This window comes from Rattus norvegicus, chromosome 2 (assembly GCF_036323735.1).
Source record: "Rattus norvegicus strain BN/NHsdMcwi chromosome 2, GRCr8, whole genome shotgun sequence".
Classification (NCBI taxonomy): domain Eukaryota; kingdom Metazoa; phylum Chordata; class Mammalia; order Rodentia; family Muridae; genus Rattus; species Rattus norvegicus.
The window spans coordinates 19,073,485-19,217,663 of NC_086020.1; the positions used below are offsets into that span (position 1 = coordinate 19,073,485).

The following is a 144,179-nucleotide window of genomic DNA, read 5'->3' on the forward strand; positions in this document are numbered from 1 at the left end:
AATAACATTTGTCATTCTTAATATTAAGCTTACTGTGCATTTTTTTATTTAATAGTCTATAATGTTTCCTTAAAACATTTAATCAATAGATAATACAATAACTGACTTCTTAAGAAATGCAAAACTGTTGTTGTCTCAGTCACTATTTACTGCACTTGAAGTGTGGAACCTGGGAGAGTAGAACCGAACCTGAAGTGGAGTAAAGTCTCATACACTAGCCAACTTCCTTCAGGGTACTGGACAATTTATACTTTGAAGCAGTGGTCCTCTACTTTCCTAACACTGTGACCCTCTCATATAGTTTCTCTTGTTTCTGTGACCCACAGACATAACATTATTTTTGTGGCAACTTCATAACTGTAATTTTGCTACAGGATAGAAAAATAAAAACATGATAATAATCATCTACAAAATATTATCCTAGTCTTACTATGTTACTCTTCAATTATCCCATTTTTTCTTTGCTTTTCATTACTTCCTACCTTGTCTTTTGCTATTTGATGTATTACATTCCTTTCCTTTTTCCTTGAAACTTCTTAGCATATGACAGAGCCAGATTTAAAAATATAAAATGAGTTATGATTACTCTTACCCTCAACCATTTCTTACGACCCTGGCATCCCTATCAGCATTCATCTCCCCTACAGGTGACTTTCCTATGAACTTATCTTTTCATTTTGTTTTGTGAGACAATGTTTAAACAGCCCCCCCATATGATGTTGGGTATAAAGATATCCATTTGAGCCTGGTAGATACATCAGGGGATAAACAAGTGAGTACAGAACTCCACTTATGATAGAAGCTACACTAGTTCCTCAAGAAAGAAAGGGCCCATGAGCTCCTCTATTCACAACAAATTTAAAAAAAAGGCATTGCGTAACTAGTGTAGGCTTAGCATTGCAATGGATTTGCCATTAACAAATGAACACATTCAGGAGTCCATTCCGTGTCTTCTTCCTCATATAATCTTTCTACTACTTTTTCTACAATGTTTCAGAAGCCTTAAAAGGGAGATATAAATACCTTCCTTAAAGCTGAATATTGAACGCTCAGTTTTATTCTGCATCCTGAGCAGTCATAAGTCACTATATACTTTAAAAAGAGACATTCCACTCATTAGACCTGATAGTACCAATGTTTTATAAGTATAAGCATGGATATTTGTAAGCAATTTGATGTCATGTCAATTTAGCAAGACAAAACAATCAAAACAGTAACAAGTTGTCTTCTAATGTTTTTGATCATCTAAGTGATTTTCTTTTTCTATATTTATTGTACCTAGCATGACATGCCTTTTGTGGAAGGGGTTTCAAATACCATTATAAAACTATTACTGTACCATAATATTCATGCCTTGATTTCACTCATAAGAACATCATGTCTGGCAGATTTTTATTGTAGGGTATAGACTTTATAGTTTGTCAGACTATTAATGATTTTTCTGCCCTAGCAATCTACTCAGCATCTGTTTCGCTATAAGTGCTAGTCAGCAGGGGTGGGGCTTTCAATTCAATTCCACCTTGATTTCTTTAATGTAGAAGATGTTTTCTTTATAGAGTTCTATAAAATATTTTATGGGCATGTGTTTGCTTGAATTTATGTGTGTGTACCATGTGTATGTATTCTTGTTTCTGTAGAAGCCCTACTGTGAGAGCCCTGGAACTGTCTTACAGGCAACTGTGAGAAGTTGCTGTTTGTGTAGATAATAAAATTTGGGTCCCCTGCTGCAGTAGAAAGTTGTATTATATGCTTGAGACATCATTCCAGATAAATTATATGAATATGTTGACTTTGAGTATGTATTTATTCACGAGTGTTTGTGACCACAAAGGGTGGTAGAGGGGATTGGATTCCATAGAGTTCAAGTTACTGGTAGTTGTAAGTGTTAGCAATATATTGCACAGAACACAAATCTTTTACAAAATCTGCAATTAGCCACTGAGCCATCCTTTAGATTTATTAGTAAGGTCTTATAAACGTTTGGAAAACAATCAAAAGCATGGGTAATTGCTTATGTTATTGAGGGACATTTGCAGCCCCTGTCAACCAACAGCTTACAGTAGGTATTCCACCTCTAACATTAGTATTTTTGTTTATTTTCTATGACTTCTACTATTGCTATTTTCTACCTATGTAGGTGATCTCTACTGAACTTCTTTTTTTAATGAGTGTGCTCATGCACACATACACACACACACACACACATAAACACACATGCACACACAAATTAAGTTATAGTCATAATTTACCGTATATATTTTTTTCTATTCTTAGCTTTGCATAAATGTCTGCGGATATACACTTTTGTCTTTCCACTTTTTAGAAATGAAATATATGATTAATTTTTTCTCTCATTACCTTCTCAATACCAAATGGGCACGTTGTTGAAGAAAGACACATTTTTTTCCCTGAGGTAGTCTTTATGGTCTGGTTTTATCCATGATCTGTCTTTTTTTTTATTTCCTTAAGAATAGTCTGTTAAACCAAACAATAGATCTGTGAACCTGTGAACTTGAGTATTACACATATTTTTTGATCTCATCATACAATACCAATACAAAGGCACCACCCATGCCTCTCAATACATTGGACCCAGCACCTTTGAAGAAAGCCTTGGTTCCTTCATCCTTTGCAATCTTCCTCCAGCAGTCAAGTGTACATAATATCAGTCCTTTTCCGGCCAGATTGCATCATCGTCCTACTGTGAACAGTGTCAAATGGATAGGACACCAGCCCTGCCACTGCTGTCACATCTTGATCCTGTTAGTCACAGTAGTAGTTCAGGCTTCTAATCATAAAATATTCCTTTTTTTCCTTGTTTTATAAGTAGTTCACTATCTGAGATTTAAACTTCTCCATTTGATTCTGTTTTGTGTCCTTTCCTCTTAATATCTGTTCCAGCTTTTAGTTAGTGTACTGAGTTCCCTATTGCATTTCACAGTAGTAACAAATTAGTCAACTTAAATGTAATTTCAACATATATCAAGTAATTTTCTAGTATTTTTTTTCATTTTAATAGATTATTTATGTGTGTACATTGAATGCTTTATCATTCTCTTTCTACTTAAAATGCTTTTATTTGTCTTTGGCAACATTATTCGAATATTTAATACACTTGTTTATAAAACCAATATACCAACATGGTTTCATTTTTACATCTTGCACAACTTGATATAATGCATTTGGTTAGATGATTTTTCAATCAATGGATTGCACAAGTCTCCTTAAAACAGTCTCTTAATTTATGTAAAAGTATTTATTGAAAATATTTTGCATCCAACCAAAGTTCTACATATTGATGGTCCAGTAATATATGAAAATGCAAATTGATTTTATTATTAGAGATGGTTCCAGAATTATTATAATGAAATTGTACAGGAATTTCCCTTTTTATCTGATTGGCCAAGAAAGATGACAAAGACAAATAGCTAATTGCTGGGAAAAAGTGAGAAGGTGGGTTTTCTGGACTCAAGAGGGAAAGGAGGGGAGGAGGGGAGGTTGGAGAAGATGGTGAATAGAGAAGGACAGAGGGAGAGTTGTTGGAAGGATGATGCAGCAGAAGTGCCTGGCCTGGGAAGAAATTGTTGTAGAGGCATATCTGCCCAATATAAGCCTGTAGTTTATAAATAAACAATTGAGTTGCACTTTTTTCTTGAATGGGCTTATTGGGGTTGGAGATTCACTGCAACAATTTAGATTTCCTGGAATGGGCTTATTGTGGTTGGTGATTTACCTCAACAAAACAGCATCCAAACTTATCAGTTAGAACTCAACTAAACTGAAATAAAAGATGATTGCCCTTCCCATCACCCCAAATACAAGGCTAGGGGAGGGATCTAGGCTGTGGCAGTGTGTGGGTTGAAAGTTGACTGGGCCTAAGGAGCCTACAGAGAACTTCAGAGACGCTCTCTCCCCAAGTCCCAGGCAAACAGCTTTGGCCAGGAGCAGCACCCCAGCCTGGAGCTGGACTGGACAGACACAGTGAACTGATCATAGCATCTATGCCCAAGAGAGCTTTTCTGTGTTTGCTTCCTCATTTCCCCATGTGTATACTTTCTTTCCCCATGTCTACACAGGACACAGACAATAAGACTCTGAATCAAACAGCAAAGTAAGAAAGAGATACAAAGGGCTGCAGATCAGGTAATAAGCATCATATATTGATACTTAAAGATGAGAAACACATTTTGGGCTTTAAGGGATAATATTCTGAACGGTTTGACAGGGATTGATTTAAAGAAAATAGACACCTTGTCATTGACTAGTATTGCAAGAAAATATTGTAAGAAAATATTGCAAGAAAATATTGAAAAAAAATAAAAGAAAAAATAAAATGTGGAGGCAGAGCCTTGAGCAGAGAATACATGAATTCAAATAACAGAAGGAGTGACAAAAAGAGAAATGTGAAGCATGGACACAAACATTAAGAATTTAAAATTTCTAATAAGGAATATACTCAGGTAGAAACAGAAGATAAAATTAGAGAGAGCCAAGAAAAGCTTATTAGAAAACAAACTTTAGTGAATCCAGTGAGTATACAACAAAGACCTCCAGAAGATGATTATCCACAGGGTTATCAGAAATTCGAATAGCAACCCCTGGATGTGTTAGAAATGAGGAAATTTAAGGAAAGTGTCACTAATTTTGGAATGCATTCACCATTGTAAAACAAATCCTGAATTCTTGAGCTACTAAAAATAGGGTAATCACCTAAGACTGTAAAGATAAGGCAAAGCAATACTAGGACCTGAACCACATTTATAATGGTTCTCATGGTGGAGAGGAAGAGACGGAGTTAACATAACAAAACAGATCCATGGGTAGATCAGCTATTTCGTGAAGTTTGCTTTGCTGAGATAGAGGTTCAGGCTATATATAGTGAAGAAACTCTGGCATTGTGTTGATTGTTAGTCTTAAAGACCTAGAACAAAGTCACAAAATCAGGGAAATGTCTTCAACTGAACCATGTACTCAAATCATGCCAGGGCCAAAGGAAACCTTCCCTGACTTTTTGCAAAGGCTAACCTCAGCTGTAGAAATGGATGTGTCAGATTCAGCAGCAAGAAAGGAAATAATTGAGTCTTTAGCCTTTGAAAATGCAAATGCTAAGTGCAAGGAAGTATTCAGACCACTGAAGATGTTGTCAGCATTAATAGATGAGTGGGTTAGACATATACCTTATGTTAGAGCTTACTTGCCTGATATGGCAGTAAAAGGAGAAGATGCCATTAGTAACCTAGACACCACACAAGATATCAAATGTTTTAATTGTGGTGAGCAGGGTCATCTCAGAAATAACTGCAGAAAAAATCAAAGTAATCCTCAAAGTGTGACTTTGCCTTTTGGAATATGTCAGAGATGTGGCACAAGCTGACATTTGGCTAGGGATTATAAAGCAACAACAAATGGGACAATACTCTGCCAAAAAAATCCCAGGAGGGTTCTTGTAGGCCCCAATGTCAGGCAGGTAGAGTCCTCTTCTTAAAGAGAGTTAAATGTAACTGCTTCAAAAACAGATGCTTTGTAACCAGATAATGAGGCTGACGTAAGACAAGTCAAAAAACTTAAAACAGAGCCAAAAATGACTACATTTGCAAACTTGTACAGAACACCAAAGGCCAAAACTAAGAATACTAGTAAACAATATTGAGATTGAAGGAATGGTCAACACTGGAGCAGATGTCACCATTATCTCTCCAAAATCTTGGCCTCCAATTGACCACTGCAAGAAGTAGACATCCAATTTCAAGGAGTTGGGATTTTACATCAAATAAAGCAAAACCATACCAGGTGGCTTAGAGATATAAGATCTGAAGGTCAAGTAGAAAGATTAAGGTCATATGTGGCTGATATAGCCATTAACTTATGGGGAAGAGATCTATTACAGCAATGGAAAACACAAAATAATATCCCCTCAGTTTTAGAGTCTGGGTACAATACTTCTCAGGCTCCTAATAAAAAATTTAAATTATTTACTAAACATTACCATAGATAGTTACAGATTGTCCAAGCTGTCCATAAACAACGTACAGCAGAGTTTGACGATTTAGTACTACACCAAGGAGCCACTGCTAGTAAGAGACCAACAGCCTTGCCACTAAGGTGTTTGACTGCCCAACCCATTTGGGATTATCAATGGTCTGTGACAAAAGAAAAACTAAAGGCATTAGAACAGCTAGTCCAGGAGCAGCTGGAGGCTCAGCATATAGAGGAGTCAATAAGACCTTGGAATTCTTCCATACTTGTTATTCAAAAAAAATAATCTGGCAAATGGAGGATGTTTGAGATCTAAGAGTGATTGAAAAGGTTATTCAGGCAATGGGTTCCTTGCAACCTGGAAACCCATTGGTCTCATTGTTGTTTAAAGAACGGCTTATCATAGTGATTGATCTAAAAGACCTAATTTTCATAGTTTCTCTACATAAACATGATAAGGAAAGGTTTGCTTTCTCAGTACCTTCCTTCAATAGAGTTCTCCCAATAAAAAGATATCATTGGAAAGTTCTGCCAAAAGGGATGTTAAATAGCCCTACCTTGTGATTTTGCGCAACAGCCACTGAAGACAATTCTCAAACAATATCCACAATCCATTATTTATCATTATGTGGATGGCATCCTATTCGCTGATCAAGATATAAAAATCCTGGGAAAAAATGCTTGATTAAGTAAAAACAAACCGGGGTTGGGGATTTAGCTCAGTGGTAGAGCGCTTGCCTAGCACAAGGCCCTGGGTTCGGTCCCCAGCTCCAAAAAAAAAAAAAAGAAAGAAAGAAAAAGAAAAAAAAAGTAAAAACAAACCAAAACGAAACAAAACAAAAACCAAAAACAAAAAACAAAAACATCTGCCTTACTGGGGAATGCAAATTACCACTGAAAAAATACAAAAGGTTTATTTTATTAATTATCTAGGATATAGAATAGGTTTGCAAATGTTCGGTCAGAAAAGGGCAAATCAATCTGAAGAAACCAATTAAGGACCCTCAATGATTTTTAGAAGCTATAAGGAGATATTAACTGGCTGTGGCCTGCAATTGGCTTGGAATCTGGCTCTTCACTCAAGAGCTAAGGAATTATTTCAAACCTTACAAGGTGATAAAAATTTAAATAACCCCAGGAAATTATCACCTGAGGTTGTATAGGAGTTAGCTCCAGTAGAAAGGAAATTGCAGGATACACATGTAGATCATACTGATCCAAAGATGGCCTACATCTTAATCATCTTACCTTCTACTCATTCCCACACAGGAATTCTCATGCAGAAGGAAGATTATATCTTAGAATGGATGCTATTAGCACATAAACACAGTAAGAAACTGAAAACCTACATTGAGCAGGTCTCTGAATTGATACTAAAAGGAAACATGAGACTTCAAGCATTAATAAGAATGGATCCAGCTGAAATTGTGGTACCTTTTACTAACATAGAGATGGCCTCATTATGGGTACAAGATGAACTTTGGCAAAGAGTATGCAGCAATTTCTTGGAAGAGATTAGCAACAGATATCCTAAAAGCAAGAGACTATAGCTCATAAAAAGAATTAACTGGATTCTCACTACTATAATAAAGGGAACTCCAATTTATGGAGCGTCTACATTTTACAATGGTGCCAATAAATCATCAACAGAAGGATATGAATCAGACGATATAAGTAAGATGACTTCCTTAGAAGTCAGTTCAGAACTCTGAATTATATGCAATACTCATGGTGTCAGATTTTCAAGAGTCTCTCATAATATCTGACTCTCAATATGCAGAAAGGATTATTTCATACAAAGAGACTGCTGAACTTATTTAAGTGATTCAGAATTGAATTCATTATTAATTGAGGTACAAAAAATGATCAGAAATAGACAACACACATAACATCCCATACAGGTCTGCCAGGATCTCTGGCACAAGGTAATAATGAAATTGACCAACTATTGATAGGAACTGTTCTAGAGGCTTCAGAAGTCCATAAAGAATACCATGTTATCAGCAAAGGTTTGAAGAAGAATTCTCTATCACTTGGCAAAAAGCCAAGGAAATTGTGAAACACTGTCTTACTTACTCATTACATAATTAAATTCCATTACCTACAGGAATTAAACCTAAGGGTGCCCAAAGAAGCAATATTTAGTAAATGGATGTCTTCCATTTCATACAGTTTGTTAAACTGAAATATGTGCATCATACTATAGACACATATTCAGGATTTCAATAGGTAATAATAGCCTTAGTGTCAGAAAAGGCCGATTCTGTAATTACCAATTTACTAGAAGTTATAGCCATTATGGGCATAAGCCTAAAAATTAAAACGGACAATGATCTGGCACGTATCTCTAATAAAATGAAGCAGATTTTTACATACTATAAAACATGCTACACTCATATGGCACAATCCTTCAGGACAAGCAATGTGGACAGTTCTAATTAAACTCTGAAGGAGATGTTTAACAGGCAAAAGGGGGCAACAAAACCCCCCAAAGATAGATTATATAGTGTTTTATTATCCTTAAATTTTTTAAGTGCTAATGAACTAAATGCTACAGTTGCTGAAAGACATTGGATTGTAGAAAAAAAATATTGAATTAAACCACCCAGATTATGTTAAGGATATTATAATATCAGAATGGAAAATGGGTAATGTGTTACACTGGAGGAAAGTTAATGCCTATATTTTCACAGGAAAGGCAAAACTATGGGTTTCTTCCATGTTGATAAAAATCAGACATGACAAAAGGAGACTTCCTGAAGTCCTTGGTTATGGAGAAGAAAAGGTAGACTAAAATGATCAGCAAAATACGTATGTGTGGTGATGTTTATGTCTCTGTCTATAAAGACATCTCTGGAATTGGCTGAGACTAATATGTCTATAGACAGTGAATATCACTTATGGGGTATAAACTTCTCATGACTTGCTATTACATGACATCATTTAATATGGCATGTATAGAAATTTATATTGCAGTCTGATTATGTGATCAAACTAACCTCTGAAGAGAGTCAGTCATTTTTTTATTGATCTTTACTAATTACACTTTTCACCCTGAATACTCCATATGAATGTCTTTACAGAACTAGTTATTACTTCTAAGTTTTGTGTATTGCAGGATGACAGAAGAGAAAGACAACCCTAACAATATTCACAATCTGGGATGCTGATATTCTAGGACATTCCATTATAGCTCCTTGTTTGATTCTACCTCAAGTACATCAAGGTTTCTTCCTTTAAAGACTTGCTTCCAGAATTTTTCCAGAATAGTTAGCTCACATCTTCAGCATTTTAGACTGTTATTGTCAAGATGTCAGCTAAGCATTGAACTTTCTCAGCACAGAGTGACTGGAGGGCAAATAATGCCAGCTATCTCTTCTTGACAAAGCCAAATTTCCTATATCCTTCTGGGCTCCAAGAAGGGAATTCTTTGCCCCAACTCAGGTGGAAACAGACAAAAGAAGATCATCATCCCAGTCCCTTATGTTGGGAGGGATGGCTCTGGTTATGTTACACGTTATAGATACGTTGTCATTTTAAGGGATACTTAAAAATGTAGCTTTGAACAGGGAGGGAACTAGAGAGCTTAAACTCAGGGATTTCTAAATTTCCTTTTCTCTTCTCTATTTTTTAGGTAAGTGAGGGAGGGGTGAAACAAAGGAGAATATAGTAATATTATAGAAATTAGAGAAATAGAAAAATCAGGATAGATTATCAAATTTAATTTTGAACAAAACACTGCTTAGGTATATTTTACATTGGTAAAAACCTTTATAATTGTTACAAAGCTAAAGTTATAATTTCTGACACTGGTTCAGAATTTATTTCTGCTTTATTATGATATAGATTTAAGCTTTTCATTGATATAAATTTCTTCTATGGATACAAAGTGTTAAGAATACAAAGCTTAGACCCAGTCCCCCCAAAGCTACAATTACAAACTGTTTTTGATTGTTTAAATAATATGAGCTAAGGAACAGATAGCAAATTCATGGTTCTGAGTTAATTAAAAGAGTGTTTTCAAGATATTTCAATTAAAGTGGGTTGAGAGTAGTTAAAGTTTAAGAGTTCTGATCTACTTTGGATAGATAGTTTTCAAAAATTCCAGAGATTCTTAGAATGTGATATTTAATGTTATTTGATCATTGGATGCTGTGACATATCTACTCCTGACAGCCCCCCCCCCCCTTTCTTCAGTTAAAAGAAAATACTAAACATCTTCACCTCCAGGTGAGTTTGTTTATCATAGCAAGATAGCCACTGGGAAGAAATTACTTAATTTTTCTTTTATTGGATATTTTATTTACATTTCAAATGTTATCCCCTTTCCCAGTTTTTCCGCCAGAAACCCCCTTTCCTAGCCCACCTCTTCCTGCATATGTAAGGGTGCTCCCCCACATACCCAGCGACTCCTTTCTCCTTCCACGTCCTGGCATTCCCAAAAAAGGGGCACCAAACCATCACAGGACCAAGGGCCTTTGCTCACATTGATGTCCAACAAGGCCATTGTTTCCTACATATGCAGGTGGAGCCATGGGTCTATCATTATATACTCTTTGGTTGGTGGTTTAGTCCCTGGAAACTCCAGGAGAGGGGTCTGGTTGGTTGATATGGTTGTTTTTTCTATGGGGTAGCTAATCCCTTCAGTTCCTTCAGTCCTTTTTTTCTAACTCGTCCATTGGGGACCTTGTTATCAGTCCAATAGTTAACCGTGAGAATATCCCTCTGTATTTGTCAGGGTTTGGCAGAGCATCTCAGGAGACAGCTATATCAGGCTTCTGCCAGCATGCACTTCTTCACATCCCCAATAGTGTCTGGGTTTGGTGACTGTGTATGGGATTGATTCCCAGGTAGGGAAGTCTGTATGACCTTTCCTTCAGTCTTGTTCCATACTTTTCTTCTTATTTCCTCCTGAGAGTATTTTGTTCCCCCTTCTAAGAAGGACTGAGGCATCCACACTTTGGTTTTCCTCTTGAGCTTCATATTGTTTTTGACTTGTATCTTGGGTATTCTGAGCTTTTGTGCTAATATCCACTTATCAGTGAGTGCATACCATGTGTGTTCCTTTGTGACTGGGTTACCTCACTCAGGATGATGTTTTCTAGCTCCATCCATTTGACTAAGAATTTCATGAAGTCATTGTTTTTAACAGCTTAGTAGTACTCCGTTGTGTAGCAGTTTCTTTATCCATTTCTCTGTTGAAAAACATTTGGGTTCTTTCTAGCTTCTGGCTATTATAAATAGGGCTGTTATGAACATAGTGGAGCATGTGTCCTTGTTATATCTTGGAGCATCTTTTGGGTATATGTCCAGGAATGGTATAGCTGGGTCCTCAGGTAGTACTATGTACAATTTTCTAAGGAACCATCAAGATGATTTCCAGAGTAGTCGTACTTGCTTGCAATCTCACCTACAGTGTAGGAGTGTTCCTTTTTCTTTACATCCTTGCCAGCATCTGCTGTCACCTGAGTTTTTGATTTTAGCCATTTGACTCATGTGAGCCTATTTCTTCTACAGAACTATACTGTCATGAGATAACACAAGATACTGGATAGTTGACACCTTAGTTCTGCTGAGACAGAAGAAGCTAGTCCTTCATAATTCTGGTTTCACAATGTCTCTCAGTTGATCCTGGGCCAGAAGGCTATAGATTGATGCTCCAATGTGTTCTGAACTGAGAAACAGTACAGATGATCAGCTGTCTCTATAAACTGCTTATGTTACGGAAGCTATATTTTTTGCTGCTTATATTTTCATGTAATATTTTAGTCATTCTCAGATTTCTGATGGGTTGAAGACTAGGTGTGGTCTCATAGGCAGCCCAAGCCATTTAGCATTGAGAGAGATTACATAGATTTGAGAGGATGGTTTTCAGATGGTATACAATCTATCCAGGATAAATGTTGGCTTGGATGTCATTTATACCTCACACTGTGTAATTTAATTGTCATAATTTTTTCAGTTATAAGTGAAAGAATTTTTTAATGCAGAAAAGATGAGAAGAATTTCCCTTAATTATCTGATTGGCTAAAAAAGACGAAAATTAGCCAATCTCTGGGGAAAAATGATGCGATGGGTTTTCCACGCAAGACAACAAGAAGAGGGGAGTAGGAGTTGGAGGAGACAGTGAACAGAGGAGGACAGATGGAGAGTTCTTGGAGGGAAGATGGAGCATAAGCTTATAGCTTGGAGAAACTGTGAGTAGCAGAGATTACAAAGTTGGGGATGAAAGTGTTGTAGAGGCATACCTGCCTAAGTAGGCCTGCAGGTTATAAATATACAAGTGTGTTTCATTTTTCCTGCATATGCTTATTGTGATTGGAGATTTACCAAACTCCCTAACTTATTTTCATAATATCATGAAATAAGCTCAGATAATGATAATTTCCATTGTGAAAATAAGTTAGGGAGTTTATAATGAAGGAGGATAAAGAAAGGATATTCTGACTCTAGGGGAGATCTTTAGCTGAAGAAGGCACTAACCCATAGGTTAATGCTATGGGGAACTTAAAAAATGAAAATACACAAGGTCACAGTTTTGTAATATTAATGTAGAAATACTAGGTTGTGTTTTTTTGATTGTTTGGTTTTTGTGTTGTTTTGGGTTTTTTTATTTTTATAACTTAGTAATATATCATAGAACTTACCATCTTAACTACCTGAAGTTTATTAGGTAGTATTAAGTTTATTTGCAAACACTGTTAACTGACAGGTTGTCAGAAGATTTGCGTTTAACAAAACTGAACTTCTGTACTCATCTCATCATTTCATATTGGGCACACATAACTCCAGTATGGAAAATTTAATAGAAAATCATAATAATGCTTTTGAATGTAAAAAATAAACTTTAAAAATTTTCTCTTCAGCCTGCACATCTACTGACTTATACTCTTGTCATTATTTACCAATGTTTTGCAACCACTACTTACAAAGAATTTGCTCTGTATTAGACATAATATGTAGATTCAAGATAATTTTCAGCATATGAGGCTGTATATACATGGTGAATGATATTGTAAACATTACAGGATCTAGAAAGACTGACAAAACAAACTTCTGTACATGTCTGTAAAACATGATCTAGATTAGATGAGTGTAATTGAGAAGGCCTCTAAATGTTGGCTGCAGATCAGGAGTAAATATGTAGAAAAGTTGTCTGAACACAAACCTTTATTAATTCCTTACTGTGTCCAGGCTATGAATGTACTTTGAGCAAATATCTCAAAATCCTTCTATTTGGTGATATATTCACTATGGTGGACACACACCTTAAAGAATTAGCTAAGATAATGTTTCTGAGAGGCTTTTGTCAGGCTAATAAAATAATTCATTCAATTAAATATATTATTAATTTTATGAATAATTAAATTATGAAAGGGGGACTTGTGAGTCACAAATTGGATACCTATTTGAAGAGGTTGAAAAAATATAAAATAACTACATATATATTTTGTTTCTTCATTCAGGAAAGATCTTGTCTTAGTCAGTGTTACATTGCTGTGAAGAGACACCATGACCCAACAACTCTTATGCAAGAAATCTGGCTTACTTTAGCTTCAGAGGTTTTTGCCATTATCAGCATGACACAAAGCATAGTTACACACTTGCAGACAAGTTGCTAGACAAAAAGACATGATTTCTACACGTGGATTCACTGGGAGCAATCAGAGAAAAACATTAGGCCTACCTTGGGATTTTGAAAGCCAAAAGCCTATATACAGTGAAAAAAATCTTCCTCCAACAAGCCCAAACATACTGCAAAAATGCCACAAATCCTAATCCCTCTCAAGTAGTACCCTTCCGTAATAATCAAGCATTCAAATAGTTGAACAAACAGGGGGCCCATTCTTATTCATACCATCACCTTCCACTCCTTGGCCCCCATAGGCTTGTAGCATAACATAATTAAAAATTGCATTCAGTCCAACTTTTAAAGTCCATAGTCTATAAAAGTATTAGCATTGTTTAAAAGTTCAAAGTTCAAAATCTCTGATATTCATGACAATACTTTAACTAAAACCCTTTGTAAAATCATCATCAAACAACAGATCACATACTCCCAGCCTACAATGGCAAAAGAACTCGCATTACATTTCCAAACAGGAAAATAAAGGAGCATAATTAGGAAATACTGGACCAAAGCAAGAACAAAAAATCAGTAGGGCAAACTCCAAATCCTGCACTTCATGTCTGATGTTAGAGTCCTCTTTATATTTCCAACTCCTTTTATGTTTTTTGACTAACCCATGTAAATCTAGTCAGGCAAAAACAACACATTTACCACAGTTTTGACCCAAATTTGAAGCAAGATTTAATTAAATGCTGAATAGCATGATGGACTTTTGCCTAATAACATTCTAATTTCCCAGAAAATGATGATGAGTTTCATTTGCAGAGACATTTAAAAAGACATTCATAGGGCAAGAGTATTTCTGTCACCTCCAATCAGGGGCAATCAAGTCTAGACAGCACTCTGACTCCCAAGTTCAGCAGCTCTTAGCCTGTCAGCTTGTATGTCAATTCTTCTTTTTTTTAGTTTACCTAGCAGGTATCCCTAGTCCTTAACAACCCCTGGAGACTGGCAAGGCTGGACCCTGGCATATTTCCTGCCTGTGAACCTCTCACATACATGTGACAAGACATATCTGGCACAACTGGCTCAAACAAAATCTTTTAAGGGAGTGAAAATATGTTGGTTGATATTTCCCATAAACAATAGCCTTTATGAATTTATGAATTATCTAAAGTCCCACGGGAAAGGGACTTAAGAGTTAGGGATATTTTTGTTTCATGGATCTCTTAGACAAAATAATTAAAACTTAAAATGTAACTTTGTCTTTCTCACCCACTTCTTTTCTCTTGGACTGGTTCCACAGCAGTCTGTATCTTTTCTTGACAAGTATCCCATATTTCATGCATCTCCTACATCTTGAAATATACAGGGCAATCCAGGTATCACCTTCACAACTTTATTGCTTCATAGCTTCTTTGTACCTCCATACAGTTCTGGCTTCAGCAGTTTTCCTTACTTGTTGATGGAGCTTCTATAACCCTTTCTTGTTTCCTGACTCTCAAGACAGAAGCACATGACCAGAACTGCACATTTCTGCTGCTTGTTAGAACTGGGCCACAGACTACTCATTTAAATACATTTTCCCTACTTTTCTGGTTTTGAAAGTTTCCTTCAATGTTTAATATTTTCTTTAATTTCTTTTCACAAATTGGAAGCTTAGTTGGATGGAGTCTTGCCATAAAGATACCACTCCCATTATTCAATTCATCATTAAAATTTTCTTTAAATATTTACCTATTTAGTTCTGCTATACTTCCTGGTATTTCTTCTCTACTCAAACTGTAAATTTTGTATTTTTCCTTATTCATCTTGTTCCTTTTGATTGTAAATTTTCATAAGATTGCCACTAATAATTATGTGACAAACTCAATACTAGACTGTTTTGGATCTCCTCTTATCTGACATTGCCAAGAATCCAAAACTCTTAATTTTAATCTCAAAAATATGTTTTGGACAAGGCCAAAATTCAGTCAAATATTTTACCAAAATGATCTCTAGTTCAATTATTAACTCAAAATTACAAACATACCTATTAAATTCTTTACCAAAGATGAAAATGAATTGTTAGGAATATTGTTATTGAACTATTAATGTTAACTCCTCATAATATAATTGGCACATTTTCCATAATGTACAGTCTTTTTTGCAATAATGTTTGCCTCTCTTAGAAAGAAAATTAGGTAAAAGACCATTTTCCTATACCTAATTTTATTGTCCATATTTTTGTACCATAGTCAAGAATTTTTTTTTTAAAATCAGTTGTCAAATACAATGCCATAAAGACATTTCTTTACATCTTATTTGATAAATTTGGGGATAAGGAGTTATGTGAGTGGGTGTGTTTGTGTGTGTGTGTGTATATATATATATATATCTTAGACCTTTAATACAGGACCTTGGTCACACTAAGATAATATAAATAGCTATCTCCAAAATACTTCATTTTTATTTTACCTTTTAGATTACAATAAAATCAGAACATATTCCCCTTCCTTTTCTTCATTGAACTCTTCTATATATCCCTTCCCACTCTTCTTTGATATAAATCAACACTCCTAAATATTATCTTTTCCATATAATTAAGCCCATAAAATGCTACTTGTGTGTTTTCAGTGCTGAGCATTGGACACTGAACAAGAAATGGCTCAATGGCTCATCTGTGGGGAAGGCAACTCCTTGTGCTTCTAGCTTGCCTAGATTACCTGGAGTTGTTGCATAGAGTTGAAGGCTCACGGACTTCCCCCCATTTCATTCAGTATGTTCATTAGTATAAAACTTGCTTGGCTCATTTAGCATACATGCTGTGAATATTATGATTTAAGGTTCTAATGATATTGGGAGACATAATCTTATAGCAAAGTACCTGATCCTCTGGTTCTTACAGTCTTTTGGCCTGTCCCCTCTTCAACATTACATGAGCCTTAGGTATGGAGTTTTTTGCAGATCCATTTAGACTGGGCTCCATGACTTTGTATTTGGTTATATTTTTCTGTATTAGTCCCCCTGGATTAGCTGTCTTGTATTCAGGGAAAATGACAAAAGAGTGATATGCAAAAAAGTTAAGGGCAATTCAAGTACAGTCTGTCTTAAATTGTTCCATATTTTTCCACTAAAATTAAAGATAATTAAAAACTGTTGCTCGCAGTCTAAATGCCATCAAAATTAGCTGGAGATAACATTGAGGAATAATTATTTCTTTTTTATGTGGATAAGTGTATTTTTCTAAAAATATTGCTCTGCCTAAGCATATTTTGATTGTATTTGCATGTGAGTTTTATAAAGATATTTGAATATATGTGGTAGAGGCTTAGAAGAAAGGATGGTGATATATTTATATATACATGTATATTAATTTTATATGAATTATGCATTCATATTTATGTATAATATTTAATAACCTGATAATTATTGTTACATTTATATATGAGGACATTAAAAATATAAGTCTATTAATGGATCATTATGCAATTGAAAACTAGTCAAAATAGATGAATTAACCTTTAAATTATTATACCATAAAATGTATGTAAAAGTTACTGTGAATGATTCATTTTTGGCAACAGCTTTTTTTTATGCAATATCTTTTATGCCTTTATGCAATGCAGTAAAAGATACAAAGTTTAAGTGGCAAGTAGAGGCTCAGATATTCTAATTTAGGAAGGATTACTAAGGTTAAGGATTGGGGGTGCTTGCAAGCCATGAAATGAACTATTTTTAACAATGTATCAAAAAACTTAAAGTGTAATAGAATTAGAAAAGTGAATCCAAAAATAGCTATGGTGATGATAATTTTAGTCTTTGTATGTTAATGCAAATGAGTATTGAAGAACATGCACAGCAGTGAGGGAAGGATGCATACAGAAAACAAACAGAAAAACTACTCAGCATACATATTTATCTTAGTCAGGGTTCTATTTCTGTAAAGAGACTCCATATTATCAATTGGGACTTGCTTCCAATTTCAGATCCTTTGTTCATAGGTTCTGATATAATTAGTTGTACTTATAAAAGTATAAGTAGATCTTCCAGTTTCTGCCTGCTCCCAGAACTGAAGCATCCCCACAGCTCTTTGTACCCAAATCCCATCTGGGAGAGAGCTAGACTCCCAGAAGTGCAGACAGTCCTGAGAGCTCAGAAGAGAACACCACTTCTGCTCCCATCCCGGGACCAAGAGGAACTTGTCTAGTGCACTCTGGATACAGGAACCTAGGAGCAGTCAGAGGAAGGGACATTCCAGTTTGTGCCTGAAGTCAGAGCTGAAAACCAGTGGTATGAAGCACTGGCATACCTGAGAGGTAAGACAAACTCTTCAGCTTCAATTGGCCTACATAAACCCAGGAGTAGCACTCTGTTGCCAGATCTGACACACAGGGTTAAAAGAAGGTAAAGCCACTGTCAGAGAAAGCAAGACAAGCTAACACCAGAGACAACCTGATGGTGAAAGGCAAGCTCAGGAACCTGAGCAACAGAAGCTAAAACTACTTGGCATTATCAGAGCCCAGTTCTCCCACCAAAGAAAACAATAGATATCCAAACACACCAGAAGAGCAAAGTTTGGATTTCAAATCACATCTCATGATGAAGATAGATGACTTTAAGAGGGACATAAATAATTCTCTTAAAGAAATACAGGACAACACAGGAAAAGAAGTAGTATCCCTTAAAGAGGAAACACAAAAATCCCTTAAAGAATTGCAAGAAGATACAACCAAACAGGTGGATAAATTGAACAAACCATCTAGGATTTAAAAATGTAAATAGAAACAATCAAGGAAATACGAAAGAAGATAACACTGGAGATAGAAAACCAAGAAAAGAGATAAGGAGGCATAGACGCAAGCATCATCAACAGAATACAAGAGACAGAAGAGAGAATCTCAGGGGAAGAAAAATACCATAGAAAACATTGACACAACCATCAAAAATAAAGTTAAATGCAAAAAGCTTCTAGCTCAAAACATCCAGGAAATCCAGGACACAATACGAAAGATCCAACCTAAGGATAATAGGTATAGAGGAGAGCAAAGACTCCGAACTTAAAGGGCCAGTAAACATCTTCAACAAAATTATAGAAAAATCTTCCTGAATCTAAAGAAAGAGATGCTCATAAACATACAAGAAACCTACGGAACTCCAAATAGTTTGGACCAGAAGAGAAATTCATCCCATCAAAACAACAAGTGCATAAAACAAACAAAGAATATGGAAAGCAGTCAGGGAAAATGGTCAAGTAACATATAAAGGCAGACCTATAAGAATGACACCAGACTTCTCACCAGAGACTGTGAAAGCCAGAATATCCTGGGAAGATATCATATACAACCTAAGAGAACACATTGGCCAGCCCAGGCTATTATGTCCAGCAAAACTTTCAATTAATGTAAATGGAGAAATTCCATGACAAACCAAATTAACACAGTATCTTTCTACAAATCTAGCCCTACAAAGGGTAATAGATGGAAAAGCCCAAAACAAGGAGAGAAACTACACCCTAGATAAAGCAAGAAAGTAATCTTGCAATGAAACCAGAATAAGAGAGACACACAAATATAATTCCACCTCTTACAACGAAAATAACAGGAAGCAACAATCACTATTCCTTAATATCTTTCAACATCAATGTACTTAATTCCCCAATAAAAAGATCTAGACTAACAGACTGGATACATAAAGAAGACCCAACATTTTGCAACATACAGGTGAAAGACCCCCGAAGGGAGCCCCCCACTCAAGTCTCGGGAAAGGCGCGCACCCAGTAGGACACAGACACCAACTTGCTGCAATCACACGAGGAAGCTTTATTGCAAGCAAGATGAAACGAGAGCTCAGGCCAGCATGCTGGGGTCGAGACTCATACACCACACAGGGAGTAGAGGAGTTCGACCCCGACCTGAATTTTCACAGAGCTTATAAAGGAAAAAACCACAAACCAGGGGGATCAGGAGGGAGGGAGGAGGGAAATTCCAAAACCATAGACTGCCCATACAGTTAGGTCATATGCTAGTCATGTGTAACACTAGGTAACACACCCAGGACTTTGTGACATTGTGATTAGGGGGTAGTGACATTTTACAGGGCCATTGGAACATTGTGGCCGGAGGCTATGGGTCATTGTGGCTGTTCCAGGAAACTTTTCATGCAAGAATGTTCCGGGAACCATTATACAGCAAGGGAGGGGTGAAAAGTTCATGTTCTCACAGACTCTATACTTCTTCTTTTTGAGTAGCTAGGCCCCTACTTCTTCTTTTTGGGTAGCTAGGCGGCTTTTTATTAAATTTTCAATCCTTCATTCCCCACTTCTTCTTTTTGATCGGCTCTAATCTTAGAGCCATTGTTCATCCCATTGTAACTCTTGGTACTGTTGTCGCAGGACCAGTACCTGAACAGCACTCACTCTTTCTTTTATAAATGTCACCAGCCTATTGATTATACATGGCCCGAAAGTAAGTAGAAGCATGAGAATTATAATGGGCCCAACTAAAGTAGAGAGGAGAGTGGTTAACCATGGGGACTTATTAAACCAACTTTCAAACCATCCCTGTCTATCTTCTCTTTCTTTTTTTCGTATATCTAAGCGCTCTCTAAGTTTAGCCATCGAATCCTTGATTACTCCAGAATGATCAACATAAAAACAACATTCTTCTTTTAGAGCAGCACAGAGTCCCCCTTCTTTGAGGAATAATAAATCTAGTCCCCTTCTATTCTGTAGTACCACTTCAGACAGGGAGGTTAAAGACTCTTCTAATTTAGTTATAGATTGTTCTATGGATCTAAGGTCAGTATCCATAGCTGCTCGTAATTCCTCATAATATTGGGGGGTCTGAATTAATGCAGCGGCCCCCATACCAACTCCAGCCGCTATCCCCAGTCCCATGAGTACTGCAAAGGTCAAGGTGATAGGCTCTCTCTTCCAACGACCTCGGTGATCAAACTCATCTACAAAGGAGCTATCATCATGATATAGGAGCCTAGGAACGAGTTGAACCAAGATACAGTAATCTTTGGAAGTATTGAAAACAGAAGTTGATACACAAGGAGTGAGACCAGTGTTGCAGGCCCATGCTGTGTCTAGGGGGGGTACTAGATACTGATTACCTTCCGTAGGCTGGACGATCTGTGTTTGATTACAAAGGTGCTGTTTATCATGAGGTACCTGGCCTAAACAAAGTCCACTTCCTGAGACTGCCGTTAGAGTTAACTTTCTGTTTTCCCCCCAGGGGCATTGAGAGGAATCTGTTGTTTTGTTGTAACCCCTGGTCTGAGCAATACCTTCATAATATGGGGGGCTAGAGGCATAGCACAACCAACAAGACTGAGTAACGTTAGGATTGGTACGATTCAGGACCAGGAATGCCCCTTGTATTAAGCTAAACAGACGATTTTCAGTGTCCGGGGGTATGGGAGTATTTGAAGTGGAGGGAGGTTCTTTAGCTAGGACATTAGGACCTACAGGTTGGGCTGGGGGGCTACTAAGGCTTAAGCGAACCATGACTGACGATCCAGGCTTGTTATTATAGTTATTAAAAACTACCCCCCATCTCATGCCCCTCATCCATGCTTGGGTATCATAATTTTTACCAGCGTCTGTAAATTTGATCCGAATTCTATCTAAATCAGCAGAGCGACAGTCAGATCTTTTATATGGTTCCATTATGACATACCTCCCTGGTCCAGAGTTTTCAAAAGAAAAGGTAGCCCTGTCATGAGTATATTCGCTGTCCCATTTCCAGTCACCATCATTGGAAGAAACACAACTCCATTTAGCACAATAATGTGAGGCTGGCCCCCCACATACAGTCTGCTTATTATGCTCTGGGCAGCAGTAAAACCCATAGCTTCTTACTTGATTAGGGGGAATGGAAGTGGGGATAATCTGTTTGAGGCAGAAAGCTAGGTCAGGCCACCATGTCCCTGGCGGTGCTATTTTGGAAGTGGTGAATAAAACCTGATCCAGAGCAGGACCAAGAACCTGCCAGGTTAGAATTAAAGGCTGATGTGGGTTGTAATTTGGTAGGTAAACCTGACCTGAGTGAGGAGCAGCCTTAACTGAATCATCTGGTGGGTGCTCACGGTCAGGCCTGATGGTTTTGGCGTTAGGAACACGAGTAGTAGCGTGGTCTCGGTTTGCATCAGCAGTAGCAGCGACAGCAGTAGTAGCAGTCTGGATGATTTCCGGTTTCGCTGGCGTTGGTTTCGGAGGCGCGGGTTTCGGAGGCGCAGGTTTCCTAGCTGGAGGATTCGCAGCTCCTATGTTTCCTGGCCATATTCCTGCATCTTGGCTCTTCACTTCTGCGGCACAGGCGAAGCTTAAGAGGATTATCAGTAGTTGCCACCATCCAGTTGTTGTCTTCATTTTGGCTGGGTGTCTTCTTGACGTGGGAAGCGTGTATCCAGGCAGCGATCCCATCCACCTTTACTGCCGTGGGGGTGGTCAGCAACACCAGATATGGTCCTTTCCACCGAGGCTCCAAGGTGCCAGCTCGATGTCGTCTGACTAAGACCGAATCTCCAACCTGGAACCTGTGGGGCACCTCTGAAGTTCCCGGTGCGTAGGCTTCTTTTATCTGGTCCCAGATCTGTGTTCTGATGACTTCCAGAGCCTTTAGATGAGTAAACAAAGCAGAGGATGAGGAAGAGTCGGCACTGGGATCCAATATCCCACTGGACTCAGTCAAGGGGGGCGGTCCCCCATGGAGAATTTCATAAGGAGTGAGGCCGAAACGTCCGGGCGTGTTTCGGACCCTAAGAAGCGCAAAGGGAAGGAGAGTCACCCAGTCTTTACCACCGGTCTCAATGGCTAATTTAGTTAGGGTCTCTTTTAGAGTTCTATTCATTCTTTCTACCTGTCCTGAACTCTGGGGTCTATATGCACAATGTAATTTCCAATCTGTCCCCAGTTGCGAGGCCAATCCCTGACTTACCTGGGCAACAAAAGCTGGCCCATTATCCGAGCCGATTACCTTGGGTACCCCAAACCGGGGTAAGATTTCTTCAAGAATCTTCTTGGCCACCACCTGAGCAGTTTCGGATTTTGTGGGGAAAGCCTCCACCCATCCTGAAAAGGTATCAACAAAGACTAATAGATATTTATTACCATATTTCCCTGGCTTTATTTCAGTAAAATCCACTTCCCAGTGGACTCCTGGTCGGTCTCCTCGTCTTCTTTTTCCAGGCTCTTGATAGGGCTTAGCGGCGTTAGTAAGTGCACAGGCCTGGCAAGAATCAACCACCTGCCTAATTGTTGAATTTAAATTTAACACATGGTATTTAGAAGCTTTGACAAGTTGTTTTAGTTTATCTGCCCCTAAATGAGTCAACTGGTGTAGTCTTTGAACATAACTTATTCCTTCTTTTGTTGGCAGGATCACTCGCCCATCCATAGTCCGCGCTACCCCATCAAAGCTGAATTCTTGAGCTTGTTTTCTGTGAACCATATTTTCTAGTATTTTAAAGTCATTGGCTGAATAAATGTAGTTAGAGTCATCAGTAACTGGAGTTTTTACTGGAGTCTGACTCTTTTCTGCTAATATTGTTACCTGCTGGGCCACCTGTTTTGCTACGAGGTCCGCCATTTAGTTTCCTTTTGTTATAGGATCTTCTCCTTTTTGGTGACCTGGACAGTGAATAATGGCCACCTTCTTTGGCAAATGTACTGCCTCTAAAAGGGCTAAAATCTCTTCTTTGTTTTTGATGTCTCTTCCTGCTGAAGTGAGTAGCCCCCTTTGCTTGTAGATGGCTCCATGTATATGGGCTGTAGCAAAGGCATACCGGCTGTCGGTATAAATGTTAATGGCCTTACCTTCTGCCAATCGCAAGGCCTGAGTCAAAGCCACGAGTTCGGCTTTTTGAGCTGAAGTTCCTTCTGGAAGACTACTTGCCCAGATTACCTGTTTTCCATCCACCACTGCCGCTCCCGCTCTCCTTTTTCCTTCCACCACAAAACTGCTACCATCTGTATACCAAGCAGGCACACCTGGCCATGGTCGATCAGTCAGGTCCTTTCTTGTTCCGGTTTCTTCCGCCAAGATGTCGGCACATTGATGTATTGGGGTGGAGTTATGTATCTCAGGGAGAAGAGTAGCAGGATTAAGAATGGCAGGGGGGGGCGAAAGTCACTCGTTCATTCAGTAACAGGCTCTGATAGTGGGTCATCCGGGCGTTAGTCATCCACCGGTCCGGTGGCTGCCGCACGATACTCTCCAGAGCATGGGGAGCAATGACAGTCACATGCTGACCTAGGGTAAGCTTGTCAGCATCTTTAACAAGTAAGGCCACGGCAGCAATGGCTTTTAGGCAGGAGGGCCATCCGCTGGCGACCGGGTCCAACCTTTTTGACAAGTAGGCTACCGGGCGTTTCCAGGGCCCTAGAGCCTGAGTTAAGACCCCGCGGGCTACTCCAGCCCGTTCATCAACATATAAGGTGAAAGGCTTAGTCAAATCTGGCAAGGCCAGAGCAGGGGCTGCCAGTAGTGCAGCTTTTATGTCCTCAAAGGCTCTTTGGTGCTCCTCGGTCCAGGTGAATGGGACCTTTTCTTTTGTAAGAGGGTACAAAGGGGCTGCCAGTGTTGCGAACCCCGGTATCCAGAGTCTACAAAAGCCCGCCGTCCCCAGAAACTCACGTACTTGTCGCGGAGTGGTGGGGGTCGGGATCTGCATCACAGTTTTCTTTCGAGCTTCGGTGAGCCACCGCTTTCCTTCTCGGAGAGTGTATCCTAGGTAGGTCACCTCAGTGCGACACAGCTGAGCTTTTTTAGCAGACACCCGGTACCCCAACTCACCCAATTCATTTAGGAGCTTTTTGGTCCCCTCACGACACAGTTCTTGGGTTGAAGCAGCAAGCAGTAGGTCGTCTACGTACTGCAAGAGAGAAATCTGGGAGTTTTGTGCCCTGAAAGGCGCAAGGTCTCGATGGAGCGCCTCATCAAAGAGAGTAGGAGAATTTTTGAACCCTTGGGGCAGCCGTGTCCAGGTCAGCTGGCCAGTGTGTCCTCCTTCAGGATCTCTCCACTCAAAAGCAAATAGTGGCTGGCTGTTGGGATGCAACCGAAGGCAGAAAAAGGCATCCTTTAAGTCCAAGACAGTGTACCAAGTCCGCTCTGGTGGTAGGGAACTTAGTAAATTGTAAGGATTTGGAACCGTAGGGTGGATGTCCTGCACCCTTTTGTTAACTTCTCTTAAATCCTGTACTGGTCGATAATCATTAGTCCCAGGCTTGCGTACAGGCAGGAGAGGAGTGTTCCAAGGAGATTGGCAAGGCACTAGAATCCCTAGTTGTAACAGTCTCTGAATATGTGGCCGGATGCCTTCTTTAGCTTCCCTACTCATAGGGTATTGTTTGACTGAGACTGGGGAGGCATCAGCTTTTAATTCTACTACTACTGGCGGTACTTGCTTGGCTAACCCCATCCCTGCCTGCTCCGCCCAGACTTCGGAAAAAGCAGACAGCCACTCGGGGGCTAGTAACTGTTTGGGATTCTGCTCATGGAGGCGGTATTCTTCTTCTAAACTTAAAACCAAACATGCAACTGGGGCCTCTTCCCAGGTTACTTTTGGCCCTTTTGAGGTGAACTGTACTTGAGCCTTAAGTTTGGTTAATAAATCTCTTCCCAACAGGGGCATGGGGCATTCAGGAATCACAAGAAAAGAATGAGTCACTTGGCTTTTTCCTACATCTAAAACTCGTTTAGTGGTCCAGGGGTAAAGTTTACTACCAGTGGCTCCCATCACCATAGTCTTCTTTTGCCCCAATTGTCCCAGTGGCTTGGTCAAAACTGAATGTTCTGCTCCTGTGTCTACCAAGAAATCAACAGGAGTCCCCTCCACAGAAAGAGTTACCCTAGGCTCGGGGAGGGGAGTCGAGCCCCGACTCCCCTAGTTTTCTTCAAAGGCCAGTACCTTGGGTCCTCTTTGTTTCTTTTTAGGACAGTTTCTGGCCCAATGTCCTCTTTCTTTGCAGTATGCACATTGATCATTTTCGAGCTGCAGTCTTTTTCCTCCCGGAGGTCTTCTTGCTCCGTTGCCCAGGTACCCTGACTGTCCCTTCTCTATCCTTCTGTCACCTACTACTGCGGCCAAAATCTTAGTTAAGTTCCTCTCCTGCCGGCGATCACGCCGGTTCTCTCTCTCTTCTGCCTCTTTCTTCTCTCTTTCTTGTTTCTCTTCCTCTGTTTCCCTCTTATGATACACCTTCTCTGCTTCTTTTACTAGATCTCGCAAAGTGTAGTCCTGGAGCCCCTCTAGCCTCTGCAGCTTTCTTTTAATGTCCGAGGCAGACTGCCCAATGAAAGCCATGGCTACAGCCGCTTGCTGTCCCTCCGAGGAGGGGTCAAACGGTGTATATCTCCTATAGGCTTCCATCAATCGCTCTAAGAACACAGAGGGCGGCTCTGCTGGTCCCTGAAGAACTTCTCTTACCTTAGCCAAATTAGTGGGTCGCCGAGCGGCCCCTTTGAGCCCCGCCACTAGAGTCCGGCGGTATACTGTGAGACGCTCCCTACCTTCCGCAGTGTTGAAGTCCCAGGCTGGGCGGGTCAAGGGGAAGGTTTCATCTATGAGATTGGGGAGATTAGTGGGGGTCCCATCTGGTCCGGGGACATTCTTTCTGGCTTCCAACAGGATCCTCTCCTTCTCTTCTGTGGTGAAGAGGGCCTGCAGGAGTTGCTGGCAATCATCCCAAGTGGGCTGATGGGAAAACATAAGGGACTCAAAAAGCCCAGTCAAGCCCGAGGGATTTTCTGAAAAAGAAGGGTGATTAGTTTTCCAGTTGTATAGATCAGCTGAAGAGAAAGGCCAGTACTGCAAAGGGACAAGTTCATCGGGGCCTGGCGGAGGGCCACCAACATAGGCACGGAGGGGCAGGGCAACAGTGAAATCCCCTTCTGGGCTGCGGCCTCTCCGGCTCCGTGTCCCCGCCGCAGGCCCCCCCACCCTGTCCCTCTCGGCAGGTGCCGGGGCCGGGGGTGCAGATGGTCGCGGCAGAGGATAAGGGGGGGGGCTGTGGCTCCGTCCACAAAGGGTCCTCGATCTCAGGGTAGATCTTTGGAGGTTCCGAAGGGTCTGCCAACGGTTGGGTCTGCTTAGGTTTAGCTGCCGCAACCGCCACTGTCACTCCAGACCCCGTGATCCAGGGCTTAACCCAAGGTGGGGGATCCTGGACTAGGTCCTGCCAGACGATGATATAGGGGATCTGGTCGGGATGTCCTCCTACTTCCTGAAAGACAATGCGCTTAACAGCGAGAACAAGAGACAGGTTAAAGGCTCCCTCTGGTGGCCATCCTACCTTAAAGGTTGGCCATTCAGATGAACAAAAAGTCTGCCAGGGTCCCTTCACAGGAAACACACCTCAGTGGAAAAGATAGAAAGTACCTCTGAGTACAAGGCAGGAAAACAAATTTCCAAGCAAATTGTCTGAAGAAAGAAGCTGGAGTAGCCATGCTAATATCGAATAAAATCGTCTTTCAACCAAAAGTTATCAGAAAAGGGGAGGAAGGACACTTTACATTCATCAAAGTCGAAATCCACTAATATGAACTCTTAATCCTGAATATCTATGCTCCAAATGTAAGAGTGCCTACATTCATAGAATAAACCTTACTAAAGCTCAAAGCAAACATTGCACCTCCCACAATATTAGTGGGAGATTTCAACACTCAACTCTCATCAATGAATAGATCATGGAAACAAAAACTGACAGAGACAGAGAAAAGCACAAAACACTTTACCATTGCCTTGTCCCTTTTTACAAGATTTATTCACTGCTGGCCCAAATCCTTCCTTTCCTTTCCAAGTGCTTTCAGTTCCTGTGGTGTCCTTCACTGTATCTAGGTTACAGGAGCTCCAATGTTGAGGCGCAATTTGACCAAGCCAGCTCAGTTGGTCAACAGGTTCTCTCGGACGAATGAGGATTGGGAAAAAACATAAAAGAATAAAAAAATAAGACACTTAAAACTATAACATGACTCAAGCCAGTTCAGACTGAAGCAAAATATTTATTTTCCAATCTGCTTTTATACTACTTTAACTACGTTCAGAAAGATAAGATCAGTTCTGAATAGAGGAACAAGCCAGTTGATAATCAAAATCCTATAAACACCTTTCTGGGGGCTCAGCAAGATGACCAAGACAAAAGGACTGCCAAACATGCTTCCTCTGAGCCTGCTCTGAGCTTTGCTTTTGAGCCTCTTCTGAGCTTTGCATTAACTCAAATGTAAATGTTCTTTTACTAGTTCCATTTCCTGAGCCCAAACCCAAAGCCAGATTCCTGCCCTGGGCTTCTTTCCTTTGTCCCGATAAGGTCAAATTCCTGCCAAGTGTCTAGAAGCTAAGCAAATGGCCTTAGAGAGCTCTCTACACAGGTGTGTAGGCGCTCCAGGTGACTGGCTTTCAGCTCTTGACACAGGCAGGAATCAGAAAGTTCCTCTCCCTACTGCTCCTAGGTTCTTGTGCCCAGGGGGCACAGATGGCACTAAGTGATTTCCTCTTGGGTTGGGAATGTGGGCAGAGAGTAGTCTCCTCTGATTTTCAAGAGTATCTACACTTCTGAGGGTCCAGCTCTCTCCCCCATGGGATTTGAGTGCAGGGAGCTGTTTGATGGGTTCAGTTAAGTTCAGGGCAAAGCCCTAAACTGCAGGTAGTTGTCTCCTCTGAGTTCTCAGGAGTATCTGCACTTTTGAGGGTCCAGACAAATATTTAAAATTTAAGTTGTATATTTTTATATGTTCAATTTTGTCCTTTAGTTTTTGATTTATGTGACAACTATTGAGTTTTTCAATCTTTTGTCTTGATAAAATGGGGTTTATTTTATCATTGGGTAATTTATAGAGTGGTTTATAGGAATATGAAAATATTCCTATATGAAAATGACCTTAGTAATACATTTTGTAACTGGCTGAAGTGGTATGTGCATGTGTATGCCTGTATCTTCATGTGTGTGTATCAGTGGGTGTGTCTTTATGATGAATGTTTTATAATATTAAGTGAATTGGTATTCTAGTAATACAATTATCTTCACAAACCTGTTAAGCAGGTGAATAATAACTTGTTATAGAAAACGACTCAGTATTTAAGTAATTATTTAGTCAATATTTGACTTCTATGAAAACAGTGTATTCTTTCACAAGAGAGTGTTTTATTATTGGCTTAACATTGAAAATATTAAATTGCTGATGAAATTAAATTATCAAGAGCCAAAAATTCTTAGCGATACTTCTGAATTCTGAATATATGTGAGAAGGGGGAGAAAAATGAGGAGGGGGAGGAGAAGGAGGAGGAAAAGAAGAAGAAACATGATTTTTTATTTTTTATTTTTTAAATTGTAACATTTTTTCTTATTGAAAACAAGTTTTTAATTTAATATATTCAGATTATCCTTTATACGTCCACATTCTTTTCAGCTCTCCACCCATGGAAACCAGCTTTATGTGCTATGTAGTTCTTGATCTTCTGCCTTTCTTTGTCTAACTATAACTTAGAGAAGATTAGCAGAGCACTCATATCTAATATATTAGCCACAAACCTTCCACTTTGGCAGAATCAGAGCACGTCACTGACAAGTTATCTCATCTAGAATTTTTCAGGAAAGTCAGAAGCAAAGTTGTACAAGGCAGTCTAGTGCTACTCTACCATGATTTGCATGTGATTGGTGACAGCTATATTCAGGGCTGGAAAGATTGCTCAGTGTGTAAGCATTGTTGCTAATCAATATGAGCTTCCACATGACATATCAGGTATATCATTACATACATGCAACCTCAGGCTTAAGATGACAGGAGAATCACTCAGGCATACTGACCACAATTCCACATCCAGGTATAGTGAATGATATGTGTCCTCACCTCTCAGGTGTGGGAAATGCTGCTAGTCAGACAAACTACAGAGACAGAGATATCAGACTCTACCCTGAGCCACCATTGTTGGGTGCTAGAGTCTAGAAATGTTGGGTGAGAAAATGCATCCTTAGATGTAGGGGCAGGGGTTCCTTGACTTTTGGGAATTCAGATGGTGTTGGGAAGCCCACACAGAGAAGCTGGGAACAGAAAGTCAGGAGTCCCTGAACCTGCAATGAGGAGCCCGGGGCCTGCCTGGCTGTGGCGAGTTTGGAAAAGAGTTGGGGTTCTACTGGATGAGGAGTACTAAGAGCCTGAGACTAGGGGAATGAGGAACTCAGGCTTAGCTCATTTCCTATTGTCCTGAGCTTAGTGGCAGGTGTCTGGGAGCAGAGGTGGGTCTTTTGCAGTAGACTTGGGCTGTGGCTCCATAGGTGAAGTCCTTTTCCATAATCCCCATGCTGGTTCTTGATGGAAGAGATAGTCCTTGATTCTAAACTGTTTATCAATCACTCATCCTAGAAGATGGGCATACTCCACCTTCTCAGGGTGGACCAGAAATTAAGTACCTTTTATAGGAAGGGACACTTATTGGCTAAACCCTCAAGACCTCTAGGTACCTCACTAGTGTGGAGAACTCTGTTCTGAGATACATGACTACAGGTCACATTTCTTATGTGGGAAGTGTGGCATGTGTTCCAGGACAGGAATCTCTTAGGGAGTAGGGAACCTATCATCTCAGGTGAGTTCCTGAGGTTGGAAACTCCAAATCATCTCTGAACCAGGTTACCTGGCATGGTCCACTGTCCCACAATGTGGTCTGTTCTTAAATTAATATAAAGGAGATTTATACAGCAGGCTCCAACATACTTTTACCTCTACTATATGAAGAAGTATGCTCGTCAGCACATATCTATACATACACCACACATAAACATACATATACTATACTCACATGCAAACAAACAATATCAATTTGTACATTTATATAACATTATGTATATATGTAATTCAGACAATAAGTTATTCATATAGAGACTCTTTATGTCAGTAAATTTGTCTTTTGTCACTCTCTAGAATGTTCAAAAGCAGAGCAAAAGGATAAACACAAAATTTTTACTTGAAATATCTGAATTCTGTAATGTTGCATAAGTTTTACAATCTGTGCCATAGAAAAACAAAATTTGTAGCACATATATTATTGAGTCTAAAATAACCATTTTATTTAGAAAAAATAAGTAATTCAAAAACCTATAGTTTACATTTATATGTCAACATTTTTAAATAGACTTGCAATATAATTAACTACCTGAAAATAGTCTCACCAGTGTATACCATATTCTCTAGAGTTTCTGTGATTAAAGTAATTTTTCTAGGAAATGTCAGTGTATTTTCTTCAATATCTATTCATTCTGCTTTTTCTTCAGTGGAATATATTACATTCCTTTGTTCTATCATCTATAATGTAGACCATGTATAATGCAGTATGCTGTACAAAATTGAGGGAAAAAATAAAATAAGTGTCTAGTGTTTCCATCACTGTCATCATGTTTTTATGTCAAAGAGTTGGATCATTAATGAAAAACCTAATTTGTCGTTTGTAGACAAATCTACACCCTTTTTGAATTTGTACTCTTTATTCAACTTACTACTGCTAGGGTGCCAAGGTTAGACAAATTGGGAGTTCGGTTTCCTTGAAAATAATGATGAGTATTAATAGTAGAAGAGAAAGAGATATATTTCTATTCCAAATTTTCTTCTTGTATATTTTTTTCACATTACATCTGGAATGCAGTTCCCCTCCTTCCTCTTCCCTTAGTCCTCCCTTACAAATCCCTCACCCTTACCTCCTTTCCTTTTCAGAGAAAGAGGAGGCCCCTTCGGTACTACCCCACTTGGAAACATCCAGTATCAGCAGCACTGGGAACATTCCATCCCAGTAAGGTTCAACCAGACAGGCCAGGTAGGGGAAAAGGAACCAATGGTATGGAACAGAGCCTGAGACGATCCCTTGTCTACTTGTTAGGGGACCCACATGAAGACCAAACTGCACATTTGCTACAAATATAAAAAGGACCAATATCCAGCCCCTGCATGTACTCTGGTTGGTGTACCAGTCTCTTTAAGCCACATGGGTCCAGGTTAGTTGATTCTGAGGGTATCTTTGTCGTGCCATTACCCCTCCAACTTGCACAATTTTATTCCCAGCTCTTCCACAAGACACCCTGAGAACCAACTGATGTTTGGTTGTGGGTTTCTTCACCTGCCTCCATTTTTTTTTGCTGGAGGAAGCCTCTCTCAGAAGATAGTTATGCTAGATTCCTTGCTCCAAGCATAGAATAATATCATTAATAGAGTCAAGGGTAGGCTCTCGAACATGCAAAAGGTTTCAAGTTGGGGCAGTCATTTGTTATCTGTTCTCTCAAACTGTGTTCCATCTTTCTTTCTGTACATCTTATCTTGCAGGTCTGACAAGTTTTGGGTTGAAGGGTTTATGAGCAGATTTACATGCCCTCCCATCCTTTGGAAGTGTTGTCTGGCTACAGGAAGTAGCCACTTCATTCTCTAACACCTCCCCACTCCCCACACACACCCTGGTAGGAATCTCAGTTAGGGTCACATCTATAGGCTCCAAGTATTTTTCACAGTCCCAGGCCTCCAGCTAATTCTAGAGATACTCAGCCCACCAGTTTCTGTTCTTACTCCCCTCATTCTCCCATGGTCTGTGTCTTCACACATGATCATCTTCCTTAATCCTCTATTCATCTCCTCTCTGATTCAGTTCCCATTCGCCATAAATATATGATGACTATTTAGTTACCCTTTCTGAGTGAGATTTGTACATCTTTCCTGATGCAAAAAGACAGACTGTGAAAAGTTCTTCACCAACCCTACATCTGACAGTGGGCTAATAGCCTAAGTACATAAAGAAGGCTACAAGGTAGATACCAACAAGTCGAATAGCTCCATTAAAAATGGGGTACAGAGAATTCCCAACAGAAGAGTTTTGAATGACCAAGAATCACTTAAAGAAATGTTCAATGTCCTTCATCATCAGGGAAATGCAAGTTAAAACTACTCTGAGATTCCCTCTTATACCTGTCAGAATGGCTAAAATCAAAAACTCAAGTGGCAGCACATGTCAGTGAAGATGTAGACCAACAGGAATGTGCATATATTGTGAGTATGTGTGGAGACTTGTACAATAACTTTGGAAATCAATTTGGTGGTTCCTGAGGACACTGAGAATAGTTCTATCTCAAGGTCTTGATATACTACTCCTGGTCATATACCCAAACTATGGCCTGCTATTACAGGGCTATGTTCTCAACTATGTTCATAGCAGCTTTATTCACACTAGCCAGAAAGTGGAAACAAACTAGATGTTGCTGAAGTAAAGGACAGATAAAGAAAATATGGTACATTTTGACAACAGAATAATGTTCAGTTATTAAAAAAAACAGACATCATAAAAATTTTGAGTGTGAATGGATGGAACTTGAGAATATGTTCAGGAGTAAGGCATCCCAGAGCCAAAATTACAAGGGTAGTATGTAATTAATTGTAAATGATACGATGATTTGAATATTATTCTCCTAGGGATAGGCATCATTAGGAGGTATGGCCTTGTTGGAGTAGCTGTGGCCTTGTTGGAGTAAGTATGTTTCTATTGAGCTAGAGGGAGGTTGGGCTTAGAGTCCCTCCCTCTAGCTGCCTGCAAATGCTGAGTCTTTTTGTGGCTGCTTTCTGATCAAGATGCAGAACTCTCAGCTTCTTCTCCAGCACCATGTTTGCCTAGAGGGTGTCATGCTTCCTGCCTTCATGATAAGGGATTAAACCTTTGAACCTGTAAACCAGCCCCAATTAAATGTTGTCCTTTATAAGTCATGCTGTCTCTTCACACCACTGGCAAGTAACCCTAACAAAGAAAATAGGACATTACCCATAAAGTGCAGGATAACCATGCACTTTTAATTCACAGACCTAAAGATATTATGACTTTATTGAACAATATCCATGATATTTATCTCCCATCACTTCTTATTTAGCACTGTCCAAACACTCCATTTGAGTTGGAGTCCTCTCCCAATATTCTGTTTTTCACTTCATATCATCTGTATAATACTATTTCACAATGCTCCCCAAGTTCCTTTAAGCTTTCCTAGATTCTATGGTTACTTAATGCTGTGTAAACACATCTAAAGATTTAGAACTAAATACTTCACATTAAAGAGAAGCTATAACATTTGTCTGACTCTGGGTATGGCAAACACTACTATCACTTAATTAAAAGACACATTATGTAAATATGCATGGAACACTCGGGGTGTGTGTGTGTGTGTGTGTGTGTGTGTGTGTGTGTGTTGGTGGAGGCCCTATCTAAAAGAAATGGAGGGACAAAAATTGAGGAGAAACTAAAAGAAAGGTTATCCAGTGACTAGCATAATTTGGAATCTACCTCATGGGGTGGGTACACCAAATCCTGACACTATTTACTGTTACTATGTTGTGCTTACAGAAAAGGTGTAGCATTGCTGTTCTCTGCAAAGCCTTACTAGCAGTTGGCAGAGACAAATGAATATAACACAATTCATTATATTGAAGTCAGGGATCCCTTTAGAAGAGTTAGGAGAAGGATTGAATGAGGTGCATGGGATGACAACCCTATAAGAAGACCAATAGTCTCAAATAACTTGGATCCCTGGGAGCTCCCACAGACTAAACCACCAAGCAAAGAATGTACAACAGACAAGGACTGCCTTGTCTGGTGTCAGTTGGAGAGGATACACCTAATCCGAATAGACTTGAGGCCTCAGAGGAGAGGAGTGATGAGGAGGAAATGGAGGAATACTCTCTCAGAGGCAAAGGGGAGGGGAAATGGGATTAAAAAAATGTGAGAGGGGAAAACCAGGACAGGGGCAATATATGGAATGTAAATAAATAAAAAATAATTAAAAAATAAAAAATAAAGGATATATTTATCAATTAATTTATTCCTTCCTTCTCCCTCCCCCCTTTGTGTGTGTGTGTGTGTGTGTGTGTGTGTGTGTGTGTGTGTGTGTGTGTGTGTTGTGGTGTGGGACAGAACAAAACTTGTAGGAGTATGCTCGCTCTCTTTGCTTTCTTAACCTGTCTTCCCTGGGGCTAGAACTAATGGTGTCAGGCTGGCTGACAGGTGCCTCTACCTGCCAAAACATATTTTCCTCTCTGATTTCCATTTCTGTCTATTTTAATGTCTTTCATCGTCTCTTTTCCAATTACAGACCTTCCGACTCTAGTTATAGTTATTTCTCTTTTATTCTTTTTAATGCAATTATAAGTGAATTTAATGTATTTAATGCTTGCACAGTCTGTTTTTGGTGTACTGCAAGAAAATGATTTTTTTTATGTTGGCTTGAATTCTGAACCTTTACCAATATATATATTTTTTTACTTCTATTCATGCTTGGCAAGCTTCCTTAAAGGCTCCTTAAAATATGCAGAGGAAATTTCAAAGTTATCCCAAACAAAGATTAATTCCAGTTTATTTCTTCAGTAAATTCAACCAAGTAGAGGAATAATTTATAGCAATATATCTAAAGCTCTTCCAAGAAATTACAAGAAAGAGACTATCAAATATGTGTTATCTGAACACACTGCTACTACCCCAAAGATAACAAAGGCATGTTGGGGTTGGTCTTGTGCCATGTGTATCCAGATGCTGAGTTCTCTGCCTTAAGATCAGGCTGCAACCTGAACATGGGCATTATATTGACCAATGTGCTGTAAAGAATGCTTCTGGATAATCTCTCATTGAACAATGAAACCAGAGCCTATGACTGGGCAGGGCAGAAAGAAATATAGGACTTGAGATTGAGTAGGAACTCTAAGGTAGCAACCAAGAAGAGAAGGAAAAAGATAAGGAAAGACAGAGGTCCCCGTGAGGCAGGGTAGACCATGAAGACGGACCATGAGCGTATGTCCCAAAGAAGCTTGCAATAAGACACACATGAAATAGAGCAAGATTAACTTGGCAAGTAATAGGTCAATTATCCATTTATCTGGTTAAAAGGTTTAGGTTTGAGGATGTTAATAAATTCTGATATTTTTGTGTTGTTTACGTGGGAGATAAATGGGAAAGAGTATGACAGTACCTCCATAAAATTACTTCAATAAAGGAAGAGTAAGAAAATAAAAGTAAAAATATAATATTCTCTTAAATATATCAAAACATCTTACAAAATTGTGTAAACTACGTTTAAAAGCATGTTACAAACATGATATATTATGAACAAACATCCTATGATTTTAGATGTGGGTATTTGTGTGTGTGTGTGTGTGTGTGTGTGTGTGTGTGTGTGTGTGTGTACTCACCAGTATCCCAATTTAATCCAGATTTGCTCCTGTCTAAAGGAAGTACTGGGACAAAGATTGGAGCAGAGACTGGAAGAAAGGCCATCCAGAGACTGCCCCATCTGGGGATCCATCCCACATGCAGACCCCAAACCCAGAAAATACTGCTGATGCCAAGAAGTAGTTGCTAACAGGAGCCCGATAAATCTTTCAGCTGAGAGGATCTGCCAGATCCTGAGCAATACAGATTTGGATGCTAGCAGCCAACCATTGGTCTGAGCATGGGATCCCAAATGGTAGAATGACAGAAAGGATGGAAGGAGCTGAGAAGTTCTGCAATTCATAGGAAAATCAACAATACCAACCAACCAGACCCCCAGAGCTCCCAGGGACTAAACCACCAACCAAAGAGTACAAATGAAGGCCACACATGTAGCAGAGGACAGACTTGTCAGACATTAAAGGGAGGAGAGGCCCTTGGTCCTTTGAAGGTTCAATATCTCAGTGTAGAGAAATGCCAGGGCAGATGGCAATTGTCAGTGGGTAGGGTCAGGGTGAACCTGGTTAAGAGTGAATGGCATACAGGATTTTCAGAAGGAAAGCTGGGAAGAGGATAACATTTGAAATGAAAATAAATAAAATATCCAGTTAAAAGAAAGAAAATAAAACAAAACAAAAAAATGACAAGTTTAGAGTTTTAAAATGATAAACTGAACCATAGCATACATGTTTTTACTCTTCTAGTGAAAATGAAAACACTTGAAGGACACTGATAATTTTAAATAACTTTTTATTGTCTCTTTTTGAATTTCATACCATGAACCCCAATCCTACTCATCCACCCACCCCCTTATACCTGTCCTCCACTCTTTCCACATCACTCAAAAAAAAGTATAATATCTTGTAAAAGCTGTATGGAGTCACTGTGTGTTCATGGTATACCCTTTTACCCTCTTGTCCATCCATCTTTTTTGTCTTCCTAGATATTCTGTAATCTTTGGCTAGTATCCACTAATCAGTCAGTACATGCCATGCATGTTCTTTTGGATCTCAATTACCTTACTCAGGATGATATTTTCTAGTTCCATCCATCTGACTGCAAACTTCATGTTATCCTTGTTTTAATAGCTGAATAATATTCCACTTTGTAATTGAATCTCATTTCTTCATCTGTTGCCAATGCTTCTTTATTTGTAAATGTTCTCTGGGAAGAGTTTTTGGTTTGGTGTGAGGCCTCTGACTTATGCTACACTATCAGTACTGGAAACACACTTGGTTATTTTCTTGGCTCTCCTGTTGCTACCCTGTAATTGATACCCTATACGTTTGAACCTACAGAACCAGCCTCTTCATACACTCCAGAAGATCATCAATGGGATAGAATTTGGGTTGGTCAATGGAAAGCTCTGGATATGAGTGTGAGAGGTGTCTGAGCTGGTCAGCTTTTAAGACCTATATCCACACCCCCAAGGCTGCTCTTTTGCCTTTCCTGGCTGACCTATCCAGTGTCACAGCCAGAAAAAAGTAGAGCCAGCTCTCATTTTCTCATCTTAGGACTGGCTCATCAGTGCTCACATTATCAGGGCTAGCTCTACTGTGTTGCCAAGGCAAGGTGCAGGGCTCATCTCTGGATTGATGCAGCAAGTAACAGATACAGCTAAATCTCCTGCTTTCAAGTCCTCAGAGCTGGGTTATCTGCAACCCTGGCAACCACTAAGGGCCAGTTTTATCCTGTTGCCCAGGCAAGGTACAGGGCTAGCGCTCCTGAGTGATGTAGCAGGTAAGGGGCAGGGTGAGCTTTCTTACTCTGATGACCTTGGGACCAGCTTTCTTGCCTTCTGTAGGTAGCAAAGTACAAGTGGAATGGGGTATCTCTCCCTGTCACCACATATCAGACGAGTAGCAGGAATAGGTCTCCCACATTCAAGCCTTCAGAGCAGTTCACCCACAATTCCTACAACAGGGCCAGCTCTACTGAGATTGTTAGGTGATGTGTGAGCCTGCTTTCACAAGTACTACATGTGGTTAGAGATGGAGGCAGCTCTCCCATGATGCTCAGGCAAGGGGTTTGGCCAATTCAGATAGAGGTCAAAAATTTTATCTGATAAGTTGAAGTCATTTTTTTAAGGTTAAAAGTGGCAAAGAAAACATATTCTCTGACAAATATGATGAAAAGTAAGTGTTACCTTCACACATGCTTCAAAGATACTTTCTAGAATGTAGCCAGGATTACACCTTAGTATGGACCATTTCCAATTTTGTTAAAAATTAAAGTTAAAGTAAACTTGCTTACACTTACTTTTGACTTTTGTTTCTGACTCTCCACATGCATATATGTATATCACATATATGTCTGGTCCCAGTAGAAGTCAGAAAAGAGCATTGGACTTCCTTGAACTGAGTTAGAAATGGTTGTGAGCTGCCATGAATGTGTTGGAAAATGAAGCTGGTACTGCTTCAAGAACATTGGACCAGGAGCAGCTCCAGCCCCCAAACTTGCTTTACTACTCAATACACTGTTGATAGCTCTATCACTCTCTTTGTAGACAACTGCATAGTATTTTAATGACTATTTTCTATTTCCCTAGTTCCTTTCACCATAACTTGCTTTCAAGCATTGGGCGGTATAATTCCACACAATGAAAAGTTATCAAACATGTCTGCTTTCTTGCACATGCAGGAGATTGCATCTTGATTATAAAATTATTGTTTAGAATATACATAGACTCTAATTTAAGTCATACGCCTAACTCACTATTCAAAATACTGCAACTGTTTCTAAGCCATGTGAGAGTTCATAGGAATATTTTTCTGATGAGATGCTTGTATTTCTTCCATTCCTTGGAACAACTTGAGTTTTTACATCAGTGATCTAATGCCTTAAATTAAAATAAGCTTGAAATGAACAACCAGTTCATGAACATATCTCTTACAATAAGCATCAGTCTATTGGGAAACAAACAAAAAATAGAGACTCATAAGAACATTTCTAACAAAAATGGTTGACAAATGGGAAGTTTTGAACAGTAAGCATCACTAACTGTGGAAGATGAGCAAAAAAGTCATTATTTTTCTTTTTCCTTTCTTTTTCTCCCTTATAACACAGTTGCTAAATTTGGGAGAACAATAGATACAGAAGTGAATTTAAGTGTAAATTCCAACTAAAATTATTTGTTCTCAAAAAATTTTCAATTCCCTACATCAGAGTTTTGTTTTGTCTTGACCTACTTTGTTCAGACATAGAGAAATTATAACTCATTACTGAGTAAAAATTTGAAATTTTATTTTGCTGACTTTTTTATCTTTGTATTCTTAATGTTAATGGAGGGCTTTGTCTTCTATTCTTTGGGGGATTATTTGACAACACACTTAAGGTCTAGAAAGTATGTATTGTATGTTATATGCATCCATATAAATGTCCAAGTATGCAATATATAGAATTTGATTTGAAACTACTGTATCAGATGTGAGTGGGAAACTCCAAATTAAAATTTTACAGATCCTTCTTCCTCACTTCCATTTCAGTCTTTCTTCCTAGATGATGTTCATTCTTTGTGACTCTTAATGAACCTGCAAACTACTATCTACCAGGTAATCCATCAATTCTACACTTGAGTGGAGCACAGTAGGCTGCCTTTGCTTTCTTTTATATCCTCTATTCTGTCTCCAGGATACATTTTACCCCCTAACCCCCACTTGGTTCTGGCCACCAAAATCTTCATCTAAGACTTCCTCCATCTATTTAGGACTTCCTAGCATCTATGGCCAGAGACAGGGTATCAAGTTCCTGTTTAAAAAATATTCTGGAATCAGTATTCATATTATATATGCTAGCAAGACTTAAAAAAATAAGAAAATTAAGACATTGAAGAAATAAATTGAAAAACACAAGAAGATAAACTATCTCTCATGTTTTTGGAGCAGTAGGATTAATATCATGACAATGACTATCACACCAAAATCAATTTTCAGAATTAGTACAGTTACCATCGAAATCCCAATGCAGTTCCTAAGTTAATTTGAGGAAACAAAAACTTAATAAGAAAATATTAAAACATTAAACTTCAACTTGTATTAAGACATATGGTAATACAAATATCACAGTTTTAGATAAGATATAGTCATATTGATCAGTGAGGTAGAACTGAAACCCAGACATATATCTCCACCTGAATTTTAACAAGAAACCCAAAAATATACTGCTTGAAAAATAAAGAAAATAGTTTGATCACTTTGTATAAGACTAACTCCAAATGGATAGAGGACCACAACATAAGGCCAGATACAATATATCTGATAGGAGAAAAGTGAGGAATAGGCTTCTACTCATTGGCAAAGGGAATTGCTTTATGATAGGAACCCAAAAAATTATCAATCAATCAATGAAGCTAAAATGCCTCTTTAGAGCAAAGTATTTCATCACTTGTACAACGTGACAGCCTATAGAATGGAACTTTTTTTAACCAAATATACATCAGACACAGGATTATTTTATCACACATAAAAACAAAACACTAAAACAAAATGACACCAAGATAACACATAACCTAAGCTAAAATAAGGTATATACACATAGAGTTCTCCAAAGCAAGAACATCTGAGAAAAACTTTAAGACCTACAACATCCTTAGCAACTATGGAAACACAAATATAAATTTCACTGCGATTTCATCTTATTCTAGTCTGCATAGCCAAAAGTAATTAAAAAAAAGAAAGAGAAAAACAGTGAGACTGAGGGTGGAAAAGAACCTGTATTCTATTCTATAAGGAGTACAAACTGATACATATGTGCATTTCTCTCAAAAGGCCAAAACCACATGTAACATCAGGTTGAAAGATATTATTCTTAGACATATACCCAAAGAAATCTTTCTTCAGAGAAATGTATTCTTATCATGTTTCTTGCTGCTTCCTTAATAATAGCCAGAAAATGGAAAGAGTAAAATTGCTCAACAGCAGATAATTAGATAAAGATATTATGTTATATTTAAATGATGGAATATTACCCAGCTCTTAAGAAGAAAAATGAAATGAGCCTGGAGGTTTGGACACAAATCTCTATTTCCAGCAGTTGGGAGGCAAGGGCAGATCTTTGTGAGCTCAAGGCCAATCTAGTCTACAAAAATGAGTTCCACGACTGCTGAGGATTTCTACACATAGAAATCCTGTCTCAAAAACCAGCCACCCCTGATTAAAAGACAGAAAATTGTTAATACATGGATAGATATAGGAAAATATCATCCTGAATGGGTAACTCAGATTTCAAAATATACAAATTGCATGCGGATGTTAGTACACACACATACACACACACACACACACACACACACACACACACACACACACACACATATATATATATATATATATATATATATATATATATATATATATATATTAGGTTAATCACTATGACCCGTGAGTATAAGGAGACTTTCCAAAGTAGGGAAAATGAACTACAGTACTGTGAGCAAATGCATCACGTAAACTCCTACCCAGCATTATAGAATTTGTCAAAGCTACTGGTTACTCTCCCCAACTTGATAATAAAGCCCTATTGCAAATATTAACTACATATGTCCTCAAACTGGTAACAAATGAGGTGCACTAATCCTACTTACTAGCATTTTGAGTGCTGTAAGGCCTTTTAAAACACTATCAGAGGAGAAAAGTAGTCATTAATATCACTCAGCCTTAAAATTCATGATGTAACATAGCAAACTGCATACAGGATGTACTGACATCATAGTGATACAGATACAATGGAAATAATACATCACTTCTTAGTATTTAAATCCCATTCCATGAGATCGAACTCATACCTCATTTGCTATAGTCCATAACCTGAGGCTAGATATGCCATGGACCCCAAAGTAAACCTCCTGCTATTATTATGCAAATGAAAATAGAAATATAATGTTTTCTGATGACATATTGCCATGTACATAGATCAGTTTATTGACCCAAACTCATAAAAGAAGCCCCTTCTTCCAGTAGATGGTAATTAACACCGAAACTAAAAAATGGATACTGAGAAGACAAGGAGAGATAGTGGAGATTTCATCCATAAATGGGATGTCTTTATTATACTCATGTGCAGAACAGAAAGTAGAACTACTCTAAAAGCTAGAAATAATGAGTGATGACAAGGACACAGCCTTTACACAAAGTACAGTGCAGTCATAGTGTTTCTATTGTCATTATGAAATGTCATAAGCAAAGTGCAAGCTGGTGAGGATTTATTCAACTTACCTTTCCACACTGATGTTCAGTCTTCATTGAATGATGTTCAGTCTTCATTAAACGATGTCAGGACAGCAAGTTAAACAGGACAGGATCCTGGAAACAGGAGCTAATACAGTGCCCATGGAGGTATGCTACCTAATGTCTTGCTTCCCCTGGATGATTCAGCTTGGTTTCTCCAGGATTATAGGATAGGCTAGGCTCATCCTACTGATCACTAAGTGAGAAAAAGCCTTATGGAAGAATCTCATAGATGCATTATCTCAACTGAGGCTCTGAACTCTCTGATAACTATAACTTGTATCAAGCTGACATAAAACAAGCCAGTGTAAGAGCTGATACGTACATAAATTCTAAGAGACTGCAACATTATTCACAATATCTGTGAAAATTCAAACCAGACAAAATGTCATTACTGGAAATGGAAATAGACCAAAAGAAACCCTTAATCAAGAATCAGTTTATAATTGATATATCTGCTGGGAAAGAGAAGATCAGATTTTTCTACTGTAGTAACACTGTGTATCTTAAGCAAGCACCATGTTCTATACTACTGCTTAATACAAACCATCTTAGATTTTTTTGGTGTGCGCTTTGTATTTTTTTTTGTTGCCATTTTTCCATTTTTGTTTGAATTATTATTTTTTTTTATTTTGAGAGAGACTGTGATGTTGGCTAGGTAGATGGGGGATATATGGGAGAATTTGGGGAAAGGAAATGATAAACATATTGTATAAAAATGTATTTTATAAGCTAATAAGTAATCTGCATTTATTCAGATGGAATAAAATACAGCATTGTTTTATGACTTTTTCAATAAAAAGTTTAAAATTATAAGATAGAAACAGTAATAAAATATATCATAATCTAATATAATAATAACTTTAATTTTAAAAAAGTTATATTCACAATTTTATTACTTTATAAAACAAAATATGGTTCCTAAACTTTATCTATGAGTAATTAAATTTTCTCCCCCTCTCTCTTTTTCTTACTCATGCACATGCACACTCACACACACACACAAAGATAATCCTAAATATTGGAGTAAGAGTCTCTAAATATGCAAGTTTTATAAAATACTATGAAGTATGTGTGTGTGGGGGGAAGAACAGGCAGTTAAAGATAAAACCTGAATACCAACTTGTTTTTAGATAAATCATTTTCTAATTCTCTTTCACCCTGAGATAGGTTTGTGATTTTATTAATAGCCTAATGCCTGAGAATGATGTACAAGATTATTTTTGAAATTTCCCCTTTCTAGCTGCCTGATGAGGTGTTAAGATCGTTTTTTCTGCAATTGATGTTAGGTTCAGTACTTGAGGAAGTCATAGAGATCTTAGTCTCTGGTTATATATTACCGTGGTAGTACTTGCACTTTATCTGCACTTTTATTCGGTATATTAAATGTCTCTGGTAGTTCTACTTCAGTTACTGAAAAATGATCAAGTTTCTCAGAATGTATTTTATGGTTTTCAAAATCCTACAATTGATAATTCTTCCGTATGCTCTGATGTAGATGATACAGTGACGTAGAGGAGCTGAAACAGGAAGAGATTCTTAAAACAAATGCCTTTTAAAACCGTCATTTTTCTTACACTAGTGTCAGATGAGAGAAATAAAATGTAAAATTAAAAGTTCAAAGCTTTACACTCCAAGTACTTGAATTTATTATACTGAAAAAGACCATTAATATCCATAATTACAGAATATAAATACTCAGGAAAGATATAGAACATAACTTTAAGACACGACCCAATAAAAGTTGATAACCGTATAACTAAGGTCACCACACTAAAAAAAGAAGCCATCCAAAATGGAACCACAATTTTTAGATATATTCTTTACTGAATAAATCTCACATCATTGCTCATTTTCATTAGATGAAATAGCTCTGATTTAAAATATGTACAGTTGTTGGGTAATTAGTTCATAACACTAAATAATTTCTAAAACTTATATATGCCTATTAGATCCATGTCTCCTGTATATTTATAGACAATATTATGATTTTGAAAAATTCAAACATTTTAAAGTTCATGTGTGGTAGCTAATATTCTTTCATTTCAGAGCTGTCAATAGTTCAATGATTTCTGCACATTCTTTCCTGGAAAATAAAAATAAACTGCTGAAAGTAAAATCAACATATTATTTTTCCAGTGTATTGTGGTATGAATTTATAAGCTATCAAATCCATGAACTATGTTGGTCAGTAACTACAGAAATAGAGTTTGCACTATTAAGAATAGGAAGATGAAATCAAACCTATCTACAGCAAAAGTACATATTAAAATATTTATTAAAAAAAACCCATAAGTTTCTAATGAGTGGGCCAGAAGTCTTTGAAATATCTGAGGTAATCCTGTTACAAAAGACCAAACATGTTATGCACTTATTGATGAGTGGATATTGGCTGCAAAGCACAGAATACCCAAGATACAATTTACAGATCATATGAAGCTCAAGAAGAAGGAAGACAAAAATATGAATGCATCAGTCATTCTTAGAAGGAGAAATGAAATACTCACGGTTGGAAATCCAGAGACAAAGAGTGTAGCAGAGAACAAAATAAAGGACATCAAGACACTGCCCCACCTGGGAATCCACCCTATATGCAGCCACCATCCCAGTCACTGTTGGGGATGCCAAGAAGTGTTGGCTGACAAGAACCTGATATGGATGTCTCCTGAGAGGCTCTACCAGAGCCTTACTGGTACAGATTAAGATGCTTGCAGCTACCCATCAGACTGAGCACTGGAGGAGTTTGAGAAAAGACTGAAGGAGCTGAAGGGGTTGCAACGTCATAGGAAGAACAATATCAACCAACTAGAAAGCCCCCTCCCGCAGAGGTCCCATGGACTAAATCATCAGCCAAAGAGAAAGAGTACACATTGGGTGAACTCATGGATCCAGCCACATATATAGCAGAGGGTGGCATTGTCTAGCATCAATAGGAGGTGAAGCCCTTGGTCCTGTAAAGGCTTGTTTGCCCAGTGTAAGGCAATGCCAGGGTGTTGAGATGGGAGTGGGTACGTAAGGGGGGATCATCCTCAGAAGCAGGGAGAGGGGGGATGAGATGCCACGAAGGGGATAACATTTGATATGTAAGTATATAAACTGTCCAATAAAAAAGAAAAGGTGAAAAATAGAAATATCTGACTTTATATTTAAGTAAATTTGTTAATATTTAGGTCAGTTGCTAGCATAAAATGAAAATTATTGGAATTTTATATTTGTCCTGAGCTAATGACTTTCATGAAATTTATTCACTTAGTATAGAGTTTAAAAATAAAATGATAATTGTTATGACAAAATTGATGATTTCAAAGTATAAATAATTTATGTTTTCTGAGAGCAGATCTAAATAATACGATTTGCAGTATATATTGTTGCATAAGTCAACTCATTAATGCCTAAAAATTGTTTATTGTATTGCTCTTCCAAAAATACAGATTATCAGAAATCCCAATTATATATACCCAACTATAATGTTCTCTCTAGTAATCACATATTAAAATGGGTTCTATGGATTCTATGGATTTATATCTAAAAGAAGAAAAAAAAAAGGACAGGAGATAATTGTGATCAAGAAGTTAGCAGTACTATTGTATAAAAATATTCTTTTGTTTCCCCACATATTTATTTATTAAATATAATATCATTATATTTGAATTGATATGGATTTTAATAAGGTGTATGTGACATAGGATCTTGTACTCTCTTTTAATTATTTTTTAAAATATCAAGCATATCATTCTTATTTCTTTTCATGTACTCTAATGCGTTGTCACAACTTTCACTTTGTATCTTTCACATAAACAATGATCTCCAATTAAATCCAAGTGGTCACAAGAAATCTGATTCCATGCTCTGATAGCTGGGGAATTTCTCCTAATATATGTCCATTTTCTGTACTCACACATCTGTTGATGGCACTTAAATTGCATTTTTATTCACTCATCAGTTGATGGCAGTTAATTACGTTTTTCATCCTTAACTATTGTGTTGAATAATACAATAAACTTCAACATGTGAATGACTGTTCATTAGTCTTTATTTCCTCAAATGTATTAACAATAGAAGCATACTGAGCATTTTAGCAATGATAATATATTTTTTCTAACAACAATTTCAAAAATTTAGGTCAAAAACGATTTAAAAGGACCAAAGATATTTTACAAGTACAAAATAGATTTCAGGCTTATTTATTCATAATTACAAATCATAAAATTTTACTTATATAACAATACAAACACTTTGTTTTTCGAGATACTCTCTCTGTAGCACAGACTCTCCTCAATTCACTGTACAACTGAAGTCTCAAAATCAATATGGAAGCATCTAACATTATTGAGTTTAGGCTTGATTTTCTAATATTCTTCCTTCTGTCTCACAAAATTCTAGGATTATATATCTGCACCAACATGCAAGTTGCTATCAACTAAAGCTAGCTTGTTGTTTAGGATTGGGATAGGTGTCTTCTTCACCTTACATCTCTATTATCCGATTTTTGTGTTTATTTACCATTTAATACCACTATTGATGTTTCCTATTTCCATTTCTTTTTTTGCCAATATCATGCTTTATAATTTTTATTAGATATTTTCAACTTAGATTTCAAATGTTATTCCCTTTCCTGATTTCCTGGACATAAATCCCCTGTCCCTTCCTCTTCCTCTTCTTCTTTGAGGATGTTTCACCTCCCAACCACACATACTTTCCCACCAACTTTGATATTCCCATGGACTGGGCGATCCAGCATTGGCAGGACCAAGGGCTTCTCCCCCCACTGGTGCCCAGCAAGGCCATCCTCTGCTACATATGCAGCTGAAGCAACAGGTCTGTTCATGTGTAGTCTTTGGGTGGTGGTTTAGTCCCTGGGAGGTTGAGTTGGTCACTATTGTTTATCTTATAGGGTTGCAAGCCCCTTCAGCTCCTTCAATCGTTTCTCTAATTCCTCAAACAGGAACCCTGTTCTCAGTTCCATGGTTTGATGTTAGCATTCGCCTCTGTATTTGACTTGCTCTGGCTGTGCCTCTCAAGGGACAGCTATATCAGGCTCCTGTCAGCATGCACTTCTTAGCTTCATCGATATTGTCTAGTTTTGGTCACTGTGTATAAATGGGCTGTATACCCGGGTGGGGCATGCTGTGAATGGCTATTCCTTCAGTCTCTGCTCCAAACATTATCTCCATATCCCCTCTTATGAATATATTTGTTTCTTCTCTTAAGAAGCAATGAAGCATCCATACTTTGGTCATCCTTCTTCTTGAGCTTCATGTGATCTGAGGATTTTATCTTCAGTAATTTGATCTTCTAGACTAATATCCACATATCAGTGAGTAAATATGATGTGTGTGGTTGTTTTTTTTTTATTTTTTTGTGATTGGGTTATGTCACTCAGGATGCTATTTAATAGTTCCATCTATTTGCCTATGAATTACATGAAGTCATTATTTTTAATAGCTAATTAGTTCTCCATTGTGTAAAGGCACCATATTTTCTGTATCCATTCCTCTGTTGAAGGGCATCTGGGTTCTCTCCAGCTTCTGGCAATTATAAATAAGACTGCTATGAACATAGTGGAGTATGTGCATTTGTTGTATGTTAGAGCATCATTTGGATATAAGCCCAGGAGTGGTATAGCTGGGTCCTCAGATAATGCAATGTCCTATTTCTGAGCAACCTCCAGACCAATAATTGAGGAGTGTTCCTCTTTCTCCACAACCTCACCAGCATCTTTTGTAACCTGTTATTTGATCTTAGTCATTTTCACTGGTGTGAGGTGGAATTTCAGGATAGTTTTGATTTGCATTTGCATTTTTTTAGATACTTCTCAGCCATTTGATATTCCTTAACTGAGAATTCTTTATTTAGGTCTGTATTCCATTTTTAATAAGATTCTTTGGCTCTCTGGTGTCTAACTTCTTGTGTTCTTTGTATATTTTGGATATTAGTCCTCCATCAGATATTGAATTGGTAAAAATTTTTCGCAATCTGTTGGTTGCCATTTTGTCCTAATGACAGTGTCCTTTGTCCTACAGAAGCTTTGCAGCTTATGAGGTCCCATTTTTCAATTCTTTACCTTAGAGCTTAAGCCATTGGTGTTTCATTCAGGAAATTTTCCTCAGTGCCCACGTGATTGAGACTCTTACCCACTTTTCTTATATTAGTTTGAGTGTATCTGGTTTGATGTGGAGGCTTGATCTACTTGGACTTGAGCTTTTTACAGGGTAATAAGAATGGATTGATTTGCATTCTTCTGGTGACCTCCAGTTGAACCAACACCATTTGTTGAAAATGCTATCTTTTTTCCCTTGGATGATTTTAGCTCCTTTGTCAAAAATCAAGTGACCATAGGTGTGTGGTTTCATTTCTGGGTCTTCAATTCCATCACATTGATCTACATGTCTGTCTCTGTACCAATACCATACAGTGTTTATCACCATTGTTCTGTAATACTGCTTGAGGTGAGGGATGGTGATTGCCCTAGAAGTTCTTTTATTGTTGAGTGTAGTTTGCGCTATCCTGGGTGTTTCATTATTCCAAATGAATTTGCAAATTGCTCTTTCTAACTCTATGAAGAATTGACATAGAGTCTGTCTTTGTCTGGGAGGTGTGTTTCTTTTATTTGTCAAAATGCTGTGTCCTATTTATGTATCCAATCTGTTAGCCTATGTCTTTTTATTGGTGAATTGAGTCCATTGATGTTAAAAATATTAAGTAATAATGATTGTTTTTTCATGTTATTTTTCTTGTTAGAGTTGGAATTATGTTTGTGTGTCTCTCTTTTTTTGTGGATTATTGCAAGATTACTTTTTTACTTTTTCTAGGATGTAGTCCTTCCTGTGTTGGAGATTTCCATCTATTATCCATTGTAGTGCAGGATTTGTAGAAAGATATTGTTTAAATTTGGTTTTGTTGTGGAGTATCTTAGTGTCTCCATCTATTTTAATTTAAAGTTTTGCTAGATACAGCAGGCTTGGCTGGCTTTTGTGTTCTAAAAGGGTCTGTATGACATCTGTCCAGGATCTTCAGGTCTCTAGTGAGAAGTCTGGTGTAATTCTAATAGGTTGCCTTTGTATGTTACTTGACCATTTTCCTTTATTGGTCTTAATATTCTTTCTGAGTTTTGTGCAATTGATGTTTTGACTATTATGTGACTTTTCTGGTCCAATCTATTTGGAGTTCTTTATGTTTCTTGTATGTTTATGGGAATCTTTTTCTTTAGGTTATGGAAGTTTTGTTCTAAAATTACGTTGGAGATATATTCTAACCCTGCAAGTTGGGAGTCTTCAGGCTCTTCTAGTCCTATTATCCTTAGGTTTGATCTTCTCATTGTGTCCTGAATTTCCTGGATGCTTTGGGTTAGGAACTTTTTATAGTTTACATTATCTTTGATGGTTTTGTTGATGTTTTCTATGGTATTTTTTGCCCCTGAGATTCTCTCTTTTATCTTTTTTATTCTGTTGGTGATGCTTGCATCTATGACTCCTGATATAATTTCCTAGGTTTTCTATATCAAGGGTTTTCTCCCTTTGTACTTTCTTTATTGTTTCTATTTCCATTTTTAATCTTGGGTAGTTTTGTTTAATTCCTTCATCTGTTTAGTTCTGTTTTTCTGTAATTCTTTAAAGGATTTTTACGTTTCCTCTTCAAGTGCTTTACTTGTTTACCTGTGTTGTCCTGTAAGGGAGTTATGTATGTCCTTTTTAAAGTCCTTTATCATCATCATGAGATGTGATTTTAAATTCAAATCTTGCTTTTTGGGCGTGTTTGGATATCTAGTATTTCCTTTGGTGGGAGAACTGGGCTCTGATGATGCCAAGTAGTCTTGGTTTCTGTTTCTTAGCTTCCTAAGCTTGCCTGTTGCCATCAAGTTGTCTCTGGTGTTAGCTTCTTTTGCTGTCTCTGACAGTGGCTTGTCCCTCCCGTATGCCTGTATGTCAGCATACCTGACATGTCAGCATACCTGTATGTCAGAAGACCTGTTTTCTTTTAGCCAGAGCTGTTGACCAGAGAGCTGCTCCTGGAGTTGTGTGACCTGAGCCTCCTTGCAGGTCTTTTGTCACAGAGGAGTTGGTCTTACTTCTGCCTCCAGATATGTAGGAGCTCCTGGTGACTGGCTTTCAGCTCCCGGTTCAGGCAGAAACCTGAAGGGTCCTGCCCCTGACTGCTCCTAGGTCCCTGTTTCCAGAGGTCAGAGAGGGCTCTAGGCAGGTTCCTTTTTGTTCAAGAATGTGAACAGAAGTTGCCGTCTCCCTTGAGGTCTCAGGATTGTTCACCCTTCTGCGGGATCAGCTCTCTCCTACATGGGATTTGGGTGCAGGGTGCTCTGGGACCAGTTAAGCTCAGGGCACAGACAGAAACCAGAATTGTCCTGTCCCAGAAGACTTCTGCCTTTGTGTGTCATGAGGACACCAGGCAGATCACTTGGAGCAGGAAAGTTGATCTTACACTTTGCTCTCAAGTGTATGACTGGCTTTCAGCTCTTGGCATGGGAAGAAACCAGAAAGATCTTGCCCCGGCTGGTCTTCAGTCCCAATGCCTGGAGGGCACAAAGGATTCCTCTTGGGTCAGGAATGTGAACAGAATGAGGTCTCAGGACTGTCCGCACTTCTGAGTGTCCAGCTTTATCCCCCCACGGGATTTGGGTGCAGGGAGTTTTAGGCCAGGTTCAGATCACTTCAGTTCTGGGTACAGGCAGAAGCCAGAAGCTTCCTGCTGCTGATTGCTCCTATATTTCTGTATCCAGAGGCCACTAGCCTATTTTCCATTTCTTAAGCTCTATATCTTTTCTCTTATATTTTTATTTAAATAATGTGTCTTACATGTTACTACCTGTCAAGCAACAAAATTACACACATTAATTTTTCAGTTCTCATGTATTCTCAAGTAAGGGCTAAGGAAGAACATAAAGATTGACTTTTTTGGCTTTGATGTCAAGAAACACTTTCTTTCCCTCCATGATGGACAAGTTATCTTTCTCACTTTTACTAAAAAATAATTTTTATTTATTATATTTGCATCACAGTTTTCTTTCCCCAGTTCTCCTATTTCTATATCTGTCCAACTTTCTGCTTCCTTTGTTTTTCTCTTCAGAAAATAGTCAAGTTAAAATGAAAGTAGAAACAGAAGAACCACACATACAAACAGAACCCAAAAACAGATAATAAGAAGCCATAATATAGAAGCAAAAGACCAATAAGTTTTAAAAAAGTAATGTGAGAATTGCTGCAAGGCATGGGGCTTGCTCTTATGTGTGGTTTGTCTGCTCTGAAGTATGAACTTCTATTAGAGTAAGGTAATTTAAGCCTTTTTTTGCAAGTGATTCATATTTAGAAACAACTTCCTTCTTAGAAATGGGAATTCATATTCTCTTCCCTTCCTCATAGCACTGGGATGCCATCTGGCTTAAAATTGTGCAAGTTACCAAATTCTCCCTCAACTCAAAAGTGCATGAGTCCTGTTGTATATGGCAGACACTTTTTCTTTGATGTCTTTCATCCCCATGTCTGTTACATTCTTTGAGTTTCTTATTCTGCAAAGCCTAAAGACCTGAGTGGAGGAGTATGATAGAACATTTATCTCACTTAAAGTGAGTGTTCAAAGTCTTTCATCCTCTATGCAATTTCCATGTGGATCTCTGTGTTAGTTCCCATCTATTAAAAAGTGAAGCTTCCAATGATGGAAGAGTGAGACACTTATCTATATATGTAGCAGAAAGTCACTATGATTCAATTTATTTCTATGTTTTTTTTAGCATAGCATTAGAATTAGTCTATCTAATCTTGGGTTCTTGTCCACTTGAACAATGACAGGAATTGATAAAATATCATGGAGTGGGCCTTAAATCCAGTTTGATAGCCAATGATTTCAACTGCAACATTGAGAGCTGCATATTGGGCTGCTTACGACTGTGTTACACACCTTATATTAAAGTACATTATTAAATTACTCAATTCTTATAAAGAGGTAGTACTCCAGTGGTCTAGGTAAATATAAATATATTTTGATTCTGAGTCTTATTTCTGGGAGCATAGGGCTGGGAAAAAGAATGGGCCATGACTTCAATAAATTGCATTCAGATTAAGGCAATTAGAATCCAATTTTATACCCTAAAATGTCCTGGGTGAAAGAGAGAGAAATGTCAGGTTGGCCAGACAAGAAGTCTGAGAAGAACTCAGAGAAAGAAAGAAAGAAAGAAAGAAAGAAAGAAAGAAAGAAAGAAAGAAGGAAAGAAAGAAAGAAAGGAGGAAAGAAAGAAAGGCGGAAGGAAGGAAGAAAGAAAGGACAATAACAACAAAAAGCAAGGGCAAAAAGACAAAAACAGAAACAAAGATGTAAAACAACAACAATAACAACAACAATAAAAAAATAGACTAAGGCATTTTACTGTAGCGTATATTAAAAACAATATAAAAAGAACTTTCCATAAAGTCACATGGTCCAAAGCAGTGCAGAAGTCCAATGGGTTGGGAAGGCCTTATCAGGGTCAGCATAAGGGGAAACCAGTAGCTAGGGCTGGGCTAGCAGCAATATAAAGTACAAAATAAAAGCCCTCAGAGGTTTGAACTGGTAAAGTATCAAATGTAAATTTGGTAAATTTAATACTTATGGAGAGGTTTTGAGATTAAAAAGGAAATTATATTTTTATTTTTGGAATGCAGGGAAGCACAGCAACACCATGGATTTGGGTTTCATATAATCTGCCAGGCAACAGAGATACAGATTTTAACTTAAAAATCCAAAAGTGCTAAATTTTAAATCTAATATATTAAATTAAAAACACAAAAATAAAAAATATTGATAATAACTTAAAGAAATGCCATGCTATGAAATGTATTTCATTTTGTAGCTTTAGGAGTCTTGAGATAGATCATACACTTTTATTTGTTCAGAGTTCCAACAGACTTTTGCCTTGAGTTTTGAGGGAGATGATTCTGAGATTGCACATTTTTTAGGGATGATGAATAACCTAGAGATGCTTTTATAGAGTAAAACTGAAGATGCTCATATATATATATATATATATATATAATAAAATTTTATGGACATTGTGTAATTAAATGGAAATTTGTGTAATTTTATGGACATTGTGGCATGAAACCTATTTTCATTTTTTTCTATTAACTTCAGTATTTCTTATATACATTTCGAGTGTTATTCTCTTTCCCGGTTTCCGGGCAAACATTCCCCTCCCCCCTCCCCTACCTTATGGGTGTTCCCCTCCCCACCCTCCCCCCATTGCCGCCCTCCCCCCAACAGTCTAGTTCACTGGGGGTTCAGTCTTAGCAGGACCCAGGGCTTCCCCTTCCACTGGTGCTCTTACTAGGATATTCATTGCTACCTATGAGGTCAGAGTCCAGGGTCAGTCCATGTATAGTCTTTAGGTAGTGGCTTAGTCCCTGGAAGCTCTGGTTGCTTGGCATTGTTGTACATATGGGGTCTCGAGCCCCTTCAAGCTCTTCCAGTTCTTTCTCTGATTCCTTCACGGGGGTCCTATTCTCAGTTCAGTGGTTTGCTGCTGGCATTCGCCTCTGTATTTGCTGTATTCTGGCTGTGTCTCTCAGGAGCGATCTACATTCGGCTCCTGTCGGTCTGCACTTCTTTGCTTCATCCATCTTGTCTAATTGGGTGGCTGTATACGTATGGGCCACATATGGGGCAGGCTCTGAATGGGTGTTCCTTCAGTCTCTGTTTTAATCTTTGCCTCTCTATTCCCTGCCAAGGGTATTCTTGTTCCCCTTTTAAAGAAGCAGTGAATCATTCACATTTTGATCATCTGTCTTGAGTTTCATTTGTTCTAGGCATCTAGGGTAATTCAAGCATTTGGGCTAATAGCCACTTATCAATGAGTGCATACCATGTATGTCTTTCTGTGATTGGGTTAGCTCACTCAGGATGATATTTACCAGTTCCAACCACTTGCCTACGAATTTCATAAAGTCATTGTTTTTGATAGCTGAGTAATATTCCATTGTGTAGATGTACCACATTTTCTGTATCCATTCCTCTGTTGAAGGGCATCTGGGTTATATCCAGCTTCTGGCTATTATAAATAAGGCTGCAATGAACATAGTGGAGCACGTGTCTTTTTTATATGTTGGGGCATCTTTTGGGTATATGCCCAAGAGAGGTATAGCTGGATCCTCAGGCAGTTCAATGTCCAGTTTTCTGAGGAAACTCCAGACTGATTTCCAGAATGGTTGTACCAGTCTGCAACCCCACCAACAATGGAGGAGAGTTCCTCTTTCACTGCATCCTCACCAGCATTTGCTGTCACCTGAGTTTTTGATCTTAGCCATTCTCACTGGTGTGAGGTGAAATCTCAGGGTTGTTTTGATTTGCATTTCCCTTATGACTAAAGATGTTGAACATTTCTTTAGGTGTTTCTCAGCCATTCGGCATTCCTCAGCTGTTAATCATTTGTTTAGCTCTGAACCCCATTTTTTAATAGGGTTATTTGTCTCCCTGCAGTCTAACTTCTTGAGTTCTTTGTATATTTTGGATATAATGCCTCTATCTGTTGTAGGACTGGTAAAGATCTTTTCCCAATCTGTTGGTTGCCGTTTTGTCCTAACCACAGTGTCCTTTGCCTTACAGAAGCTTTGCAGTTTTATGAGATTCCATTTGTCTATTCTTGATCTTAGAGCATAAGCCATTGGTGTTTTGTTCAGGAAATTTTTTCCAGTGCCCATGTGTTCCAGATGCTTCCCTAGTTTTTCTTCTATTAGTTTGAGTGTGTCTGGTTTGATATGGAGGTCCTTGATCCACTTGGACTCAAGCTTTGTACAGGGTGATAAGCATGGATCGATCTGCATTCTTCTACATGTTGACCTCCAGTTGAACCAGCACCATTTGCTGAAAATGCTATCTTTTTTCCATTGGATGGTTTTGGCTCCTTTGTCAAAAATCAAGTGACCATAGGTGTGTGGGTTCATTTCTGGGTCTTCAATTCTATTCCATTGGTCTATCTGTCTGTCTCTGTACTTATACCATGCAGTTTTTATCACTATTGTTCTGTAGTACTGCTTGAGTTCAGGGATAGTGATTCCCCCTGAAGTCCTTTTATTGTTGAGGATAGTTTTAGCTATCCTGGATTTTTGTTATTCCAGATGAATTTGACAATTGTTTTGTCTAACTCTTTGAAGAATTGGATTGGTATTTTGATGGGGATTGCATTGAATCTGTAGATCGCTTTTGGTAAAATGGCCATTTTTACTATATTAACCCTGCCAATCCATGAGCATGGGAGATCTTTCCATCTTCTGAGGTCTTCTTCAATTTCTTTCTTCAGAGGCTTGAAGTTCTTATTGTACAGATCTTTTACTTGCTTGGTTAAAGTCACACGAAGTTACTTTATATTATTTGGGTCTATTATGAAGGGTGTCGTTTCCCTAATTTCTTTCTCGGCTTGTTTCTCTTTTGTGTAGAGGAAGGCTACTGATTTATTTGAGTTAATTTTATACCCAGCCACTTTGCTGAAGTTGTTTATCAGCTTTAGTAGTTCTCTGGTGGAACTTTTGGGATCACTTAAATATACTATCATATCATCTGCAAATAGTGATATTTTGACTTCTTCTTTTCCGATCTGTATCCCCTTGACCTCCTTTTGTTGTCTGATTGCTCTGGCTAGAACTTCAAGAACTATATTGAATACGTAGGGAGAGAGTGGGCAGCCTTGTCTAGTCCCTGATTTTAGTGGGATTGTTTTAAATTTCTCTCCATTTAGTTTAATGTCAGCAACTGGTTTGCTGTATATGGCTTTTACTATGTTTAGGTATTGGCCTTGAATTCCTATTCTTTCCAGGACTTTTATCATGAAGGGGTGTTGAATTTTGTCAAATGCTTTCTCAGCAGATAGATGCTGCGGGCCGGGATCCGCAGGTGTGGGACTCCTGGTAAACACAGGGAGTGCCCGGTCCTAGAGGAATTCTGCCTCTGTGTGTCCCGAGTTCACCAGGCAGGTCACTTGCAGCAGAAAAGTTGGTCTTACCTGTGTTCCCAAGGCTCAAGTTTGCTCGCGGGGTGCTGCCCACGAGCTCTCTGAAACCTATTTTCAATAGGTCACAGCCCTAGAGGTCAAGACAATAAAGACATAACAAATCTTTGAAGGAAATGCTCCTAGAACAGAAGGGGGATAAAATATCTCCCAAAGATGGTGTAAAGTCTGCTTTGTTGACATTTCATTTATAAAAGGTCAATGAGACAAATAGCACAACTGCTAAGATATACTGGTATTCAGAAAGGACTGCTGAATCAGATCACCTTACACAACTCCTAATTAAAAAAAATAAGGTATGTTACTTGACAGAGGAGATTTTGCAATTCTTTCAACAGAAAAAAAATTCAACAAATAAACAAACAAAAAAACCTATCAAACAAATGAACAGATAAAAAAACAGGGATTTTTCCCAAACTGACAATAGTAATGTTTGAGAGAAGAAGACTTCCTGAAGATCTTGGCTACAGAAAGAAGAGGGGAAAAATATCTAAAGGATCAAATGAACTGGTAATATTCTCAAAGTGATTAGGACATATATATGTCTCCACTCATAACTTTAGCTTATGTGTAGAACAAATATTGTTGGTTACAGATTTTTCATGACTTATTATTATACCTCATACTTTCTGATGACATGATAAGAGTCTTATAGTTTTGTTATATAATCAAGCTAGCTCAAAAAGAAAGGCCTTTATCCTGCTCAGACAGAGAGAAGAAGATCATCTTTGGCTAAACTGTGTACCTTGCACATTCCACATATTGATGGTAGAGAATTATGTACTAATTCTATGAAATAATGTTTTCAAAAGATAACAACAAAGGAAGGAGTCCTAACAAGATCCACCATCGAGGATGGAATCACATTAGGGTTCCTTTATTCAACCTGGAGCTTTTTCTCCCTCCCAACCCTGGCACAGTAGGAAGGTGGAGCTCTGAGCCCAGTTTTGGCAAGAATTTCCATGGGAAAGAAAATGGTATCTAGCCTGGTATAGATCTGATGGAGAAGGGGTATTATGGACTTTAACAGGTACTGGGAGATAAACTTAACTTCTATTTTTCTCCTGATTGGTGGTTGTTAGGAAGTGAACTGTCAGCAGTGGGCTTGTAACTTGGAAATTCAGATTTGTTGGGGAATAACTTGGAAACTAGTGTTAGACACAGGTTTTGTTGGGAGTAGCCTAGAAATTGGTGCTAGTACTAGCTGGGTAGTTTGCTTGAATTCAACCTTATGTCAGATATTCTAAGACGTCTGAACCCAAAATATTTGGTCTCTTATTATATGTTACATTTCAATCCTTATTTAGGCATTGTATCTAAATAACTCATTTAAAAACACAAGGTTTAATCCTAATGTTTAGTAGCTACTATTGCAAACTCTTTAAAATAATTAAGTAACTCAAGTCACTAGTCAGTCAATTGAACTCACTGTCCTGTCGGATACCAGTCTAGATTTAAAAATATACATCCTATGTTGATTAGATAATAAAGAGCTAGAAACAAGCAATGTTTGCTTGCTCTGATATTCTACAAATAGATGGTCTTTACTGAATATGACACTTAAACATTTTTTAAATTAATTTAAGTTTGTTTTTGGTGGTGAGACATGTCAGCTCATGGGAGCACCCCAGTTCACTTGAAAAAAAGGTGATGAGCATCAAAAATCTTCACTAAAAGTGGAACAAGAATACCCTTGGCAGGGAATAGGGAGGCAAAGTTTAGAACAGAGGCAGAAGGAACACCCATTCAGAGCCTGCCCCTCATGTGGCCCATACACATAGAGCTACCCAATTAGACAAGATGGATGAAGCAAAGAAGTGCAGGCCGACAGGAGACGGATGTCTCAGGATCTCTCCTGAGAGACACAGCCAGAATACAGCAAATAAAGAGGCGAATGCTAGCAGCAAACCACTGAACTGAGAATAGGACCCCCATTGAAGGAATCGGAGAAAGAACTGGAAGAGCTTGAAAAGGCTCAAGAGCCCATATGTACAACAATGCCAAGCAACTAGAGCTTCCAGGGACTAAGCCACTAAACAAATAAATAAATAATAAATAAAAAAATTTCAAAAGTAAAAAATTCAAACCTAAGAATATGGTTGAAGACTAGATGATCATATTTTTATGTGCTTAAATTGTTAAGGAATTTAAGATGATGTCCTAGATCTAAGAAGATGTTTTAAGTTGATAATTTAACATAGGACATATAATAGAAAAATTCTTAAATGACAGATACTATAGTCTGGTCATTGTTAACATGTATCCCACTTTATAGTTTCTTGTTATAATTATACTCAAGCCTTTTCATTGGACTAAAAGAGAATTCTAGACAGAATATCCTATCTATTATTTGGATTCATAACCTGTCAGTTAAAAAATATGACTGGTAGGAAAGAGTAGAATAGGAGGTGGAATATGTAGGAGACAAAAAGAATTCTAGGGTAGAGCCAGACATGGAAGTTTACCTGGAAAAATGTGATGAGATGGATTCTTGGTACCAGAGCACAGGTAATCAGCCACATGGAAGAATGTAGGTTAAAATTAGTGGGATAATTTATGATATAATCAGAGAAAACACTAGCTGTAAGGCCTAGGTATTTGTAAATGTATTATGTGTTTGAGTTTTATTTTTGTGACCATGGGGCTAGGAGGAAGAAACAATCATGAATTCTATAATATCGTACAGAAGAAAAGCATTAATATTGAATAAGTATCTTCAAATAATCACTGATCTATTCAATAACAACTATGTTATTAGTCCATTTTCAGAGAACTTACTGTTTTTTAAAGATTTATTTATTTATTTATTTATTTATTTATTTATTTATTTATTTATTTATTTATTATAAGTACACTGTAGCTGTCTGCAGACGAACCAGATCTCATTACAGATGGTTGTGAGCCACCATATGGTTGCTGGGATTTGAACTCAGGACCTCTGGAATAGAAGTCAGTGCTCTTAACCGCTGAGTCATCTCTCCAGCCCAAGAACTTACTGTTACAGAAGGCATTTGTAGTCAGTAAATTATTAGGGAAGGATTCCATGCTGATTTTCATACCATGTCAACATATTTCCCCAAACTGATATACTCCAAATGCATAGCAAAAATAAATAAAATATAAATATATAAGACATAGAAGCACATTAAACACATAGAACAGAAAAACAATTTCAAAACATAGATTAATAAAAAGTTTAAGAGCAGCATCTGATGTTAATAATAGAATTCCATTGTGTGACTTTGAATGGAAAGTGATGGATGACAGCAGATTTATTTCTCGAGTTAGGGAGAAGCAAAATGCTAAGTATAAAACAAACTGTTCAGGAAGTATATATTAGAGCACCTAATATAGGTGCAAAATAACCATGCATTTTTTTTGCTGAGTTTATCTAATGTACAGACACAGAAGTTGGATGATGTATGCTTCCTCTTTGAGAAAGTTGAGCAATAAAAGGTATAGACTCTCCAATTGTTTAGTGTACATTCTCAGTGCCATTGTAGCCACAGCACAGTATAAGACCTGGACATGTTTTATATAGGTGTTGTTTATTTGAGAGATTTAAAGAAAGTGCCATGTAAAGAGAAATGATTAATGAGAAAAAAACCTAAAGAACTATGGTAAAAATAATCCCATTTCAGGAATTAAGACATGATAGCTCTATCCTCTAATGTGCCAATACACATATTGGCAAAAAAGCACAGTTCTAAAAAGTAGCAACTCAAACATGCATTCTCATCATACAGTATTAATTTAATTTGATTATTTAACAAAGATTTGCAAATAAAAAATGAGGTATAATTCATAGGTAATAAGACATTCTTAAGGAAAATAGGCTTATACAAAATATGTAATTGAACAAGACCTCTTTGGAAAAGCATCAAAATTTTCAGAGACCGGAGCAGGGTTGAAAAGAAGTAGACTCTTATAGAAGTTAATATTGAGGAGAAGTTTGACTTCATAAAAATATTTAAACAATAAATCTAAGTTAGATTTATTCATAAACTTTCTATAGCTATAGAAATAAATTGTAGAAAGAGTATATAGAGTTTAACAGTTCAGATGAAATGATAGGAAGTTTTAAATAACTTAAGGGTTAATAAAAGTGTATGGGCAAGAAGTAACACTATGAAATCATGATAGACATTCAACAGCAAGAAATGTAAACATGAGGAAAGCAAATATATATAATTATATTTCACAAAATATTTCTTCTCCATATTTATGCCATTCTCCTTTAGTACTATAAGTGGAAATGTCCTGAATCTGAAATGTCATTATTGATTAAGTTTTGATTCTATTGGAATTTCTTTCATTGTCCCTTAATTAGGTGAAAAAGGCTTATACTACTACATCCAGCTCAAAGAGTATTTGAATAATATACGTTCACACTCACTTCATATATGAGTGGTATGACATGATGATTTAACAATCATATATGTTCATATGTTCCAGAAAAGTTTAAAGAAATTACATAATTGACATATCTATATTATTACTTATAGTATTCCTATGCGATTTAGTGTTACATACATGCGATTTAGTGTGTTATATATCCATATATATATAATGGATATGGTGTATATTCTGCTTATATATTTATCATCAAAAACTCATTTAGAGAAGACATTTGTTTAACATGTATATAATAATAATACAAGGAAAGGTGACTATCCTGAGAGGAGTGAGAGGACTTTGAGAAAAGGTAGCTGGAAAAACCTATGGGGATAAAAAGAGGTAAAATTATATAATAATGGTTAAAGTAATATGTGTAAAATATACAAATATACTTTAACAAATCTAACATTAATAAAGAAAAGTCAAATGAAGTGTGGTGGCTCAACCTGACCATTCTAACTGTTTTGAGTGTAAGAAACAAGCATCACTGAAAGCCTCAGGTTAGCCTGGTTTATACAGTAAATTCTATGCAAGCATAACAATTATATATCCTGTGTAAACAAATATGAATAAAATATTTTGTGTGCATTATATAAATAGATGATGTGCTTTAATAATTCATTGAAAATGAATTAATGTCTTTAAATATTTATTATTTATGCTTATATAATTATTTTAGATTAGAAATTAACTGTAATTATCAATGCAAAATGTAAAGCCATTTTTTTACAAATTAAAAAAGATACTTTCAGTTTTATAGAAACTGAGTATAGAAAATGTTTTAATAGAATGGAAAGTAGGAAAGGGTCTAAAATATATTGGCACAGGGGAAAATATCTAATATTTTCTAATATCTATCTAATATCAATAATTGATAATTGGGACCTCATGAAACTGAAATACTTCTATAACACAAAGGACACTCTCAATGGGACAAAATGACAACAAACACATTGGAAAAAGATCTTCTCTTAGCCTATATCTGATAGAGGGCTAATATCTAAAATAAATCATCTAAAATAACTTAAGAAGTTAGACACTAACAGACCAAATAACCCAATTAAAAATGCGGTACAGTGCTAAACAAAGAATTTTCAACAGAGGAGTCTGGAATGACCTAGAAGCACTTAAAGAAATGTTCAACATCTTTAGTCATAAGGGAAATGCAAATCAGAATGAGTCTGGAATTCCAACTTACACTAATAACAATGGCTAGGATAAAAAACACAAGTAACAATACAAGCTGGCAAGGATGTGGATAAAGAAAAATATTCTTTTCCTAGTGGGATTGCAAACTGGTACAACTGTTATGGAAATAGATTTTGTGGTTCCCCAAAATTGGACATAGTACTATCTGAAGAGCCAGCTATACTACTCCTGGGAATATACCCAAATGATGCTGCGCCATACCAGAAGGACCCATCCCCCACTATGTTCATACCAGCCTTATTCATAATGGCCAGAAGCTAGAAACAACCCAGGTGTCCTTCAACCAAAGAATGGATACAGAAAATGTGGCTTATTTTTTACAATAGAACACTATTCAGCTATTAAAAAATGAGGTCATTGTGAATTTTTCAAGCAGATGAATGGAACTAGAAAATATCACCCTAAGTGACTTAGTCTACATCCCAAAGGACAGGCATGATATGTACTTACAAATATGTGAGCATTAGCCAGAAAGTACAGAATACCCAGGATATAACCCATAGACCATAAGAGCTTTAACATGAAGAAAGGCCCAAGTTAGGATGCTTCAATCCCACTTAGAAGAAGGAAACAAAATAATGACAGGATACAGAGGGAGGTAGAGACCTGAGTGTAGAAGGGAGGGTGGAAATGGGGGACAGGATCATGTATGGGAAGAAACATGACAGAAGCCTAGAGGGCCAAAATATGCAGCTTCTGGGTTGGGGGATAGGATGAAACTTCTAGAAAGTCCCAGATACTCGGAATGTGAGAAACTTCCAGAACCCAAATAGAGGTGACTTTAGCTCAAATGCCCAACAGTGGGGAGAGAGAATCTGAAGAAACCACCTCCAGTAGATAGACCCAAGTGGAGGGAAGAAGTTACCAAGCAACTGTCAATATATCTGACCCAGAATTGTTCCTGTTTAAAAGAAATGCTGGAACAAAAATGGAGCAGAGACTGAGGGAAAGGCTATCCAGCAACTGCCCAAAATTGGGACCAATCTCATCAGGTGGGCACCAAGGCCTGACACTATTATTGATGCTATGTTGTGGTTACAGACAGGAGCATAGTATGGCTGTCCCCTGAGAGGGCCTATCAGCAGCTGACTGAGATAGATGCAGATACATTCAGCTAAACACTGGACTGAGGTCAAGGACCCAGGTGGAAGAATTAGGGAAAAGATTGAAAGGAATGAAAAACCCATAGGAACACCAACAGTCTCGACTAACCTAGAACTCTGAAATCTCACAGACACTAAGCCACCAAGCAAAGAGCATACACCATCTAGTCTGAGGCCCCTGGCAAATACGTAGCAGAGGACTATCTTGTCTAGACTCAGCTGAAGAGGATGCACCTAATCCTGTAGAGACGTGAGGCCTAAGGAACAAGTGAAAAAGAGGTTGGGGGCACCCTCTCAGAAGAAAAAGAGAGAAGGAATGGGATGAAGAGCTGAGGGAGGGGTGACCAGGAAGGAGGCAACATCTGGAATGTAAAAAACATAATTACAAATCAGATGAAGTAAAATAAATGGTGAAATTCTAATTGAAATTACAATGTAACTATTCAGACGCTCATAAGATTAGGAAAAAATCTTTAAGGAGAAAATCATAACGACCAGAACATTATAAATCAAAGCCAAAATTGGTTTGTGTTATTAAAATAGATATTTATTAAAATTGTTCAAATTATGAAAACATAAAAAATGAGGAAAAATAATATATATAACCACAGGAAAAAGAAATATTAATAAGAGCACAGAGAACATATTTATAATTGTCAATGTAAAGTTTAGATAATTTTCTTTTTGCTAGAAATAGACATCAAAATTATCTCAAGTAAAAACAGCAAATATGAGTGTATCATTTTCTCATTTTTATTTTTTAAACAAAATTTCAGATTATTATTACAACCAGCAATTCTCCCTTTCCATTCCTTCTTCCAAAACTTCAAATCCCTTTCAGCTATCCATCAAATTTATGGCCTCATTTTTCATACCATATCTCAAATATGCTATAATACCACAAACCATATAAGCATTGGATGATAAGTAAGCCTTAATATTTATGAGAATTATTTTAGGTCAATAATGAAATTCACTGTCATGAACCATAAAAATATCACAATTTTTAATAGGAACTAGTTTGATTTTTTTTTTTCAGGAAAACAGCAGAGATCATACATTAATTATGGAAGCCGTCTGGCCATTTTCACAAGATTTTAAGGTGACCCAAAGGAAACTTAAATTAATTCACATTGGAATATGACTATGTTCTATTAATATATCATTCTTGACCCTAATATTGAATTTATTTTAATTTAAGAATACTTTTTATTTACTTTTCACCTGCTTGCTAATGCCACAAACAATCTTAACAATTAAGATATAAAAAAGAAACACAGTGAATCTACATATAGGCATTGGATTGATGTTCATTATTCATTACTTTGCTATAGGGCTGGTTCTGTGTGTTTTCTAGAACTGATACCAGAATATACTATCTACAGGTCAAATGAATTTGTTCCAGAGAGTACTAATTAGAACTGCTAGTCACAATTACTTCATTCACATGATTTATCTTTCTGAGGACTACTGTATAACATGTTAGCCATTACTTTATTTTTAATAACATTTTATGATTAGGAACAACCTCATAAAACCATATTAGAGATTATTTAGCATATTTGCTAAAGTTTATTTTACTTGTAGTTGAATAGTTTAATAATTTTCAATTCTGAACATCCTACTGCAGAGCTAAAATGCCCCTCAGACTCATGAGCCACTGAGTTTTGTATCCTGATTATTATCACCCTTTTTTAATAATATAAGACTAATAGTAGAAATCACTGTGTTGAAAGCCTTTCAACAAAGCTTTTTAATATTTTGCTCAGTATGATATGACCTTTCTAAGCTAATTATTTCTGATTTTTCTCTGTTCTCTCTATTTGCAGAGCAAATCATTCATAATTTACCATATGAAAGAAGATTTTAGTGACTCCAATACCTTGGTCCATAGCCTGAAAATAAGGTGAAGCAAATAAACAAAATGTAAGGTGTCAAAAATGCTTAGAATATAGATGTCACATTTATGATTCTACATGGAAAACAAAATATCCTTACAAATGAACAATAAATAAGAAATTAGAGTTAAATAAAACTTTAAAAGAACAACAAGTTGAATTATTATTGTGACAAGGCATCATAGGCACTAATCCAAAGAAAATATTACAAGAAGAAGCTCTAAGAATGTAAATAAGTCCCATAGTTCTGGCAATCATTAACTCCCAATGAGTCTTCAGCAGATTAAAAGTCTATTACTTTTTCCCAAAAGCACAGGGATACCAATCATACAAGCTTCTATTATTCATTGGCCTATTCCTCTTCCTAACTCTTACTTAAATCCCACTCCCATATAGCAGCAATAATAGTATAGTTGGCAGCTCAGAGGATGAGTCACCAAAGAACACAGAGAAACTGAAACACGACCAATAGATTTAAAACATCAGTATAGCTCCTGTATCAAACTTTAAGTCATGCTTGTGGAAACAGGTTTCTTCAACAAATTTTCTAGAATTCAAAACTTTCTAAATATTTTAATTAGGTATATAATTAATTATAATATATAAAAATATTTAGGGACTGGGCTTTTTATTTGATATATATGAAGAATATCTGCAGAACATATATAGAAATGAAAACCCGTAAAAATGTCTCTGGAGTGAAATTTATCTTCATATGAAATGTAAATCTTACTTGGCTATCTGTTCAATTATTAAGACATGCTTTCTAAAGAATGAGTCAAATACTAAGTTTCACATGAATTTATGGCTACATTTATTATTAGAGATTTAACAAACATATGGTTATTGAAAGTATAGTTTTCCTACTTTTTTTTCTCCATCTTTATTAAATAGGGTATTTCTTATTTACTTTTCAAATGTTATTCCCTTTCCTGGTTTCCAGGCCAACACCCCCCTAACTCCTTTCCCTCCCCTTCTATGTGGGTGTTCCCCTCCCAATCCTTCCCCCACTACCGCCCTCTCCACAGAAATCCTGTTCACTGGGGATTCAGTCTTGGCAGGACCAAGGGCTTCGCCTTCCATTGGTGCTCTTACTAGGCTATTCATTGCTACATATGCAGTTGGAGCCCAGGGTCAGTCCATGTATAGTCTTTGGGTAGTGTCTTAGTACCGGGAAGCTCTGGTTGGTTGTTCATATGGGATTTCAAGCCCCTTCAAGCTCTTTCAGTCCTTTCTCTGATTCCTTCAACGGGGGTCCCGTTCTCAGTTCAGTGGTTTGCTGCTGGCATTCCCCTATGTATTTGCCTTATTCTGGCTATGTCTCTCAGGAGAGATCTGCATCTGGTTCCTATCAGCCTACACTTTTTTGCTTCATCCATCTTATCTAATTAAGTGGCTGTATATGTATGGGCCACATATGGGGCAGGCTCTGAATGGGCATTCCTTCAGCCTCTGTTCTAAACTTTGCCTCCCTATTCCCTCACAAGGGTATTCTTGTTCCCCTTTTAAATAAGGAGTGAAGCATCCACATTTTCATCATCCTTCTTGAGTTTCATGTGAACTGTGCATCTTCACTAGTTTGAGAATTTGGGCTAACATCCACTTATCAAGGAATGCATGCCATGTGTGTTTTTCTATGATTGGGTTACCTCACTTGGGGTGATATTTTTCAGTTCTATCCATTTGCCTATGAATTTCATAAGGTCATGGTTTTTGACAGCTGAGTAGTATTCCATCATGTAGAATTTCTGTATCCATTCCTCTGTTGAAGGGCATCTGGGTTCTTTCCAACTTCTGGCTATTATAGATAAGGCTGCTATGAACAAGGTGGAGCGTGTGTCTCTGTTGTATGTTAGAGCATCTTTTGTGTATATATGCCCAAGAGAGGTATAGCTGGGTCCTCAGGTAATGCAATGTCCAATTTTCTGAGGAACCTCCAGACTGATTTCCAGAATGGTTGTACCAGTCTGTAATCCCACCAACAATGTTCCTCTTTCTCCACATCCTGGCCAGCATCTGCTATCGCTGGAATTTTTGATCTTTGCCTTTCTGACTGCTGTAAGGTAGAATCTCAGGGTTGTTTGGATTTGCATTTCCTTTATGACTAAAGGTGTTGAACATTTCTTTAGGTGCTTCTCAGCCATTAGATATTCCTCAGCTATGAATTCTTTGTTTATCTCAGAACATAATTTTTTAATAGGGTTATTTGTCTCCCTGCAGTCTAACTTTGTGAGTTCTTCATACATTTTGGATATAAGCCCTCTATCAGTTGTAGGATTGATAAAGATCTTTTCCCAATCTGTTTGTTGCCATTTTGTCCTAACAACAGTGTCCTTTGCCTTACAGCTTTGTAGCTTTATGATATCCCATTTGTTGAATCTGGATCTTACAGCATAAGCCATTGGTGTTTTGTTCAGGAAATTTTCTTCAGTGCCCATGTGTTCCAGATGCTTCCCTAGTTTTTCTTCTATTAGTTTGAGTGTGTCTGGTTTGATGTGGAGGTCCTTGATCCACTTGGACTTAAGCTTTGTACAGGGTGATAAGGATGGATCAATCTGCATTCTTCTACATGTTGCCCTCCAGTTGAACCAGCACCATTTGCTGAAAATGCTATCTTTTTTCCATTGGATGGTTTTGGCTCCTTTGTCAAAAATCAAGTGACCATAGGTGTGTGGGCTCATTTCTGGGTCTTCAATTCTATTCTACTGGTCAATCTGCCTGTCTCTGTACCAGTACCATACAGTTTTTATCACTATTGCTCTGTAATACTGCTTGAGTTCAGGGATAGTGATTCCACCAGAAGTCCTTTTATTGTTGAGGATAGTTTTAGCTATCCTGGGTTTTTTGTTATTCCAGATGAATTTGCAAATTTTTCTGTCTGACTCTATGAAGAATTGGATTGGAATTTTGATTGGGATTGCATTGAATCTGTAGATTGCCTTTGGTAAAATGGCCATTTTTATTATATTAATCCTGCCAATTTTTGAGCATGGGAGATCTTTCAATCTTCTGAGATCTTTTCAAGTTCTTTCTTCAGAGACTTGAGGCTCTTACCATACAGATCTTTCACTTGCTTGGTTAAAGTCACTCTGAGGTATTTTATATTGTTTGAGACTATTATGAAAGGTGTCATTTCCCTAATTTCTTTCTCAGCTTGTTACTCTTTTGTGTAGAGTAAGGCTATTGCTTGGTTTGAGTTAAATTTTTATCCAGACACTTTTCTGAAGTTGTTTACCAGGCTTAGTAGTTCTCTGGTGGAACTTTTGGGGTCAGCTAACTATACTATCATATTATCTGTAAATAGTGATATTTTGACTTCTTCCTTTCCAATTTCTATCCCTTTGACCTACTTTAGTGGTCTGATTGCTCTGGCTATGACTTTGAGAACTATATTGAATAAATAGGGAGAGAGTGGACAAACTTATTTAGTCCCTGATTTTATTGAGATTGATTCAAGTTTCTCTCTATTCTGTTTAATGTTAGTTACTGGTTTGCTGTATATGGCTTTTATTATGTTTAGGTATGGGCCTTGAATTCCTATACTTTCTAGGACTTTTATCATGAAAGGGTGTTGATTTTGTCAAATTATTTCTCAGGATCTAATGAAAAGTTCATGTGGTTTTTATCTTTCAGTTTCTTTATATAGTGGATTACTTTGATAGTTTTCCATATATTAAACCATCCCTGCATCATTAGGATGAAGCAAACTTGATCACGATGGATGATTGTTTTGATGTGTCCTTCGATTCGATTTGCAAGGATTTTATTGAGTATTCTTGCATCAATATTCAAAAGGGAAATGGGTCTGAAGTTCTCTTTCTTTATTGGGTCTTTGTTCGGTTTAGGTATAAGAGTAATTATGGCTTCATAGAAGGAATTCGGTAGTGCTCTGCCTGTTTCAATTTGGTGGAATAGTTTGGATAGTATTGGTATGAGGTCTTCTATGAAGATCTGATAGAATTCTGCACAGAATCCATCTGGACCTGGGCTCTTTTGGGTTCGGAGACTTTTAATGACTGCTTCTATTTCTTTATGAGTTACGGGGTTGTTTAAATTGTTTATCTGTTCTTGATTTAACTTCGGTACATGACATCTGTCTAGGAAATTGTCCATTTCCTCCAGATTTTCAATTTTTGTTTAATATAGGCTTTAGTAGGATCTGATGATTTTTTGAATTTCCTCTGATTCTGTGGTTAAGTCTCCCTTTTCATTTTTGATTTTAATTTGGACACATACTCTGTGTCCTCTGGTTAGTCTGCTTTGGGTTTATCTGTCTTGTTGATTTTCTCAAAGAACCAGCTTTTGGTTCTGTTGATTCTTTGTATAGTCCTTTTTGTTTCTATTTGGTTGATTTCATCTCTGAGTTTGATTATTTCCTGCTTTCTACTCCTCCTGGGTGTATTTGTTTCTTTTCATTTTAGAGATTTTAGGTGTGCTGTCAAGCTGCTGATATATGCTCTCTCTCTCCTTTTTCTTTCTGCAGACACTTGGAGCTATGTGTTTTCCTTTTAGCACAGCTTTGATTGTGTCCCATAAGTTTGGGTATGTTGTACCTTCATTTTCATTGAATTCTAAGAAGTCTTTAATTTCTTTCTTTATTTCTTCCTTTACCAGGTTATCACTGAGTAGAACATTGTTCAACTTCCATGTATATGTTGGCATTCTTTCCTTATTATTATTGAAGACCAGTTTTAGCCCGTGGTGGTCTGATATGATGCGTGGGATTATTTCTATCTTTCTGTATCTGTTGAGGCCTGTTTTATGACCAATTATATGGTCAATTTTGGAGAAAGTACCATGAGGTGGTCATCTCTTTCTTCAGGTAAGGGAAGTTTTCTTCTATGATTTTGTTGAAGATATTTTCTAGTCCTTTGAGCTGGGAGTCTTCACTCTCTTCTATACCTATTATCCTTAGTTTTGATCTTCTCATTGTGTCCTGAATTTCCTGTATATTTTGGGCCAGTAGCTTTTTCCATTTTCCATTATCTTTGACAATTGTGTCGATGATTTCTTTGGAAACTTCTGATCCAGAGATTTTTCTCTTCTATCTCTTGTATTCTGTTAATGATGCTTTTATCTATGGCTCCTTGTCTCTTTCTTTGGTTTTCTATATCCAGGGTTGCCTCCCTTTGTGCTTTCTTTATTGTTTCTATTTCCATTTTCAATTCCTTCATCTGTTTGATTTTGTTTTCCTGTAATTCTTTCAGGGATTTTTGTGTTTCCTCTCTGTGGGCTTATACTTGTTTACTTGTGTTTTCCTGCATTTCTCTATGCCAGTTCTTTATGTCTTTCTTAAAGTCCTCCATCATCTTGATCAAATGTGATTTTAAATCTAGATCTTGCTTTTATGGTGTGTTTGGATATTCAGTGTTTGCTTTGGTGGAAGAATTGGTCTCTGATGATACCATGTAGTCTTGGTTTCTGTTGCTTGGGTTCCTGTGCTTGCCTCTTACCATCAGGTTGTCTCTGGTGTTGCCTTGTTTTGCTATTTCTAACAGTGGCTTGACCTTTCTACAGGCCTGTGTGTCAGGAGTGCTGTAGACCTATTTTCCTGTTTTCTTTCAGCCAGTTATGAGAACAGAGTGTTTTGCTCTCAGGCGTGTAGTTGTTCTTGTCCACTGGCTTTCATCTGTCCCTGTGGGTAGGAGCCAGAAGGTCCTGCCCCTACTTCTCCTATGTCCCTGTGCGCAGAGGCCCAGATGGCACTAGGTGTTTTCCTCTAGAATCAGAAATGTGGGCAGAGCAGCCTGCTCTGGTATCCCAGGCATGTCTGCCCCTCTGAAAGTCTAGCTCTCCCTCCCACGTGATTTGGTTAAAGGGAGCTGTTTTACCAGGTACTTTCAGATCTGGGCACTGTCTGGACCACAGGACACCTGCAGCTTGACTGAGCTGAGATCAGCGTGGTTCTGGCACCAGCTAGAAACTGGAAGTGTGTGGTCCCCGAGGAATTTTGCCTTTGTGTGCCCTGAGTCCACCGGGCAGGCCACTTGGGGCAGAAAAGTTGGTCTTACCTCTGGTCTTGGGCCTGACACTCCTTAGGGCTGACTTTCAGCTCTCCATGAGGGCAGCAACGAGAAGGGCCTGCCCCTACTTCTCCTAGGCTCCTGTTTGCAGGGGTTCAAGATGGTGCTAGGCGTTTTCCTCTAAGGTCAGTAATGTGTTCCAGTTTTCCTACTGTTAACAACTTGTTCTATATTTGTTTAGGTTCAGAAAATTACTTAAGTACTTGAACTTGAATGTGTAAGCTTAACAAACATAATAAAATACACTGGATGCATGAAATTAAAAAGAAAATAGTTATTTTTCATATTTTATCTATGCATTAATTTTGTTTACTTTCCAACATTAGGATATTTTTGTAAAAAGAAATATGTTTGAAACTTATTTGAAAATTTCTTTAGGCATATTGTCATTCTGCAAGGCGATACAATATCATTTCTTATTATGCATATGTCTCGGCTGTATTTTATGTGTAGATTGATGTCTCTTTTAAAATTTTTTGTTCCTTTTTCATTTAAAGGTTTAACATTGTATTTGTCATTTTTATATTAAGAAGACCTATTTTTCTATAGCTAATAAATAAATGACTTCCTTATTAAGTCAATTTTGCATTTATATTGCATGTATTACATTGTATGACAACTAAGCAACAGACTGTACATCTTAAATGAAACCTTATCAAAAACTATGACATTACCAAAAGTACTAGTAATTAGTCAGTTATTGATGTTTAGTCATTTGATTTTCCAATCATGTAAACAATCATGTAAAAAGAGTATTATGCTAGTTTTTGGAAGTAAAGTAAATTTGAAACACGGTACCAGATTACTTTGCCTTTATTTTACACAGCTATTTGTTTACATTTCATTCCAACCTGAATGCTTTAATCACTTAAAAATATTAGTTATATTTTTGTGTGTTTCTGTTTGTGTATAAGTATATATTGTTTATTGCATATATCCCGGAGTCCTATAAAGTTATTAGATGTATAAAATACCATGGATTTGGAATTGTAGACAATTGTAAGCTGCTATGTCTGTGCTGGAAACCAAAGCTAGGGCTCCTCACTAGGATTTGTTGTTTTGTTTCATTTGTTTATTTTTGCCCTCTTTCCAGCCCTCTATCAACATTTAATTCAATAACAGAAGAACATAAAATAATTAATAATAGTAGTTTGTTACCAAAGTATTATAAACATTCATCACTTATAACTACAGCACTAATTTGGCAAAATGGTTGAAGAACACATTGAAATTTTAGAGAACTATTGAAAGGATATTTGAGGGTATAATCATACAAACCTCATTACAGTAGTTAAACTGTCAAAAATCCTTCCTTCATATTAATAAAATGGGACTGAGATTTTTATTCTTGGCATTTTCATGGGTCAAATATGGTTTATGTCGATTGAATTAGTGAGGTGGCTATATACCACTTAGTTCTTTTTATTATTGGTTATATTTTACTCAGCTCAATTTATTTATTTTACATTAATTTATTTATGTATTTAATTATTTATAGGTTATATGTTTTATGTCTATTTTTTATGGCCTGAATGCTGATACCACAAGATAATATATAGGAGTCAGTTTTTTCCTTCTATTATGTGAGTCCAGAGGACTGAAATCAGATCACCAGTTTTAGATGCAAGGGTCTTTGTTCTTCAAATTGTCCTGCTAATCTATTTCAGGTCTTACTTTTGTATAATAGAAGATGTGGTATAGTGAAGATATCAGGAAACAAAATGACCTACATAATACTCCTTGATAATGATATTTAAGGAAAGGTTGTGGTGATTTTAAAGCAGCTATGCTAGAAGTATAGCGCAATGATATGAGTAGAACAGTTGAAACCTGAAGTGGGAGAGAAACTAATTTCAATCAAGTGGGCCCATGTTTATCTGTTTCATTGTTGCAATGTATGCATAAAATTTCAAGTGAGTAAAAAGTGCACACATAATAAAATATTGGAGGTCACACAACAATGCTGCCAAACATTGTGAGCAGAAATCTAACACTCATAAAACTCAAGATCCAGGAGACCAGAATGGAAAAGAAAGATTCTACCTAGAGGAAAAAATGATGTTTTGTCTAAAAAAAATTCCAACAAAAGTATAACCAAACATTGTTGCAGAATAAGAGTAAAAGATTTAATTAGTTGGAGGAGAGAGGAGATAATGAACAATGTAGAGTATGGTGGTTTGAAAAAGCATGGTGCCCTAAGGCGCATGTAATTGAATACCTAGTTATTAAGAATTAGGACTACTTGAGACAGATTAGGAAGTGTGGCCTTATGGAGTATGTCTGGCATTGTTAAAGAAAATACATCACTGTAGGTGTACGTGAGATCTTTAAAACTTAACTTGGGACCAATCTCTCTGTTTGTGTCACTCTCTGTTTCTCTCTGCCGCTCTGTGTTTGTGTGACTCTGTCTTTGCCTTTGTTTTACTCTCTTTCTCTCTCTTTTCTCCAAATGTCTCAATTTCTCCAATTGTGACAAATATGAGAGCAAAGGTAAGACCACCACGTCTGCTCCTAAGCACCCACCTGGATCCTTAAGGACACAGGAAACCATGAGCAGTCTAGGACAGAATCCTTCCAGTTTCCATCTGTGCCAGGCACTGATCCTGTGACACAGATCTCTGTACCCAGATCCATCAAGAAGAAAGCTGGTCTCAAGGAGTGCAGACACACAGTGTTAGAGGAAGGTCAAGCCACTGCCAGAGACAGTAACACATGAGACAAACAGATGGCAATGGGCAAGCACAGGAACTTAAGCAACAGAAACCAAGACTACTGGGCATCATCAGAGCCCAATTCTCACACCAAAGCAAATACTGGATATCACAACACACTGGAAAAGCAAGATTTAGATGTCAAATCTTATCACATGATGATGATAGAGGACATTAAGAGGGCATAAATAAAATCCTTAAAGAAACACAAGACAACATAGGTAAAAAAGTAGAACACAAAAATCCCTTAAAGAATTACAGGAAAACAAAACCAAAGAGGTGAATATATTGAACAAACCATCCAGGATCTAAAAGTGGAAATAGAAACAATAAAGAAATCAAAAGGGGAGACAGCCCTGGATATAGAAAACCTAGGAAAGAGATCAGGAATCATAGATGCAAGCATCAACAACGATGATAGGAGAGATAGAAGAGAGAATCTCAGGGCCAGAAGATACCATAGAAAAGATTGACATAACCATCAAAGAAAATGTAAAATGCAAAATGTTCCTAACCCAAAATAGCCAGGAAATCCAGGACACAATGAGAAGATCAAACCTAAGGATAATAAGTAAAGAAGACATCAAATATTCACAACTTAAAGAACCAGGCTGAGAAAGGAATGAAGGAAATAACACTCTTTACAATAGTCACAAATAATATAAAATACCTCAATGTTACTCTAACCAAGCAAGTGAAAGATCTGTTTGATAATAACTTCAAGTCTCTGAAGAAAGCAATTGAAGATCTCAGAAGACAGAAAGATGTCTCACACATGAATTGGCAGGATTAATATTGTAAAAATGGCCATTTCACCAAAAGCAATCTACAAATTCAATGCAATCCCCATCAAATTTAAACTCAATTCTTCATAGAGTTAGAAAAAACAATTTGCAAATTAGTTGGAAATAACAAAAAATCCCAGATAGGGAAAACTATCTTTAACAATTAAAGATCTCCTGGAGGAATCACCATCCCTGACATCAAGCTGTATTACAGAGCAATAGTGACAAAAACTGTATGGTATTGGTACAGAGACAGGCAAGGAGATCAATGGAATAGAACTGAAGACCAAGAAATGAAGGCATGCACCTATGGTCATTGATCTTTGACAAAGGAGCTAAAACAATACATTGGAAAAAAGGAAGCATTTTCAACAAATTTTATTGGTTTAACTGGAGGTTAACATGTAGAAGAATGCAAATAGATCCGTTCTTATTGCCCTATACAAAGCTTAAGTCCAAGTAGATCAAGGACTTCCACATAAAACCAGATACACTCAAACTAATAGAAGAAAAGTTTCTCAATCACATGAACACTGCAGAAATTTTCCTGAACAGAAGACCAATGGCTTATGCTCTAAGATCAAGAATTGAAAAATGGGACCTCAAAAAATTGCAAAATTTCTGTAAGGACACTGTCATTAGGACAGAACAGTGACCAACAGGTTTAAAAAAAATCTTTACCAATTTACCGCTGATAGATGGCTAATACTCATCATACGCAGAGTATTCAAGAAGTTAGACTCCAGAGAATCAAATACCTCTATTAAAAGATGGGATACAGAGCTAAAGAAAGAATTATTGACTGAGGAATATTGAATCCCTGAGCAGTACTTAAAGAAATATTCAACATCCTCAGTCTGTAGGGTAATGCAAATCAAAACAGCCCTGGGATTCCACCTCACACCAGTGAGAATGACTGAGATCAAACACACAGGTGACAAAAGATAGTGGGAAGGATGTGTAGAAAGAGGAACACTCCTTCATTGTTGGTTGGATTGCAAGCTGGTACAACTACTCTGGAAATTGTTCTGGAGGTTCTTCAGAAAAATTGGGCATAGTACTATCTGAGGACCCAACTATATCACTCCTGGGCATATACAAAAATGATGTTCTAACATACAACAAGGACACATGCTCCATTATGCTCATAGTAGCCTTATTTATGATAGCCAGAAGCTGGAAAGAACCTAGATGCCCTTCAACAGAAAAATGGATACAGAAAATGTGGTATATCTAAATAATGGAACACTACTGAGCTATTAATAACAATGACTTCATGAAATTCATAGGCAAGTGGATGAAACTAAGAAATATTATCCTGAGTAAAGTAACCCAATCTCACACACACACACACACACACACACACACACACACACACACACACACACACAACACACACACACACACACATACACACACAGACACACACACACACACACACACACATTCACACAAACATACCCACAAAATACCCACCGTATTCACTCATTGAAAACTGAATAGTTCAAAAGTTCAGATTACCCAAGATACAATCCACAGACCACATGAAGCTCAAGAAGAAGGATGACTAACATGCAGATGCTTCAGTCCTTCTTAGAGGGGGCAACAAAAATAGCCATAGGAGGAGATATGGAGAAAGTTTGGAGCAGATACTGAAGGAATGGCCATTCAGTGTCTGCTCTCCTGGGGATCCAGCCCATATACATATAGACACTAAACCCAGACAATATTGCAGATGCCAAGTAATGCATGCTGACAGGAGCCTGATATAGTTTTCTCCTGAAAGGCTGTGGCAAAGCATGATAAATACAGAAGGGAATGCTCACAGCTAACCATTGAACTGAAAACTGGGTCCCCATTGAAGGAGATACAGAAAGGACTGAAGGAACTGAAGGGGTTTGCAACTGCAGAAGAAGAACAATGCCAACCAACCAGAGCTCCCAGGGACTAAACCTCTGCCCAAAGAGTATAGGTGTACAGACCCAAGACTCCAGCCACATATGTAGCAGAGGATGGTCTCCTTGGATGCTAAAGAGAGCAGAAGCCCTCATTCCTGCCAAGGCTGGGTCCCCCAGTGTAGAGGAATATCAGGGTGGGGACGCTGGTAGGGGATTTTGTTGGTTTGGGAAAGGGGATAGCATTTGGAATATAAATAAAAAACAATAAAAAGGAAATTTTGTAATTATGGTTTTGTAATTATTATCATAACAAAATAACACTGACTAAGACAGAAGTTGGTATCAGGCAGCAGGAGTAATATATTGCTAGGACAGATCTGACCTTGCTGTTTCTTCATTGAATTTGTGGATTAGGAAGGCAGTTGAATATTTTAAGCATAGTGGGTATAATGGGTTGTACTGGTAGAAGCATGGAAGACATGGTTGATAGCAATTTCGAACTTTGGAGACCAAGCACAAGATGTTTTATAGGAGAAAAAATATTAGTAAGCAGCTTACAGAACATTCTTGTAATATTTTTTGGCAAAGCGTATGACCACCATTATCCCAAAAGTATGCATGAGAATAAATTGAAGAATTAGTTGCTTTGGCGGAGGAGATTTCAAGAGAGCTTAGTATTGACTGTATCATATGGTTATTAATGAACACTGTTATGAAGATATATATATATATGTGAAGCAGGCTAAGCAAGAAAAACACAAAGTGTGCAGTTTTGGGAGAAAAAAACACTAAAAATTATAATGGAGCTAAGTTCAATGCTCAAAAGATGTTAGGAGGGTTTTTTCTTGTCTTGTTTTGTTTTGCTTTGTTTTGTTTGTTTTTGTATCCTGATATAATTAGAATAAAGTCAGTGGTAATCTCACAAGATGCCATCCACATAAACTAACTTCTGAAAAGAAATTAAAGAAAAGCTTAGTCAGTAAAGGAACCCATCAAAACCAGAATATCTGTGATAATATACTTTAACAAGGTTTAGGTTTAAGCTCCGGCAAGCTGAACTGGGCAGCTTTAGCCATGCAGTTCTAGTTGTATAGTCAATGACACAAGATATGTGTTCTGGAATCTCATTCTGGCACTAAAAAAACACACATTTGCATTTACAGGGGTTATAGATAAGAGACTGGGGCTGGAGCGATGGCTCAGCCTTTAAAGGCTAGGCTCACAATCAAAAATATAAGAGACTGCCATGATCCTTATAAGAGACTTTGAATTTAAGACTTTATAGACTACGTACTTTGTATTTTTAAACACTTTTGAGACCATTATAGACTATGAGAACTTTTGAAATTGTAAAGAAACTACCGGAGTACAAGCCTTTGGGAATGAGTGGTGGAATGTGATGGTTTGAATAAGTGGCCCCGTATGCTCATATATTTGAATGTCTGCTCATTAGCGAAGGCACTACTTGAGAGGGATTAGGAGGTGAGGCTTTGTCCATGAGTGTGTGGCTTTGTTGGGAAAAGTGTCACTGAGGGAAGGCTTTGAAGTTTGAAAACTCAATCCTGGTCCAGTGTCTCTCTTTCTACTTCTGCTTCTTCTTTATCTGGACTTAAAACCCACAGTTACTACTTCTCCAGTCCCAAGTATACCTGCATGCCACCTTGCTCCCTGCCAAGAAGAAAATGAAAAAAATCTCTGAAGCTGTAAGCAAGACTCAAATAAATGTTTTCATTTGTAAGAGATTCTATGGCCAAGTTATCAATTCACACAGATAAAGCCTTAATTAAGACACAGAGAAAGGAATAAAGCCAATAGTAATAGATTTTATAACTTTTTCTTTGTAAAAAATAGAATTAGCATGAATGTCAATAGTTTTAAATGAGGCATAAATGTACCCACAATTAGCCTGCATAAAGCTCCTGCATAATCACCAGAAATCTGTTTACTGAGAAATGCAGCCCCTTGAAATGATTAAAGGCACAACTCCAAGGTAAGAGAGGACAGTAAAAGATGCTTCCTCTGATATACTCACCTGATATATTTTATAAAATATTTGTTTATATGTAAAACATACCATAATCATTGCTTTGAAAATATCACAGTTATTTAATGGTCTCTCTTTTTAGAGTAAAACTATTATGACAATTACATTGTATACTTATGTAAACTTCACAGAAATTAATACATGAATGTAATTTTTTGCTTTAAATGTAGATGTTATTTTTCTCCAATTCTTTTGCTTTATGGTTTAATGAATGTAATGCATCATTGCTTTAAATGAAGTAAAGCACAGTATAAAATAGAACATTGCCATTAACCTTTAACATTAGTGTGTAGGGAGGCAGAGACAAGTTTAATAACTCAAAGATAAAATACGCAGAGGGTAATTACCTAAGCCTGCTTTACTCTGGCACATTAGCAGAGAGTAATAAACTTCAGTCTACTTTCATAGAGGGATGAAATCATCATCCATAATCAATTGTATCCATTTTGTGGCTTACTGTGTAACTGCTCTTTAAAAAGGGGTCATCAATTTAAGTTTCAGTTTGTAAAATGATGCACTGTTTCAACTTACTGTTATACAAAAGCCTTTAGAAAGCTCCAATTTAAACTCAACATTTAGTTCTCATTTAAAACATCTGTCATTGTTGTTATATATAACTTTCCAACCATTAGTTGTAGTCAATGGTACAAATTATGTTACAATCTCAGTTCAAATCTCCACCAAAAAAATAAAAGCATTTTTTAGGGTACATACAAAAGGGTGATATGCTGTCATCCTATTTTAATACACATGTCACACTAGTATAAAATATAAAACAGCTATTCATTGCAAATAGTAATTTCTGTAAAGAAAAATATATGCAAATACATTTCCCACATTGCTGATTAACTTTCTTGTTTACATCACTTTTAGTCATATAGCAATCTTTCACCATAAACACAAGAAAATCTTTGAAAACACACATAAATTGAAATAATTCAAGGAAGTTAATCACCAATTTTAACATTTAATTTTAATCACAGCTGAATATGAGCTTTAAAGAAGATTAAGAAATCTATGGATATACATAGAAGGATTTAACATGCACTTTCCCTGTGTCAAGGTATGGTATATATAGCAAAAAATTTCTAAAATCTGTTTATAAAAATTTGAATATTTTGTGTTCAGAGAAATGAATGAAATTAAATTAAATTAATGAATGAAATTAAATAGTAACTCTAAAGATAATTTAAAATATAAATGTGTGTTCATAAAATACTTTTTTAAATTTTGGAACCTTATTGAAGCAGGAATTAGAAACATAGTCCTGAAAAAAATTATTGAAATTATACCTAAGTTAAATAGTCATGAAAAACTCAAGGTCAATGCTATGCTTTAAAAAATCATGTGTAGTTTTATTACCACATATCCATTTGTGCTTATATGTTCATTCATCATTATGTTACTGTTTAAAATTATTATTGGGAGGCCTATCATGTAAGGAAAAAGTCTAGCAATTACTTTCAAATCTCAGATATCGTTATAATATACTTCTTCTCACTAAACGTTATATTCATCCTCTTATGGTACCTTTTACTGTTTTTTGGGAACAATGTGTCCCACTTATGAATCATTACAAAAATGGTTCCTTGGTGGGTTTATGAATAGACCTTCATAAATATAATAATCATTGTAAAAAAACTTTCTCTAGCTTTTCTTTTAGAGAATGTTAAGGTTTACTATTAATTAAGGCAAGGTCTTATTTGTCATTAATAAACTTGTAAGCCCTTATCTGAAATCTTAAAAAAAAAAAAGAGTATCTCTGAAGCCAGAGGAATAATAGTGAAGTAGACTCCATCCCAGAACCATTGCTGCCCTTCATTTTCCTCAGCTTTGTTCAAGCTTAGGGATAACTGAAGATTATAATTGAAGCTCTGAAGGATGGCCGTTTTCACAATATTGATACTACCTTCCCAAGAGGATTGAATGTCTTTCTATCTCCATTATAGAGATAAGTCATAAGTCCTTGATTTTATAAATCTTAAGTTGTATTAGTAAAAGAGAGTTTTTAAGGTCATTTATGAGTATTTTTGTACTCCTGATGACTTTCTCAGTGTGTTTGTTCTTGTTACGTGTGGAAATTACAATTTTACAAAGAAAACAAAAAACAAAAAACAAAAAAACAAAAAAAAAACCTCCCAAAAATCAAAGAAAAAACCCCAGGGATTCATTGCCAGTGCTATGTTGCAGTTCTTTATATAAAGGTATATAAGAAGATGCATTCTTAAAATTATCCAAGACATACAGAGGAATCTTGGTCAGTAATTTGTTCTCAAGGTATGGTCATCTTTGATTTCAAATTATTTCAGAACTAACATAGAAACCCAACATTTTACTGGAAGAAAAATTGATCAGCTATCCAATGGATAGAAATGATTTAAGATCAGACTCATAGAGCCACATGTGATATGACAAAGGAGCCAGAAACACATACGGAGGAAAAAAGAGTTCCATATTTGATGCAAGACAAATTGGACAGGCATATGTGCAAGTATAACACTCAGGGCTCATCTTTCAGATTATATAGAATTGCAAATGGATTAAAGTCCTCAGGATAAGGCTTGATATACTGAATCTATTAGAGTATAGGTGATACATTTTAACTTAGGCACAGGAGAGGTCTTTCAGTAGAAGATCTATGTAGTTTTGGCAAAAAGATAAAAAATTGACAAATGAAAGCTCATGAAACAAAACAAAACAACAAAACCTTTGGTAAAGCAAAGAACAGCATCTCATGAAAATCATATGACCAATTATACTCCAGCAAAGGGTTATTGTCTAGATTATACAAAGAATTCACAAAACTAACTATAAAGGAACCACTCAGCCAATAATGGGGACACAGGAACTAAACAGATTTCTCAGATGAAATATAAATGTCTTGGACATGTTTCTAAAAATGTTCAACATCTTTACTCATAATAAAATACAAATTAAATCACTTTGATATTTAATCTTACCCAAGTTCGAATGGTTAGGGTAAGGAAGATGGATGACGATGATGATGATGATGATGATGATGATGATGATGATGATGATGATGATGATGATGATTTAGGTTTTAGAATCGATGGAATGAAATGTCCCTTAGATGTTAAGAAAGCTGAGATTATTTGGTAAAAGACTGGATTGAAAAATTTCTGATTAATGACCATATTAACAGAACCGGTCAACTTGTATATAAAAGCAATATTGTAGACTATGAAGTTCTAAATGCAACATCTATTTCATACTCCCTCTAAAGGCTAAAGAATCATAATGGAAGCAAGGGTGAAAAACAAAAACAAAAACCTGTTAGAGTCAGTGGATGACTACGCTGAAATGAGGTTTTCTGGACAAAACAAGGCTGTTACATAAGAGTACACCGCAGCCAAAACTACATGTATGAGACCTACACATGATTAAGCCTTATAAAGTTCAAGCACCAAAAGAAGGAAAGACAGGAATATTCACTCCTAGAGTAGGAGATATTGGCGATTGAGTTGGTTTTTCTCTTTTCCTCACATATGTAGTTCTTGAGACGTTACAGTCAATACATTAAATGTTCTAACCCACCCATGCACATGTGGAAAACACTAACTCAAAACCATAGTTAAAAAAGCCTGAAGTGGCCACACCTGTAGCCAGGTAGCACTTCCAGTGGAAGCGTAAGAACACCGATCCACCCACACAACCTTCCACCCGAAGTTTGTTCTGCCTACAAGAAATGGAACAAAGACCGAGGTAATGGCTAACAAATGACTGGTCCAACTTGAGATCAATTTCATATGGAGTGCTGGACCATGACAAGAAACCTGCTAAAGTGGACCTACAGATTGAAGCCCCAGAGATACAAAAGGGAAAATAGAAGCTTCCACTGATTCTGACTCCAGTCTCTCGTCACATAGCCACAGCATCCCTACCCCTGCCAACCCCACATGAGAGAATTGAAGCCATCAGTCACATAGGGGTAGTGCCCATAAGTCCCTCCTCATGTAAGATGAGGCATCTGAGGTCAAGCCACTAGGAAGTACCTGCTATCAGACTCTACCCAACCCAAAACGGTATATAAAATCTTTTCCGAAAGGAATAAAGTTTTGTGAGAATCACTCCATCTTCTGATAGCATCTGTCACAAGAGCTGTAAAACTGCCTGAGAAGAGAACACATTCCTGAAGCTTTCATCACCAAAAGCTCGCCTGTATTCTCCTCACTTTCTAGCTAGCCCTCTGCCAGCTCATCTCATTTCTTGCCACAGCCAGTATAGTGCTCAGAGCAGTAGAGGCTATAGGGGCAGCAGCAGCAGCAGCAGCAGCAGCAGCAGCAGCAGCAGCAGCAGCAGCAGCAGCAGCAGCAGCAGCAGCAGCAGCAGCAGCAGCAGCAGAGGAAGCACAGGCACTTCTGCCTCCCTGATCATACCCTTTTCCCTTAGCATGAACCATCCCCACCTGGCTGGGAAGAAGGTCTCTGCAGATAGCCTTCAGTACTCTGACCCACAGTCCCTCTCAATATTAAGGATACTCTGTTATGCTTGCAGATAGGACCCTAGTATAAGTTTCTTTTGAGAGACTCCACCCAGCAGCTGACCAAAGTCGACGAAAAGAGACCCAGCGCTAAACAAAACAGATGGAAGTCTGAAGTGTGGAAGTTGTGTTAGAGCTAGGGAAAGGATTGAGGGACCCAGAAAGGATAGGAGCTCCACACAAAGACCCACACAGTCAACTTACCTGTATTCTTTGGAGCTCCCAGAGACTGAGCCAATAACCAAAGCAAATGCTTGGACTGCACTTAGGACCCCTGTACGTATGTACCAGAAACACAGCTTGGTCTCTTTGCCGGTCCCCCAGAAACTGGAGCAGGGGATATCCTAAACTCTGTTGTCTGCCTATGGATCTTGTTCCCTAACTGGGCTGCCTTGTCTAGCCTCGGTGGGAGAGGTTGTTCCTAGTCCTGTGGGGACTTTATATGTCTGGGTAGGTCTCTACCCAAGGGGAGAATGAATGAGAGCAGGGGATATGTGAGGGAAGAACTAGGAGGTGCGAAATGCTGCCATCAGGATTTAAAGTGAATAAATAAATACATTAATGGAAAAATATATGCATGTATCTCCATGTGATATATTAAGCACACACACACATAACCATGTGTTAAGTGTATAAAAATTTAAATATGTGCGTATATAATTTGAATATAGTTATACATGAAAATAAAAAATGAACTTGTGTAACATATGCAGAGTATGTAAGCTTTAACTTTGCCCATTGAAGTAGTATTTGTCTTTGTTGCTTTCCAATATAATCCAAACTAGTTAAAAGAAATATATAATTAATTCTCAATACCACTTCAGTGTAAGTATTAACTTACATATTTTACTATTTAAATAATACATAGAATTTATTACTAATGGTCAATAATTTGAAGCAGCTACAAAAGGTCAGCTGATAATATGGATGGACTGGGGTTTTATGTCACTTTCTACATTCAAGCAAACCATACACAGACACATAAAAACAAAAACATATTAATAAACATAACTATATTAACCATCTTCCAAGTATCTTGTGACTTAAATTGAACCTTTTGTGGTTATAGGAAGAGTATGCTTTCTTGTTATATTCTGATTTTCATTAAAAGGAGACACTGGTTTAGCAATTGATAGATAAAAAGATAGATAGATAGATAGATAGATAGATAGATAGATAGATAGATAGAAAGAAGACATAAAATTGAGAGGAAATAGTGGTGATGTGCTGATCTAGTTAAGGGTAGAATTAAAAGGAAGAAAATAATGGTTGTACTTGATCAAAACCTTTTAGATGTATGTGTGATATTTTCATTAATAAAAACCAATCAATATGTTGAACAAATAATGAGTTAAAGGAGAAACAATATAGCAATAAAACTAAAATTTAAAATAAAATGGTTGGTAGGTTCAACTACAAGGGAAATTAAAAAGAAATCATATTATTTTTATTACTATTACGAGCCAAGGTTTAGACTATGCTTTTCACAGGGAAGAAGGTTACAGTTTGAGAAAACAAATTTTATTAGATCTGAATTTCCACTGATAAATTTTAAGACCATCCTTTTCTAAAATTGTGGCAGGGATAGAGAGAAAGTTGCCTCTAAGTATAGGAAGAAAAGACTCAACTACATTTTATGTAGAAATTGATAGCAATAGTAAAATATTCCAAGTGTCAGGGGACTTCACCTGTCCCGAGTGTCCCAAATGTCCCACATGTCAGCTGTTAAGTCAACCCTAAGCAGCTTTAAAAGTAACATTAGAATGAGGAACAGTAACACGACCTTTACATTATTTTATTTTATGAGTATGATTTATAATTATGTTAGGCAGAGACTTGTGTGACTGGCTCTGTCTTAAATCAAATTAAATGTGACTTTGTGCAATAAACTTTCCTAACACAACACATGACATCAAGGTTAATTCAGAAAACAGAAATGAAGTGAAAAAAATCTATAAGAAATTTTAGTGAGCTGATGACAGATTTATTATTGCTAAAATTTGTTCATTTAACTTGAAGAAGAAAAAAGTAATCATGTAATGTTCCCTTTCAAATCCTCATGCATTTTATGAAATCATTGTTTTGAAAATAGGGTCTTACTTTAAATTTAGTTGAACTTTTAAGGACAGAAAAACCATAGCAAAAACAACTTTATTATGACCATAATCATCGTCATTATTATTATTATTATTATTATTATTATTATTATTGTTATTAATTGCTTGCTGTGATTTGAATTTTCATGACTGTGTATACTTGGGATTAAATCATCAAAAACAGAGAGAGATTTTATCCATGTAGTTTAGTAATATTTATAGTTTTTGTGTCTTTCATACTTTTGCTTTAAATTTCTCCATGAAATTGTTATGTCTATTTCTAAAAGCAATTTATTCTCCAAAGCATTATGTAAGCCTAAAGAGTAACTCATTATAAAGATTTTAAAAATAAAGGATTTCATAGGGCCTTCTGCCTGTAATGTTTCTTATTCACTAGAGTATGATAAGACTAATGATTAAGCAGTAAATTATCTTATATAAATGGAATTAACTAAAATAATATCTCAATACTATATCTGTTTTCATTTATCAGTGCAATGCAATTTATCTGGACATGTTAATTTAGACATAATAAAATTCATACTTTTAAAAAGTTTAATTACTCATATTTGCATGTGTTTATGATTTTGTGTGTGTGTGTGTGTGTGTGTGTGTGTGTGTGTGTGTGTGCTGTAGTCCCACAGAGGCTAGAAGAGGGAGTCAGATGCCTGGTACTTAGAATTACAGGAGACATCAAGCTACTGGCATAGGTGCTGCTAACTGAACTTGGGTCCTGTGAGTTGATATTTTTAATTCAAGAAACTTGTTTTTCAAAGTTTCAGTTGTTTTTGTGTTTGTTTTGGGCTGGGGCAGGTGCAAAGTTTCACCTTGTGACTCTACCTCACCAGAAACTACTCACTGTATAGAGCAGGCTAGTATCCATTTCACAAATATACACTTGTTTCTGTATCCCATGGATTATGATAGAAGGCGTGTACATGTACTTTTCTGTCTGGCTCCCATAGGTGCTTTGTTTATACATAAATAGTACTTTACATGCAATCTATAATTAATGCATTAATTTAAATTTGCCTCAAACAGTTTTTTTAACTGAATAGTTAATTTTCTCATTCAGTTTTATGTTGTTAAACTCAAGTGAAAGAAACATGAAATCAAACTTTTTCATACAATAACTATTGACATTTATGTTTTCTTTGACTTTTATTGGAGGATATTTTTTGTTTTTTACATTTTTTCATTAGATAGTCTAGGATGATGTCATACAGCTGAAGGCAGGTACAAGACAGAACAAGGCCTGTCATTGGATGAGAAGGAATGATGGGCGGGAGAAAAGTTTGAGGAAGAGGAGGAGACTGGAATGGAAGGAGACTGAAGAGGAAGCCACCAAGAGAACATGGAAGCAGATGTTAAAATTCCACTCTGTACCTTTACAGGTTGTTATGAATGTTCTTAAAGGATGGATGTGTATAGGGCTTTGTACATGTAGGTAGCCAATTATATCTTATCATTTGGATCAGAGGTTATTGTGTTGTGTGTTCTTTCTTGTGGCAATGTAAGTTTAAGAGAGTATGTGGCAGCTGGGACACTAAGCTGCCAAGGAATTGAGATGTTTATTTCTGCCATGGTAGCCACCTGTGTTGGGATGTGGATGGGTAGAGAGATTGTTGCCAGGCTCAGAGTGAGGACTTTGGCAGTGGTATATGGGATGGAGCAAAGCAGGTGAGAGGCTTTGCTGACTGAGATTAAGATATTTTTCATATATCTTGGGGAAATGCGGTGCCAGACCTAATGGGGGTAAAAGATAATCATTGTTTTTTTTTAATTTTACAGCAACAAGATATTATTTATTTACATTTTAAGTGTTATACCCTTCCCTGGTTTACCCTCTAGAAACACTCTATTCCATTCTCCTATCCCTGGTTCTATGAGGGTGCTCCCTTACCCACCCAAACACTTTCTCTGACCTCCCTGCCCTGACATTCCCCTGGGATGTAGGGCATCTAGCTTTCATGGAACCAAGGGCCTCTGCATCCATTGATGCCCAACAAAGCCACCCTCTGTTACATATGCTGCTGGAGCCATAGGTCCATCACTGTATAATCTTGGGACGGTGGTTTTGTTTCTGAGATATCTGAGGGGTCTGGTAGGTTGATATTGTTTTTCTTCTGATAAGGATGAAAACTCCTCAGCTCCTCAGCACTTTCTCGAACTCAGCCACTAAAGACCCTATCCTCACTTTAATGGTTGGCTGTGAGCATCCTACTCTGTATTTGTCATGGACTGACAGAACCTCTCAGGATACAGATATATCAGGTTCCAGACAGCATATACTTCTTGTCATCAGCAATATTGTCTGGGTTGGGTGGATGTATCTGTATAGGCTAGATCCCAGGTGGAACAGGCTATGAATGGTCATTCCTTCAGTCTCTGCTCCACACTTTGTCTCCATATCTCTCCCTATGAATATTTTTTGTTCTCCCTTCTAAGAAGGACTGAAGATCCACACTTTGGTCATCCATCTTCTTGAGCTTTATGTGGTTGGTGAATTGTATATGGATTTTCCAAGGTTTTGGTCTAATATCCACTTATCAATGAATGTATACCATGTGTGTTCTTTTGTGAATCGGATACCTCACTCACAATGATATTTTCTAGTTCAACCATTTGCCTAAGAATTTCATGAAATAATTGCTTTTAATAGCTGAGTAGTACTCCATTGTGTAAATTACCATATTTTCTATATCCATTCCTCTGTTGAAGGACATCTGTGTTCTCTCTGCCATCTGGCTATTATAAATAAGACTGCCATGAACCTAGTGTGGCATGTGTCCCTGTTATATGTTTGAGCATCTTTCATGTATATGCCCAGGAGTGGTATAGGTGGGTCCTCAGGTAGTACTATGGCCGGTTATCTGAGGAACCACCAAACTGATTTTCAGTGTGGTTGTACCACCAAGAATGATGGAATGTACCTCTTCCTCAACACCCTTGCCAGCATCTGTCACCTGAGATTTTTATCTTAGCCATTCTTACCAGTGTGAGGTGAAATTTCAGAGTTGCTTTGATTTGCATTTCCCTGATGACTGAGGATGTTGAACATTTCTTTAGGTCCTTCTAGGTGATTGGATATTCCTCATTTGAGAATTCTTTGTTTAGATATGTACCCCATTTTTAATAGGGCTATTTGATTCTCTGGAGTTTAACTCTTTGAGTTCTTTGTATGTATTGTATATTAACCCTCTATCAGATGTAGGATTGCTAAAGATCTTTTCACAATCTTTTGGTTGCTGTTTTGTTCTGTTGACAGAGTCCTTTGCCTTACAGAAATTTTGCAATTTTATGAGGTTCCAGTTGTCAATTCTTAATCTTAGAGCAAAAGCCCTTGGTGTTCTTTTCAGGAAAATTTCCCCTCTGCCCTTGTGGTCAAGGCTTCCCTACTTTTTCTTCAACCAGTTTCAGTGTATCTGATTTTATGTTGAGGTTCTTGATCTACTTGGATTTGAGCTGTGTACAAGGTGATAAGAATGGATCGATTTGCATTCTTCTAAATGCCGACTGCCAGTTGAAAAACCACCATTTGTTGAGAATGCTGTTTTTTTCCCCCCGCTGGATGTTTTTAGATTCTTTGTCAAAGATCAAATGACCCTGAGTGTTTGGGTTCATTACTGGGTCTTCAATTCTATTCCATTGGTTTACCTACCTTAGAAATTAAAGAATTTTTAGAATTAATGGAAATAAAGGCACAACATACCCAAACTTATGGGACACAATGAAAGCAGTGCTAAGAGGAAATTGCATAGCTCTGAGTGCCTCCAAGAAGAAACTGGAGAGAGCACAGTAGCAGCTGGAAAGCATGCCTGAAAGTTCTAGAAGAAAAAGAAAAAAATAAACCCAAGAAGAGTAGACAGCAGGAAATGATCAAGCTCAGGGCTGAAATCAACCAAGTAGAAACGAAAAGAACTATACAAAGAATCAACAACACCAGGAGCTGTTTTGTTTTTTGTTTTCTTCACAAAATCAACAACATAGATGAACCCTTAGAGTAACCAGAGGGCACAGAGAAAGTATCCAAATTAACAAATTCAGAAATGAAAAGGCAGACAGAGCATCAGAAACTGAGGAAATTCAAAAATGATCAGATCCTACTACACAAGTCAATACTCAACAAAACTAGAAAATCTGGATGAAATGGAGAATTGTACCAAAGTTAAATCAAGATCAGATAAACCATCTAAACATTACCATAACCCTTAAGAAATAGAGGCAGTCATTAAAAGTGTCTCAACCAGAAAAAAAAAAGCCCAGGACCACATAGGGTTTAGTGGAGAATTCTACAAGACATTCATAGAAGAATGAATAACAATACTCTGCAAACTATTCCACAAAATAGAAACAGAAGGAACACTATTCAATTTGTTCTATGAAGTCACATTGTGCTGATCCCAAAAACCACAGAAGGACCCAACAAAGAAAGAAGTTCAGACTAATTTAACTTATGAATATTGATGCAAAAAGAATAAAAATTTAAAAAACCAAATCCAAGAACATCAAAACAATGATTCATCATGACCAAGTAGGCCTCACACCAGGGATTCAGGGATGGTTTAATATACAGAAATCCATCAACTTAATCCACTATGTAAACAAAAGGGGGAAAAACACACATACAAGGTGATCTCATTAGATGCTGAGAAAACATTTGACCAAATTCAATACCCCTTCATGATAAAAGTCATGGAAAGAGCAGGAAGTCAAGGCCCATACCTAAACAAAGTAAAAGCAATATACAGCAAACCTGTAGCTAACATCAAGCTAAATGGAGAGAAACTTGAAACAAACCCACAATAATCAGGGACTAGACAAGGCTGCCCACTCTCTTTCTGCCTATTAAATATTGTACTTGAATTCCTAGCCAGAACAATTAAACAAGAACAAGATGTCAAAGAGATATACCAATTGAAAAAGAATAAGTCAAAATATCACTATTTGCAAATGATATGATAGTATAGTTAAGTGATCCCAAAAATTTCATCAGAGAGTTCCTAAACATGATAAACAACTTTGGCAACGTGGCTGGATATAAAATTAACTCAAACAATAATTAATAATTATTAATAATAATTTTATTATTATTACTTCAGTGCTTTCCTTATTTTTTGTTATGGGCTTTTTTGAATTTGATTTTCTGAGATAGAGTTTCTCTTTGTAGCCCTGGCTGTCCAAGAACCTATATATAGTCTCTCCAACAAAGCTGGTCTCAAATTCAGAGGTCTGCCTACCTTTGTCCCCTGAAGGCTGAAATGAAAGTTAGGTAGTATCACTTCCTGGCAGTGATTTCTTATATACATGTAAGTACGTTGTATATATATAATCTTTTTAAAAGATGCCAGGGCCCAGCCTTGACATCAAGGACTAGATATACATGGTAGGGAAATAAGAAAATACAACAGTTGTAGAAGCTGACAGGCTTGTTCATACAGTGAGACCTTTCTGAACTTGGGAGTCAGATTGCTTATTTAGTTGTGACTCAGCCCCTGTCTTTTTTTGAAACCATACAAGGAAGCTGACTTACAAAGTTCATGGGGCGGAAGGGGGTAAATGCTTCTCTTTTTTCCTGTGTCAACATTTTCATGTGATACAGAGAAGAACAGCGTTAGAACAGTAAAAAGAAACTATAACATCTCAAAAATAAAAATTTTATGACAAGCAGAATTTTTTTTATATCTCTGACCACCAGTCTCTGGTGAGATGAAGAGTCATTGGAGCTCTGTTTAGGAAATTTCCTCCTGTGCCAATGAGTTCAAGGCTCTTTCCCACTTTCCTTTCTATTAGGTTCAGTGTACCTGGTTTTATGTTGAGGTTCTTGATCCATGTGGATTTGAGCTTTGTGTGTGGTGACAAATATGAGTCTATTTTCCTTTTTCTATATACAGAAATCCAGTTAAACCAGCACCATTTATTGAAGATGCTTTCTTTTTTCCATTGTATATTTTTTGGCTTCTTTGTCAAAGAAAAAGTGTGTGTAAGTGTGTGATTTTGTTTCTGGATCTTAAATTCTATTCCACTGATCAACCTGTCTATTCCTGTACCAATACCATGTAGTTTTTATCAATATTGCTCTGTAGTAGAGCTTGAGTTTAGGGATGGTGATTCCACCAGCCTTTCTTTTGCTATCAAATATTTTCACTATTCTAGGTTTTTGGCCTTTCCAGGTGAATTTCAGAATTGCTCTTGCCTTGTCTTTGTAGAATTGTGTTGGAATTTTGATGGGGATTGCACTGAATCTATAGATTGCTGATCGTAGAATGGCCATTTTTACTATGTTAATTCTGCCAATCCATGTCCATGGAGGATCTCTTCATTTTCTGAGATCATCCTTGATTTCTTTTTTTTTTTTTTTTTTCTTTTTTCTTTTTCCGGAGCTGGGGACCGAACCCAGGGCCGTGCGCTTCCTAGGTAAGCGCTCTGCCACTGAGCTAAATCCCCAGCCCCCCCCCCCTTGATTTCTTTCTTGATAGATTTGAAGTTCTTATTATACGGATCTTTCACTTGTTTGGTTAGAGTTACCCCCAGATATTTAATATTATCTGTAGCTATTGTGAAGGAAGTTGTTTCCCCAATTTCTTTCTTGGCCTGCTTATCATTTGAATAAAGAAAATCTACTGATTTATTTGAGTTAATTTTATATCCAGCCAACTTGCTGAGGTTTTTTATCAGTAGGAGAAATTCTCTGGTAGAATTTTTGTGGTGGGCTATGTATACTACCATTTCATCTGCAAAGAGCAATACCTTAATTCTTTCTTGCCAATTTGTATCCCCTTAATTTCTTTACCAGTGCACTTATTGCTATGAATTTTCCTCTTAGCACTGCTTTCATTGTGTCCCATAATTTGGGTTTGGTGTATCAACATTTTCATTTAATTCTTTTAAATTAATTTTTAATTTCTTTATTTTATCCCTGACCAAATTTTCATTGAGTAGAGAGTTGTTCAGTTTCCACATATGTTGGTTTTCTGTTGCTTTTGCTGTTCCTGAAGATCAGCACTGAATCTAATAGAAGGGAAAGAGGGAAAAAGCCTTGAAATCATTGGTACAGGGGGGAATTTCTTAAAGAGAACTCCAATGGTCCAAGCTCTGATAAATGGGACCACATGAAAGTGGAAAGCTTTTGTAAGGCAAAGGACATAGTCAACAAAACAAATCAGCATCCTGTAGATTGGGAAAAATCCTTCAGTAACCCCATATCTGATAGAGGGCTAATATCCAAAGTATATAAAGAACTCAGGAAGTTAATTAATAAAAAAACCGAACAACCAAATCAAAAAATGGGATATAGAGGTAAACTGAATATTCACAACAGATGAATCTCAAACGGCTGAGAAGCACCTAAAGAAAGTTCAAAGTCCTTAATGATGAGAGAAATGCAAATCAAAATGACCCTAAAATTCCACCTTATACCTGTCAGAATGGCTAAGATCAAAAACTCAGGTAATAACACATGTTGGCTAGGATGTGGAGAAAGAGAAACACTAGACTATTGCTGGTAAGATTGCAAACTGGTACAACCACTCTGGCATTCCTCAGTAAATTGGAAATAGACCTACTTAAAGACCCAGCAATACATCTCTTGGAAATACACACAAAATATACCCAACCATGCCACAGGGGCACATGTTTTACTATGTTCATAGTGGCCTTATTTATGATAGCCAGAAGCTAGAAACAACCCAGGTGTTGCATGACAGAAGAATGGATACAGAAAATGTAGTTCATTTACACAATGGAATACTACTCAGCTATTGTTGCCGTAATTATTTAAAAATGGCATCTTTTATCCTACAATAGTGCTGGCACCATAGGGCCACTTGACATCTGCGGAGTACCTTCAGTCAGAGGCAGCAGTTCCAGTTTTGCACTATGCCAAATTACTTCTAACTAGCCTCCAGCCCCAGCAGTCTGTCGGTCCCCATTGCTGCTCTCTCCCAGCAAGGAACTCTCTGGTCCCAGCTACTCAGTAAAATCAGGACACTAGAGGTCCCGCAGTGGCTGCCCTATCATGGCCACTTGTCATGGACTCTGCCTACATGCCCAGCAACCGGCCCCTGGTAGTTATAGTTTAAACTTCGAGCAACCTGTGCTAATCAAGACTCAATATCATGTAATTTAGCAACCACATTTATATGTTTAATTCTCAAGTCACAATATGTCTATACAATAAACTCACAACCAATTGATAAAGATATATACTTCCCAGCCTAGATAAGATAAATTGTTTTATAGAAATCCATCCCTTAAGAAATATTCATAACTACCGGTGACCTTTTACAACTACATGGATCTGGGCCATCCTTTTCTGCTTTAATCTTGGTTCTTTCCCTTTTTTCTCCTCTCTCCTGTCTTACAAAAATTTTGTCCCCACCTTATCTTTTAACTGTCCAATCATGGGCCTTTTCCCATTCTGTGCCAGCCCTCAGCTGTATAACCTACAAGATATTAAGAACACAGGCATCCTGAGTTTTGCATGGAAATGGATGGAACTAGAAAATATCCTGAGTGAGGTAACTTAGATCCAAAAGTACATGCATGGCATTTTCTCAATAATAAGTGGATAATAGCAAAAAAAAAAAAAAGAGAGAGAGAGAGAGAGAGAGAGAGAGAGAGAAAGTACAGACTACCCAATATACAGTCCATAAAACTCAAAAAGGTCAACAAGCTGAAGGGCCCAATTGGGGACACCTCAGTCCCACTTGGGAGTGAGAAGAAAGCTTCCACAGGAGAGAGGGAGGAAGGAACAGGGGAGGAAAGGGGATAGGGAGTGGGAAGAGGGGAACATGATCTGGTATTGGGTGGGGGAAAAGGGCTGAATGTCTGAGTGCCAGCAGAAAGAATGGAAACAGGCAGCCTCTGGAGGAAGGAAGTTTGCAGGACACTTCAGAATGTACCAGAGACCTGGGAAGTGAGAGAATCTCAAGAGTCAAAGGGCAGCACCCTACATGAAATGCTCTATACTGGTATTGAGCCAACCTCCAGGAAAAAGACAGGGCATCAAGTGTAGGATGGTGTTGCTATCCCACAGTCAAAACTCTAACCCATTATTCTTCCCATCTGAAGGAAATGTAGGCATCTAAATGGAGAAGAGCAGTGACAACCCAAAGTGTGGTTCAGGTCCAGGGGAGGCCCAAGACCTCATAACATTACTGAGGCTATGAGGCACTCACAAAGAGGTGTCTATCATGTCTGCCTTCCAAAAGACCCAACAATCATCTTAAAGAGTCAGATGCAATTATGTGCAGTTAACCAATGAAGCTGCTAACCCCTCTGGTTGAATTCTGGAAAAGCTAGAGGAAGCTATGGAGGATGGCCACCCTGTAGGAGGACCAGCAGTATCAGTTAACATGAACATCCGAGATCTCTCTGACATCAAACAGGCAGCATATACTAGCTGAGATGAGGCCCACAATACATATACAGCAGAAGATTCCCAGGTTTGGATTCAGTCAGAGAAGATGCACTTAACCCTCCAGAGACTGGAGGCCCCAGGGAATTTAGAGATCTGGTTGAGTGGGTGAGGTAAGGACATCCTCATGGAGACGCCAAGGAAGGGGGGTTGTCAGGGAGAATGTACGGGATGTGGAACAGTTGGAAGGTGGACCAGGAGGGGAATAAAATATGGAATGTAAAATAAATAATAATGAAAGATAACATATATGTTTTTGAGTAACAAAACCAAGGACTTTATCATTGAGGTTTTATCATTGACCAGTAGTTATAATTACTTTATTTCTTTCTGTGTTTCTAAGCTTACATAAGGTAAATTACTCCTCTGCTTTAAAATTAATGAATAGTTACACAGAGACACAGTGTTATGCAAAGTAAACAAGAACAATTAGTAACGATAGGAGGGCAAGCTTAATCTAAGATAATGGCACTATTTGAATATCAGCAGGAAAATAGTCAGAAAAGGTGGTTAATAGATATGCAATTATGCCAGAAAAAAGATTGAGAGAATTGAAGCAAGGCATCAAAACACTTTTAACTTCAGCAGAAATAGACATGATAAAATTGAGATAGTTGTAGCAGTGGACCATTATGAAAAGTCCAGTATTTTAAAATCTGATTACAAATGTATCTTTTGTATGTACAAACTATTCATGCACTAAAACTTTCAATTTGTGTTGCTTAATATATTTATAAAGAGAACAGTACAGATGTAATGTACTAATATTCCTCCGGGCAAACCTCAAAAAGAGATTCATACCTGCTAATTATTATACTGTAATCTTCATTGCTATAATATCTTAAAAACTTATTTAAAATTTCAAGGCATCATTTTAAATTGTATTGTTTAGTCCAGGCTGGACTTACACTTGGAATGCTCCTGCCTCTGCCTCTTTCAGCAAATCCTACCAGAGTATGCCACCATAACTAGTAGAAATTGACCCATCCTTATTGCCCTGGACAAAGCTCAAGTCCAAGTGGGTCAAGGAACACCACATAAAACCAGATACACTCAAACTAATAGAAGAAAGATGGGGAAAGAATCTCAATCACATGAAAACTGGGGAAATTTTCCTGAAAAGAACACCAATGGCTTATGCTCTAAGATCAAGTATCGACAACTAGAACCTCATAAAATTGCAAAGTTTCTGTAAAGCAAAAGACACTGTCATTAGGACAAAATGGCAACCCAAAAGATCTTTAGCAACCCTACATCCAAAAGAGGGCTAATATCCAATATATACAAATAACTCAGAAAGTTACACTCCAGAGAATCAAATAACACTATTAAATAATGGGGTACAGAGCTAAACAAAGAATTCTCACCTGAGGAATATCGAATGGCCGAGAAGGACCTAACAAAATGTTCAACATCCTTAGTCATCAGGGAAATGCAAATCTAAAGAACCCTAAGATTCATTTTCACCTCAAACCAGTGAAAATTGCTAAGATCAAAAACTAGGTGACAACAGATGCTGGCAAGGAGGTTGAGAAAGAGGATCACTCCTCCATTGTTGGTAGGATTGCAAGCTGGTAAAACCACTCTGGAAATCAGTATGGAGGATCTTAAGTAAGTTGGATATAATTCTACCTGAGGACCCAGCTACACCATTCCTAGGCATATACCCAGAAGATGTTCCAACATAAAACAAGGAGACAAGCTCCAGTATGTTCATAGCAGCCTTATTTATAATAGCCAGAAGTTGGAAAGAATCCAGAGGAATTCAATAGAGGAATGGATATGGAAAATGTGGTACATTTACATAATGGAGTACTTCTTAGCCAATAAAAACAACGACTTCATGAGATTCATAGGCAAATGGATGGAACTAGAAAATAACATCCTGAATGAGGTAACCCAATCACAAAAAACAAGACAAACAAAAAATAAAAAAAAACAGAAACAAAACAAAACACAATAAAAATCCATGGTATGCATTCACTGATAAGTGTGTATTAGCCCAAAAGCTTGAATCACCCAAGATACAATCCACGGACCACAGGAACCACAAGAAGAAGGATGACCAAAGTATGGATGGTTCAGTTCTTCTTAGAAGGGGGAACAAAAATTTTGATAGGAGGAGATATGGAGAAAAAGTTTGGAGCAGAGACCGAAGGAATGGCCATTTAGAGCTCCACTTGGGGATCCAGCCTACATACATAAAGCCACCAAACCCAGTCAGTATTGCTGAAGCCCTTGTCATCACATGCTGACAGGAGCCTGAAATAGCTGTCTCCAGAGAGGCTCTGCTAGAGCATGGCAAATACAGAAGCTAATGGTAACAACTAACCATTGAACTGAGAATGAAGTTCCCATTGTAGGATTAGAGAAAGGATTGAAGGAGCTGAAAGGGTTTCCAACCCAATAAGAATAATAGTACCAACCAACCAGAGCTCCCAGGAACTAAACCACAATCCAAAGTGTACAGGTGGACAGACCCATGTCTCTAGCTGCATATATAGCAAAGGATGTCTTTGTTGGGCATCAAGGAGAAAAGAAGCTCATGGTTCTGCCAAGGCTAGACAGCCCCCTGGCCAGTGTAGGGGAAATCATGGCAGGGAGGGGGGAAGATATGGGTGGTTGTAGGGGGGAACACCCTTATAGAAGAAGACGGAGGAGCAAACTTACCTATGAAATACTTCATGAGGATGCTTCTCATACCCAACACTGTCACTTTATTTAAAAACCATTTAAAATATTATTATTAATATAAGTTGAGACTAGATATTGTACTAGACTAAACTTTATTTTTTAAAATTCCCTATATAGTAAAAAGGTAGCCTTTTCACAAAAATATTTATTGTGGTTAATCCTTTTTCACAGTTTCTATACCTCACCACATCATTCTATCCCTATTGTTGCCTAAAGTTTTCTACTTCTAGTATTTTCCCCATTCTACTTTTGTTATTAATGACCTATCTCCTTTCCCTTTAGGTATCTTCCAGAGTCATGACCCTTCTTTAATTAGCTTTTATAAGGATATTAAGCTAAATATTAAATCTAAAGATTCAATGATAGACTACACATAATAAATGAAAGTGAGGTGTGTTGCTTTCTGGACCTTAATGTTCATTTATGGTGATTCTCCCTCTGTTCTCAGTTCCATTGATATTCTCAGAAATATCATAGTTTTACTTACTTTTACAGTTGAATAAAATCACTGTGAGTATCTGCACAATATTTTCACTACCAGTTTATCAGTTTGGTAAATCCTTCAAACTAGTATTAAAAATATATTTTGGAACTTATCTAGCTAAAGAGGTGCAGGGCTTCTGAAAAAAAAAGTTTAGAAGCCTGAATAATTAAATTGAGAAAGGTGCTATAAGAAGGAATTACCTTCTACATTCACAGATTGGTAGAGTTAATAATTTGAAAATAACTATTCTACAAAAAGAAATTAACACATTCAATGCAGTTGCAACCCAAATCATTGACCTGTTTTTCACAGAAATTGAAACCTAAAGTGAAATTTATATGGAAATGAAAAAACATATAAAACCAAAACAACCTTGAGTTAACAAATAATGCTGGATGCATAGCATTACAGGTCTCAACTTATTCTATAGAATCTTTGTAAGAAAAACAGGATGGGGGCTGGAGAGATGGCTCAGTGGTTAGGAGCACTGACTGCTCTTTCAGAGGTCCTGAATTCAATTCCCAGCAACCACATGGTGGCTCAAAACCATCTGTAATGAGATTTAATACCCTTCTTCTGGTGTGTCTGAAGACAGTTAAAATGTATAGTATACCTAAAATAAAAAAATAATTCTTAAATAAAAAAGAAAAACAGGATGGTACTAGTGCAGAAATAAGTACATAGACCGGTGTGATTCAAAAGAAGATATTTAATGAACGTATTCAAGTATATGTAAGTACGGCTATTTTATCTTTCACAAAGGTTCCAAAAATATATACCCAAGAAAAAAAACATCCTAATCAAATGCTATTGAGAAAAATATATGTTTAAATATAGAAGAAGAAAACACATTCTTAACTCTCATCCTGTAGAAAATTAGAATGCAAATAAATTAAAGAGAGAATGTAAAACCCATGACTCTGAAAATTATGAGAGAGATTGCATTGCATGGTGTATAATTAGGTAAGGCTTTCTAACTAGGTCTCAAGTCATTTAGAAAATATGGCCAACAATTGATAAATAGAACTTCATGGAATAGCTGCTTTTGTACAGCAATAGAAACAGTTTAGTTACTAGAGAGCTTACAGTAGAAAATAGTATCCGGAAGTTGTACATTCAACAGATAAATAAAGTGTTAAACATGCAAATAATTCAAAGTTCAAAACACTGAAAATATCACAACAGATTTAAACAGTTCTCAAATAGTAAATACAAATGGACAATCAATATTATCATCCTGTGTGAGGTAACCCAATCACTGAAAAACACACATGGTATGCACTCATTGATAAGTGGCTATTAGCCCAAATGCTTGAATTACCCTAGATGCCTAGAACACATGAAACTCAAGACTGATGATCAAAATGCGAATGCTTCACTCCTTTAAAAGGGGAACAAAAATACCTTTGGCAGAGAATAGAGAGGCAAACATTAAAACAGAGGCAGAAGGAACACCCATTCAGAGCCTGCCCCACATGTGGCCCTTACATATACAGCCACCCAATTAGACAAGATAGATGAAGCAAAGACGTGCAGGCCGACAGGAGCTGGATGTAGATCTCTCCTGAGAGACACAGCCAGAATACAGCAAATACATTGGCGAATGCCAGCAGCAAACCCGTGAACTGAGAACGAGACCCCCATTAAAGGAATCAGAGAAAAGACTAGAAGAGCTTGAAAGGGCTTGAGACCCCCTATGAACAACAATGCCAACCAACCAGAGCTTCCAGGGACTAAGCCACTACCCAAAGACTATACATGAACTGACCCTGGGCTCCAACCTCTTAGGTAGCAATGAATAGCCTAGTAAGAGCACCAGTGGAAAGGGAAGCCCTTGGTCCTGCTAAGACTGAACCCCTAGTGAACGTGATTGTTGGGGGGAGGGCGGTAATGGGGGGAGGATGGGGAGGGGAACACCCAGATAGAAGGGGAGGGGGAGGGGCTAGGGGGATGTTGGCCCAGAAACCGGGAAAGGGAATAACAATCAAATGTAAATAAGAAATTCTCAAGTTAATAAAGAAAAAAAGAAAAAAAAGTATTCAATATCATTCGCTGTCCGACAAATGTAAGCTATAACTTCTCTGAGATTCCATCTAAACTCACCATCAAGAAATCAAAGGACAACAATGCAAGTAAGGAAGTAGATAAAGAAAAAATCATAATACTCTTTGAGCAAATGAAATTCATTGCATACACTATACAAATTAATACGACATTACTTAAAAATCCTTGAAAGTGTACTCCAAAAACAAGTGCTATTTCATAAGAAAGTAGGTACCTTCCTAATTTAGGTACATTTCCTAATACCTATATTTAAATTCCATTTAATTACCTTTGGAATTTCCATAGACCATTATCTAGCACATTATCAAGTTTCCATCACTTTAAAAATGTACACGAGCTATAGCTTTAATTAATTTTATTTAGTTATGAATTTGATGTGTACAGGAATATTTGAGCCATGGTGTTTATGTATAATGACTGTATCCATATTTATTTCTACTCTTTTATACTATACTTTATCTATAATTACACCTACACTTACAGTTATACCTATACCTTCTTTGTATCTATACCTGTACTATATATATATGTATATATATATGTATATATCATCTATATATCAGTCTCTGTCATCTATATCCTATCAATCATCTGTCTACCATCTATTTATATTACTACTATTGATATCAATCCTGTATAAACTATGAGAAGAAATTTCTAAGTGTATAGTAGATATAGAAGTCAGTCATGATTATTATTCTGTTTCACAGATGTTTAACGGTGATATTAAATTTGTACTAAAAAATAAATATTGTGAAGAGAATTTTATGGAAAACCGTTATATGCTTATCCACTTTGGAAGGTAGAAAGTGCAGTATTGTTTGTTTGTCCATTTTGGCAGAGACAGTTCTTCCCACTTTAGTCTAAGCTGTCTTTGAAATCATTATTAACTGAAAACTTTAAACTTGCAACCCTTAGGCTTTATGATAGTAGGTATGTGCCACATACACCATAACTTTTATCTATTTTTTGTAAGTAATTTAGAAAAAGAAAACATTGAGCTCAGATTATTCCATTCATTTATCTTAAAAACATATCTAATGATTGTATCATCAATAAAACATATAGAAAAAGATTTGTAAATGATTTACTTATGATTTATAGCGAACAAGTCATTAAATTACTACTTTACTGAAAATTTACTAAGCCTGGAGCCCCAAGGGACCAGAACTCCTGGCTTTGCGAGATCCAGATGATGGCCATTTCCCAGGGTCTGTAAGTTTGTAGGTGACCTTAGATCCGGTCTCTGGAAATGAAGTTCCCGTGGGGACGAGGATCTGCTCCAACCGGCCCTGGGATGGGAGCCAAAGATCTGGTCTAGGTACCTGAACTCTTGAACCATTGAACTGGCTCATGCTGCATTCTACCCTTTACCCCTTCCTGAATCTGCAGTGTAGTCTCAGGATGCCCCAGGGACCACCTCCTGGAACCCTCTACATAGGGCCCTGTAGCTGGTCAAGAAGCCAGAATCTGGCATTTTATAAAAAGTGCTGTAGTTGAGGCCGGCCGAAAATTGAACAGCAGGAAAGAGCCAAGGCAAGGCCTTTAGTGTCAAGCACAAGACTACTGGGTAGCCACAGGCAGCTGTCCAGCGTAAGCACTGGGCATGCAAATGTGGAGATCAGTCTAATCATCATGGCATGTGGGCCATGAGAAGGTTTGGCATCATAGAAGAGCACTGAAAAAGAAGGTCTGCCAACATGTCTGAAAGATCCTTCACTTCAAGTTTGAAAATCATGGAGATTCAAGGTTACCAAAGATTAACAATTTAAAAGAAGAGAATAATTTTTTTTTGGTGTTGCAGTTCTTATAGATGATGTTGAGGTGCAGGAGCATAAAATTTTTTTTGGTGCATTTTCTCACTTCTTAAGAGACCAATTTTTGGGGTTGGGGATTTAGCTCAGTGGCAGAGCGCTTGCCTAGAAAGCACAAGGCCCTGGGTTCGGTCCCCAGCTCTGGAAAAAAAGAAAGAGACCAATTTTTACTTAATGATTCTTGAGAGGTGAAAATGTCCATATTACAGAATTCTGATGTGGGGAGACAATTGCTCTTATCCTGTTATAGTGGTGTGCCCAAATTCCCTGAGATAGAAATGGTAAATTAATTAACTGCTGAGAGTTTTCTTCAGATGAGCCACATTGTAGAATGGTGCACACAGACACTGAGAAAGTTTATAAAGACAAAGCAACCAGTGGATAATAAATAGGGAACTGAACCACAGAGAGCTTTTCTCCAGTTGAAAGAACAGCAGGGAGATGCCAGATGCTCTTCAAAACAGGACTTACCTTGTATTCATCCACCTGAAGAAAGTATGGATTTGGAGTTCAGTAATATTCAGATTGTTAAGGTAGAATTTGCTGGGGATATATCAGAAGATAGAAGTAAAATAGATCAGAACCAGTACATATGTTCTGAACCCTCTGTCTTACATTTATCAGAGACTCAGCACTCCCTGATAAACTCAACTGTGGAAAACAGAGTTAATGAACTAGACCAGAGCCATCTCCAAAATTACACTTTTTCTTACACAGGCAATGATGACATCACCATGACCTCAAAAGATGTCTTTGGGCCTAATATTCGAAGTGTAAACAAAGACTTACAGTGGCATCAGCAGTACCCAAAGTGTGTCAGGATTCTCTGTCTCCAGCAGAACTTTGCCAACCATTTAAAAATGCACAAACTCTTTATGTGTCTACTCTGAAGCAAGACTTTCACTGAAAAAGACAATTTTCATTGACACATTCCAGTGTAAAATCTTTGGGAAAACCTTTTCTCAGAAGTGTTCCTTAACCTTCACAGTGGAGATAAGCCCCAGAAATGTAACTATTGTGACATGGTTTTTTTCACATAAGCCAGCGTTGAGGAAACACCTTAAAGAGCTGCGTGGCAAAAACAGCTTTGATAATGCCAATGAGAGGAATGTACAAGACCTCACAGTGGATTTTGACTCTTTTGCATGTACGACAGTCACAGACTATAATTATCAGCCACAACTGGATGCAACACGGGTCCTGGATGCAGGTAAACTGACCCAAGCTGTCCTCAGCTGAAGGAGTGACAGTACATGTGTAAATTGAACAGGGCTCAGTCCTGACAGCCAGAGCTAACAGAGTATGGCAATAGTCTCTGAGCTGTTTTAGGAGTCACTTGGTAGTTTCTTCTACAAAGCCGCCAATCGGGTGGTAGTGAGTTGAAGTCCTAGCAGACTAGGTGACTCCCCTCTGCAACAGTTTTGCTTTCCTTTGACTCCCTCCTGCTTCTTTTTGGAGTTATTGAGCCTGTGATGTCTGTTCTCCTTTCCTAATTCCATTTGTCTACCTAGGGTTGATATATGTCTCAGACAGACACTATTTTAATTTTTTTACGAAGCGTATTCTCAAGGTACCAACAAACAACATTATCTATGTCCTACTAATAAATGCTGTATTTAGGAAAATTAATATTTTTCCTTGGTGGGAAAATGAGGCTAGGATAGATGATGATACTGCTGTGATATGTGATAGAGTTTCTGTTTGTCTACTATGATTCATCCAAAGCTGATGAGTGAATCTGCTATCTGCCATTTTTACTTTTTAGGAACTGATATGGAGAAGTACATGGGTTTGTATTTTAAATACTAATAACCCATTGAAATTTCCTTATAGCCCAGAATATAATTTTTGAGCATCTTCTGCAGATACGTAGGGACTGCCATGGGGAGAATAATCAGTAAATGATAGAAATATAATACATGGAAATATAGTACATGGAAGGCTTCCTAAGTATTATGACCTAATAAGAGGCCAGCTGCTTACATATATATCTTGTTGATGCTCTTGTAATTAGAAGTGCTTTAGGCATATTTACCTGAAGTAAAGAATAATGGACTATGTTGTAGTCTAAACTATGTCTTTACATAAGAAAGGTGTGTTTAGCCATAACCTGTCCAGTATAGAGTTAATGTTTCTGGTCTTTGCTTTTCACCTGTACCTTCACCTTGGAAATTGATGAAAAAATTAAATGTGATACAGAGGAACTACCAGAATTTTTGCATTTATATAGTCTTAGAGATACATAGTATACTGTCCACTTTTGCTATTTTTGATAGTTCGTCTGTCTTTAAGGATGGAAAATACAATTCATTATCCTGAAGTAAATTTTAGACATTAGTTTGAGTCCAAGGGTTACAATGAGGTGATTGCTGGAGAACTTAGAGACTCTTGAAAGATTGCTTATACTATCTCTGTTGTTTGAAATAGGGACATTTAGAGCCAAACAGGTAACCTGGCCACCATTAGCCCAAATACACCTGACTAAATGTGAATCACTATCCCCAATACATCTCTTCTACTATACCCTGGTTTTAACAGATGGGAACAATAACACACTAATAGTTTCCTGTTTTGTTTCACCATTGTATATCTATCACTTTTGGTTTTCAGAGATAGCCAAAAAATTGTGAACAAAATGTCACAGAAGGATTTGTGAGAATTACTTTTTAAACTTTATTTTACTTTGGTGACTTGTGCCTGCAATCTCAGAATTTACAAAGTTCCTGGAGGGTTGCCTGGGCTATAGAGTAAGACCCTCCTTCTAAAGGTTTAAATAAATATAATTATTTTATGGTAGTGGTGCTGGAAGTTGAACACAGTGCTTCATAGGTACTAGACAAGCACTGTTCCACTTAAGAACATTCCTAACCTGTTAACTGTTTTTAGCTAGATGAATATTATACTATTTCTAAATGACTGACTAGTTTGACTATTAAGGGAAGGGGAAATCCAAATAATGTGAAAATGATCCAAATATGAAACTGATTTTGTCTAAGAAACTTTATTTCCACCAGACTTTTGTTTTTATTTTTAAACTATGAGAGTACATGAACAGAAAATTAAAAAAATTAAAATTAATTTATGTATAGACATGATCAATATATTTACACATAGCTCAGATTTAAGGTATAATTTCTACCAAATATTTAAATTGAGTACAATCAGCTACTATGACTGCTAGGTACTTTATGCCCAATATCAATCAATGCATGGCCTAATAATGTTTCCTAGAATTCTGAATTTTTTATGATTTATCCAAAGAGCACCAATTCTATGCAACAATGGGATTCTACTCATCCAATGTTTTAAATATTTTCTTTGAACATCATTTTAAAACGGTGGGGCTCCATACACTTATTCTTGTCCAATTATTGTTCATAGTTTGAAGATTAAAAATAGCAGGGATTCAAATAATACTGATCTCTCTGGTTGATTGGAGGCTATTACTTGATATATTCTAGTCACTCTGAAGTCTCTTTTTTTTTGCCCATTTTTTAATGCTGAGAGTTTGAAACCAAGTCCTCATGCATGTTAAGCATGTGCTCTAGCACAGATCTACTCCCACAGCCTCATGAAATACTAGCAAAAAAACTGGAATTGACAGGTATTGTGTTATATTCTGAGTATGAGAGGTAAGATTGCTGTGGTCCCTTTTCTTATAGGACTTTCAGTGCCAAGTGATTTAGAAAGATGAAGTCTCAAGTCTATGTCCTAATGAGAATAAATTTGCCTTGTTTTCATTCAGCATTTAAAAGAGTGGTTCTCAACCTGTGAGTCTTGACCCTTTGGGGAAGTGGGAGTGTCAACTGACCTTTCACTAGTGTTGCCTAAACTAAGACCATGGGAACTTTTTGTTTATATTATGATTTAGTTACATTATGATTCATAACAGTAGCAAAAATGCACCTATGAAATAACAAAAAAAAATATGATTGGGGTGACCACAGCATGAGGAACTGTATTAAATGATCATAGTATTAGGAAGATTGAGAACCACTGACTTAAAATTGACTTTCTTAGGTTTTTCTCTTAGTAAAATTTTTGGTTCTATTTGAAAACCACTTGACTAATTTGTGATCTCCTCCTTTTCTTGGCTAGAGAGGTCTTATTTTTTGCATAAGATATTTAATTTTGGTGGGACACGGGCCCTTTGCTTACATGTTTCTCAGGTTTAAAAACAAAGAGAAAGCACATATATTTTATCGTAGAAGAAGGTTTTTAACATTAGAGATTATAAGGGGCAGGGGTGAACTTTAGTTACTCAGTATTTGGTTTGGTTTGGTTTTCTTTTTCTATATTTTTTTTGAGGCAGGATTTTACTATGTATCCTTTGCTGCCTCTGCCTCTTGAGTGCTGGGATCAAAGATATGTACCATCATGCCAGTGTGTTGTAAGGATTTCTAGGAAAACTTCAAAAGGAAGAAGGTTTTCTTTATTATAGTTTGGTGGTTTGTTCATTTTTAATTACTGTTAATTGTTTATTATTTAATATGAAAACAAACTCCAAATTGAAGTGGCTTTGAGGTAAATCAGGTGTGATTATGCATCAGTTTAAAAAATGTGAAATGTCTCCTTTTCTAAACTATTGTCCTAAACAAACAACTTAGAACATTTTAATTTCAGCTTATAAATGGCTATTCTAAATCTGTTGTATGTTAGACATACTTTGAATACCTCTTTACTTAATGGGGAAGTTTCCTTAATAAAAGATTCACAATTTAAAAAATGCTGAGAATGTAATTTTATGTAGTCTTAAAGAAGACAGAGGGATCTGAAGAGAGAAGATGAAGAAGAAAACAATTCTATGATAAAAGAAAGAAGCAAAAAGATTTCTGAGTTTTGTGTTAATTACCATATATCTAATAGATCTAATAGATCTAATAGATTTCAAAATATTTTGTTGTTATTATTTATTTATTTATTTATTTATTTGTTATAAGATGTGTCTCGTGTGGGTATGTACATGTGAGTAAAGTGGCCCATGTAGACCTGAGAATGGCAACATGTCTTTGGAAATAGAATTTTAGGGATTCGTGAGTCACCAGCAGTTAGTGTGAATCTTCTGCAAGTGCAACACATTCTTATCCTCTGGACTATTCCTTGATGCCTAAAAGAAGCTCCAAAAGGATAAAATATTTAATCATTTGTTTTGTAATCAAGAAAAACCAAGACACTGTCACAGATGCCAAGAAGTGCTTGCTGACAGCTGCCTGATACAGCTGTCTCATGAGAGGCTCTACCAGAGCCTGACAAATACTGAGGTGTATGCTCACAGCCAACCATTGAACTTAGTACAGGGCCCCCACTGGAGGAGTTAGAGCAGGAACTGAAGGAGCTGAAGGGCCTTGCAACCTATAAGAAGAACAACAATATCAGCTAAGCAGGTTGCCCAGAGTTCCCAGGGACTAAACCACCAACCGAAGAATACACATGGAGAGACCCATGGCTCCAGCCACATATGTAGCAGAGAATGGCCTTGTTGGACATGAATGGGAGGAAAGGCCTTTGGTCCTGGTAAGGCCTGATGCCCCAAGATAGGGGAATGCCCGTGAAGGGAGGTGGGAGGGAGTGGATAGGTGGGTAGGGGAGCACACATAGAAGAACAGGAAAGTGGGATAGGGTAGTGGTTTTCTGGAGGGAAAACTGGGAAAGAGGATAACATTTGAAATGTAAATATATAAAATATCCAATGAAAAATGAAAAAGAAATAAAGAAAATCCAGATTGCTTATATTAAGATTATTGAAATTATTGCAGGAAAACACTGAAATATTTTACTGTTACTGTTTTCTTCTTTGTGGTTCTTGGGAAAAGCAGTAACATATTTAAGTCTACTTATAAATACTGTATTGTGTTCATCAGTTTCTCCATTTATTTAACTTCTTCTAGTCTTTTATTGTTATTCCATGGTTTCCATGTGTAGGTAGTTGAAAACTAACAGTGTTTTGGACCTACACATGATTCCCTGGTAGACAAGTCTCTCTTTTACACCCCAGGGAAAAACAACTGGAGAAGGTCAAATGATGAAGTCACCATTTTCAAAATGTGCTGTATTATTAAGTTTCTCTGATACTCTATTCCAGTGAAGGCTGAACAACAGATAAGTGTGGTGTATATGGTGAATACATTATTATGTACTGTGATAGAAGCACTGTGTGGAGGATCAGAGAGTGGAAGATGACTCAACAAGAGATATGGGTACTTTGTGACAAACGAATAACAACTCTAGAATCAGATCCTGAATTTATAATGATATATTTATTCTTATTCTGTGTATCCTTGTTTTAAAAGGCAGACCTTTTAACTCAAAATTCTAGCACAGAAATGCTATACTAAAAATTCTATACTTTCTAGTTTTTATTTTAGAGGTACTAACAATAATCTTGCTGATTAACATTCTCCATTTTCATTTACCACTATTATTGTTGGATTTGTATAAATTTAATTATTATTGCTATGATATTTAAATGATAAATTTTATACACATAAAATGCAAACATTTTAACAAGACATACTATCCATTTATCTTAACTTACTTGTGACTAGTTGATTAATAAACAATGATATATATAAAAGCAATTTTATGAAATATATGATCTTACAACATTTTATTTCTTTATAATTACCTAATGAATTACTTAACTAAAGATTTAGTTTCTGTTTCTTTTTGAAGTTTAAAAAAATTACCTCTTTTGTTTTTAAGATTATAATATAATTATATGATTCTCTTTACTTTTTCCTCTTGAAAATAGTCACATATACATCTGTTTTAGAGCATTTGAAAACACTGTGAACTCCAAGATTGTGGCTCAGCCCTTGCACATACAACTAATTTGAAAGCTTTTTTATTTATTTTAAGCAAGATTGAATAAACCATAAGTGAAGTGGTAGAGAAAGTAACGAGTTGACAGGCAGTGAACCTATTAAAATCCAGGAAAGTGGAAGGAGAGACATTGAGTTAAAGAGTATTTAAGACAGTGTGGAGAAGAGGAGCAGATGTTTTCTTCTGGGACATGGATGGATAGAAAACTCATCTGGGTGTTTCTTTGCCATTCTGAGCTGGTAAACTTTCACCACACTGTCTAGCTCCTGAGTCTTCATTTGGTAAATCAAACATTTGGGATTTTGTTATAAAAACAATATATATATATATATCACTTCTTGATCTCTTTCAAGTTCATGGTGTTTTTTCATATAATATATACATATAATATAATATATATAACAAATATATGATTCATTAGTCAGATTAGTGGTTTGATATGATAATTACTCTAGAAATGTATGGGAGTATCATTTTTAGAATATGGATATGCCAATTTCAAGGTGGCCAATGCAGATAATTCCAAATTGGTAATCAAATTAGCTAACACAGTCTGTTCATCGATTACTGTGTACTTGAAAACCAATTCTAAATTTTCAGTAAAGACCTGAAGAGTGAAATTTTATAGTACCCCAATGAAATGGATTTCAAGAGAAATATAGGAGTCTCAATAGCATAATGAGTACTGAAGTGTGGCAACTGCACGCTAACAGAAGATGGTATCTCAAGGAGTCCACTGCTAAAAAATGGCTATCAGCACCTAATTACTTCTAAACAACATGGAAGATGTAATCTTGAGGAGTCCACTGCTACAAGAATATCTATCAACACCTAATCACTTCTAAACAAAGGTGAATCAAACCCTAGCAGAGATTAGTCACTAAGTAGCTATTCAATAAAAATTGATCACTCCTGAAATCATATTCATACAAATAAAAAAGAAACATAACAATACATTGTACTGAGAAGATTATATTTACATACTTATGCATATACATGTCTAACCCTCATGTTTAAATGAATACTGAAATATATATGTTTTTATCAAAGTAAAAATAACCTTTAAGTTAAGAAATAAGGGAGAATACATGGCAGAGTTTGGAGAGTAGAAAGGGAACATAATTGCTTTAGAAAAAACAAAAGAAGCAACAACATAATTATAGAAAAATCACAGGCACAATTTTCAAAAGACAAAGAGCAAGAAATGAAACAATAAGTCAGTCTTCCTGTTTTGACACTGTGAATTAAAATGCATCTTCACAATACAGGCACACTATGTAGTAATTGTGACTTGTGAAACAATGAGTCTCATTCCACTTACAAAGTTGTTTTGTATCTATAAATCATTTTATATTTTTTAGATTGGTTCTCTGCTTGTTAACCACTAAGTACTTTTAATTCTGTCTTCTTCCATGCCTTCGTGTGTCAATTTATGGAAAATTATTACATACTCATATTGAAATTAAATGTCTGATAATTCAAAAACTTGTATTCTTCTCCAAAGATAATTAATGTCTTTAGATGCTACAGCATCTAAAGCAGTAAGCCTTTATTTTCAAGGGTTTATCAGTACATAAAATTTTACTAATTTGTCCTTTTTTCTTTTGACTTTCAAGAAGGAGAGAATAATTGGATAACTATAATTATAAATAATTAGGATACAATTATTAATGTAAGGCAAATATAATATAAATAATATAATAATAATTTTAAAATCATAATTATAAATAATTATAAAATTATAAATATAATTGGATAATTATTAGAATTGAATAATTATTGGAATAAAACTATTATACAATGTAAGAACATTTGAATGGGCTCTCCTCTGTGAGTGGAATTGTATCTGTGATTTTCCTATAATTTTAAGATTCTAGGAGTGGTCAAACAGAACCCTGGTCCAGATTCGGGAAGTGAACCTTGATGACGAGTAAAGATCATACAGGAGTTTTGGCTCCAAATCCATCAACATCTGTGTCAAGTTATTTTACCAATCAAGATTTAACTATAAAATTTTTTCTTATGTTGTCTTTGTTGTACACTTATCCTGTTCTCATTGATTGTATTATTCAATGGTGGCAGGGGACTTGCTTTGTCTAATATTATGTTCTAACTTGTCTGCTAGGATGGGAGTTTCTAAAATCCATAACTTAACTTGTCAGTCAGTTACCCATGTACATGTCTCTTTCTGCCAAGGAAGATATTAGCTCCCAGGACGGTCTTCAGAACTTAAACATTACTTGACTACTACTAAAAATGGAAGTCTTATTCCAAATACTTTCTTAACATTGGTGCAGTTGTGTTTCTTATATTGTGGTCTATATCAGGGACAGTTTAGAAAGTGAAAATCATAAAAGCTTATAGATAGGTGGAGGATGTGCTGTTGTATAGATGGCTTGGGTACAAGCTTATTGTGGTTAACTAACCAAAACAGTTCTATTCACTTCTATTGTGATTTGTTCCCAAGGACACAGAACTTACCAGAGTATATAATCAATCTTGCCACTAGAAACTTCCCTAGTAACAGGAAAAACATACAAGAACGTTTCCTTATAAAGGCATGCTATCAAAGTAATAGGTACTAAGTTTTAACGTTTTACCTAGACCTGAACATTCCATTTACGTCTTCATATTTTAACTAGGTCCTAACAAGCTCATCTCTTCATCTGAGGATTTAAAATTGGTATCTTTAAGTCCAAACCTTCTTTCTCTGCTATCTAGGTATAGTGTCATGAACTGTTCTGTTCTCTCAAGTTCTTCTGGCTACAGTAATAATAAACAACGAGAAAAATAAATATTTCCTTGCTTCATTCTTTTTGTTCAGAAATTTATGTACATCAGAGGGGAATCTACAATATCACAGCTTTATCATATAGCCATCACTGAACAAGAGAATCCCAAATGAGAAAAAGGTACATTTTATTTATATTTATATATATTTCTCAAAATTTATGCTATGTTTCTTTAAATTTTCCCATGAAAAACTTCTAATTATATAAGAAAAAACTGATTCCAAAAAGAATATTTAAATTTTACAAATTAATATTTATATCTAAATTTCACTGACACTAAGATTCCTCCTTTTCTGCTTATACTTATATAATTAATTGTATTCAGTCATTGTTTCTGAGAGATGTGCAAAACTCTACAAATTTAGAGATATAAGATGGACTCATTTTTCTATAAAATAAACTCAATAAAAAAGCTGAATACAAAATGTTTTTCTCTAGTGAATTGTATTCATAATAAAGGTCTTTGATTAATCAAATTTGAATGAACATTATCTTTAGATAGTGTGAATTTAAAAACAAAATCTGTTCTATTAAAATAAATAAGCAGAATGTAGCATTTCAATGGGGCAAGAAGCGTAAATATGATTGCAGTGAGATAAAATCTACTTCCATGCATACAAACCTGACATTTTAATTTAAAAGTTACAAAGTATAAAGATACTGATGCTATTATGACTTAAGCTAGGTATCCTTAATTTTACAACTGTAAAAGATGAAGGTAGTATTTACTTAACTGACTGATTTCTGTTTTAGAACTAGGTCTCAATCTATTAGTCTCTAAGCCCTACTTCAGGCTACAGTATGACAGTGCAAATATGTACTTAGAATAAATCACTGATATAGCCTAGCTATGAGGTCTCTCAAAATGCTAAATTTTTATTGAAAATAATTGTAAACATTATTATCGCCAATACAACTGCTGTGAGAGGGATGGCTATGCTGTTGGCTTGGAGGAGTGTGGAAGACTTTGGAATTTTGTTATAGGAATGTGATTGAACACTGTAATCACAGCTTAACAAGCCATACTAATAAGAGCCTGGAGGATGGGAGTATTGAGAGCAATGTGGTCTCTAAAGAGTAAACTACAAGGCACCAGAGAGAACAATACATCATTTGATGTAGAGAACTTTCTTGTGATAATTTGAAAAGACTGCATAATTTTTTGTCCTTGTCCTAAGAATCTATGTGAGGCTAAATTGAAAAGAATTGGACCAAGAAAAACAGGCTAATATGGACTCTGTATCATGGATTTTAGAACCCACATATATGCAGATTTTGAATAAAAAAGAAGTAAGTCTTAAAAGAAATATTAAATGCAATTTTGAGAAGAAAATGAGCACCAAAAAACTTAATATTGAAGTCAAGACTTGTGCTGAAAGGAATAAAAAGAAACCTGGTAGGATATGGAACAAAGTGATTTGAGCCCACATTGAAAGACCCACCCAGTTAATCCTACAACTTTTAAAAGAAAACAGACCAAGGATAATCTCTACCAAAAAAGCATCTACAAGGAAAACTTTATATAAATTTGATTCGGGGAGGCAATCAGACAGTATTCCAAGAAGGCACCTAAATCTGGAAGCCTCAGCCTCGTGTTTCTGGCTTCATAGTCATGAAAGATATGAGAGTAAAAGCATTATGGAGTCTTCCAGTCAGTTAAGGAGAGAATCTGAGGCCAGCCATATGGTGAATTAGTGTCTACTTCTTTTTTTCATGAAACACCAAAATATGAAGCTGTGAAATTGCATTCTCTTCCCATTGGAATCCCAGGTTGTTAGAAGCCCCATAATTATGAGATCTTTGTCTATGAGAGAAAAGCAACCGAGAGTGAGAGAGAGAGAGAGAGAGAGAGAGAGAGAGAGAGAGAGAGAGAGAGAGAGAGAGAGAGGAGACAGAGAGAGACATGTTTCACTAGGCAAATCTGTAATGTTGGAGTCATTTAAGTCTTTTGCCATCATATGGAGATATAGGATTTTGAGGTTGCTCTGCTAGGTTGACCTAAGGTTTTTCCTCACTATGCCCCTTTTTCTTTGTTTTGTAATAGTAATGTAATGTGTATTTGGTATCATTACATGTTGGAAGTATATAATTTGCCTTTTTATTTTATAGAGTGTTAACTTGAGAGATTTTTTTTGAGTATCAGAAAAATTTGGATTTTTAAATTATGTTGATTGTATAAAATGCTATGGATATTTTTGAAGTTGGATGAAATTCATTTTGCGTTATGATATGGCTATGAGCATATTGGGGCCTGGATACAAAATGTGACTTAAAGTAGAAGGATTTCCATATGAGGATATGTTTGAATGCTCAGTTCTAAGTTGGGATAACTGGAAGGATTAGGTGATGAGGCCTTATTGGGGTAAGCTCCACGGCATCTACTATCACACCAGTATGTATTCTCTTGTAACTAAGCATCATGGCTGGCTGGCTGGGGCAATGTTCCCTGTCACGATGGTCCTGTATTCTAAATTATAATCCATCAATATATCTTTCCTTCGTAAGTAATTTTGTTCGTGGTCCCTTATTAGCCATAGAAACGTAACTTAGTCAGTCAGCATCGATCAAATCTGACATAAAGCATGGTGAAAAGAATGGAATGTCACACATTAAGTACTATTTCTCTCTCTCTCTCTCTCTCTCTCTCTCTCTCTCTCTCTCTCTCTCTCTCTCTCTCTCTCTCTCTCAACATATTTTCACTCTACATGTTCTCAGAAACTGTCGGAGCAAGACCCGTACCATTTTCGGTAAAAAAAAGTTTATACAGTGAAAAAACACCTTTATTTTTCAGTTTTCTTTCAGATTTTATCCCCCCTCCAGCTTTCCGAATGTTCCACATCCTATACCTCCCCCCCCCCATGCCACCCCACTCCCAACCTACCAGATCACTAAACTTCCTGGACCTCCAGTCACTTGCGGGTTAGGTGCATCTTCTCTGACTGAACCCAGACCATGGAGTCCTCTGCTGCATATGTGTGGGATACATCTCAGCTGTGTATGCTGCCTGGTTGGTTATCCAGTGTCTGAGAGATCTCGGGGTTCCATGTTAATTGAGACTGCTGGTCCATCTACAGGGTTGCCCTCCTCCTCAGCATCTTTCAGCTATTTCCAATTTCAACCACAGGGGTCAGCAGCTTCTGATCATTAGATAGGTTCACATATCTGCATCTCACTTCTTTGGCTGATTGTTGGGTCTTTTGGAGGACAATCATGATACCATTTTGTTATTGCTCCGTTGTGTCCATGGTGATTAATGGTGTCAGGTGTTGGGTCCTCCTTTGAGCTGGATCCCACCTTGGGCCTGTCACTGGACCTTTTCTTAAGGCTCATCTCCATTTACATCCCTGCATTTCTTTCAGACAGGAAGAATTATGAGTCGGAGTTTTGACTGTGGGATAGCAGCATATCCCTCCCTTGATGCCTGACTGGTGTAAGGTGGAATCTCAGGGCGGTTTTGATTTGCATTTCTCTGATCACTAAGGACTTTGAACCTTTATCTAGGTGCTTCTCAGCCATTTGAGATTCCTCTCTTTTGAACTCTTGACTTAGTTATACCCCCTTGACAATAGATAAGAATATCTGATGGTAAGTATCTATTATACAAAGCCACTGATGCATGGGTAATTTGCATAGAAATGCTCATCACTATTTGGTTTATGAGATAGAACTTACTATATACATACATATCCTTGAACTTTCTGTTTCACAGAAGTAATTGTGAATTAGATCTTCCTGTCTATTTCATATACCACTACTCCCAGTTTTTGTGATATTTGGGCTTTTTTATTATATTAGGGTTTCCTGCATGCTAGCAAGCACTTTACTGAGTTGCACCTGCAGCATCTATATCATATTTTATTTAAAAAAATAAGAGTATAATTTGGGATAGGAAACAATAAGAAAAACATCATAAACCAACTATAATTCTTAGGTATTTAGAGGGTCCATGAACTCAGCTCAGTTAATTTGATATATAGAATCAAATCTTAACCAAATACAATCATTATGGTTAAACACACACACACACACACACACACACACACACACACACACGATTTGAAAAAAGAAAAAATACTCTTAAATCCAGTCATTCATAAACAATTATTAAGGATACTTATATATGTTTAAGGGTTATTAATTGAATTTCCATGATAATTTACAATATTCTGATTTAAAGCCGATGTGGGTTTTATGCTTTGTTTCTGCTCATAGTGAAAATTACAAATAACAGATATTTCCTATGTTACATTATAATTTACTTCATTTTGTTTAGCACAGAAAATCATGTGATTAATATGTAAGTTAGGTGAAAATTAAGCTTCTGTATATATTAAATATGAGTTGCATATATTTTTAATTCTGAGCTATTAAATAAAGTTATACTGTTTAAATCATATCTAATATTTGGGAACTTTAGTAGGAAGTCATCGATTCTGCACTATTACATATTTTCTAAATGTTTTCAGTGGTAATGAATCATTGCATTGCTTTACAACACAGATGGATTGCAGCATATGACTCCATTCGTCATTCCATTTCAAGGTGGCAAGGTTCCATCAGAACTAGAGTTATCAAGATACAAAAAATTAAATGTATCTAAAGTTTGCTAAAGAGGAACTGAATAACATAAATTATAATTAGTAAACACACTGAGTATCCAACATTTTGTCTACATAGTGTTGATATCAAGATAACATTTTTTCACTAAAAGATCAGTCATATTGAAGAGAGTTCAGGATGTACTACATCCATAGTTGTGAGAGAAGACATGAAAAGAAAGAAAAAATAAAAAAGAACAGATTGAGGCATACAAGGTTATAGACTTCCAAAGAACTGTTTTTTCTCACTAAAAGAATAACATGGAAATTTTATATAAAATTGAAATAGTTAATTAGTCCTACAAGACAAAGTCCCTCCCAGAAGGAACTATATATATCATACTCTATATCATGAAGGATAGAGCCTGCTGGGCCATGCTGAATCATGCAGCAGCAGGCAAAATCTTAATTTCCCGAAACTGAGGTTAAATTCAGGAAGACTTGCAGAGAAAATAATAAACAGCATAATTACAATAACTTCTAATAGTTTATAATATACAGTAAGTGGTTCTCACTAAGCATTCCTGGGACAACAGAAGATCTACTATGATGCCATTTGTTTGTCTTCTAGGACAAAGCTTGAACTCAGAGTTTCCGGATGTTATGCATAACTATTCCAAATTATTTCTGTTTTAAAATTGTCAGCAATCAAAAGCAAAGTTTTAAAGCAGGAGAGACTAGCTTGTCTTACAGGAACAATAAATTCCAAATAAATCAATTCTGTTAACATTCTATGGTTATTGGTTATTTATTGGTTATTTATTTATTTCAGTTCAACTGTTATCTACCTTCCCACTTTCCCCTCCATAAGCCCTCTATCTCCTCTTCTCTCTCCACTGCCTCTATGAGCATGCTCCCCCCATGTTCCCACTGACACCTTCCTGCCTCAGCGGCCTAATGTTCCCCAATCCTGGGTCATCAAACCTCCACAGGACAAAGGGGCTTGCCTTCTAGTGATGCCAGATATGACAATCCTCTGCTACATATCCAGCTAGAGCCAAGGGTAACCCCTGTGTATTCTTTGATAGGTGGTTTAGTCCCTGGAGGTATTGGGGGTTCTGGTTGGAAGTCCTTGCTGACAGGAGACAGGTTTAGCTATCCCCTCAGGGATTCTGCCAGAGCTGGACCAATACAGACAAGGATGCTCATAGCCATCCATTGGACTGAGCACGGGAACAATTTGGAAGTTAGGGCAAAAACTGTAGAAGCTGAAAGGGTTTGCAACCTCAAAGGAAGAATAAAATTATCAACATTCTCTATTTGTAATATTAGTTATATGTGTCCCTTGTTTTATTCTTCGTATTATATATACTATATGCAATTAAATGCTGCCTGTGGCAGACCATGTTATTATGCCTTTCTTCCTTAGTAATTGCAGTGCATACCCTGTCATTAGGCAAAAAAGCAGACTGTTAATGATCTAATTCTAAAATTCCCATTCAAATTATTCAGTATTCTAACCATGTTACTGATTAATTCTGTCATCTAGCTGCCTATGCAATTAATAAGATTATACTGAATAAAAATACCAGATGTTATGAAATTTGATGTTGAATATTCATGTGTTAACATGAATGTATTTGAAGAAGTTTAGTTATTTTGAAAATCAAATAGTTTTGAAACTCTTATGTTACACTACATGTTGCTAACTTTTGAAATATTTATGCCAAGATAATAATTCTTTAAATTTTTAAAAAATTTGTCATAGTACATACTAGCATTAAAGCGGTTGACTTATATTTTCACTTTTACTACAAGTGGTTCGTGTCCTGATGTTATATCCTTTAAAAAACATTGTATGTTGATTGGTTTGGGGTATACGCAGTATTAATGAATGGATAAATACATGGTTATATCATACAAAAGTTTTGACTACTACCTTCTGGTTATTACACACAATACAATCTCTGTAAAGTTTCTTTTATTTCCTTAAAGTTAGATTGGCAGAAGAGTATTATTTCTCATCATTTAGGAAGGTCATTTACTGAACATACTCAACTTCTAGGCTATGTAACTACAGAGAACTATTTCTCATTTATAATTATTTATGTCCAATATTCATGTATATTTATAGGCCTATCAACTCTTTTCTTTAACCTTGAAAACTGTATTTGTACTTCTGCACTTCTTTTAGTGGAGAATTATTCTTAGAATTAAGAGATAAATTAGAAGTAGAAAGTCAAATTTTTGTGGTAGAATTTCTTTTCATTTTTGTTAATTTTACTTCATATAGTTTATAACATAAATCTGAAGTAGAAATTCAGTTGTTCAACTTATTCCATTTAAAAACAAAAAGAATGAATGAATCTTATAATTATATTCTCTTCAGAAAATATTTTAATGACTTACTTTAAAAGCTTAAGAATTCAAGTAGTAAAGACTATAACAAGTATTACAGAATATAATGCAAATTTCTATGAGGCTAAATCAGAAAGTTTCCACAACAGAAGCACGTGTTTCTGAGTTAGCAAATTTTATCCTGATTTCTTTGCTTCATGATGGCTAAAAAGAAATTAAAATCATATGTAATTATATACTTTTACTTCACAAATATAGGATGCAATATCTAAGAAAAATTAACTTTTTTTTAGAGAACAACAAAACAAGACCTTATGACAGTTGACAAAAAAAAAGATAATTTCCAGATAAATAGACACCTAGAAAAAAATCAATTAGGGTATTTTAATTCTTCTTTCATTGATAACTGCTAAGATAAGACTTGAATTGTTCAAAGAAATCACATGGAATAATTAATATATTTTTGCAGATGTTTTAATTAAATTCAAACTTGGAATGTTTGGGGCAGGGAGAAAGCTATTTTATAATTCCAGAGATCATATCTCTACTAAGACTCAAGCTCCCAGCTACAGTGGAATTAGTGAACAATGACACCTCAAGTACAAGGCCCCCAAATGAATGAGAGGCCAAATCTCAATCCCAGTAATCCTTAAGAAACAAAGCATTTTGTTCCAGTGGTCTTGAAGGTCAGAGTGAAACTAGGAGTCTGACCTATGAGGTTTCAGTGGTCACCTTAGAACAAAGAATCTATATTCCTATTACCTCATGTCATTATTTTTGGAACTAAGACAGACACAGAAAAAACCCAAGTAGTTAAGTCTATTGTTAAAAATTATTTTTTCTATTTTAATTGAAAATATTCTTTCAGTCAATATATTCTGTTTAATCTTTCCTCCCTCAATTCCTTTCCAAATCTGCCTCTATTCCCTATCGATCCAAATCCACGCCAGACACCAGTTTTTGTTTGTTTGATTAATTGTTTGTTTTAATGCAATTAAAACAGGTTCTGGTCTAATGGCAGAGGTCTTTAGTATCAGTTCTTAGAAGGCAGGAGAAGGTGGATTTCTGTAAGGTTGAGGCCAGCCTGGTCTATAATGTGACTTCCAGGAGAGCCAAAAATGTGTAGAAAGACTATATATCAATCTACCAAAATAAAAATTACAGCTTTTTGAAAAAAATAATGATTATAATACATAAAATATAAATAAATCAAAAGAGCAGATAACAAACATACAGGGAATAAAGGAAACAAAGAAAAATAGCATAAGAATCACATACATATGTTGATTGAGATACACATATTTGAACACAAGGAAAACATATTAAGGACAAAATTGTAAGACAATACATAAGCAAAAGATCTGTAGGTTAAAAAAATGATGCCCAGAAAATGCACTGTAAGAAAAAACACATATTTCTCATATACTTCTGGTCATCATCCTGCTTTTCACTGTGCTTTGTATATGCAATGAGATGGTTGGTGAAACTACATATTTTCATTGGTGAGTTATTGTCAATTAGAGGAAGCATTTGAGTTAGGCATATGTTTTTGGCTACTTTTCATGTCATCACTGGGAACACCTTTGTTTGTTTGTTTGTTTATTACTTTATTGAATATTTTATTTATTTTTTTTATTAACTTGAGTATTTCTTATATACATTTCAAGTGTTATTCCCTTTCCTGGTTTCCGGGCAAACATCCCCCTCCCCCCTCCCCTTCCTTATGGGTGCCCCCCTCCCAACCCTCCCCCCATTGCCGCCCTCCCCCCATAGTCTAGTTCACTGGGGGTTCAGTCTTAGCAGGACCCAGGGCTTCCCCTTCCACTGGTGCTCTTACTAGGATATTCATTGCTCCCTATGGGGTCAGACTCCAGGGTCAGTCCATGTATAGTATTTAGGTAGTGGCTTAGTCCCTGGAAGCTCTGGTTGCTTGACATTGTTGTACTTTTGGGGTCTCGAGCCCCTTCAAGCTCTTCCAGTTCTTTCTCTGATTCCTTCAACGGGGGACCTATTCTCAGTTCAGTGGTTTGCTGCTGGCATTCGCCTCTGTATTTGCTGTATTCTGGCTGTGTCTCTCAGGAGCGATCTACATCCGGCTCCTGTTGGTCTGCACTTCTTTGCTTCATCCATCTTGTCCAATTGGGTGGCTGTATATGTATGGGCCACCTGTGGGACAGGCTCTGAATGGGTGTTCCTTCAGTCTCTGTTTTAATCTTTGCCTCTCCCTTCCCAGCCAAGGGTATTCTTTTTCCTCATTTAAAGAAGGAGTGAAGCATTCACATTTTGATCATCCGTCTTGAGTTTCGTTTGTTCTAGGGATCTAGGGTAATTCAAGCATTTGGGCTAATAGCCACATATCAATGAGTGCATACCATGTATGTCTTTCTGTGATTGGGTTAGCTCACTCAGGATGATATTTTCCAGTTCCAACCATTTGCCTACGAATTTCATAAACTCGCTGTTTTTGATAGCTGAGTAATATTCCATTGTGTAGATGTACCAGATTTTCTGTATCCATTCCTCTGTTGAAGGGCATCTGGGTTCTTTCCATTTTCTGGCTATTATAAATAAGGCTGCGATGAACATAGTGGAGCACGTGTCTCTTTTATATGTTGAAGCATCTTTTGGGTATATGCCCAAGAGAAGTATAGCTGGATCCTCAGGCAGTTCAATGTCCAATTTTCTGAGGAACCTCCAAACTGATTTCCAGAATGGTTTTACCAGTCTGCAATCCCACCAACAATGGAGGAGTGTTCCTCTTTCTCCACATCCTCGCCAGCATCTGCTGTCACCTGAGTTTTAGATCTTAGCCATTCTCACTGGTGTGAGGTGAAATCTCAGGGTTGTTTTAATTTGCATTTCCCTTATGACTAAAGATGTTGAACATTTCTTTAGGTGTTTCTCAGCCATTCAGCATTCCTCAGCTGTGAATTCTTTGTTTAGCTCTGAACCCCATTTTTAATAGGGTTATTTGTTTCCCTGCGGTCTAACTTCTTGAGTTCTTTGTATATTTTGGATATAAGGCCTCTATCTGTTGTATGATTGGTAAAGATCTTTTCCCAATCTGTTGGTTGCCGTTTTGTCCTAACCACAGTGTCCTTTGCCTTACAGAAGCTTTGCAGTTTTATGAGATCCCATTTGTCGATTCTTGATTTTAGAGCATAAGCCATTGGTGTTTTGTTCAGGAAATTTTTTCCAGTGCCCATGTGTTCCAGATGCTTCCCTAGTTTTTCTTCTATTAGTTTGAGTGTGTCTGGTTTGATGTGGTGGTCCTTGATCCACTTGGACTTAAGCTTTGTACAGGGTGATATATGGATCGATCTGCATTCTTCTACATGTTGCCCTCCATTTGAACCAGCACCATTTGCTGAAAATGCTATCTTTTTACCACTGGATGGTTTTGGCTCCTTTGTCAAAAATCAAGTGACCATAGGTGTGTGGGTTCATTTCTGGGTCTTCAATTCTATTCCATTTGTCCATCTGTCTGTCTCTGTACCAATACCATGCAGTTTTTATCACTATTGCTCTGTAATACTGCTTGAGTTCAGGGATAGTGATTCCCCCTGAAGTCCTTTTATTGTTGAGGATAGCTTTAGCTATCCTGGGTTTTTTGTTATTCCAGATGAATTTGAAAATTGTTCTGTCTAACTCTTTCAAGAATTGGATTGGTATTTTGATGGGGATTGCATTGAATCTGTAGATTGCTTTTGGTAAAATGGCCATTTTTACTAAATTAACCCTGCCAATCCATGAGCATGGGAGATCTTTCCATCTTCTGAGGTCTTCTTCAACTTCTTTCCTCGGTGTCTTGAAGTTCTTATTGTACAGATCTTTTACTTGCTTGGTTAAAGTCACACCGAGGTACTTTATATTATTTGGGTCTATTATGAAGGGTGTCGTTTCCCTAATTTCTTTCTCGGCTTGTTTCTCTTTTGTATAGAGGAAGGCAACTGATTTATTTGAGTTAATTTTATACCCAGCCACTTTGCTGAAGTTGTTTATGAGCTTTAGTAGTTCTCTGGTGGAACTTTTGGGATCACTTAAATATACTATCATGTCATCTGCAAATAGTGATATTTTGACCTCTTCTTTTCCGATCTGTATCCCCTTGATCTCCTTTTGTTGTCTGATTGCTCTGGCTAGAACTTCAAGAACTATATTGAATAAGTAGGGAGAGAGTGGGCAGCCTTGTCTAGTCCCTGATTTTAGTGGGATTGCTTCAAGTTTCTCTCCATTTAGTTTAATGTTAGCAACTGGTTTGCTGTATATGGCTTTTACTATGTTTAGGTATGGGCCTTGCATTCCTATTCTTTCCAGGACTTTTATCATGAAGGGGTGTTGAATTTTGTCAAATGCTTTCTCAGCATCTAATGAAATGATCATGTGGTTCTGTTCTTTCAGTTTGTTTATATAATGGATCACGTCGCTGGTTTTCCGTATATTAAACCATCCCTGCATGCCTGGGATGAAGCCTACTTGATCATGGTGGATGATTGTTTTGATGTGCTCTTGAATTCGGTTTGCCAGAATTTTATTGAGTATTTTTGCATCGATATTCATAAGGGAAATTGGTCTGAAGTTCTCTTTCTTTGTTGTGTCTTTGTGTGGTTTAGGTATAAGAGTAATTGTGGCTTCGTAGAAGGAATTCGGTAGTGCTCCATCTGTTTCAATTTTGTGGAATAGTTTGGATAATATTGGTATGAGGTCTTCTATGAAGGTTTGATAGAATTCTGCGCTAAACCCGTCTGGACCTGGGCTCTTTTTGGTTGGGAGACCTTTAATGACTGCTTCTATTTTTAGGAGTTATGGGGTTGTTTAACTGGTTTATCTGTTCCTGATTTAACTTTGGTACCTGGTATCTGTCTAGGAAATTGTCCATTTCCTGAAGATTTTCAAGTTTTGTTGAATATAGGTTTTTATAGTAAGATCTGATGATTTTTTGAATTTCCTCTGAATCTGTTGTTATGTCACCCTTTTCATTTCTGATTTTGTTAATTTGGACGCACTCTCTGTGTCCTCTCGTTAGTCTGGCTAAGGGTTTATCTATCTTGTTGATTTTCTCAAAGAACCAACTTTTGGTTCTGTTGATTCTTTCTATGGTCCTTTTTGTTTCTACTTGGTTGATTTCAGCTCTGAGTTTGATTATTTCCTGCCTTCTACTCCTCCTGGGTGTATTTGCTTCTTTTTGTTCTAGAGCTTTTAGGTGTGCTGTCAAGCTGCTGACATATGCTCTTTCCTGTTTCTTTCTGCAGGCACTCAGCGCTATGAGTTTTCCTCTTAGCACAGCTTTCATTGTGTCCCATAAGTTTGGGTATGTTGTATCTTCATTTTCATTAAATTCTAAAAAGTTTTTAATTTCTTTCTTTATTTCTTCCTTGACCAGGTTATCATTGAGTAGAGCATTGTTCAATTTCCACGTATATGTGGGCATTCTTCCCTTATTGTTATTGAAAACCAGTTTTAGGCCGTGGTGGTCTGATAGCACGCATGGGATTATTTCTATCTTTCTGTACCTGTTGAGGCCCGTTTTTTGACCAATTATATGGTCAATTTTGGAGAAAGTACCATGAGGAGCTGAGAAGAAGGTATATCCTTTTGCTTTAGGATAGAATGTTCTATAAATATCTGTTAAGTCCATTTGGTTCATGACTTCTCTTAGTCTGTCTACGTCTCTGTTTAATTTCTGTTTCCATGATCTGTCCATTGATGAGAGTGGGGTGTTGAAATCTCCCACTATTATTGTGTGAGGTGCAATGTGTGCTTTGAGCTTTAGTAAGGTTTCTTTTAAGTATGTAGGTGCCCTTGTATTTGGGGCATAGATATTTAGGATTGAGAGTTCATCTTGGTGGATTTTTCCTTTGATGAATATGAAGTGTCCTTCCTTATCTTTTTTGATGACTTTTAGTTGGAAATTGATTTTATTTGATATTAGAATGGCTACTCCAGCTTGCTTCTTCTGACCATTTGCTTGGAAAGTTGTTTTCCAGCCTTTCACTCTGAGGTAGTGTCTGTCTTTGTCTCCGATGTGTGTTTCCTGTAGGTAGCAGAATGCATGGTCCTCGTTGTGTATCCAGTTTGTTAATCTATGTCTTTTTATTGGGGAGTTGAGGCCATTGATATTGAGAGATATTAAGGAATAGTGATTATTGCTTCCCGTTATATTCATATTTGGATGTGAGGTTATGTTTGTGTGCTTTCATTCTCTTTGTTTTGTTGCCAAGACGATTAGTTTCTTGCTTCTTCTAGGGTATAGCTTGCATCCTTATGTTGGGCTTTACCATTTATTGTCCTTTGTAGTGCTGGATTTGTGGAAAGATATTGTGTAAATTTGGTTTTGTCATGGAATATCTTGGTTTCTCCATCAATGTTAATTGAGAGTTTTGCTGGATACAGTAACCTGGCTGGCATTTGTGTTCTCTTAGGGGCTGTATGACATCAGTCCAGGATCTTCTGGCCTTCATAGTTTCTGGCGAGACGTCTGGTGTGATTCTGATAGGTCTCCCTATATATGTTACTTGACCTTTTTCCCTTACTGCTTTTAATATTCTTTCTTTATTTTGTGCGTTTGGTGTTTTGACAATTATGTGACGGGAGGTGTTTCTTTTCTGGTCCAATCTATTTGGAGTTCTGTAGGCTTCTTGTATGTCTATGGGTATCTCTTTTTTTAGGTTAGGGAAGTTTTCTTCTATGATTTTGTTGAAGATATTACCTGGTCCTTTGAGCTGGGAGTCTTCACTCTCTTCTATACCTATTATCCTTAGGTTTGATCTTCTCATTGAGTCCTGGATTTCCTGTATGTTTTGGACCAGTAGCTTTTTCCGCTTTACATTATCTTTGACAGTTGAGTCAATGATTTCTATGGAATCTTCTGCTCCTGAGATTCTCTCTTCCATCTCGTGTACTCTGTTGGTGAAGCTTGTATCTACAGCTCCTTGTCTCTTCTTTGGTTTTCTATATCCAGGGTTGTTTCCATGTGTTCTTTCTTGATTGCTTCTATTCCCATTTTTAATTCCTTCAACTGTTTGATTGTGTTTTCCTGGAATTCTTTCAGGGATTTTTGTGTCTCCTCTCTATGGGCTTCTACTTGTTTATTTATGTTTTCCTGGAATGCTTTCAGGGATTTTTGTGTCTCCTCTCTATGGGCTTCTACTTGTTTATTTATGTTTTCCTGGAATTCTTTCAGGGATTTTTGTGATTCTTTCAGGCATTTTTGCGATTCCTCTCTGTAGGCTTCTACTTGTTCTCTAAGGGAGTTCTTCACATCTTTCTTGAAGTCCTCCAGCATCATGATCAAAAATGATTTTGGAACTAGATCTTCCTTTTCTGGTGTGTTTGGATATTCCTTTTTTGTTTTGATGGGAGAATTGGGCTCCGATGGTGCCATGTAGTCTTGGTTTCTGTTGCTTGGGTTCCTGCGCTTGCCTCTCGCCATCAGATTATCTCTAGTGTTACTTTGTTCTGCTATTTCTGACAGTGGCTAGACTGTCCTATAAGCCTGTGTGTCAGGAGTGCTGTAGACCTGTTTTCCTCTCTTTCAGTCAGTTATGGGGACAGAGTGTTCTGCTTTCCGGCGTGTGGTTTTTCCTCTCTACAGGTCTTCAGCTGTTCCTGTGGGCCTGTGTCTCGAGTTCACCAGGCAGCTTTCTTGCAGCAGAAAAGTTGGTCTTACCTGTGGTCCCGAGGCTCAAGTTCGCTCGTGGGGTGCTACCCACAGGCTCTCTGCAGTGGCAGCAACCAGGAAGACCTGTGCCGCCGTTTCCGGGAGCTTCAGTGCACCAGGGTTCCAGATGGTCTTTGGCTTTTTCCTCTGGCGTCCGAGATGTGTGTGCAGAGAGTAGTCTCTTCTGGTTTCCCAGGCTTGTCTGCCTCTCTGAAGTTTCAGCTCTCCCTCCCACGGGATTTGGGTGCAGAGAACTGTTTATCCGGTCTGTTTCCTTCTGGTTCTGGTGGTGTCTCAGGCACAGGGGTCCTGCCGCTCCTGGGCCCTCGCCCACGGGAGCCCAGAGGCCTTATACAGTTTCCTCTTGGGCCAGGGATGTGGGCAGGGGTGAGCAGTGTTGGTGGTCTCCTCCGCTCTGCAGCCTCAGGAGTGCCCACCTGACCAGGCGGTTGGGTCTCTCTCTCACAGGGTCTGGGGGCAGAGAGCCTCTGCGGGCCGGGATCCGTGGGTGTGGGACTTCCGGTAAACACAGAACGTGCCCGGTTCTACAGGAATTCTGCTTCCGTGTGTCCCAAGCTCACCAGGCAGCTTTCTTGCAGCAGAAAAGTTGGTCTTACCTGTGGTCCCGGGGCTCAAGTTTGCTCGTGGGGTGCTGCCCACCGGCTCTCTGCAGCGGCAGCAACCAGGAAGACCTGTGCTGCCGTTTCAGGGAGCTTCAGTGCACCAGTGTTCCAGATGGTCTTTGGCTTTTTCCTCAGGCGTCCGAGATGTGTGTGCAGAGAGCAGTCTCTTCTGGTTTCCCAGGCTTGTCTGCCTCTCTGAAGGTTCAGCTCTCCCTCCCACGGGATTTGGGTGCAGAGAACTGTTTATCCGGTCTGTTTCCTTCTGGTTCTGGTGGTGTCTCAGGCACAGGGGTCCTGCCGCTCCTGGGCTCTCCCCCACGGGAGCCCAGAGGCCTTATACAGTTTCCTCTTGGGCCAGGGATGTGGGCAGGGGTGAGCAGTGTTGGTGGTCTCTTCCGCTCTGCAGTCTCAGGAGTGCCCACCTGACCAGGCGGTTGGGTCTCTTTCTCACAGGGTCTGGGCTTTATTGAATATTTTATGAATGTCAAATTTTATTTCAAATGTCCCCCTGTACCTTTCCCTCCCTTCTGCTCCCTCCCTCTGCCTCTATGAGGATGATCCCAGTCTCCCACCCACTCTCAACTCAACATCCTAAAATTCCCCTACAGTGGGGAAGCAAACCTTCTTAGGACTACGGGCTTCTCCTTGGTTGATGCCAGAACATGCCACCTCCCACAACATATCCTGATGGAGTCATGGGACCTTCCATGTGTCCTCTTTAGTCACTGAACTCTCTGGGAGTCTGGTTGGTTGATATTGTTGTTCTTCTTATGGGGTTGCAAACTTCATTCAACACCTCCAATCCTTTCTCTAACTCTTGCATTGGGGTTCCTGTCCTCAGTCTGATGGTTAGCTGTAAGAATCGTCATCTGCGTGAGTAAGATTCTGGGAGAGCTTCTCAGTCAATATTCATGTAAGGCTTCTGTCAGGAAGTAATTCTTGGCATTGGAAATAGTGACTGGGTTGGTGGCTGCATATGGGATGGATCCTCAGGAGGGGCAGTCTCTGTATGACCTTTCCTTCACTCCCTACTCCACACATTGTCTTTGTATTTCCTCCGTTGAGTATTTTCTTTCCTCTTCTAAGAATGACTGAAGCATCCACATTTTTGTATTCCTTCAACATGAGCTTGATACAGGTTTATGAATTGTTTCTTGGGTATTGCAAGCTTTTGGATTAGTATACAATTATCAGTGAGTACACTCCATGTGTGTTCTTTTGTGACTGGATTACCTCACACAGGATGGTGTTTTCTAGTTCCATCTACGTGCCTTAGAATTTCATGTAGTAGCTGAGAAATACTCCATCGTGTAATTGTACCACATTTTCTCTATTCATTCTTTGGTTGAAGAACATCTGGATTCTTTCCAGCTTCTGGCTATTATAAATAAGGTTGTTATGAACGTAATGGAGCATGGGTCCTGGTTATATGTTGGAACATCTTTTGGGTATATGCCCAGGAGTGGTATAACAGGATCCTTAGGTAGTACTATGTCCAATTTTCTAAGGAACTGCCAAACTTATTTCTAGATTAGTTGTACTATGTTGCAACCCCACCAACACTTGAGAAGTGTTCCTATTTCTTCACATCCTCAACAGCATCTGCTATTACTGGAAATTTTGTTCTTGGTCATTCTGACTGGTGTGAGGTGGAATCTCAGGGTTGTTTTGATTTGCCTTTCCTTAATGGCTAAAGATGTTGAACATTTCTTTAGGTGATTCTTGACCATTCGATATTCCTAAGTGGAGAATTTTTTGCTTAGCTCTGTACCCACATTTTAATAAGATTTTTAGTTCTCTGGAGTCTAACTTCTTGAATTCTTTGGATATATTGGATAATGGTACTCTGTCATATGGAGCATTAGTAAATATCTTTTCCCAATCTGTTGGTTGCCATTTTGCAGTAATTACAGTGTCCTTTGCCTTATAGGATCTTTGCAATTTTATGAGGTCCCATTTGTTGGTTCTCAATTATAGAGCATAGGCCACTGGTGTTCTGTTCAGGAAATTTTCTCCAGTGCCCGTTTGTTCAAGGGCCTTCCCACTTTTCCTTCTGTTAGTTCGAGTGTTATCTGGTTTTATGTCGAGGTCTTTGATCTACATGTACTTGTGTTTTCTATAAGAAGATAAGAAAAGTTCAATTTGAAATCTTCTACATGCTGACCTCCATTTGAGGCAGCACCATTGGTTGAAAATGCTGTCCTTTTTCCTTTTGATAGTTTTTGCTGCTTTATCAAACATCAAGTGACCATAAGCGTGTGGGTTCATTTCTGGGTCTTCAATTTATTCCATTGACCTACCTGCCTGTCTCTGTACCAATACCATGCAGTTTTCATCACGATTGCTCTTTATTACAGCTTGTTGTCAGGGATGGTGATTCTGTTAAAAATTCTTTTATTGTTGAGAAAAGTTTTTGCTATCCTGATATTTTGCTTTTTTCAAATGAATTTGCCAATTGCTCTTTCTAAATTTATGATTTTCCTGTAGATTGCATTTGGTAAGATGGCTATTTTTTCTATACTAATACTGACAGTCCATGATTATGGGAGATCATTCCATCTTCTGAGGTCTTCTTTGATTTCTTTCTGCAGAGACTTGAAGTTCTTGTCATAGAGATCTTTCACTTGCTTGGTTAGAGTCACAACATGGTATTTCATATTATTTGTGACTATTTTGAAGGATGTTGTTTCCCTAATTTCTTTCTCAGTCTGTTTATCCTTTTGAGTTAATTTTATATCCAATTGCTTTGCTGAAGTTGTGAGCTATAGGAGTTCCCTTGTGAAATTTTTGTGGTCACTTAAGTATACTATCATGTCATCTGCATGCTGTGATATTTTTGAGTTCTTCCTTTCCAATTTGTATTTCTTTGATCTTCCTTTAGTGTCTAATTGTTCTGGCTTGCACTTCAAGTATGATATTGAATAGGTAGGGAGAGAGTGGACAGTCTTTTCTAGTCCCTGATTTTAGTGGGATTGTTTCAAGTTTCTCTCCACTTAGTTTGACGTTGGCTACTGACTTGCTGTATATTATTTTACTATGTTGGGTATTACCTTGAATTACTGATCTTTCTAAGACTTTTATCATGAAGAGGTGTTGAATTTTGTCAAATGCTTTCTCAGCATCTAATGGGATGATCTTGTGTTTGTCTTTTCTTTGAGTTTGTTTATATAGTGGATTACTTTCATGGCTTTTCTTATATTTAAGCATCCCTGCATCCATAGGAGGAAGCCTATTTCATTGTGGTGAATGATTGTTTTGATGTGTTCTTGTATTTGGTTTATGTGAATTTTATGAGTGTTTTTTTCATGGATATTCATGAGAGATAATGGTGTGGAGTTCTCTTTCATTGTTGGGTCTTTGTGTGGTTTAGGTACAAGAGTAAATGTGGCTTCAGAGAATGAATTTGATAGTGCTCCTTTTCTTCCTTCTTTCCTTCCTTCCTTCCTTCCTTTCTTCCTTCCTTTCTTTCTTTTTTTTGTGAATAGTTTAGAGAGTCTTGTTATTTGGCCCTCTATGAAGAACTGATAGAATTTGGTCCTGGGCTTTATTTGACTGGGAGACTTTTAATGACTGCTTCTATTTCTTTAGGGGTTTGGGGATATTTAGATGGTTTATCTGATACTGATTTAAATTTTACACCAGTTATCTATCTAGAAAATCATCCATATCATCTAGATTTTTCTAGTTTTATTGAGTATATGCTTTTTTCTTTAGTAAATTCTAATGATCTATCACATATACAGTCACCACACACAGACAATATTGTGGATGCCAAGAAGTGCATGCTGACAGGAGTCTGATATAGCTGTCTCCTGAGAGGCCCTGCAAGATCCTGACAAATACAGAGGTGAATGCTTGCAACCTACCATTGAACTAAGGAGGGGTCTGCACCAGATAAGTTAGAGATGACTGAAGGAGCTGAAGGGGTTTGCAACCTCATAAGAAGAACAACAATAACAACAACCAGACATCCCAGAGCTTCTGAGGAGTAAACCACCACCCCAAGAATACTCAGGGATGGACCTATTGATCCAGTCACATACATAGCAGAGGATGGCCTTGTCAGGCATTAATGGGAGGGGAGGTCCTTGGTTCTGTCAAGGCTAGATATCCCAGGGTAGGGGAATATTAGTTTGGGGAAGTGGGAGGGTGCGGGTGGGTTGGTGGGGGAGCACCCTTATAGAAGCAGGGATAGGGGAGATGGGATAAATGATTTCTGGAGGGAAAACTGGAAAACGGACTAACATTTGAAATGTAAATAAAACATATCCAATAATAGTACAAGTATGGTAAAAAAATAAAAGAACATCAGTCTTTATTTTACTTCTATGTTTATTCCCTATCTATTCTCAGTTTTCTGGTCACCTGAGCACTGTTGGGCATGGGTTTTATCTCATAGAGTAGACCTTAATTCCATTCAGATAGTGCCTGGCTATTTTCACAAGTTTTATGACACTATTTTACCAACATATTTCATGGGCAAGGCATCATTGTAGATCACAGGTTTCATTTGTATGTTGGTGTTTACCTTTATTCTTTGGTTGTTTTTTAGAGTACCATAAGCATTAATCAGTAGGGATAACATTACATAGTTAACTTTGGTCTTGCAAGAGTGACAGACTATCAGTATGTTGAGAGTAAACACTAATCTTGACAACACTGCATTACTTGGACATTTTCATGGGGCTCCTGTTGCCAACAAATCGTTTATATATGACCCATTTCTGGAAGTGGAGGTTTCATTTAGTGGTGAGAGATCTGTATTTGGTGCTTTTTCTCCTTCATTATTTGGTGAGTTCAACTTAGAATTTTTTGATGTTGGTATAAAATATATTAACAAATGAATTTAATATGCCACATAAATAAACTTAAGAGCAAAACCACACAATTATATTATTGCTGCTTAGTAAACATTTGAGAAGTGTAACATATTGTCACTGTAAAAATTTTAATGTCATTAAATATAGAGCATAGATAGAGCATAGGCAAGATAAGAAACAGTATATACATTGAACCTATAGGCAACATTATGTAAAATAATTAAATAGAATATTTTCTCTAAGAAAAGGAATGAGATAATGCTTCCCACTCTCCCCTTTTTCATGCAACATAGTGTTAGAAGCCTTAATTATAACAATTAGAAAAGAAAAAGGTGAAAACTTCGTGGAGCCCTGCCCACAGCTGACTGCTCCCGAACCCTGTGGGAGAGAGAGCTCACTGCCCTGACAGGTGGGCACTCCTGAGACTGGACAGCAGAAGAGAGCACCAACACTACCCATCCCTGCCCACATGCCTGGCCCAAGAGGATACAGTATACAGACTCTGGGAAACGGTAGATAGGTGTACTGGAGCTGCAGACCCTCTGCACCCGAGACACCACTGGAACCTAAAGGGACTGGATTAACAGCTCTCTGCACCCAAATCCCGTGGGGGGGAGAGCTAAAACTTCAGAGAGGCAGACAAGTCTGGGAAGCCAGAAGAGACTATACTCTGCCCACATTTCTGACGCCAGAGGAAAACACCAAATGCCATCTGGGACCTCAGTGCACGGGGCCTCCCAGAAAGGGGGGCGCAGGTCCTCCTGGTTGCTGCCCTAGTGCAGAGCTCATAAGCAACACCCCACAAGCAAACTTGAGCCTAAGGACCACAGGAGGGAGAGCTAAACATTCAGAGAGGCACACAAGCCTAGGAAGCCAGAAGAGACTACACTCGGCCCACATTTCTGACTCACAGGAACACACAGGAACTCTTCAGGCCCACAGGAACAGCTGAAGACCTGTAGACAGGAAAAAGTACATGCCAAAAGCAGAACACTCTGTTGCCATAACTGGCTGAAAGAAAACAGGAAAACAGGTCTACAACACTCCTGTCACACAGGCTTCTAGGACAGTCTAGCCACTGTCAGAAATAGCAGAACAAAGTAACACCAGAGATAATCTGAGAGTGAAGAGCAAGCCCAGGAACCCAAACAACAAAAACCAAGACTACATGGTATCATCGGAGCCCAACTCTCCCACCAAAGCAAACACTAAATATCCAAACACACCAGAAAACCAAGATCTAGATTTAAAATCATATTTGATCATGATGCTGGAAGACTTCAAGACATGAAGAACTCCCTTAGAGAAACGCAGGAAAACATAAATAAACAAGTAGAAGCCTATAGAGAGGAATCACAAAAATCCCTGACAGAAATCGAGGAAAACATAAATAAACAAGTAGAAGCGTATAGAGAGGAATCACAAAAATCCCTGAAAGAATTCCAGGAAAACACAATCAAAAAATTGAAGGAAATAAAAATGGAAATAGAAGCAATCAAGAAAGAACACATGGAAACAACCCTGGATATAGAAAACCAAAGGAAGAGACAAGGAGCTATAGATACAAGCATCACCAACAGAATACAAGAGATAGAAGAGAGAATCTCAGGAGCAGAAGATTCCATAGAAATCATCGATTCAACTGTCAAAGATAATGTAAAGCTGAAAAAGCTACTGGTTCAAAACATATATGAAATCCAGGACTCAATGAGAAGATCAAACCTAAGGATAATAGGTATAGAAGAGAGTGAAGACCCCCAGCTCAAAGGACCAGTAAATATCTTCAAAAAAACATAGAAGAAAACTTCCCTAACCTAAAGAAAGAGATGCCCATAAGGATACAAGAAGCGTACAGAACTCCAAATAGATTGGACCAGAAAAGAAACTCCTCCCATCACATAATAGTCAAAACACCAAATGCACAAAATAAAGAAAGAATATTAAAAGCAGTAAGGGAAAAGGGTCAAGTAACATATAAAGGCAGACCTATTAGAATCAACCCAGACTTTTCGCCAGAGACTATGAAAGCCAGAAGATCCCGGACAGATGTCATACAGACCCTAAGAGAAGACAAATGCCAGCCCAGGTTACTGTATCCTGCAAAACGCTCAATTAACATAGATGGAGAAACCAAGATATTTCATGACAAAACCAAATTTACACAATATCTTTCTACAAATCCTGCACTACAAAGGATAATAAATGGTAAAGCCCAACATAAGGAGGCAAGCTATACCCTAGAAAAAGCAAGAAACTAACCATCTTGGCAATAAAACAAGGAGAAGAAAAGCACACAAACATATCCTCACATCCAAATATGAATGTAACAGGAAGCAATAGACACTATTCCTTAATATCTCTCAACATCAATGGTCTCAACTCCCCAATAAAAAGATATAGATTAACAAACTGGATATGCAATGAGGACCCTGCATTCTGCTGCCTACAGGAAACACACCTCAGAGACAAAGACAGACACTACCTCAGAGTAAAAGGCTAGAAAACAACTTTCCAAGCAAATGGTCGGAAGAAGCAAGCTGGAGTAGGCAGTCTAATATTAAATAATATCAATTTTCAACTAAAAGTCATCAAAAACGAAAAGGAAGGACACTTCATATTCATCAAAGGAAAAATCCACCAAGATGAACTCTCAATCCTAAATATCTATGCCCCAAATACAAGGGCACCTACATACGTAAAAGAAACCTTACTAAAGCTCAAAGCACACATTGCTACTCACACAATAATAGTAGGAGATTTCAACACCCCACTCTCATCAATGAACAGATCATGGAAACAGAAATTAAACAGAGACGTAGATAGATTAAGAGAAGTCATGAGCCAAATGGACTTAACAGATATTTATAGAACATTCTGTCCTAAAGCAAAAGGATATACATTCTTCTCAGCTCTTCAAGGTACTTTATCCAAAATTGACCATATAATTGGTCAAAAAACGGGCCTCAACAAGTACAGAAAGATAGAAATAATCCCATGCATGCTATCAGACCACCACGACCTAAAGCTGGGCTTCAAAAACAATAGGGGAAGAATACCCACATATACTTGGAAGGTAAACAATGCTCTACTCAACGATAACCTGTTCAAGGAAGAAATAAAGAAATAATTTAAAGACTTCTTAGAATTTAATGAAAATGAAGGTATAACATACCCAAACTTATGGGACACAATGAAAGCTGTGCTAAGAGGAAAACTCATAGCTCTGAGTGCCTGGAGAAAGAAACAAGAGAGAGCATATGTCACCAGCTTGACAGCACACCTAAAAGCTCTAGAACAAAAAGAAGCAAATACACCCAGGAGGAATAGAAGGCAGAAAATAATCAAACTCAGAGCTGAAATCAACTAAGTAGAAAAAGGACCATAGAAAGAATCAACAGAACCAAAAATTGTTTCTCTGAGAAAATCAACAAGATAGATAAACCCTTAGCCAGACTAATGCAAGGACACAAAGAGTGTGTCCAAGTTAACAAAATTAGAAATGAAAAGGGAGACAAAACTACAGATACAGAGGAAATTCAAAAAAATCATCAGATCCTACTACAAAAACCTATATTCAGCAAAACTGGAAAATCTGGAAGAAATGGAAAATTTCCTAGACAGATACCAGGTACTGAAGCTAAATCAGGAACAAATAAACCATTTAACCAACCCCAGAACTCCTAACGAAATAGAAGCAGTCATTAAAGGTCTCCCAACCAAAAAGAGCCCAGGTCCAGACGGGTTTAGTGCAGAATTCAATCAGACCTTCATAGAAGACCTCATACCAATACTATCCAAACTATTCCACAAAATTGAAAGAGATGGAGAACTGCCCAATTCCTTCTATGAAGCCACAATTACTCTTATACCTAAACCACACAAAGACACAACAAAGAAAGAGAAGTTCAGACCAATTTCCTTTATGAATATCGGCGCAAAAATACTCAATAAAATTCTGGCAAACTGAATCCAAGAACACACCAAAACAATCATCCATCATGATCAAGTAGGCTTCATCTCAATCATGCAGGGATACTTTAATATAAGGAAAACCATCAACGTGATCCATTATATAAACAAACTGAAAGAACAAAACCACATGATCATTTCATTAGATGCTGAGAAAGCATTTGGCAAAATTCAACACCCCTTCATGATAAAAGTCCTGGAAAGAATAGGAATTAAACGCCCATACCCAATCATAGTAAAAGCCATATAGAGCAAACTAGTCACTAACATTAAACTAAATGGAGAAAAACTTGAAGCAATCCCACTAAAATCAGGGACTAGACAAGGCTGCCCACCCTCTCCCTACTTATTCAAAATAGTTCTTGAAGTTCTAGCCAGAGCAATCAGACAACAAAAGGAGATCAAGGGGATACAGATTGGAAAAGAAGAAGTCAAAATATCACTATTTGCAGATGAGAAGATAGTATATTTAAGTGATCCCAAAAATTCACCAGGGAACTACTAAAGCTGATAAACAACTTCAGCAAAGTGGCTGTATATAGAGTTAACTCAATAAATCAATACCCTTCCTCTAAACAAAAAGAGAAACAAGCCGAGAAAGAAATTAGGGAAACGACACCCTTCATAATAGTCCCAAATAATATAAAGTACCTCAGTGTGACTTTAACCAAGCAAGTAAACGATCTGTACAATAAGAACTTCAAGACCCTGAAGAAAGAAATTGAAGAAGACCTCAGAAGATCGAAAGATCTCCCATGCTCATGGATTGGCAGGATTAATATAGTAAAAATGGCCATTTTACCAAAAGCGATCTACAGATTCAATGCAATCCCCATCAAAATACCAATCCAATTCTTCAAAGAGTTAGACAGAACCATTTGCAAATTCATCTGGAATAACAAAAAAACCCAGGATAGCGAAAACTATTCTCAACAATGTAAGGACTTCAGGGGGAATCACTATCCCTGGACTCAAGCAGTATTACAGAGCAATATTGATAAAAACTGCATGGTAATGGTACAGAGACAGACAGATAGACCAATGGAATAGAATTGAAGACCCAGAAATGAACCCACAAACCTACGGTCACTGGATTTTTGACAAAGGAGCCAAAACCATGCAATGGAAAAAAGATAGCATTTTCAGCAAATTGTGCTGGTTCAACAGTAGGTCAAAATGTAGAAGAATGCAGATCGATCCATGCTTATCACCCTGTACAAATCATAAGTCCAAGTGGATCAAGGACCTCCACATTAAACCAGATACACTCAAACTAATAGAAGAAATTGGAGGAGCAACTCGAACACATGGGCACCGGAGAAAATTTCCTGAACAAAATACCAATGGCTTATGCTCTAAGATCAAGAATCGACAAATGGGATCTCATAAAACTGCAAGGCTTCTGTAAAGCAAAGGACACTGTGGTTAGGACAAAACGGCAACCAACAGATTGGGAAAAGATATTTACCAATCCTACAACAGATAGAGGGTTTATATCCAAAATATAGAAATTACTCAAGAAGTTAGACCACAGGGAGTCAAATAACCCTATTAAAAAATGGAGTTCAGGGTTGGGGATTTAGCTCAGTGGTAGAGTGCTTGCCTAGGAAGCACAAGGCCCTGGGTTCGGTCCCCAGCTCCGAAAAAAAGAACAAAAAAAAAATGGAGTTCAGAGCTAAACAAAGAATTCACAGCTGAGGAATGTCGAATGGATGAGAAACACCTAAAGAGATGTGCAACATCTTTAGTCATAATGGAAATGCCAATCAAAAGAACCCTGAGATTTCACCTCACACCAGTGAGAATGGCTAAGATCAAAAACTCAGGTGACAGCAATTGCTGGAGAGGATGTGGAGAAAGAGGAACACTCTTCCATTGTTGGTGGGATTGCAGACTGGTACAACACTTCTGGAAATCAGTCTGGAGGTTCCTCAGAAAATTGGACATTGAACTACCTGAGGACCCAGCTACACCTGTCTTAGGCATATACCCAAAAGATGCCCCAACATATAAAAAAGACACGAGCTCCACTATGTTCATCGCAGCCTTATTTATAATAGGCAGAACTTGGAAAGGATCCAGATGCCCTTCAACAGAGGAATGGATACAGAAAATGTGGTACCTCTATACAAGTGAATATTACTTAGCTATCAAAAACAATGACTTTATGAAATTTGTAGGCAAATTGAGGGAACTGGAAAATATTATCCTGAGTGAGGTAACCCAATCACAGATGAACACACGTGGTATGCACTCATTGATAAGTGGCTATTAGCCCAAATGCTTGAATTGCCCTAGATCCATAGAACACATGAAAGTCAAGAAGGATAACAAAAATGCGAATGCTTCACTCCTTCTTTAGAAGGGGAACAAGAATACCCTTGGCAGGGAATAGGGAGGCAAAGATTAAAACAGAGGCAGAAGGTACACCCATTCAGGACCTGTCCCACATGTGGCCCATACATATACAGCCCCCCAATTAGACAAGATGGATGATGCAGAGAAGTGCAGGCCAACAGGAACCAGATGTAGATCTCTCCTGAGAGACACTGCAAGAATACAGCAAATAAATAGGGGAATGCTAGCAGCAAACCACTGAACTGAGAACGGGAGCCCCGTTGAAGGAATCAGAGAAAGGACTGAAAGAGCTTGAAGGGGTTCGAGACCCCATATGAACAACAATGTCAACCAACCAGAGCTTCTAGGGACTAAGCCATTACCCAAAGACTATACATGGACTGACCCTGGGCTCCAACCTCATAGGTAGCACTGAATGGCCTAGTAAGAGCACCAGTTGAAGGGGAAGCCCTTGGTCCTGCCAAGGGCAATAATTGGGGTAGTATGGGGAGGGGAACACCCATATGGAGGGGGAGGGAGAGGGGTTAGGGGGATGTTTGCCCGGAAACCGGGAAAGGGAAAAACATTCGAAATGTAAATAAGAAATACTCAAGTTAATAAAAAAAAATAAAGAAAAGAAAAGAAATAGATGTAAAATGACTTAAAAAGGAATGATAGAATTATGACTATGACTATTTTTATGGTAAATGAGATAATTTTATTTTTAAAGGACTCTAGATAATTTACTTCAATATTCTCACATAATAAACACGGGATACAAAATTAATATAAAATACACACACACACACACACACACACACATACACCTTAATTCTTTTTTTTTTTTATTAACTTGAGTATTTGTTATATACATTTCAAGTGTTATTCCCTTTCCCGGTTTCCGGGCAAACATCCCCCTCCCCCCTCCCCTTCCTTATGGGTGTTCCCCTCCCAACCCTCCCCCCATTGCCGCCCTCCCCCCCATAGACTAGTTCACTGGGGGTTCAGTCTTAGCAGGACCCAGGGCTTCCCCTTCCACTGGTGCTCTTACTAGGATATTCATTGCTACCTATGGGGTCAGAGTCCAGGGTCAGTCCATGTATAGTCTTTAGGTAGTGGCTTAGTCCCTGGAAGCTCTGGTTGCTTGACATTGTTGTACTTTTGGGGTCTCGAGCCCCTTCAAGCTCTTCCAGTTCTTTCTCTGATTCCTTCAATAGGGGACCTATTCTCAGTTCAGTGGTTTGCTGCTGGCATTCGCCTCTGTATTTGCTGTATTCTGGCTGTGTCTCTCAGGAGAGATCTACTGAGATGGCTCCTGTCGGTCTGCACTTCTTTGCTTCATCCATCTTGTCTAATTGGGTGGCTGTATATGTATGGGCCACATGTGGGGCAGGCTCTGAATGGGTGTTCCTTCAGTCTCTGTTTTAATCTTTGCCTCTCCCTTCCCTGCCAAGGGTATTCTTTTTCCTCATTTAAAGAAGGAGTGAAGCATTCACATTTTGATCATCCGTCTTGAGTTTCGTTTGTTCTAGGGATCTAGGGTAATTCAAGCATTTGGGCTAATAGCCACTTATCAATGAGTGCATACCATGTATGTCTTTCTGTGATTGGGTTAGCTCACTCAGGATGATATTTTCCAGTTCCAACCATTTGCCTACGAATTTCATAAACTCGCTGTTTTTGATAGCTGAGTAATATTCCCTTGTGTAGATGTACCACATTTTCTGTATCCATTCCTCTGTTGAAGGGCATCTGGGTTCTTTCCATTTTCTGGCTATTATAAATAAGGCTGCGATGAACATAGTGGAGCACGTGTCTCTTTTATATGTTGAGGCATCTTTTGGGTATATGCCCAAGAGAGGTATAGCTGGATCCTCAGGCAGTTCAATGTCCAATTTTCTGAGGAACCTCCAGACTGATTTCCTCAATGGTTTTACCAGTCTGCAATCCCACCAACAATGGAGGAGTGTTCCTCTTTCTCCACATCCTCGCCAGCATCTGCTGTCACCTGAGTTTTTGATCTTAGCCATTCTCACTGGTGTTAGGTGAAATCTCAGGGTTTTTTTGATTTGCATTTCCCTTATGACTAAAGATGTTGAACATTTCTTTAGGTGTTTCTCAGCCATTCGGCATTCCTCAGCTGTGAATTCTTTGTTTAGCTCTGAACCCCATTTTTAATAGGGTTATTTGTTTCCCTGCGGTCTAACTTCTTGAGTTCTTTGTATATTATGGATATAAGGCCTCTATCTGTTGTAGGATTGGTAAAGATCTTTTCCCAATCTGTTGGTTGCTGTTTTGTCCTAACCACAGTGTCCTTTGCCTTACAGAAGCTTTGCAGTTTTATGAGATCCCATTTGTCGATTCTTGATCTTAGAGCATAAGCCATTGGACATACACCTTAATTCTAATGTAATGGCCAAAGTTAACCAGTAAGCTCCACTTGCTCACAGAAAGATACCTTTGTGGAATATTAGGAGCTAGGGTTCTTTTGAGATAACAAGGCACATTCAGTCTCCTAAACAATTTGTTTGTCACAACTGCACCAGGTGAGGTTCATCACACCTAGGCAGAATGTACAGAGGCAGGAAATATATTAGGATATGCTTAGCCATGACTGCATCTGGTAGAAGATGCATTACCACAGAGACTTGTCTACATGAGCCTTTCAAAAATGTGACTCTTCTTTTTCTAGGAACTTCAGAATGGATTTGGCCAGAGTCCATCTTTCTGGACACTAATTAATTAACGCTTGCTTCAAATTTCACTCAAAATTGTGGCAGTGGTCATATTCTTGATCAGTGAGTTTAACATTAACCCTATACTTAAAGAAAGAAATAAAAAGGAGGGGAATGAGGAGGCAGTATCAGCTGTATGGAGATACAGGATAGAGACCCAGAGGGCTTGGAGAATATGGAGAAAGCTGCAGCTGCAGTGGGACAGGAGTAGGAGGATTCTTTAAGAAGTTCCAGAGACCTGAGAAGGGGGAGGTTCCCAGGAGTCAAAGTGGGTGATCTTAACCAAGATGTCTAGCAGTGGGGACATAAAACATGAAGGGGCCACCTTCTGTTCCCAGGCAGGACCCCAAAAGACCATTAAGGACAGCAACCTACTCACAAAACTTTTGGCCCAAAACCTGTCCTGTTTATAAGAAATTCAGGGACAAACATGGAACAGAGTTGAAGGACTGGCCAACCAATAACCAGCTTGGGACCCTATCTCATGGGTAAACACCAATTTCTAACACTATTAAGGATACTCTTTTTTGCTTGCAAAAATGTAGGATAGCATAACTATCCTCTGAGAAGCTCTACTCTGCATCTGACTGAAACCTCAGAAGATAAACACACATATTAATGATAGCACATAATATTTTAGGGGCCTCTAGTAAAACTCTAAGAATCAGCATAAAAGTGAGCTTCTCATAGTCATTAGCTGAAGCATGACTCTGGGAATGAACACTGTTATCTCAGATTGGAAAATTAAATTTGGAGTACGTGTGTATATTTGGACACTGACATATATACTCTAGGTATATTGATAATTAATAATATGATTTCTTATAGCCTGACTTATTTCATTCCTCTCCATCCTTTGTTGTTAGACTTCTTTTCCCATCCCTGATTAGAGACTTGTCTATTTTCCAAGGCTCCCCTTCAGAAAATTTTTACCTTGCCCTTTCCTTCTTTTTTGCTACCTCACACCCTTAACCTGGTCCTGTTTCATTTTTACTCCTCTAGTTTCTGCAGTTACTCTATGATATGTACTCATACCAGAAGATTTGTAGGTAGCAGCCACAGATTAGCATGAAAAAATGATATTTCTCATTCTTGCTCTTAGCTACCTCACACTGTATGATCTTTTCTAGTTCCATCCGTTTACTTTCAATATTCATGATTTCATTATTTTATAGATGAATGGTAAATACTCCATTTTGCATATGTACCACATTTTCATTATCCATCCATCAGTTGAGAGGCATTTTGGTTGTTTCCATTTCCTTGCTATCGTGAATAGAGCAATAGTAGTTCTTAAAATGACTACTTATGTTCCCAAAGGAAATGGTCATGACACATTACCCTTATCTGATGAGAATAAAATTTTGTATATCAGATTCCAAAGCATCTACCAGGACACTTATAAGTGCTCTATGAAAGTGTTCTTGTTCTAAACTCTTTCGGTAAAGTAGCAGAATATGTATAATTAACTAACTTACAAAAGCTAGTAGTCTTTCTATATGGAATGGACAAGAATACTGATAAAATAGTCAAGGAAAATAATTTTCCACAACAGACTAATACTCTTGGAAAAACTCCAGCCAAGCAATGGGCAAATAAGAATTAAAACACAAAAGAAAAAAAAGCATTTAAAACATTGGAAAGGGAATCTGAGTATGTTAAAAGATCCAAAGATCTCCCTTGATTATGGAATTAATAATGTGAAAATGATCATCATATCCAAAGCAGTCTACAGATATATTGAAATAACCATCAAAAGTCAACACAATTTTTAAAACAAATCAACAAAAATGATTTACAAATTTTATATGAATATACAAAAATATCTGTGAATAGATAAAACAATCTGAACAATAAAATATGGGAGAGTGGAATCACTATTTCAGATATCCAATTGCACTGTAGCACTGGAGATATAAAAATAAGATTTTAACATAAATACAGATATATTAATCAGTAAATAAAAACTTAATGTTGACATAATTCCACACAGCTACAGACACCAGGGACGTTAAAAGGAAACCAAAAATGCACACTGATGCAAACATCTTTAATGAATGGCATTGATCAATCTGCATAACTATAGGTAGAAACACAAAACCAGATACATATCTTTAAATTGCACAAATTCTGCTTTAAAAAAGTTATATGAAACAACTTTTATCCAGAATCTAACAGAGGGGAGAATAAAAAATAGGCTTAAACTTGTTAGCCCAGAAACGGATTTTCTAAACACAATGCTGATAGTATAAGAACCAAAACCAACAATTAATAAACAGGACTTCATAAAATACTTTAAAATACTATGTATTTTAAAGGAAAAATTGTAAAGGAAAATATCCTTAACAAAAAGAGATAACTTATTGAGTCAGAAACATCTTTATCAATTATACATCTGGTAAGTATATAAAGTATCCAAGGAATTAAAGTGTTCATAAATTAAATAAACCAATTAAAATTGGGCATAAAATTAAAGAAAAAGTACTCAAAAGAATAAACATGAAGAGATGACAAGCACTTCTTAGCTATCAGGGAAAGGTATATTAAAATTACTTTGAGATTTCTTCTTACCCAGTCCCAGAGGACAAGATTAATTAAAAAATGATTGAAGATGCTGGAAAGGATATGAAAAAATATGAATACTAACTCATTGATGAAAAATTTATAGTCACCAAAGAAATCAATGTTGTTGCAATGAAAATAGATTTATCATAAAAGCCAGCTATACCACTGTTAAGCAGGCATATATTCCAGGTCTTTGTATCTTCCTACTGTGATTCTTGCTCACTCATGTTTATTTCTGCTCTATTCAAAATAGCTAGAAATTGGAAACATCCAATATATCGAGTAACTGACAAATAACATCATGATAATGTAGTACATATATATAATAAAGAATCATTAATCTATTAAACAAAGTAATATACTCAGGTAAATATATGGGATGAGAAGGAATTATTCCAAGTAAAATAACTCTGATACTTAAGTACACATATTTTTTTTATTTCCTCTTTTATGTGTGTGCATGTGTATCTCATTTAGAATAACTATGTACATTAGTTAGCTTTTGGGGGACCAGGAGAAAGAGTAAACACTCTAAGAAAGGGAATATATAATATAATGTTATAAGAGGAAATTAGAAAGTGCTGTTTGAAGACAGTGTAGAAGGGAGAAAAAATTAGAGGATGGCATAAGGCTATGATAAAAGAAATTACAGATATTTTGAACTCGATTATCCTCCTTTCTAAAACCTTCCTAAAATCTATGAATATGTAAGTGTAATTTAAATGGAGTTAACCAATAGTAGAGGACAAAAACCCTAAACACACATCATATTCCAATAAATATAATCATGAGTATCTCAAATTGTTTAGGTCATTTTGCATCATGGGCCAAAGTGATTCCACAGATACTTTTCAACACTAGAGATTATTGTCATTTTATTGGTTATGAATGAGTTATAAACCACACAAGCCAGATGCGGAAAGAGGAACATTCCTTCACTGTTGGTGAGATTGTAAGCTCGTACAACCACTCTGGAAATTAGTCTGGAGGTTCCTCAGAAAATTGGACATAATATTTCCTGAGGACACAGCTATACAACTCCTGGGCATATACCCAAATGATGCTCCAACATATAACAAGGACACATGTTCTACTATGTTCATAGTAGCCTTATTTATAGTAGCCAGAAGCTGGAAAGAACCCAGATGTCCCTCAACAGAAGAATGCTACAGAAATTTTAGTACATTTGCACAATGGAGTACTACTCAGCTATTAAAAGCAACAACTACATGAAATTCCTAGGCAAATGAATTGAACTACAAAATAGCCTGTGTAAGGTAACACAATCATAAAAAATAATACATGGTATGCTCTCACTGATAAGTGGATATTAGCCCAAAAGCTTGAGTTACTTAAGATACAATCCATAGGCCACACGGAGCTCAAGAAGGACAACCAAAATGTGGTTGCTTCAGTCCTTCTTAAAAGTGGGAACAAAAATATTCATAGGAGGAAATACGGAGAAAAGTTTGGTACAGATACTGAAGGAAAGCCCATCCAGAGCCTACCCCCACCTGGGGATACAGCCCATATACATACAGCCACCAAACCAAGACAATATTGCTGAAGCCAAGAAGTGCATGCTGACAGGAGGCTGAAAAAACTGTCTCCTGAGAGGCTCAGCAAGAATGTAACAAATACAGAGGTGAATGCTAGCAGCAAACCATTGAACTGAGAACAGGGTCCCCACTGGAGGAGTTAGAAACAGGATTGAAAGAGCTGAACCGGCTTGCAGCCTCATAGGAACAAAAATACCAACCAGCCAGAGCTCCCAGGGACTAAACCACTACCCAAAGACTACACATGGAGAGACCCATGCCTCCAGCTGCGTATGTAGCAGAGGATGGCCTTGTTTGGTACCAATGG

The 144,179-nt window shown here is 37.3% G+C and overlaps 2 pseudogenes; one reads left to right on the forward strand and one right to left on the reverse strand.

Annotated features, from left to right (window-relative positions):
• Nucleotides 1-21,718: 21,718 nt before the first annotated feature.
• Nucleotides 21,719-42,006, reverse strand: LOC103694538 (uncharacterized; annotated as a pseudogene).
• A 6-nt stretch (nt 42,007-42,012) lies between these two features.
• Nucleotides 42,013-102,360, forward strand: Zbtb26-ps1 (zinc finger and BTB domain containing 26, pseudogene 1; annotated as a pseudogene).
• The last annotated feature ends 41,819 nt before the right edge of the window (nt 102,361-144,179 follow it).